The following is a 117,645-nucleotide window of genomic DNA, read 5'->3' as shown; positions in this document are numbered from 1 at the left end:
AAATTGACTTAGAGTTAAGTGAGCAGTGGATTTCAGGCTTAGCAGTGGATTTGAGTATCAATTGCACACAGTCAGAAACAAAATAGTACTCCATGGGAATATTGAATCATTCATGACCTGGTTTTGCTTAATTAATTATGCAAAACATTCATCATTACTCCCATGAGCCTGCCATCATAAAATTGTCAAAGCATGACAACAATTAAACAAAGCAATAAGCTTGTAGCCTGTAGGAAGACATAAATGTTGATGTTTAGATTCAAGTATAGAACTACCACAACTAAATAAAGCACCTATGCCCCTGAAGGCTTGTGCTTTAAATAAATCAAGAAATAAAGGAATTCACTAGAGTTTGAGTGTAGTCTATACAATTACCAATTCCTGACTCCACTTTCAGAAACAAAATACTCCATGGGACAGTGCATCTGCGTATGTTGGGATGACGTCATGCAATCTTTATTCCAGAGTCACTGGGCATAAGGGCAGGAGTTGTAAGACCAGACATGGTGGACAGTTGCTATCGCACCCCCCTCATTCAGCTGTGCAGACAGTGCACACTTGTCACTCACAGCAAGCAATGTGATGTCCCTGTTTCTGACAGTGGCTTTAGGGTGTTAGCTTCACCTCCAGTGCTTCAGATTTGCATATTTCAGAATCCTTGTATATTCTTAAACTTAGGTTCAGTTAGAATTCAGCTGTTAGCTCCTATCCCCTTGATATGGTAAATATATAGATTTTTTGTCTGTATTATTTGTACTCGTAAATTATGGTTTTTAATTGCATTATGATTTTTCAATAGCATTAATTTGTAACTTTCTATATAAATTCTAGATTCTACAAACTGACAATGGAGCTGGACTCCAAAACGTTTTCTATATAGCCTACGGTAGGTAGATAAGAATTTTTGTGGACAATTATTCGTTTTTAAGATTGTGGTAAACTTTAAGATCCACCGGCGCAAGAATAATGAACAGCAAGATTATAGTCAAATGGGGTAAGACAGGATCGCAGCCTTCATGGGGTAAGAAAGGACCGGCCCATGGCGTGCATTCTAACTGCACTGAATTTAATTTGACAAAAGAATATGTTAGAGCAATCATTGCCAGTCATTTCAGTGTTTGTTTCAGCCCTGTTCTGCAAATAATGAATTTTTGGTTAATTTTTAAAGAAAACCTATGTAAAGAAGGGTCACAAAATAGTTAACCCTATTTGGGAAATAAGCTCTGTCTCATTACAAAAAATTTTTTGGCCAGTTTTGTGGATGTCGGCAGGTAACCTCATGTAATAAGCAACTTTTGAGACATACTAGGCATTCTTACCTGCTACCATCACTGCCTGACATCTATTATAAAATGGGGTAAAAAAGGACCGGACATGGGGTAAGATGGGACCACTACGTACATGATCCTGTTTTACCCCACAAGTGGTCCTATCTTACCCCACAAATGGTCCTCTCTTGCCCCATAGTTTATCAAAAGTAGCTTTTAAATGAATATATTATTGTGCATAAGTAAACATTGAGTATTTTGGTCAAAATTTTTATCTTTTGCTCAAAATAACCATTCCAACTAGTTAGCTTTTTTAATTAGAGAAATTTAGCTTACTATTGAAAATTGTATCAAGGGGATAGAGAAAATAGGGATGTCTCTTCCCATTAGTGAGCTGCAGAACTATGTGTAAGAGTGGTTGGGGGAGAAATCATTGTGTGAAAAATAAAAAATATTTAATATCACAACTTAGGGAGAGAGCATGGGCTAGGTATGTTTGGAGAAGTGCACCACAAATGCAGTTAGCAAGAAAATACATGATGTCCGACACTTAAGTTATTATCCATTTCTTTTATTATCAATTTGATAAATTTTCAGACAATGACACTAATGGATATACATGTAGCATTTAGCAGTGCTCTACAATGAATCAAAGCCAACCTACTATTACTGTGCTTAACCCTTTAATGACCAGGTGTACCATACGGTTGCCTTTCAAACATGCTGTGTAATATTACTGTCATGATAAGGAATATGCGATAGTTGTTTTGAACGTGTTCGGTAAGCGTCCCTGCTTTGTTTCGGTGGTGCAGCTCTACTCTTTGCCACCAACTACGTTGTACAGCGCTGGTCTTGTTGGGAATACGTGGTGCCATTCATTTGTCGAACTTTCCCAATCTTTATTGGACTATGGTGGGAAAATCAGAAAAGTTGCAGCATTGGAATAATTCTACACAGTTTCTAGTACAATAGTGGGTGCGCATGCTAAATTTGAACATAAAATAAAAATTACATGCATATATCACATTGTGTTTCTAAAGGCAATCCTTCAGTACAGTTGGACTTACAACTGCATTGTTTGAAACGTGACCATTGAGTCATGTTCCTTAAACCATGCAAGTAGGGAATTACGATGTATAATAATTGTGTTTTCATTACTATTCTATAATTTAGTGCCCTTCAACAATATTCTTCTCTCTATCAGTGAGAAACACGAATTCAGTTTACCAATTTTCTATCTACATACACTGGCCATTATTGAAGTGCACTTGTAATTTTTTTACCTTTCAGACTCCTTCAAGAGCTTTAGCATAAAAACATTTTCGTCTCCAAGAAAACGTCCCAGTCTATGTGAACAACATCTTGCTACTCCATTCTCCAGTGAATCTAATGAAGACTCTGGATCAAAAGTCTTCTGATNCTGGTTGGCCTCTCAGTCAGGACCCTGGTCTCTCACCCTGTACTGCAGCCTCTCAACCTGGACCCTGGCCTCTCAACCTGGACTCAGGCCTCTCAACCTGGACTCAGGCCTCTCAACCTGGACTCAGGCCTCTCAACCTGGACTCAGGCCTCTCAACCTGGACTCAGGCCTCTCAGCCTTAATGCTGGCCTCTCAACCTTGACACTGGCCTCTCTGCCTAGAGTCCTAGACATTGGCCTCACAACCATGGCCCTGGCGTCTTTGGCCCAACATCAAGGATGTTGGAAAAACACACATTTTCTTTGAAATATCAATCTCAAATAAGGCATTTTTGCTAAAATACTAGAGTTTACTGGAAGTTTATTGGCCAGACTTCTTAAGCCTATTGTTGCTAGCAAAAGTCACACTCAGGATGATGTATGTTTTTGGTAAATTTTCCCGCGCATTTTCACTTTTTTTAAGCTATTGCTGTGCACAGTTGGCGCAATGTAATGAAAATTGATTATCTTTGTGCACGTGTTCGCGCAATCCCGGCCATCTTTATTTTAGAAGAAATTTTCTCCAAAGTCATATGGCAACACTGAACATCGTCCGTTTACATTTCGTATGTATAACAGCCGCAGTTTACGATTACTGTACGTTCCGTATCCAACAAGGCGGACAACCGGAAGAGTCAGAAGTAACCCGGACATATCTTACATTTTATCATTGTCAGTTCGACTCGCGTAGGTAGTCAATATACTCGCGTATATTGTCGACTAAAATAGTAGAACTATTTTAGCTTATGGTGTACGCATTTTAGTACGGCGCACGGCGCATTTTTTTACCGTACGGCGCACCACGCAGGTCGTTAAAATGACAAAATAAATTCCCGTGCACCTCGGCACCTGGCGCATCTTCCTGACCATGGAGCAAAAGTAATGTATAAAATGATAATTAGCTATGCCAGCTACATAATATCATCCATATTTTGCGCTCAGAAGACTGAATGGATCATACCCTCATGTTTAATGTTAGGATCTTGATCTTGTAAGACCAAGTGGACTGAAATGTTGCCTTACAATTTTTCAATATACAATTTTCAATGTTTATACTCATCTATACACTACTTAGTGACTGGAATCACTGGAAATTATAAATTATAAAAAAAAATTTTATGCGCTTAAAAAAATTTGGTCATTAAAGAGTTAACAAAGTTTTCTCATGACAAAAACTCCAATGTGAGTAGCTATGTAACTGATAAATATCAATAGAGTTGACATCCTGCAAAACAAAACAGTAACAAGTGGTTGTGTAGCTAATCAAATAATGTGTTTCTAGAATCTAGATTGATAATATTGAATATCAGGTTTGTACTTTTATTAAAAACCTTGTAACACAAGAATTACCTGTTGGTCCTCAGGTCCTGTCTTACCCCAGCCCCGGTCCCATCTTACCCCAGTGGGGTAAGATGGGATCAGCTCACTTTTTTAATCTGTGCAGAAAACTGTGTTGTATGCAGAAAGTCTGAGTTGTAGCTTAGAAGCCCATTGCATAACTACACCTTGACGGTGACCTTGTGATAGGTTTAGGGTTTTTTATTTATTGATGGTATAGGCTAGATGCTACATGCTTGTTAGTGATTTTGGTCCTGTCTTACCCCATCTGACTATACCTATACAGAATGAGAAGACAAGGTTGCAAGGACAGAGTGAATAGTGATGATGTCGAAGTCGACAATGGAAAAAGATTTAGGAAATTAGGAGTTAATTGAGTTGAAAATTTTCAAGCATATTGAAGGTTAAGTTAATAAAGCCAAATTTAGCCAGTAAACAACTTGGACTGATCAGACGCTCTTTCGAGTTCCTAGATGCAGTCTGCAGAAGTGATGAAGTGTCAGGTTGCCGGTTTCAGTGGCAAGTTGGCAACCTGATTGTTACTTGATAAGTTGACCAATCGAAGATCTTCAAATCAATAGAATAGTCTAACTTCAATAGTAGATAAACCTGAGGGGTTTTGGTTCGTTTGATAAATGTCCGAATAGAGGCAGGATGATTGAGAGACGGTTGTCTTATAATATATTAAGAACTAGATAGGATACAGGAATAACATTAACAGGATGAATCTGGGTGGTAACTGGTAAGTCACACAAGGTAGTTTAGTATAGGTTACTATTGACGATCACGAGAACGCCGGAGTCAGGCGACGTCCAGTGACGCTATACAGGTTATGACCACATGATGACTAGGCTTGCCTACGATTGACTGACACTGAAGGTCTAGTCGAAGAGCTTATATACGCGGAGACCCGCGAATAGTGATATCACAGAAGGTGACGTAAGACAAACTAATGACATCATAAGAATACAACCTGACCGAAGCAGTTGCATGGTTGAACTAGTATAAGATAAGGTTGACCCATCAGAAGCCCATTTTTGCTGATGTAGTTAGTTGTTTGCCTGTGACGTCATGGACATGGGCATTTTATAACCATTCACCGAGATGCGATCAAACCAGTCAACCAATCCGTCATGGGAACTGACGGGTTTGCTTACGTTTCTCGATCTACGTGACGTACCAAGAAAGCTGAACTGAAAGACGAAACTTCTCCTGGGTCAACCTTATATAATTCAACCATGAGCAGTTGTTTGTTGCTGTCGTGCGCCCGAACCTAGAGTTTGGAAACGTCGTGTGGTCACTGAAATATGAAAAAGGACAAAATTTAATAGAGAGTGTTCAAAGACGCGCAACAAGGATAGTTCCGGGCTTGAAAGGTGGATCCTATGAGGAAAGATTATGAAGCTTATGAGCCTCAGATATCGACGTCTGCGTGGGGACCTCGTTGAAGCATACAAGTATAGTCATGGCTTTCATTTTTAGGTGGCACTCGCTAGTGTTGCCACCTAAACCGAAGTGTTGACACAGCTTCGTGTCAAAATTTGAGTGTACTCGTTATGGGCAAAACTGAATTTGGATGCACTCGTCTTGGATAAAATTGAAGGACCAAATCATCATAAAAAACTCGAGAGTTACATTTTCATAAAAAAGGCCCAAAACGGACAAAAAGGCCAAATGAAATTTTTCAGGCCAAAGCATTTCAAAAAAGGCCACATTTGCGAAATTTGGCCTGAAAAAGGCCCATCTGGCAACACTGATAAGGTTGACCCATCAGAAGCCCATTTTTGCGGATGTAGTTAGTTGTTGGCCTGTGACGGGTCGCCTGCCGAAGACCACAACTTCCCTGGATGTAATGGACCATCATGATTCCTGCCTTCCGGAACGTAGCCTTCAACACTTTGAGCCGTCCGTATCTAGGCCGTGGGTCGAACCAGCCCTCGGTCGAACGGCCACTTGTCGAAGGACGATAAATTTTGGAACAGAACTATGCTATCTGAAACCTAACCTCAGATGCGGTGAACGTAAAATTACGTAATTTAACGATGCCAGGAAGTCAGATTCGATCCGCGGCCTGGTGGTGCACGGCAGGTGGTTGTCAAGGCCGGAAGAGGACAAAGCCGAGTGGTGCACGGCTGAATGGTGTAGGTCCGGAGAGATCAAAGGCGTTAGATTCAGGGCTTATTGGTGCACAATATTTGTGGTGCAAGGCTGCGCTCCCGCCTGTGACGTCAGTGACGTCATGGGCATTGTTTAACCATTCATCGAGATGCGATCAAACCAGTCAACCAATCCGTCATGGGAATGACGGGTTTGCTTACGTTTCTCGATCTACGTGACGTACCAAGAAAGCTGAACTGAAAGACGGAACTTCTCGTAGGTCAACCCATGGTTGAACCATGGGTCAACCTTATATAGTTCAACCATGAGCAGTTGTTTGTTGCTGTCGTGCGCCCGAACCTAGAGTTTGGAAACGTCGTGTGGTCACCGAAATATGAAAAGGACAAAAATTTAATAGAGAGTGTTCAAAGACGCGCAACAAGGATAGTTCCGGGCTTGAAAGGTGGATCCTATGAGGAAAGATTATGAAGCTTCCAAGCCTCTGATATCGACGTGTGCGTGGGGACCTCGTTGAAGCATACAAGTGTACTCATGGCTTATACAAGGTCCCAGAAGGATTACTAGAATTTGAAACATGAATCAACACCAGGGGCCACGGCTATAAACTAAAAGAACTGCGTTATAACACGTCCATGCGACAAAATTTCTCATCGCTTCTAGTCACCGACTTGTCTAGTGGCCCAGTGGTTAAAGTTTACCAAGATTGGCGCAGTAAAGTACCAAGATTGGCGCAGAGAGGCACGGGTTCGATCCCAGCTATGTGCGCCAGTTTGTGGTCAGAATCGGCAAGGAGGGCGGGCGGTTAAGCATAGCAGAATTGTAGCAGTGAGTTGCGAGTTCGAGACCGCAAAAATGTTGTGAATGTTCTGCGATGTTAAGAATCGGCGACAGGCCTACGGCCTAATAACGCTGAAACCGCTATTTTTACTATTATTATTATTATGTGGAACAGCCTCCCTGATAGCATCGTTGACGCTCCGAGTATGAACGCCTTCAAAAACAGACTAGAGGAAGCTATGCAGAGCATATGTCCAGTCTTAAAATGCCTAACAAATTACGGACCAGGCAATAAGTATAGCAGCTATCTCAATCAATCGTCAGTTATGGAAAGATCGGGTTCCAAAGGCCGGATCCCTTGTGAAACAAGTCACGAAAAATTCAAGAATCGGCAACAGGCCATGGGCCCATTTTCGTCAATGCCGACACTTCTATTCTATTCTATAACTCACGAATTGAATGAAGGCGAAATTTAAAAAATTATTACGATCTAAACATCGCAGTTAGGTCCTTAGAATACGTGTACCAAGTTTCATCGAGCTACGTTCACTTTGGGAGATTTTTTATTACGGGAGACCAAATTCCTTGTTCATTGAATTTGGAGATTGGCCGTGAGACCGGCCGCGTAAATATGCCCGAGACCTTTCTGGGCCCTGGGCAGGACTGCCTCAGTCTGGACTTGAAAGCTAGTTTTTAAGGCGCCAGTCGCACAGTCTTATAACAGAAAAAGGCCTTTAGCGTGGGCCCGCCCAGCTCTGAACCTGCGCTACACCAGCTTTAAATCTGCGCTTCATGCAACCTTTAATTCAAAAACTCGGAAACTCTTTATTCGCTCAATTCGTAGCCGATGATTACGAAATCAAGTACTTGATTTTTCATGCATATGGCGCATTGGCTACAATTTTTTTACCATGTTTCCTCCACCTCCTTTGCATATAAAACGGTGCAAAAACGTTACGGACAAATTTCTGTCCCACAGGCGTGTGCAAACGGACGAATTCAGCCACTCGGGAACGCTTTATTCTCTTACTTTTGGTAGAAAGATCTCTTATAATCAGATATGGTACCGTTGTCACATGGATATGGTAAATCACAAAATCATTCGTGAACTGTCTTCTGATAATTAAAAGATTGTCGGATTTTTTCCTCGACAAAAAGAGGATTTAAGTCTATAACGAAACTATTCACGTTGCTCAATTGTTTTCTTTCAGAGGTGCGCCAGCTGTCGAAGTTTACAGTATTGTGGTGGGTTGCAAAAATGACGGGTCGGGGTGAAATGAATCCTCGTGGTAAGTTCGAGCATGCTATCATCAGAATTTTAATTTTGTTAATAAATTGGTCATATTCCAATTGTTGGAGTGATTTATAATTCTTTGATGCATACGTTGCAGTTGCAGCCATTGCTAAGAAGAAGAGGAGACGGAACAAGAATGCTCTGAAAGGGTTACCCAAAAACAAACCCCCACAAGTTGTCAAGAAAAAATCTGAAAATCAAAATGGACCTCCTATGGAAAGGTTAGTTTAGTGTAATTTCCAAGTTTAATCATATTCTTTACCATTAATTCTATCTTTCCATTGCCTGCATTAGGCCCTGCAAATAGTGCAAAGCTGAAAGACTCTTCAACTGCTTTTTAAGTTTGAAAATATGTTTTGTTTTGGTGGCAAATTTTTGGCTGATGGATTGAATCATGACCAAGACCAACTGAACAAGACTGGAAAAGTTTTACTTTTCAATAAAATTTTGTGGTTTCACTGGCAGATCTTTTAAATTATTTTGTAAACTTACAACCTTAACCAATTTTCAACAACTAGATTGCAAATAGCCTAATTCTTCATGACTTCATCTAATGCTGGATTGAAATCTAGTCTGGAAAAGTCCTATTTTTGTCTGAAATATCGCGGCTCTAATATCATATAATTTCAGTAGGTATGAAGTCTCGCGGCTCGAATGTCATAAATTTTTGTTTGATTGAAAAAAATCGCTGTTTGCACTTCGCAAACATGTCATTTCATAAAATTTTCAACTTCCGCAATCCGCATTGCTTTACGGTTTCCGCCAAAAATATCTTGCAGAAAAAACATAAACATCGTAATGTAAACAAATAAACAAAACATTTGTTGAAGATCGCGCATAGTTGCGGTCATGTCAAAGCGGTCAGACTGTATATTAACACGTGCTGAACTTACAGTAGAGACAAATTTTATTGTTGCCGTTTGACTGTTTAAGGGTAAAATTAGAGATTTGGGGTAACACGTGCATAAACTTTGTAAATAAATTCGCATTCGCACCTCGTAAATGGCTTTTCATGGCCGAGATATGGAATTCACGGCTCGGTGAAATAGAATCACGGCTCGTAGAAATTGAATCACGGCTGGCAAATCCATAAAACCACGGCTCGAAAAATTCAGTCGCGGCTTGCCAAGTAGATATATTCCATACTAGATTGAAATTTCCCTACATATGAATGAAAATTTCCAGCTCCAAAGTGACAAAATTGTCAGTAACAGTACATGTGGAATTTCACAGCCTGACTTTGCACATCTGTCAACAATTAAATAGTTGGTATTTATGCAGACTTTGCAAGCAGCATCACCAAAATATGGATTTTTAGCCCAAAGCACCACCAGCCAAGCAGACATTTTCAAGAACTTCAATTCTCTTCAATATTTAATACACTTCTACCTGTCCAATCAATCAGAAATTTTGCACACATGCGTGTAGTTGGAGACAATGCATGAACACAATAAATTGCCATAATAAATAATTTTGAAAATTTACAAAATTTTGATATCTTGAAAAAATTTTCAAAAATAATTTTTTTCAGTATATGAAAATAAAATAAGAAATTCATTGTATATGTGTAACATCCAAGACACTTGATTGTTCAGAAGTATTGCCTTTAAAAAGTATTTTTTAAACGCATATTATTTAGCAACAGCAGTGCTCACACTGGACCTTGTATACACCCAATGCTTACACCAAGTATATATATAATTATACCTAGCTCCTTGTATGTCAGAATGTGAGTCAGTGATAGGGCTTATAGCCTCATGTAGGTGGGATTAATCCATGGAAAAAAGCACCATCCATAGTATGGCATGAATGCAGAATAAGACAAAAAGCCTGTGCATGCTGGTCAATTGTAACAGTTTCTAAGGCCCATGAATAATTCCTTTTGTAAACATTGAGGAAAATGAATGAAATAATTTTGCCTACAATTTTCAAAAATGATCTGCAGATGAAACAATTTTTCTGTCACAATTTTTTTTGCTACAATTTTTTTAAGATTTTGCCCAATAATCAAAATAGAAGTTGCTATGCAGAGTTCGGCAATTATCACAATTGCTTCACGGTTGACTTTTGAAATCATTGGTAAAAATTTACTGTTTTTCTCATTTATTTTCTTAAGAAATTAGACAATGGACATATGAACTGTAAAAGTGGCCAAATTAACAGGCATTTTTGTGAAATTTATGAGTGCTTCCATCAAATTTTCCAGTTAGGTGGCCTTTCAGCTCAAAATATAAGCATCAGCTATCTTCAAATGAATTGGTGTTCATGATCAATGACAAACTGTGGATTGATCAATCAACACCATTATTTCTGCTTGTTTTGCTTAGTCTCTACCATGGTCAGAGATTGTAATCTACACGTGTCCATGCCACTCCTTGCATATTGGCCATATTGATCGTAATGTGCTACGAGCCCATGTCCATACCAATCATTGAACATTTGCCTAATTGGTATAATGCATTTACCGGTATGTCTGTACTGGTTATTGTGCATTAGCCACATTGATTGCAATTTGCTGGCTGCTGTGTCAATAATTGTGCCTTGGCCATATTAATTGTTAATCTCGATCTATTGAGAAGTGTAACTGTCAACTGCTGCCTGCCTTCTTTGTACCTTGGCATCTGTGTGACAATGAATTTGGCTTCTTTGACCTATTTTGTACCATACTTTAAAGTCTGGAGATTGGGATTTTAGGCCCTAGGTGTCACCACACCAGTATTACCAAGGATTTATTGCCAGAAATGGCCAAACCTTGAAGATTTTTTGCCTGCAATACATTTCATATAAGGAATGTGTTAGCAAGATCTTCTGAAAACATAGATTTTGATGCTGAGTTTTCACCAAAGAACATTAAATATTTTCCCACTCTCAGCACCCTGGGATTTAGGAAGCCCTGGTAATTTATGAACAAATGCCCTTGTATGTCATATTCAAGTTGAAAATCTGAAACTAGATTCTAGTCACATGTTCAGGTGGTTCAGCCAATTTTTTTGGAACTGATGAAGTTCCCAGGCTGGGTTGCAAGATAGAAAATTTTTACTGTCAACTGGGGTGACTTCGGCACCACTACAACACAAACAAATGACAGCAAAACAAAATAATAAATGTTGGCCAAAGTGACTGGGGTGACTTTGGCCAACGTTTATTATTTTGTTATGCTGCCCTTTGTTTCTGTTGTGGTGGCTGAAGTCACCCCAGTTGATGGTACTAACTTTGAAATCTCCTGGCCTAAGAGAGTATATAGGTTAACTTGTGACTGAAATTTTGGGGCTGTTTGGGCAAACTCATTTGCCAAAGTGTGTATAGTCTCTGACTCTAAGAAAACAATATTCAGTTTTTCCCATATACTTTGAAGAATTGCATCTAAAACTGTGAAATTAATGCTAAGCCTAGCAAATACTACTAGTGTATGTGGTCAAAAATGACCAGACTTGCAATGCTAGTAGTTTTTAGTTAGGAAGCTAAATGCAAAAATAAACACGTGTTGAATTATTCCCAGGGTTGAAATTATCATTGATCATTTAGTTTACGAAGGGCTCACATAAAATAATTACAAAAAATGTGTATAAGTTTGTTTATTTATTCAGCAATGATGACAGAAATTGTTTGATTAGCACTCCAGAATTTAGACAAAATCAGTAAACTTGCAATGGAGACATAGTGATTTCTGGTGGTCAATTTTTTTATTTGATTGACATATAATAAGTCCTGAATGCCTGTAGAACAAGTTGGAGGACCTAGAAATGTCTAGATAATTTTTAATTGGTGTACTGTTTTTCTACCTTGAATTGGCATTGGTTGTTTTTAGAGTCCCTGATTATATATATCATACAAAATATCTTAATTTACCCTAGAAATGGCAACAAGAACATTTCTCTTCATTTATGAGCCAATTAAGCTTATGATAATGTATATATATATTTATGCTTTTGTCAACCCAATCAAACATTAACAAACAAAATATATATTTATGTTTTTTTGTCAAACAACCCAGCTATACTAATTCAGTCATTGCTTAGGATAATTTGGCTGTTCAGAATTTCATGAAATTACGCATTCAAAAACCCTCATATTTTTGATAAATCAAAATCATGACATTGAAATCATGAAATTTCATACCTACCTAAAACATGTGATATTATTTATTATAAGAAATAGTATTTCTCCAATCTAGGCTCATGGTGAAATACTTTCAATCATTTCAGAATCCCATGACAATCCCAGGCAATTTTGTTAACAATTAAATAGGATATATGGTAATTTAGCTATCGGTAATCATGTGTCATCTAAAATGGCAGGAAAGCTCTCATTGCTGCTTGGATGGTAAATATATTTGATGTCTGCCGTCAATCTGGAAATTACACACCACCATTCCTGGAATTATAGCCTGATTTTGCAGCCCCAAAAATGGCAGGGAAGCTCTACTAGCAGCCATTTCAAACTTTAGGCTTAACATCTTATGTACCGTAAAATGGGGTAACTTAGACCGGCGGGGTAACTTAGACCACTTTTTGTTTTTTTTACAAAAACCCCCACAACTCAAAAACTATTTGACATAGAAAAATTTTGTCAATGGGCATTAAAGGCCTAATACTGAGGCTTGGTCTAAGTTACCCCAAGAGCTGGGGTAACAAAGACCACCACTTTTTTTGAAATTACATAAAGACTATGAGAGGCATGAGCCAGCAATTCATGGTGAGTGAAGCTAGAGTATAGACCTGTATTTTACATGTTTCAAATCAAGTTTTATTTAGCTAGTAAAAAAATGGCATCATTTATAAAAATAAAAGTGGTCTAAGTTACCCCATTTTACGGTAGGTATGTTGATGCTGATATTCATGTTACTACTTGTTGGTTTATGTTAGGAGTCCATCAGAGAAAGGTCAGCAAAAATGTCTTATGCCACCATGCCGCATGGCTAGAACTGTACTACCATGTTTGGAGCCACAAGATCTCTACTCGATGAATTATCTTCTATCTCATTGTTAACACAAAGGTGCACAATCTTGTGTGAAAAATCAGGCATAAGGCACCAATGGAAATGGTGCCTTATGCCTTGTAAAATGTAGTGCTCCAGACAATTTCACCTACTTATATTGAAAATGTAGAAAATTTACAAATTTTTGTCAGTACCTGTGGAATAATTCTTCAACCTATTATTTTGGCTAATATTGAAGATTGCTGCAGGATCCTCTCGTTATCAAAAATGATGAGAGTTGCAAGATTTTAGTAAAAAGTAGAAATTTTCAAATCTTTGTTGCCACCTGGAAAGTAGAAATGTTTCATGCCTGGTTATGAAGATGCTTGAAGTAAAGTTAAGAAAAGTCGTAATTTTTAATGAAATATGGTAACTTTCAAGTCCAAATTAGTGCTCTTGTTGCTCAGTATAATCCAGTTTTATCAACAATGATGAACTAGGGCAGTTAGTTAATGTCGATGCCACATCCATTGGCAGGAAGATACACTAGGTTAAGGTTAAGATACACTAGGTTCTAGGTTGCACTAGAAATTAATACAGTAGTCTCTTTCTCAATCCACACAAATTGCAATAGAAACATTCACTTTACTGAGTCAATGTATGGTGATTAGGATATAATGTGTAAGTGTATATCAGTTATGTTTTTATTGACAATGCTGCAAATCTTCATTGCCAATTGCCCTCTATGCAGAGTTTGATAATTGTATTGCCTGGATTAGGATTATAGGACTAAAATGCTGGAATTGGGAGTGTGTTGACCTGCAATAAGACTCCAGATTGGTCATCCAACAAATGCAATACACATTCATTCAATCAAAAAATATAACCGAGTAAAAATTTGTATTTACCTTTAGGAGCTTGAACATTCAGCCAACAAGGTACTATTCATTACAATACAATATATTCAATTGGGAAACCTCTTTATGCATTCTAAAAAGTAATAGCAAAGATACAAAACATTCAGCTTGTTTATCTTGGCCTTCTGCTCCTCCAACCCACTCATCAAAATTTTACTCCATAAATCCTTCTACATCTTATTTTCCCCCCATTTGTTTTTCTCTTACTCTATACCAACTGTACTCTGTATTGTCACCACCCATTTGTCTCATGGCCTAATGGGCCTTTAGCTTACCCGTGCCAGTATTATTAAGGATTTTTTGCTGAAATTTCCTTAAACTTAAAATTTTTTTCCATAAAATACATACAAAGTGATAGAGAGAGAGAGATGTGTTGTCTAAATCTCCTGAATAAATAGATTTTATGCAGATGTGTCTCCAAATATCTTCATATATTTGCTCACTCTCTGCTCAATTTTCCTATTGCTTCATAAGCTATAAACTAGTTGCTCCAAAAATGCAGTCCTATCTTTGGAAAGTGGATATATTCTGCACCTGATGTGTATCAAGCTTTTTTGAAAAATGTGTACATTATAAGTAGTAAAATTATATTATAACAATTGTTGATTAAGTGGGGCATAGGTATTTGAACCGTGGGATTAAAAATTTATCAAAACAATTGAGTGACTTCCAAGCCATGTAAGTCCAATGCAAAGTTTCCAATTTGAGTTGCAAATATCATGTTAATAACTTGTTTCAATGAAGACTAAAAATTAGGAGGACGGTGGCAGCAGATGGCTGACATCTGTTAACCAAATGAAATTGATCAAGTGACTGTCGCTGACATGCAAGACTTTAGATGACAAGTTAAACAAAATGTAGATATACCATACACACTATTAAACTGCATTCAAACGGTGATCAACTTGTCTAAGTTTAAATAGCAGTTGATAACTATGACCTTCATACTGACTTGAGTAATAGCTTGTGCTTGAGAGATAATTGCTTTTAAAAGATCAATCAGTTCTTCCTTTTACTTAAAGCTATACTCTGCTTGAAGGCTCCTGATGTCAAGCTAGTGCTTGCTTAATTAAATAAACTCTAGCATAAAAGTAAAGTGATTTAAGTCTTATTCAACCAAGACAAGCTGGGACTCTTGAACTTATTAAGAAATTTATTCATTTTGCTTTATTTCAAATTATGTAGTAATTCCTTTTATTTTATGAATTTGGCAGCTATGTAAAGAAAATATTACTAGTGCGAGTGAATGAAATATTTTATCAGCTTATCTGATCCTTGAGATTCAAGTTCTTGTTAACAGCTTTATTTTCTCTGCATGTGCGAAACATTAATAAGTTCCTAGACTTCCCTTGAAAACCTCGTAAAACGTAAGCGTTAAGAGTATAAGATGAGAAACCAGCATAGCGAATATATATGCGTTGTTACAGATAAAATGCAGGAGCTGTTGAATCGGCATATGCGGCATTTTTGCTATCGGAAATCATGGACATGCGTAACGCCACGCTTACCTCATTAGGTGCGAGGGTTATTTACATATCCTGACTCCTGGGTGGGCAGAGCGACATTGTGGGCGTCCCAAGCTTTACGATTTATTCTGTCACTCATTCGCCATTTTTTATCACATTCGTAAAGAATAATTTGAAAGACGCTGTTTAGGATTTGGTCCTGCATTTGTATGAAGTTTATTTTTATAGGTCTGAGTATTTTATTTCTACCTTGGTCCGAACTTCCCTTGATATTTCTTCATTGTTGCTGAGGAGTCGCGTAGGTGCATCTGTACCCTTATTTCCTGCTAGGCGATAGTGGCCTTATCTGGCAAAAGGCAGAGCAGCGTGCCGCCGGTCGCTGGTGTGTCGTCGTGTATAAAATTATGTGTACACATATAATTATCAAACATATTTCACAAAAGAATGTGAATATTTTTCTAAAACTAGACGTGCTTGAGAAAAGACAGTCAGTTTTGAATTCATCAGCAAAAATGATTTCCAACCCATACAAAATGATCTCAGAACCATTTTCTCTACTGACCAGTGTAACCGCTCACGAAGCATGCACCAAAGCGTCCACCAAAATGTGTCTTTCACTGGGCTGCACTCCGTCACCGGAAGCTGAGCTCAGCCATCATCATTGGCTCTAAACACACTACACGCTCTTGAATTTGCTGCTTCACCGAACACTGTAATTGTGCCTCCTCTGCTAATGACAGCGTCCGCTCCTAGCCCACTTCTGCGGCGCGTCTGCATGCCGCTCTCCTGTTATTGATTCATCATGCGGGCGGTCCAATTGCACCTATTTCTTTGCTTCGTGGTACTGATAAGCTTACGCGAAATTCAGGCCTTTGGAAAAAAGTTATCGTGTATTTGGATTGTATTTCACAGTAATTTGTTTTTTTTCGACTGTATACTAGTTCACTGAAGGGTACAGTATTTTTTTCTCTGCGTTGAGTATCCAAAACGCAAGCTTATTGAGTACAGAATCTGAATGATGTTCAAGTATTTATGAGCGACATATTTACCTACTACACTGTTAGAAAAAACGGTCCCACCGGCATCCTAGTGGCCGGTCGCCCCGTGAAAATAAACTGTTTCGCCGTTTATATCAGATGTTTTACGGATTTCTGGTGTTAAATTGGAATAAAAACGGTGAAACGGTGTTTCTTTTCACGTGCCGACCGGCCACTGAAACGCCGGTAATACCGTTAACGGTCATTTTTCTAACAGTGTACTGTTGATATCTGTTAATGTACAAAAACCGCATCTAGTGATAACAACGAGCACCAGTTCTGCTAAGTATTTTCAGTTTGTTATGAAGGCAAGCATCATTATACGGCTTATCAGTGGTCTATTGATAGCTCAATTTATGCTATTAATTACCTCCGCTGATTGACAACTATCGACAAGAGTGCTCCATGCGGGAGCATTGCTAGAGCCGCGTCAGTCACGTTATAATTGCCGGGATTACAGCTCAGCAGTGCTGAATTAGCGCTCAGCAGGGCGGAGGCCTACTCCCAGTCATGGTTTCGCTGTCCCGCCCTTTGTTTTCAATACATTCAAGGCTCAGGTGGCAGCATTGTGGCCTCACAATCATTGTTGCCGAGTTATTTCAACGCCGCTCTGTCTTTGTATTTGAGCAAGATTTTTCAATATTTTCATAGTTTATTTGCATACTCAAAGCGTTTTTTAATTTTTTGTGCAATATGGTTGAATTTTTTATCATGTTCTCGGAAAATATGCGTAACGATGATCTCAAGAGGTCATGCTATGTTTAATAGTGTGATGCCATTCCCAAAATTCTCTGTTATCTCATGCAGTCATTGTGGACACTATCGGTTGTGATTTGGACATGCGGTGCCCATCAATGTCGTGTTCATTCATGACCGAGCCCTGCTGTGGTATCGCCGTGGCTGTCAGTACAGGTGTCGCACTGCGTCCATTACATGCTGGGCCATCAGGACTGAGTACTTGGATACAGTGTAATGTCTTTGTCGCAGTTACAGTCTCATTTCTGACTGGGAACATTCTGAGCATTTGTGATTGTATTGACAGGATGTTTGGGTGCCGTGTTGTGTCAGGGTCACAGTACATCGCGAGTCTCATTTCTGACAAGGAATATTCTGAGCTTTTTTTTTATTGACGGTAATGACCGTGCATTTTGGTACTATGTTGAAACAGGATTACTGTTAAGTTACAGTGTTGTATCATTCATGGTCACTGTTACAATGCGAGTCTTATTCTGGACTTGAAATATTTTGAGCCTTTGAGACCCTAAATATATAATGTACACTCGAAACTTGGTAATATTTGTTCGTCTTTTTCGTTGATTTACACTAACCATGCATTCTTTTTTGTTTTAATTTACGTACCTATCGTAGCTGCCTGATTTTGTGGACATATTATCACTATTGCATCTTCGACACAAATTATTTTAAATGTTTTGAATATGACCAAATTCTCGGCTACAAGGTGGATTTCGGTTAGTTGAACGAGTTAAATTCCCAACATTTTTCGTAGGTTTTGGGCATGTTTTCTGTGGTTCCCGAACAAACGTTTCATGGCGCCTTGTGTAACTCAATTTTTCTTGTTGCAGGTAAGGTCGCTGACATCACTCATGCCACTGCAGCGTCATTCATGGCAAATGTGTAAGTGTTAAAATGTTATTCAGAGACCGCGGTTGTGGTCTTTTTGAAATTTGTGGTAGTGAAAGAACGAATATCGTTGAAATTCGTCTGATGAAAAAGGTAGTAATTTTTCGGTGCAGCGCATTCTAGTAATTTAAAATTCTCTATATGGTATGAATTGATTGAATTGCCTCTATTAATCAATGATGACAATTTATGTTTATAATAATGCAGATGTTTGCGATTGAATCATATAAGTATAATATTGCTTATTGTTTTTAGCACGAGTGTGAACTTTCTACTTCTGACGCGTGTTCAAGTTGCTAGCTAAAGTAATTTGTATCCTACGTTTATGGCATACATAGTTGGGCCTAGTTAATACTAAGTTAACCTAAAACTTTCTGTTGACGATGAACTTGGTCGCTTGTAATTCAATAATTACTTGTCAAAAATGGTCTATGCCGTTGCACGATTTGTCTTACCTCTAACGTGAACAATTCAACTAAACTAACGCGCTATGGCGCAGTATCCATGGGCTATAATCTCTACTTGAAATTCACGGAACTGAAAGCGTTGGCACATCTTGAGCAGTTCCGTGATGCTGGTTATCTGTCGTATCGTGTGCGCCTCTCCAGGCGACCTTGGTCGCGTGCTTGACATTGCCAGCTACCACCAAGTATATGACGTTGAATAAATGTTCTATAAACGCTGATTCATCGAAATAAAAGTCGCAATCAATGTTGGTTCAACGTCATTTTCTGGGAGGGAGCATCATTGTGATGCCTATACAGCCTTTCTGTCGAGGGTTAATCGCTCTGTGAGGCGCGGCCAGTAACTCGTTACGATGTTATTTAAAGTGTACGCCGGCCAAGCGGTACCTGTGATATTAATTCATTCAAATTACTTATTCTCTAAACCCTCTTATTGCACTGATTTGCGTAAATTCCTTCATTTAAAGGAATTATTTGATTTGCATTTGCACTCCCATGTGTGTAATATTTATTTAATTTGAAATAAATCAATGCCGTGCACGCGCTAAAAAATACGTATTCTTCTAATTTCATGTTCACAAGTTTGATAATTTCTTCTATAAATTAATATTTACAACCTGAGACCGAACAATATTATGTAATGCCATGCCGTTGAGTTTCATCGTAGAAATGACCTCTTCATTTCCCGCCATGATTTCACTTGCATTCAAGTCTATTCCTACGTTGGGATTTGATTAGAGTTAAAGCGAAGCACAACTTAGAGTCTAGTACAGCTGTACAGGTCATGCCCCGCCTCTCTCGAGGAAGAAGATAGCTAGTCAAGGTTGTGTGTGTTGATAAGCAGAGGATATTGAGGAGTGTCATCACGATTAATAGACGATGACACCAGCATGCAGCTAGTCGTGCTGCTGCCGTCATCTTATTGAATGAACTTCCTAGCTCCACTTGCAGTCAAGGCTCTCTTTCTGTTTCCTCTGTACGGTGTTGGCAACGATGCAAATCAATGTTTCTCTCGTGGGGATTTTTGTTCAACGTGGAACGAGGTTGAAACCCACGGTTATCTGATGCAGATATAAATTCTTCGCTTTAATTGTTGTTAATGGGACATTAATGTGAACGTATTTAACGAGATGTGCAATGTTTACGTAGCCTAGTCGTTCCATTCGCGAAGTTTCCATTCATGTTTTGGTGGTGCGGGAGCTGGCAGCTGCAGACCTTGCATATAGACGCTGGCTGGAGGATGCTACGCTCAGTCAATGCCGGGACGCCGTCGTGGCAGCATCGTGAAATTTTCTTCTCGAGTCGTTATTCTTGATCCGTCTTCCAATTGTAGGGTCATTTGTTTTGGGGTGCTTTTCTCAACTGCATCTAGTTTAATAGTATTCGCCCGGTAAATATACTCGTTTTCATGAAGGTGTATTAAGTGAAATAAATTCTTACACAGGAGCGTCTGGAATGAAGCAGAGGGATTTTTTTTTTTTTTTGTGAATGGTGCTTCATTTATTTACAGTGTTGTCATCAAGTGAGAATGTTATCTCTGGCTCGGGGCTCATTTAGCGCATGAACCTTTAATGCGTTCAGCGAGTGGAGGATTCCATTTCTGCAGTTCATTGCTATAATTAGTGTTGATGAAAGTCTTATTTCCGTTTCCGTTGCGTAGAGCAAGTGCAGGTCGTAGATCGCTTATTATCATTGGAGATCACGCCGCGTCGAGTGTCTAATTAGTAGTTGCGCATGAATTTCAGTTGATACGTGAAATGTTTTACTCTTGATTGAGAATTTGCGTATAGATTTCAGTCGATATATGAACTGTGCTGGAGAGACGGGTGACTCGCAGACGCTTGAGGTGTACGGATTGTTCTAGCTTCCCTTGGAAATCCTTGTAATTAATATAGTCGATGTCATTTTCGATCAGTTACACTCTGGTAACATGAGTCGTTACCGTTGCTTGGGTTCTTTATTGTATGATCATAAAAACATCCTAAATAAATTTGTTATTTTTCTCGTTGAATTTATCGCTTGAAATATGCATATTGTAAATTAGTCAGATAGTTGCGTTGAGCCGAGCTCACCGCTGCCTTCGTTATCCGAGCTTTATAAGCTTGAGTGGAGTTTTATGGTCGTTAGCCCCACAGACCCAGCTCAGTTACCCTCACCTGTGAACCTTAAGCTTATGTAAGCATAGGTATTAATAACTTGCATTTACACGCTCGCTTGCAACCAAGTGAAGCAGCTGGAACTCTACTTTTCCCCTCTGGGTTAATTAATTTCCTGACACGACTTCTTACACTGAATATATTTTCTTGTACGTTTTTGTGACTCGCAATGTTGCGTTCTACGAAGTGTCTTCATTTCTGTAGCGTTCGTCAGTGTGCGATGGTACTTGAACGTTGAAAAATGTCAACAATTCATGGAGTGGAATTAAATTGCACTTACATCGTCATCACTTACATTCCCTGTACGTAAATATTTGTGTCTGGAAGGTGATAGTTCATAATAGTAGTATGCGGTTGCTTGCAACAATCATTGCTGCACAGTCCGTGTTGTGCAATAGTGCGTTTTAATAGCTGTACACTCACGCGGCAAGTCGTTTACAGGAACTCTGTGACGACGCGAGAAGAAAGCGCCTGGGCTCATAGCGGACATCAGTATGACGGAGCTTCTTTGGCATGCATGACGACGTCTTTTGTATGCCTCCCGGTGCTCTATTTTACGCGCGTGTCAATGCAGCGCCAGCGATGTGTGGTTTTCGTGACGTGCATGTGGCCCGGCCATGTTTCCAGAAGCCTGTGCGTCAAATTTACGAATATTTGATCTCGCTGGGACTTTAACAAACTATATATTGACGCAAAAAATTTTGTATCGTCTTTGTAAGGCCTAAGAACTTGACTGATTGTGATGTTTCTTTTTAGTCTTTTTGGTCTGTCATCGTGACCTTAAGTAATTAAATTATAACTATATATTAGCATAGTATTGTATTTGAAAGCGACAGCTTACGTTTCAGCATCAATGCTGGTGATAAAATGCCCATTGAACGTTCTTGTCAAGTTCTGCATGCTACGAATGTTCCATCTGCTTTGTTACTCACATAATGCTGATATTAAAACTTTCTTATAAATATTCGGTATGATCAACCAGTTCGCAAATTTGAAAAATCTTCTATTTACCTGCGTCATAAGTGTTTATTTGCATCGATTTCACCGGCGAATTTTGTCGGGAAACTCTCATTGATGGCAGTTCCATTCATGGCGGGCATCCTCTCGAGAATACTTCCGCTCGGCCTGCTGCGCTTTCATCATTGTGCTGCCATAAGAATAACCGTGAAAGAGACTATTATGCTGGTCGTAAAGGACTCGCTAGATGTTGTGACGATTTACCTGCATGTAAATGCAGGCAAAAACTCCCACGGGCTAGCGGATGTTCGGCAAATTGTCGGTATGCAAGCAGAATTTTCAAAATTTTTAGGTTTGTGTTTACGCTTGAACATTGACTTTAAATGTCAATAACGTTGACATCTTTGGTGGTACATGGTTTGACGGTGTCAGTTTGTTATGTTAGATAGTTATTTCTTTTTTATCTTTCTACCAGTCTCTATATTTGGGAAAAATTGAGCGTGCATTTCCCGACATACTTTTCCGCGGTGCTCGAGCGAAGGAGTAAGGACCAATGTGTGCGGTACTGAATTCGTATCTCGTCTTGCTATCGTTTTTGGTTGCCTCGATAGCTTGCGCTGTATCTATACGAGGTCGTTTCGCCTAATAAATACTATCTATGGATATCATTGTCATATGAGTTTGAAGTGTGCACTTTTTGACGCGAAAAATTTTCAATGTAGTATTGAGTAAGCATAATTCGAATAATATTTTGATTCGTGTTTGAGTAGTAAATAATGAAGTATTCTACTACATTCTACTCGTGTACTTTTCATGACGTTTTCATGTAGTAGAAATCTTTATCTTTTTTAAACTTTGTTTCTTCATAGTCACCTTCCATTATTAAAGTAATATTGCAAGCCTGTTTGTAACTGTCCCTGGTGGTATTCATTACAAATATCTATTGATTTCCACTTTAAAGACGGATTTTCCCTGCGGTATAAAAAACGTAATCAAATGAGGATAGCGCGCGTTGTTATCGCTGATTATCAGACGACTTGACGTAAGTCCGGTGTTAGCACCTGAAGCTTATCATTCTATACCCTTCATCGGCAAACTGCTCGATTTGATAGCAGACCTCAGCATAACCAAACTCTTGCTAGCTTTGCGATGGCACATGTGTCTTGTCAGAGTCCAATTAATGCCAGAACAAGTTAATAATATTGAGTAATTTTGTGTTGGAGCTGTAATGTGCCTTTGAGTGAAATGTTGGGTCTATTATGGAAATTCTTGAAGTAAAATGTGAGGGGAAAACATGAGCCCATGCGATTCATGTGAAGAAATCATTAAGGAATTTATGGCATGATGTTTGTTGTTTTCAGTTGTCAACTCTCATTGTGATCTATACGTTCTGTCATGCGTTTCCGTTTGTTCAGGGTCATAAATAAATTGCGTATCGTAATGAACTAAAGTGAAAGTTATCCCTCAGTCGAACTTTCGAGTGCTGATCCACGCAAGTCTCGAATCCCTGGCTTCTCTTCGTTAGCATTCATATGGGATTTGACTTGATGCTAAGCTTCGCTGTCGTTCTTGGTGATACGAAAAGATCAGGCCTAGCAGCTCGCTCATTTGCTACGAAGAATACCGTTCTAAAACTGCCACGCTGGTCGCATGAAACTGTAGCGCCTATATCAGGCTTGAGGACCCTTGCGATACACAGCTGAGGCCGGTGCTGTCACTCCATTGCGCATGAGCGATAACCGCTCTGCCTAAGAAATAACCTTAACTTTTTTTATTTGGCGACTCTTGCTTGCTGTGATGCAGTTACGTGCACATGTTCAAGAGATAGCGGCAAAATTTCTTCGCTGCAGCGATGCATTCTTCCTTGTATTTGATCTTGACGGGACATCGACATCAGCGTGACCTTGGACAAGAACTTCCTAAACCTGACCTAAGGACACAAGGTTTTGCGAGTCGTTGCGCAACTTTTACGTTAGTTCGGTGTTGCGTTATGCCTTCTTTCGACGTCACAAAAAAAAAATATCAAATGTTTTATTCCTATAACTATATTTACCAGCTCATAAATGTTCATCATGGTTGAGATATGATCACAATCGCAATGCAGCCAACAACAAAGCTATTTTCAGTTATATCTAGGTGTTGCTTGTCCATTTACGACTGAAAGATCTATTTTAATTATTTACTGCGTTTTTTACACGCTTAAATAACAAATAAGCTCTCAAGATATTTGACTCTTTTCGCATACAAGTGATAAGCGTGAATCATAAAATGAAGTGAGCGCGTGATAGTGAGCGTGTACACTATCAGCGTAGCCCGCAGCTCTTTCACAGAACAGTCTGCCTGGGATCACATGGTGGACATGTGAAGGCTGGCTGCTGGTGCCTCCTTTTGCCGAACTCACTCGTGCGCTTATATGCATTCATTTCAACTCTTCCCTGATAGCCGCGTGAGCCAAAAGTAGCGTCATGTACGAACCAATACATACGGTTGTGGGTGTATTTAGGTGGACATATGATAGTGAGAAATGCATGGGCATAGGAGTTCAATATTATCGTAGTTCAACATATTTAGTTGGAGATAACTTTAGGGGGTTATTGGACTTTGAACGTTTTGTTACTCTAATAATGCCACCTGACCCTCGCGAGGGTGGAAAAGCGTTTCTTATAAATGCATTCCGCTTCGATGTTAAAGCTCTGAAGCGTGAAAATTGATTAATTCGAGCGATAACTTCTCTCTATAGCATTCTAGTATACTTATAAAATCGATATTTTCGTAAATATTCATTGCCTAAGCTAAGGATTTATTCTTGTTGTGTTCTCGTTGTTGATATTCTAGTAAATTTGCGCAATTATTCCCAATTTTTAAAAATGTTTCACCTTAGAAACGTTTCTATTATGCCGACGAATTAGCTCTCGCAACATTCTGAGATTCTTCTAATCCTCATTCCTCAGGCATTACGTTCAACGATGGTCCAAACGAGTTCAAGCGCCATTCATTCAAGAAGATTTTATTGTATGTCGAAATGAGCCCATTTATTGTGCCCTAGTTATGAAGGAGTAATCGCAGGCGTCTATGACTCCATCATCTGTTGTCGCGGTTACGGAAAACTGCGGGAAAACCAGTCCGTTATATTTCAACGTGTACGCCTCGGGCACTGCTCCGCAACCATCTTCTTTGTTGTGCAATCTCCTCGACAAGTTAACTGTTCTAGTATTACTGCTCAATGTTGCGCGTGTTCGTCAAATTTTGTGTTGTAGTTGCCCTTGGTTTTTGACATCATGTTTCGTATCGGTTTGTTGCAGTATATTCGTTATTCTGGACTCTGAATAATGGAAATTTTTTATTAAGCAATAAAACTTGAGTGACTTTTTAACAGAACTGTCCACAGAGACACAGGTGCTCTATAGTCGAGCTATGATTAAAATTATTTTCTTTTTCGCTCGCTCATTGCGGCAGGCAGTAAAGGTTCCGAGAATTTTACACCTTGGAGCTTGACCACCCTCAGTCTGCGGACACATTCGATCATTGCTCACCAATGAAATCTGTGCCGTGGTGCGTAATCAGGTTACGAGGCTGGCAGCTGGTTCCGTTCTCCAGTCTCTGCCCCTCCTGCAGCTGTGACGCATTGTGCTTCTTCTGCCCCATTGTCATGCCGCTCAATTCATGTCGCTTCTAGATATATAAATATTGATTTGCTCGTTCAAACAACGTGGTTTGTCATGAAAATTGTCTATAAAATTATTGTATTGGAGGATGCGTGTGTCGGCAATGTTTGTACCTCGTGTTGAGCTCGCGAGTTAAATATATTTTTTATCTTGGTGTATTTGAGAATATTATCGGGACCACGCCATATTCCCGTTGCTGCTGGGGGCCATTTTTGCTTTTGAGCATTAATTAATTTCATTTTTATTGTTATATATAATGAATTTTAATCATATTTTATTTCTCTCTTCTATCACTTGAAATTCTTAATGTTGTTGATGAAACTCCCGTATGGTTCTTACGGTTCTTACTACTAGTTTTTTGTGTTATTTTGTTGCCATCAGAAAGGAGTGAATATTTCAAGTTGTCCGTGACTTGGCCAAAACAATTATGGAATACTTCTGTGACGTTTTTTCATTCAATCTTCCTAGGAATATTCATATTGTTCATTTTTTCAATAGGTTTTTATTGAATCGATGGTGTGACCGACCTCACGCTTAACCGCATAAATGTTGATGCTTGATCAATTAGTAGTTCGGTTGTCCATTCGTTATAAGTAATTACTTTCCTCATTAGATGGCATTGGCATTCTTTGTATCGCATGATTATTTAGATGTTCGTGTCCCAATCGTAATCACTAATCAGTTTCCTAATAAGATGACATTTATGTTCATTCGTTCGAATTAGGTACATCCCGTCTCACCAATTGTGTGGGTATCTTTTGTGTGGGTTTAAACATCGAACGAAGCCTCCTATTAAATGGGTGCGGAAGTGTAGAGGGTTCATTGGCTTGTTAATTGTCGGGATAAAAACTTGGTTTCCTGCGCTTGTTTAAATGTGATTTTCTGCTTTGGAATCTCTGCTTTTAGTTTTTCCGCACGTTAGAGTATTTATTTGGTCCAGAATGTTTGAGTAAATCGCGGAAAAGAAATTTCCCATCCTTTTTTGATGTTCAAATTATTATCGCTGAAATATTACCCACGATGCTACACATAGTTTATATTTTCCAACTACCCAGTAGTCAGTCGTGAAGAATGCCGGCAAGTTTTTGTTTGAAGTTATTTTAGTTGTGTTTGGACGTAGCGTTGAACTCTTGATACAGGTTTGCTGGGTGCGTAAGATTCCAGGCCAGCGCTGGAATGAGGGCTGGAGCTTTGCAAGAGACGTCTTGTTGCTTCTGCCGTTCAATTTAAAATCTTTGTGATGGCGTGTCCACCTGATAATGCTGACGTGATCGCCTGCCAATTAAGGCTCGTGTTGGTCGTACCTGTTGCTAAGCAGCTTCCTATTAAATTCAATGCGCGTTTTAATCAGTAATGTTAGAATAATTGTGTGTTCTTGCGTTATTTATATTCTGTTAAGTTGTGCGTGCACTGAAAGTTTAACGATAAAGATGCTCACACCTATAGTGCCACCTATACGGTTCGTTAACAAATTTTCATCTGTATGCAGGATACGCATACGAACGAAGTGAGAATGCATGATAACATCTCATTGTGGCTCCCAGTGTCCATCCTAGTTAAATATTTAAACTAAATTTAAGTTTGCCAGTACAACGTCGTAGCAGAACCTGACTGATATATGAAAAGCACGTGTGATGACGCTTGCTAATTTTAATTGTAAGCTGTTAATATCTCTCACTTGCGACGTCACTTGAATTCTTTTTTCTGCTCTCAGGCGCCTAGGTTGCGGTTCTCGTACGTGGCTCAGAACATGACATCGCGCAACGAGTGTGCATTATTGTGTTCCTGTTATGCAAATGAGCGCTAGAGACGCCTGCTAATATACCCCCAATGCTGGCAATGAGCTGCACTTGAATGCCTGCTTCTACAAGTAGCAGGGGGAAGTTAAGGTATTGCGCGATGTATCGTCAAAGACGTACTGTTCTCCTTCGAGCTCACTCACAAGTATCTGTCAGTGTTTAGTGCAGTAGTTATGCTCTGGATTCCCTGCGTTCTTGAGGCAATCTGAGTGCGCCTAAAATCACTTGACTAAGTTCTCAGAGTGCATGCTCGCACATAATGTCTTATGCTCATTCAATCGCTAGTTCAGAATTTTATTATTCAGTATATTTTGAGGAGGGAAAAGATGAAAATCTTGAGTACGTCCGAAACAAACACTAAAGATACCAAGTCTTGTATCTTTGATTTAGATCAGGGTATGCCAAACTTTATGTAGTAATAAAAGTACAATTTTTAGGTTTCGTACCGTCGTCGTGTACCACCAGGCACCATAGCGTACCAAATGCTGCGTATCAGCCACACATATTCATGAGTAGAACTTTTTAATTTTTGGTTATGCGCTGATTATTATCGAATTAAGTAGGTGAGATTTTTTATTCAACTTGTGGTCCACTTTAGGACAAGGAGACTGGCGTGTGGCAACTGTACGTTGCAAATAGTTGCCATATCATGTATTACATGTAAATATTTTCTACAGTAAAAAATAAATAACTAAAACTCGTTCATACAGCCATAAGTGTTCGCGTGCCACATAAAGGATTCTAGCAAGGCACTAGTGTTACTCGTACACAAAAACCGTTATTTTTTACGAACGATGCAATTTTGGGGCAGATTTTAGCTTGTTTTGTTATCAGTTTTAAAAATATATTTTAATCTTTCTTGATTTAATTTGAAAGAAAGAAATGTTTCGCCGATGCATGCCCAAGATCACACAACATAACAGCCGGCTTCTGTTGCGGGTATTAATTTTAGGTGATGGCCTCCGGTGCAGCTGTGGCTTCTTTACACAAGCGTATCACGTTCCCAATATCCTCATCTGACCAAGCTGTTCTCTATGCCAAACCCTGTTCACTTCTACACTACATTGCTTCTGGGCTACATGCTGCCCGTGGCATGCAGATTTTGCTTTCTGGAATATCTTGAAAACTTGCAAGGTGGAATTGTTCCGAAAAATTTCTCTTTAAGAGCAAACGGTCAAAGGATAGGTTCTCGTTTGTTGTTTGAGTGTTGAAGTATGTAGACCGAACGTATCCTAGTTGGTATAATTCCCAGATTGATTTTGTTTTCCAGGTAATAACCCGTCAGTAATAGTATTATCCCGTTTCGAGTAATAATATCCCGTAGCCTCGAAAGATTTACGTTTCTGTTAAAACTAGGGCAGTATATATTCGTAAAGGAAAGTCTGGCTTATTTATTTTCCTTCACATATGTGTCATAGTTTGTGTCTGGGGTTGAAGCTTGGCGCCGTAAATGTAAAAGGGCTGTTGAGACCCCTATCCAGAATACTAATCGTGTCGGGATATTAACCTGTTCCTAAAATTTTATTGTTAGTTGGAGAATAGCAAAGCACAGCAAAATTGAAGGAATTTTAGAGAAGGAATATTTTCATGCTTTGAATCGATAGTAAAATTTGAGTTTTATGTTCTTCGTAAAATGCTGGTTAGAACGGTTCTTTCTCTAATTAACACCCATAGGCTTCAATATTATTTTAAGATCCGAAATAACGGCATTTCAAAATTATATAGATTAACGAGCCTGGATAACGCCAGGCTAACCAGTTGCTTATTGATAGATTACCAATTAAGAATGATTTTTTGTGAGATAGTTAATGAAGATGCCAAAAGTGTCTTGCTCAACATGTAAAAGAAGTTAACGGCCTAAACGTACAACATGGACGACAGCACGTGCTAGTCGTGCATCCCTGAACTGAGTGACATAGGCGTGGTCGTTTGCTCGTCTCTATTTCAGTGCTTGTGTCGCTAGCTCTGTAGCTTTGTAACACTCTCATTCTCTACAATTGCTTCTTCTGAAGGAAGGCTTTTAGGTAAATACTTGATGTGATTGTTTTGAGAATGAAAGTATCTAACCTGAGACATTTATCACTAACGTTGAATTTTTTTATTACAAGTAAAATTTGTGTGATGTAAAGTAACTGCTCTTCGTAAATTTTTTTAAACGGATTATTAAAAAGCAAAAAGCTGAGACAAAAACAAAGTTGAACAGACATCTGCATGGAGGCTCCTGAGAGAAGGTGTTAGTTAATGCTGTTCATTTTGTTGCTTAAGGTTGTTATCTTCCTAATTTTCCCATCTCAGTTTTGTTCACAACCTTCCGGCTGAGGCGTCTATAACGATACACTCGTCTGCCACTTAGTAGAGAATGCGCTGCCGTAGCCCTGGAATTACGCCATCTCAAGGTTACCTAAGACCGATATTACCAAACTTCGTGGTCTCCAATTGCCGCGACTCAAGTGTTTGTTCGATCACTCTATTCTAGATATGTTTGTCACTTCTTGCTTGTAATATTGTAATATCTTGTTTTCAGTCTAAATATCGTTCGATTATGAACACTAAAATTTGCCAGCCACATCAAACAAACGTGCAGTAGCTGCTTTACTCTCGCCCGTCTGCCTGTGATGAAGGTTTTTGCTAACGGTTGAATATTAGTAATTATCTTGCGAAGAATAATATTTCCCCGACTATGGAAATCGTATCTTTTCTCACAATCGTTTATTCGATGTTGGTTTGACACGTCAAATTGTGCGCTTGGATCATGAGGTGCAGCTCTCTGACACGAATGAAATAAATTTTTGAAATAACCAAGATTTTGCGAGTCTAATAACGTAGCGTTGCGAATCTTTGTTTCCCAGTGTTTGCACGAAGTTCTTCAGAAATGTCCTTGATTTCTTTATGGAAACTTTGTGCATTTTAGCAATCGTCCAATCTCAAACGACAAAGTGGAGACGATTTTCCGGCGACGGCCCATCTAGTGAAAAAATTAATGCATTTCTCGGTTATTCTTAGTTTACTTTTTGAACTGCGACTATATTTACAACGTGACGTCCTGTTCAGGGTCCGGGGCAAAACGGGTTTCCGGATAAATCGTGATCCCAGACCAAGCCTTGGCCTCAATCTGTGAGGCTTTTTTATGGATCCTTGTGAGAATTTGCCGTTCTATGAAATTTGTGCCTCTTTGGATGTCCTCGATGGTCGAACAGCTGGGGGAAAATAAGACTCGTCTAGAGAAAACGAAGAGACGAAACCAACCGAACGGAAATTTTCGCATGTTGATCCTTTTTTTATGAACAAGAGAATCTGTCTATGCATTTTCGTGTAAAAATTATAACTAATTACTACTTTATTCAAATCGACCGTTTATTCGGTCCATTTTAAATTAAAGAATGAAATCAAGGAAACGATCGATTTCTTTGCGGAATAAATATCGTTGGGGGCAATTAAGAATAACGGAGATTATATGTGACGCACCTGCTTTAGGTGCGGCCACAGCGCCCGGCGCGTCGGACGCTGCCGTACCTGCATCCTGCTGATGCCACCCGTCGTCCACACGAGCTTCAAGTGACGCTTCCTTTGAGCTTAAGGCCCCGGTTGAAGGTCGCAAGGCTTCTAACAGGCTTGGCTCTTCCCTAAGCGTTTCTTCACAAATTAGGATAGACTTTACTCCACTCGCAAATGAGATGGCGATATGGATTTTTCCATGCTTACCCATCTATTTATTTATAAACTAAGGGTCTGGCTAGGATATCATATTACAAAGAGTACAAGCTCGAGGGTAGCGACAGGCTGAGCTTCGGACAGATCAAGGATTTTACACGATGGTCGCGAAAACCTCGCTCTCAGACTTCGCACGGCTTTCAGTCAGGGCCTTAACTCTGAGTCAGCCTCTGCTGCTAGGGCTCTTTTCCCCCCTATGGCCTGCTGTAATTGTCTTTACCCACCATGCATTTGCGTTACTTATTTACGATACAGACCTGCTGCCTAATTTATTTATACGTAGGTTTTTTTCACGCTTCAAATTTCATTTCTTTTTTACTCACGCTTTCATTTTGTTATTTCTTACGCTCGCGTTGCTTCCTTAATGACACTTTCACTTCTGCCTTAATCACACTTTCATTTCATTCTTCCTTACGATTGCATTGCGCTCTATGTTTTTTTTCTTACGTTACATACTTGCGTAACGTTACTGTTATCGACGTTCTGTAATTATTCGCTTACTCTCTACACATTTCCTTTGCTCACTATATACTCGTGCAATTTCTCAGCTCGTTTGCCTCCTAGTTAATAATTCTCTCTAGTCGGTTGGGCTGGCCTCTGCTTATCCTGTCCAAATTCATTGCAGTGAAAGTATTCCTGTACCCGTGTTGACATAATCGTCTTAACGCTGGCATGAGTGTATTATTTTCAGTGCGTGCTAAGGGAATGAGAATTGGAAATTTTAATATTGTATTCCGCAATTGCAGGAAATCATTTCGTAGCGCATCTCACTCTTGCAGAACAACTTGAATGTTTAAGAGAAAGTCCGTCTTTTGCAGCTCGTCTTCCCCATTCTATGAATCATCGCTAAGGTTTGCGCAAAGCTGTAATTCGCCTCTCCCTGATCTATCATTTAGTCTTGAACGTGCAGTTGTTGCAAAGATGCCACTTGAGCTCGCTTAGATTGTAGCATTTAAATCGTGCTCGATAATTTATATTTTCTCTCTTGGCTTAAGCTTGTTGTGAAAATTGCAAATGATGCAATTTTCGCTCATAATATTCGTGGTAAAGTGCATGTGCTTAGCTGAGTCATACACATTAATCTTGACGTAATTATTTGACTTTGTACCTTGACTCAGTCCACCTTTGCTGCACCAAACGTTATCTCAACCTTTGTCGAGTTTGAGGTGTACTGATCAAGAGATCCTAGTCGTGTTAGAATCTCGTCGGTCGGAATTAGATGTGTGCAGACGGTCTTTAACCTCACATTTGGTGCAGGTGCGTGAGGATGAGTCACTTCGTGTGCTCCTGCATTGTTCTATGTCGCCATGCCATCGGTCACGCTGGAACTGAAGTCTGACCATGTACAGGCGGCCATTGAGCTAACTCAAGCCACACCAGAATTATAGATACAGTATTTGACAGCTTTATGATTAATCTTTTCTCTTGTGACACTTGGGAAAGTGACATAAACTTTAATAACGGTCGATAAACTTTAATCCTGTGTTAGTTACATTGATAGGAAACCACGATTCTATCTTGGTTAAGGAGTATCTTAACAAACAAGCCTGCGAAGTTTCGAAGTATACTGTTTAATTTCATTATAAATTATTTTTAATATTAGGTCGCTTGGGTATAAAAGATCAAGATTGTGAAAATTTTCATTTACGATCCATCTCATTATTAGGATTAAAATTTCTCGTTAAAAATCAAGAGCCCGTGGCCATTCGGTTCTGGAGCCATCGAAGCGTAAACTGTAATTGCTTTAACAAACCGTAAAGAACTAAGATTCATTTTTAATGGGTGGTAGGAGGCTCACATCTCTGTGCCTATTCCTCTTTTTTGTTTAAATAATGGCCGGGATGGCGTTTTGTGTCATACTTTCATTGCAGAGACAGAATACATGCATGCACATGACAGGATACAGAGACAGAAAACGTCGTTAGTCTGACATAATAGTTCTTGCTTTTAACAATTCTGTTATTGTTGGCCTGAGGAGCTTCAATTTACTAATGACTAATTAAGTACTAATTTACTGAGTTTCATCTTATCATTACTGCTGTTGAATTGATTGATATTCTTGATTGCGTCAAGTCATATTCTGTTGAATGAAACATCCCATGTAAAGAAATCGCTGGAGTTGAGTAGCTATATTTCAATGCTATGCTGAATCAATGTTGTGTAAAGAGAACCTCCACGTATGTTAGTTTTGTTATTTATTGTGTGTTGGCTACTGGCGACACCACAAATCTTTAATAGCAACCAAGTTCATATCAGTACCATGTTTCTCAACGCCTTAATCAGGCACGTTCTCATTGCACGATGTATTGTGTAGCAGTTAACTGAACTGAGGCCGTGTTTTCAAAACTCTTTCAATCACACATAGCGGCTGATTGCTCGTTTCTGATTTTCAAATTTAACTTGAAAAGCCTTCAGTGATTGGCCTACGGGAGTTAATATCTCGTAACTATTTTTGATATTACGACTCTTGAAGTGGAGTGATAGATCAATACACGTCGAGTGTTAGCTTCTCGCAGCGAACGAGTTGATTGACGTCGAGTATATAATAAAATGAAATTTACTGGCGAAGGCTGCTGTTTATTCACTAAATATTTTGTCCGACCTTGAAGGGTGAAGAAGCTATGCAGATGCAAGTGGATCCTGCCCTTGAAGGCGACCAGTACATTTTCTGCGCGTATCAACAATCGTCATCGGCATTAATTCTCGTTGAATGATTCTTCAATTAATGCCAAAGATTACCTTTGCAAAACATTGCTTAAGATAACCGTTGCATTCATTTCTTCAATCGTTGGCTAGATTTTCCAATTGTTTCGTGCATTGATTTTATTAACATCTCATTACGATTAAAGAATTTCATTATCCGTTTTAATCGTTTGCCTAAAGTTGAATTTGAGACGTACACAATTTCGCAACTGAGATTTAATATCTAAAGTTTCGTAGCTTCAAGTGTGATAAGAATTTCTTTGGTATCAGTCTGGCTCTTATCTGTTCTCAAGTCACGAGTGGCTTTACTTAAGCTCCGCAATGAAGTGAGAAGTTAGCACCTACGCCAGACATCTCAAGGCCTACGTGTGATAGCGTCTCGTCATATCTGATAACGTTACGAACCTGGCCAACGTGGATTAATTCGCAACACTACTTTCTTCTCTGCGGATTTAACATAATGTACCATATTCGAATACGATTCCACACATTACTTTTCTCCTTCATAATTTTTTTAATTCATCCTCAATTTCTAGACATAGAAACTTACCTCTAGAGCTATTGCGTCAAGAGTTAGACCATTGCTGTCATTTTTTTAATGACTATATATTTCTATACATATTATTCTGGTGAAAGTTCGTTGGTCATTGTTAAAATAGCTTCGAGTAGCGTAGTTAGCATACCTTGACAAATGTGGTCCAGTTACTGCTGGTTCCATTTGCCGAAGGAACCGAAGCCTTTAATTGAATTTTGCACCCACTTCATCAACTTCCATCCCCGTGATCATGATGGCGGGACCCTCCTCGCCCTCGTATCATTCACAATATCCTCCGTAACTTGAGTTTTACGAGATTTTCACGAGAGCATGGATTTGAGACCTTTAGTGCGTCTATGTTTTTCGTAATTACCCTGTTGAGCTTGTGTTAGTTTCGAACATGAAAAAAATTACTGGGCAGAGCGACGGCTATCCAAGTTCATTTTACTCCTGATTGCTTTAGACTTTCGTGTGTTCTTACGGGTTTTGGGTGCGTATTCTCAACACGCTTTGGGACGCCATATTCTTCGACATAAATATATTATTCCGGTCAACTCAGCCGGCCCCTGTCTCTGAGATGTGGTGAGCGCGTTGCCCCGGTCAAATGTACTGAGATGTAGTGAGCGCGTTGCCCCGGTCAAATGTACTTAATTTGGGTGAGCGCGTTGCCTCAGAAGTGTTCTGGGAGGGAGTGTGCCGGTGATTGAGTATGTGCTGTGTTCTGGTTAAGTTTACTGAAATCAGCGCGATGCCATATTTGCTCTTGTGCAACAGCGCCATCATTGTTTTCATTTTGCACACAAGGTAATATGTTATTGACTGCAATGTTATAATGTAATTGCGGTGTGCATTGTGAACGCAATTTGTGTAAAGAAAGCGACGAAGGAAATTGCAAAACGCTTCGAATGCTCGACTGTCGTGGTCCGTGTTGGGGGTGGTGGGGCCCAGTCTCTTATTGATTTCTGATGGTGGCGGCGCCGCCGCAACTCACGAGGCCTTGTAGCCAAGGTGAGCGTTCACTGCCACATCCTCGGCCAGCCTCCAGTGTGGACATTTCCCCCTGACCAGCCAAGTTACTTGGGATGTCATATCACGGTAGTATGGAAGTGTTGAAAATGAGAATAATAAGTTATTGAGGAGTTGATTATTTTGGTTTGAAATTATCTAGAAAGCTTCGTATCGCAAACAGAACTCTTGCAGAAACAATTTTTTTTTCGTTCTATTTTTTATGAAATAGTATTTTAAATCGTTCTAAGGATTACGTGTCAAAGTGTTATTTTCTATACACAGTTGTAAATTGAAAATTTTACTGGGCGTGCACAAATAATCTCGCATTGTATCTAGAGATACTCGCTGGTAATTTGAGATCCCTCACCTGTACCTCTTGACACGGTAACCAATTATCCGAAGCATTTAAGTGTCTATAATACAAAAGCCATGGTTACCCACCATGCATAGTCGATTTTGATATCAAGTTCTTTAGAGATATTTGTTTTTTACTTGGGGAAAGTTTGTGTTTTTTCAATGCTAGGATTTTTATATATTGCAATTAGTGAAACGATGTTAAGGAGATCGGGGTTCTGAAATATCAAGATTTTTCTCTCCCGAGCAACGCCGTGTCGAGCTGCTAATAATGGGAAAAGGTATACAATTGCTTACTTAATCCTTGTAAAGACACGTTAACGGATCCCGTATGGCTCCCACCAATAATCTTGTTGAGCACTCTTCCCCGCATGGGTGTTAGCTCCCCCTCCCCTGGATGGGTTCCATCCCCACAGCAGCGGTCTGCGTGTCGCTCCAGCGGAAATGAATCCCCTTTCCGTATCACGGCTACCGTGAAATTATTGTCATTGCAATTGCGGTAAATTTTTTGCGTGTCGCTCCAAACTGCAACGATCGAAGCGTGTCATGTTTCGAGGCGGTGCATCGTGGACATATTGCGCTTTTGCGTATCATAAGGTATGATTTATTATCAGAGCTTCTAAAATACATCGACCGAACCGTTCTTTTTAGCCTTTGTTTGACGAGACGACACGAACGGGGTTGGTAATATCTCATGTTACGTGTTGGGCCTCAAACCTCTCCGTGGTTTGTTGTCCTCCACCCATGCCGAAATTATAGTCTGGTGTTCTTTGCGTCGACGATTCTGCTGGGAAAATGCATTCGAAATTATTCCTCTGGCGAATTTGACTAGCGAAAGCTTTTTATTACCTACTGTTTTGTTTTGTTTCCAAATGTTTTGGATGTTATTCCATCGGTCGCAAAGGTTCATTCAAAAAAAAATATGTTGGTCACTTTGGTGACAGTTTAGGGGTAATTTATTTATGCGGTCCACGGATAACGGTTGGATTCGCTCTCAGTGTCTCTCCTTTCATTCATATTGTAGATTTACGGTGCTCTATGTTATTCTTCCACAGGATTATCTTTAGCTATGCATGAAAATGAACTTGTCAAAATATGCAAATGCAGCGGTGAGTCCGTGTTGGGCATGGCTCATTTTACCGTGCACTCAATCACAACGAATAAATCACTTTCACGAATTGTGTCTTCCGAAACTTCAAAGATTTTGTTTTCGATGTTTTATTGTGATGAAGCCTTGTGCCCGATGCCCTTGCTAGCACCAGAGCAAGTTACCATCGAGTGAAGTACTGAGTTGCCTTTAGCGTTCAGTCGAATTTTATGTGCAGTGTTCATTGTTATTGAGTCATATTATAATAGGAAATTTTCATTGTTGCTATTTGATGTGTGTTGAAAATATTTATGATACCACTCACCCTACACTTGAAGTTTCGTCCGAACTCGTATATTATTCCACATAGAAAGTAGAAAAAAAACATTTTGAAGAAGTTTCTGAAAATTATAACTTCTGTGAAGCTTCATTTTTGCCTTGGTCTGAGTGTCGACTTGTGCGCTGGAAACAATTTTGGAAATATGCAAGGTATCAGCTTGTGTTGATGTCAACTTTCATTAATTTTATGTTGCGTACTACTGATGAAGTAAAGTGAATCAGATGAATTATTCTCGATGGTGGAACTAGAAGATGCCCCATGCCTGAGGATGGCGGAACCTGCCAGCAGCGGCTCAGACGACCAGGCTTCCGATGTCTCCGAAGTTGCTGCCGAGGCAGCAGATTATCCCGCCACTGCAACCATTAGAGAAAATACTGGCATAACGACTGATCTGTCGGAGTCTTCGTGTGCTGCAGCAGCGATAAACGACAGCAGCAGTAACAGTAGCGAAAACGGCTGCAGCTGCAGCGACGGCAGCAGCGCAGACGGCCGTGCCACGGCATCGACAGCTGCGGTCGTCAGTGCCGAGAGTGAAGAGCATCTGCCGGGGGCTACAGCAGCGAGCCCAACGTTGTGGGCAGAGCTGAGCAACGCTCCCCCACGCCCATGTTTCCCGTACAGACCGCACCAGGTGAGCACTACCTATATTCCTTGGACTGGAGAAGAGGATACAGAGGAAGGTGACGACCATCCTTGGAGTCCTGAAGCAAGCTTGTCTAGCTGCTCCCCGTCATGCCGGGTGACGGTTCCTGCACCTATCTACCCTCTGTCGTGGTCACCGCGAAGCCTCCAGGAACTACCATTTTCTGAGGCTCAGCTCAACAGGTCCTTGCCCTTCAGACGTCCCTACTTAGCCTCATTCGACGGGCACCATGACGCACGTCACGGACGAGTACAACAGTACCAGCAGTACTACCAGCACCACAGTCTGCAGGAGGAACCTACCACATCGCGCACCACACGATACCACGCCTTTTCTAGCCTGTGAGTTACCTAAAATACTTCTATAAGCAATAGTTTCTAATGTCAAATTTTGCTTGGTAAATTCAGGAGTCGAGTAAAAGTTAGTAGAGTTGTAGTAAATTTTATGCCGAGTTTTCATATCTGTTTAAGTAGTTGGTTCTCAAATCTGTATAAATAGTTTGACGTACATACTCAATAATTACTTATGTTTTTTAAACCTTTCCATTCATTCAAATGGCTTTTGATATCAAGGGAAACAAGTAAATAACAATTATGCCTTAATTGCAATCTGCTGAACATAGATTTAAGGAGCACAATTTGTCCTCCCAAATGATGTGTTTTTGTTTTCACTGGAAATGATCATTACACCAGTTGCTTTTAATTCTTGTTTAGCAGTTGCGGCAAGATTACAGTAGCCAGCATGACGTCTATAAATAAATACTGTGGTCTGCGAGGCGATATTAATAGCGAAGCTGTGCAGCGATCCACGCACGCTGCTCCTGCTACATCTCCTGCACTGCCTGCTGCCGACACGCTGCCCTCGTGCTGCTGCTGCTGCTGACACGCTGCCCTCGTGCTGCTGCTGCTGACACGCTGCCCTCGTGCTGCTGCTGCTGCTGACACGCTGCCCTCGTGCTGCTGCTGCTGACACGCTGCCCTCGTGCTGCTGCTGCTGACACGCTGCCCTCGTGCTGCTGCTGCTGTCTGATATCCTGCCCTCGTGCCTGTTGCTGCTGCTGCTGCTGACACGCTGCCCTCGTGCTGCTGCTGACACGCTGCCTTCGTGCCTGCTGCTGCTGCTGCTGCTGCTGAAATGGTCACCAATCGACGAATTTCTCATCGATGCTACCTATTCTATGTAATCGATGCTTAATCGTGATTGCTACAAATTGTTAGTAGATAATATCTTTCCACTTAATTCGTTTTATCCATATTAGTTACCCGTGCGTGTGTTGGATGCGTAGTTTTGTTCAATGGTTCATGCTAATCCAAATTATATTGATAATATCAAATCTATAAAATGTATAGGTAATTATTCGTCTGTATTCCTCGATATTACTAGATTCGATTGTGCGTTCCTCAAGTGCTAGGCTGCAGATTTGCTGTTGCCGACGAACTATTTTAAATCAATGTCCAGTTCTTAGAAAAATTAAAAGGAAAAATCTTGGTGGATTCTGCTGACTACTGCCAGAATATCACATTCTATCTTTTCTATTTAGTAAGAAACTTACCGTCCATCTTATGATGCCACACGTTAACTTCAGTCATGGGTATTAATCGTATTATAAATCTGTCCAGTTTCATTTATGGCTCACTTGAATATTTGCTCAATCTCGCGTGTGATATGAGAACAGCTGGTGCTTATTCTTTAATGCTCCTTCTGGGTACCTTGGCCTTGAAATGTGTTCGTTACAATTTTCATATAATGTAACTGACATAATTTATCTGTTTGACGGCATAACGAGCAAGTCATTCAATTAATTGAGGAATGTCAAGTATTGAATCATGACATTAACATAGTTATCCATTACCATAAATTAACATATGACTATGGAATTGTTTGCTTCTACTATCACGCTTTAGGCATGCTCTAGTAATCATTCATCATGGAGCCTTATTAGCAGTCATGATCAGCTTTAGCAATCATGATCACCAAGCGAACATAATCATGCGGCAGCACAAGGCATCGATATACGAGGCGGTGTTAGGCGCAGCCTCCTCCAGCTTGACTGTGTGCATGGCAGCATTTTAAAGCCGTCTGGTCGTACGCCCGCGACTACTGCTGCTGCTGCTGCTGCTTCTCTCTCTCCAAGCCGCTCACGCTTTCTATTTCTGATGCGCTCTTGATCAATACCTATTTCAGTTAGTGCGCGTCTATTTATAGCGCTACACTAACTTTTATTATTTGCACTACTGCTACCTGAAGCTTAACTATTGTTACCGATATCAGTCTCAACAAATGTAGAGTGAATTCTTTTGCATGTGAAGCAGCTTATCTCATTGTGGTGGAATAGCCTGTCAGCATACAGCTAAATACTTCGCCAATTCTGAATCTTTAACAGCTTATGTCAGTACTAAAGGGCGGTCTCAATGTCAGTGCGACTTTGCGTCAGTAACGAAGTAAGCCGCCCAATCGCCCCTACTTCAGTGAGATTTTTATGCTTTGGTTGGTTTATGCTTTGTTGCGTGTGTTCTAGTGCTCAGATGTTATACGTAATCTTTTGTTGGACGTCTTGTTTTTATATGCATATATATTTATTATGCTTATTTTGTTTAAATTTATATATTTTTTATATAAGTGTTGTTAAAATTATAAGGATTGAGTAGTGCTGTGCGACATGATGAAGCAGCCTTGTGAAGAGTTTCGAAGGCTCTAACGAATTTGAAATAACTACATGAGCTGACGCTGTCCCGGGCGTGTCGTGTCAAGCCACTACATCGTCGTCAGTGGCTTGACATTCTCATCCGCAGACCAGCATTTCTCATCTCTGTCCAGGCTAGATTTCGATGCTGGCATTCATTTTTGGAATTCTGTTGGATGCTGAAGTTTATCCTGTGAAGTCTATTTGGCTTTTCCGTTTTTCACTCCGAGTTGTGAGGCAAAAATTTAGCAGCTGAAGTTTTTTTTCTTTTATTTAGTACGAAGCAACGCTCTGTACTACCTACGTGTTTTTATTGTGAACCTATTTGTATAAATATGGCTCCACTTATTTCGCTAATATTTTCTTTGCAGCAGAAAGCGCTACATTTTAAGCATTACAATTTTACATTTGCAGCAGCTTGAAGTAGGCTGAATTTTCTAGTTCCCCACGACACGTGAGGTTTTCATTGGACTTTTCAACACAAAATAAATGTTAGCCAGCGCACACATGCCTGGGAGTGGGATCGATGAGGTTGACGGAGCTCAGCGGTGCATGTCAAGCGGTTTCCTGAAGCATCCTGTCCTGCTACCGGCTGGGCAAACGTGCGTGCTTGCATTTTCTGCTTAACTATAATACACATCCTCATCCCTTACTCGTATTTTCGAGTTTAGGAAGAAATACAGTCCAACGGAGATCGTTTCCTGCTGCATCAGTCAATTTTAGACACTCAGATATCATTACTTTTTATTGGATCAAATGGTGTGTTCAGCGTCTTAGTTTACTTGCCTTTTATTTGTTTCAATATATTTTCTAAATAATTCTTGGGACATTTCGAGTTGGCGCAGCGCGTAACACTGCCCTCTGAAACTCAGGCCTTGAGGGCAATTCTTCAGTCGCAGTGGAAATTAGTTCACCGATTACCTCAATGTTAAACCTGGAAAATTCATTGCCTTATGTTAAGCTTTGACAATTGTTTGGTAATCTTTGGCACTTGTCTGGTAAGCTTGACTTAACTTAAGCTTTGGCGATTAACTAGGTTATAAAATATCTGTGCCACACGCGTATTTCCGTGGCCATATTTTCGTTTATGCTGTTTTCACAGACATGTTTTATGGTCAAATTTGCACTCATTGTTCGCACAATTCAGAGATCGATTTAAATTAAAACACGTGAAAAAATAATAATTCTATTTCTAAATTTTTATTCAGAGTAATTGAATTAGAAATAACCCTTTTTTATAGTAATATTCAATTTAGAAAAATATGTACATTCAATATTCGTGTAGATTTTTGAGAATTTTGAAAGCATATGACAAGGAGAGATTAGGATAGGTTGAGTTGAATTAATTGCGCAGCAATATTGTGGAAATCGCTTAGCTTAACAATCTTTTTTTCCGATGATTATCCAAGATCGTTTGTTGCATCAGGTAATCAATCCCACTGTAGAACATGATTGTGACGTTCTAGGGAGGTGTTACCGATGACATTAACGAGCAAGTACGTACAAAAGTTAGTTCTTGAGACCTGGAAAATTCCTATTTACAATTCCTATCCTTGGAATTGTGATTCTTGTGGTGGCAATGAAACTTGAAATTATCTGATCGTATATTATAGATAGAGAAACTTTTTGGATTGCCATCAAAATATTCAAATGCTTTTATTATATTTCGTTCTTTATTGTAGAACAACAGATATGAGGATGCTTCGAAAACTGCGTTGAAAATGTATATAACTGAAAATACCAATAAAATAATATGATGCCAATGCACCAGAACGATCATGTATATCTGTTTTATAGCTTGTATACTGACATATATGGCCCCTAAAAATAAATGTTACAAACACGGTGCGCTGCTCTACATCAACAACCGTTCATGCAACATGGTATCTGCCGTAATCGAGACCAGGTCAAACATCAAAATCATGATAAAGCTTGGGTGCATGGAAGAACAGTCAAATCATAGACTCTCTGGAATAAGTTTATACTGGCAGTGCCTCAAAGAAATCAGCGAGCTACAAATGTATCAGTCGTTTCAGAAACATGAGAAATGAGATCAAAGATAACCCTCGCAGAGCTAAGCCACGCACATCAGTTTGTGGGGAAAATATTGATGATCATCATTGCTGCTCGTGATCTCATCGACAAAGATAGGTGAATAACCTATAGTCATGAGCAGACACACTCAACATCTCCGTAAGTTCCGCACACAAAATTCTGGTGAGCAGTTTGGGACTGAGTAAGCCCTCTGCTAATGAGGATCCCAGGCTGTTGAGCCCATATCAGCAGGAATCGAGGGCAGATCTTATTATGAAAATTTTGAAAAAAGATTGATGAGAACCCTTTTTCTAACGCGCATTGTGTCCGGGGATGAAAAACGTATTTACCAGTGCCGTCCTTAGGACAAAACTCGATCGAAACTGTGGATGCACATGCAGGTGAGGAAATGGGTCCGTCAAAGAAAAATCTGAGCGTTCAAGAAGGACGTTTTTCTGGGACGAAGAGGGGATTTTATTATTCGATATCCTCGAGAACAAGAAAAATATTACGGCTGTTTATTATTAAGAGATGTTGATTAAATTTTCATAGAAAATCGTCGAAAAAACGTCGTGGAAAGCAGCATCTTTATAGCTCACTCTCCCACCACAAGGCACTCGCACATGACGCTCGGTAGACAGGGGCTGTGATACGCGAATTTCGATGGTAAATCATTCGACATCCACTTAATAGGACCGACTTGGCCTCATCCGACTTTTTTTTTGTTTCCAAACCTGAAAGTCAGTGACAGGTCATTTCAATCAATAGAACCCGCAAAAAGAGCTGTCAAAAGATGGCTCAAATCGTATGATTTGAACACCGATAGACTTTTGAGTTTAACACCGACGGACTAAATGACTGGTATCACCATTTACAGAAATGTATCGACCTAGATAGAGCATATTCATGAAAATAAACCTCATAAAACTGTTGTTTTTCCACGAACATTTAGAAGCCCCCTCGTATTCAAATTCCTCCAGTCTATTCCTTCCTCTAGTGTCTAGTCCTGGTCTACAACCAAACATTCCAGTTCTTGCAACAAAGCTCATGCTGAATAGTCGTAAGTAGACAGTTCAAATCATGCTAACAATATAGAAGAAATCGCTGTCGTTTCATTTAGATGCGGATTTTTTTTTTGCGCGTTTCATTTCGATGCGCAAAATCATTTGTATGATTTGGTCTGAACGTTACAAAAATATTTTCAGTTCTACTTGCATCCAGAAAACCCCATTTGAATTTCCAAAATATCACTTATTCGGCGTTGATTGCTATTAATTTTTAGTCCGCACCATCCCGCAAAGACATACAATGAACCGTCGCACTCGGCCGCCTCGAGAAACTTCACCGCAACTCTATATCTTTAAGTCTGACATCAAGCGTCGACTGGTCAGTTGTAAAAATAAGGTGCAAGGAAACCTCGTTTGTTACGAACCGTCTCAGTTGCCATGCGTGTAGCCACGTGTGGCTTAGACGCAATGTAAAGCATCGCGGACGTGCAGCTGGTAATCAAGTTTTATTGAAGATTTTTATTGTTGTAGGTATTAATTATTGAAAATTTAATTAAACATAGTAAAATGTGAGACATTCGATGAACAGGCATCACTCATATCCTCGATTCCAAGTCAGCTTCTAGATTGATTCTTTATGCTTGCTTGCCAAATGACACCATGCGGCTGTTGTTTGACGTTAGTTTTATTGTCCCCAATAGGATGGTCTGCAAACAATATATCCCGAGCTTTAGTTTTCAACAGCAAAATTGTATGTATTAAATGATTAAAATGTGGGTTTATATCATGTGTAGACAATTCCAACTGTTGTTTCAGGCCTTCAGCACATTGACAATCCTGGTGTACCGGTATGTCATAAGAGCGGCTTTTTTTTAAATAAAATTTTACTATGTATGTGATAAGCTTTCGAAGTTGTGTTTGCATTTCTGTTGCGTCGCTCTTGTTTGCGTATTGTGCAGATTACTCTGAACCATCTTCAATATTTTTGCATTCATGAGTTCAGTTATTATTATTTGTTAAAATCCATCGATTTCGCTATTTTCCTCTCTACACTGGTGGGTTTCCATTCGCTTCAGGACTCGCTTGCATGTTCTCAGCATTGTAGGTGTGTGTATCTGGTAAGAGCGACCGAGTTTTATTCAATGGAATTAGTTGTAGAAGTGCTGCTGATGTTGTGGGCGCTTGTTTGGCTGTCACGTGGGTGTATTGGCTTGGAGGTCTCGGCTGGAGTCGGTTCAAGACGACATCTTGAAACTGCTATACCGGCACGGCTTGCGCTGCTCTGTGCCTGCTCATCACTCGTTACACATCTCGTTTGCAGCTACTGTTACATCTAAATACTGCAAAAAATTCATGGTTATTTGTCGCTGAAATTTTCATCAGCGGAAAAAATCGAAAAATGATCCATGATGTTATTGATACGTGAAGTGTGAAAGTTATTTGCCCGCCAAAATTTGAGACCGATACATTAATGCTTTCTTGAGGAATGCATAAAAATTTTTGCTACTGTCAATAAAGCTTGAAATTTGTAGGCAAAGCTATCACTTTCTTGAGTGTATCGTAAACACTTCCGGATGATTCACAAAGTTTTCCCTTATCATATTTTACACCTCAAAGTCGCCTTGCCTTGCCAGGAAATGTGGTCTATAATTTATTGCGTGAAATCGTGTCTTCATAGCGGTGAGTAATTTTTACCGTGTATTTTGATAGAATTTTATCAGGACGCTTGCGTTTATAAGATCCACAAGGTACGTGCTGAAAGGAACAAATTGCGTTAGTTACAAGGACCCAACGTGTAAGAGTAGCAGGTACGAGCAACTGAACATCAAATTAAGCATCCGGATAATGGCATTAATATCATAATTTTGTAATGGACGCAGCTGCACTTTCAGTGGAAACAGCTGTGCCATCTGCACTGCCTGGCCTCTGCTTTTTCATTTATGCAAAACCGTGACTCTACTATTGACGGTTTATGACGTGCTGCCTTTGAAAAATTGATTGCCAAATTGCTCGAAAATTTATTTATTCAGGAATCAATACACTGTCAGATACTAGTCGTTATATCAATAAAGCCAGCTTCCCTCAAGCTATACTTTAATGTTTGTTTTATTCTTGCATCCAAGATTACTCCTAATATGTATTGTTCTGAGAGACCGTCGATTATAATGACAGCTCTCACATTATAACGGTGATTGTAACTATTGGCAGCATATCATGACGGTTTCGTTAAATGGTGACTTAAAACCTCTGTACTTTTTTTATTTACAGGTAAGTGCTGCCTTGGTGGTTTTGGCTGTGCAATGTTGCTGTCAACTGTGAGTATTTATAAAGGTCACCTCTCACACCATTTCCATTCTAATGATGGACTATTTACTTTGAATAGGGCGAATAATATCTGAACGAAGTCCAGTTCTTACTAAGCGTTTCGTGCAGCGAGAACTTTCCCAGTGAGTAGTTAATTGATTGTTCGACGGGTATTTTAGCTACATCTTGACATGCACTATCACAGCTAGTTTTCATTTTGACATGCACTCACAGCTAGTTTATTTTGTTTACCACTTTATGTACAATTCTTTAGTATTGGCTACTCCTATAAAAGTTTTTTGTGAAGGCTTTGACTCTCTCCGAAAGAAAATATTACTGTCCAGCGGTAACCATACAAATTTTTCTTCCTTGTTCTCGGTATGTATTGTTTTTTTTCGTGTTCCGCTGTAACTTGTAACGACATGTATTTTATTACCCGACTCTAGAATAGTTATAAAATTTCAGGCGCGTGATGGATTTTAACTTTTATGTAAGGCTAAATTATGCTCAAATCTCGCAGACCTAAATCGGATTCGAAACTATAAAATAATTTAATATCTAAATACCTGTACTGTAGAGTGAGCGAGTGGTAAAACTTCCGAATGGCCCAAATCCAATGATGAATGCCATTCCAGGAAAGTGCCGTTTGATTTCAAAAATTTCTGCGTTTGAGTGCTTTGTTATGTTGAAAAGTAATTGTTTGAGAGGCGAAGGCTGACGTGTCGTGCGTCGGCTCGAGTATCACCGACTTTAATCAAATGTACGCCCGTTGGACTTACGCCTCGAAACGCCCTTTGTAATTCATTTGTTCAGCCGCTTGTTTGTACAGTGATTACGCTCACTTTGTTGTTTTTGGAATTTGTTATTTGAAGTTTTGTAATTTCGTGTTGTATTTTGTGATGCAAGTCACGCCCATAAGCCCAATTTTAGCTCGTATTGGATGATGTCGAGTTGTCTGCTTGTTAGGCCTCGTAATCGCCCTGCTGGCGGCTATGCATGAATCGTCAAATCTCATGGGGTTCATCCCTGTATTGTATATTCGCATCAGAAAACTTTCAGAATTTGTTACATCTTGATTTTAAACAGAAAATAATTTAAAAGAAGTTGTATTTGTAGTGTGCGTGGAAGTCAACATAGTTTCATAGAACTTTCGTTTGTTACCTCAAGAAATCTCGATGTTATTGAGATGAAGTTCATCGCTTCCATATGTTCATGAGCTATGTTATACCCGTATTTATATATGTTGTGTGGGAGTGTGTTTCAGAGTCTTGTCTTTTTTGTTAGTCCGTTTGTCCTGACTTTCTTTTGATGTGGCGTCATGTGGTGTGCCCAGGCCCCGCCGCGAGGGAACTCAATAACAAAAATAATGATGTGCTCAGGTCTAAAAGCCCAGTGCCGGGAGCTGTCGCTGCCTTCCCACTGCAACCTTTGGTTCTGCCTCTGATCCCTCACGGTTCACGTCGTGTCTCTCCAATCTCGCCTCTCATCCCCAATGGGTGAGTGTCTGTTGGTGTGGCGTCTCACTCCTCTGGTTTGTTGTCCATGTATTGCATCGGTGTGGCTTTTGGCTCTTCACCTGTACCCTACCTACTTTCGTGGGTGTTGCTACCTATCATGTAGCAAAATTTTTTCTCGCTCCGCAAAATATTTTCACGGGTTGTTATGCGTTCATCTTTCTGTGTTCTCACTTCACATAATATCTTAAGCTTTGAACTACCTCTGTTTATAATTCACATAATATCTTATGCTTTCATCTACCTCTGTTCTTACTTCACATGATATCTTATGCGTTCATCTACATCTGTTCTTACTTCACATATCTTATGCTTTCGTCTACCTCTGTTCTTGCTTTGCACATTTTTGTGTGTGTGTTTTTTTTTTTGCATTCACGTACCTGTGTTCTCACTCTCAAAATTTTCATGGGTTTTATTTTTTTGCTTTCACTTATGTTACCTGTGATCTTGTGATCTTACTCCGCATAGGTATTTTAGTGGGCTTTTTCGGGATTAGAACACTTACTCCTAGCAACCCTAAAAAATGGAAAAATATCTTCGTGGCTTTCACGTATCTATTGCGTTATCTTTTAACCGAATATTATCTTTTGTGACAATAATCATTCATTGTGTGCATGTACACTTTCAAATAATGAAGGATAGCAAGCACCTTTTTTTATTGTGACGATTTTGCAACAACCGAAGATGTTTTTCAGGGTTTTTGCGTATTCTCTTGGTGAGCTCATTCTAGAGATGTCCTGCTTTCATGCCTTTTATGTTGGATTGCTCAAAGCTCGACATTGTTTTTTCTATAAACTATTAACTCATTTACCTGCGCGTCTTAGCCATTTTCTCTATGACAAGGATGTCGCTCATTTAACACAAATAAAATTTTTCTATGCCTCCTGCTATACTCGTGAGCTATACTGAACCTCGATTAAGAGTGATGTCATCGTAAAAAAAGGAAAATTGTTTTTAGTTTTTCGGGTTTAGCGAAAAGGTCAGCAATTATTATTTTTTCACATTGTTTTCTTGAGATAAAAATATCACTGGCTATTCATACATAAACGCGACTGTTAAGTTATCATATGCCTAAAAGATTGTCAAGGAAAGAGTTGAGCAATTGGTGCTGTAACGAAATAAGGCTTTCTTTTCTTTGATGATTAAGGTTGCATTCACAAGTTCATGTTCCCCATGATATTCATTATAACTTGAAATATTAGTTCATTGTCTACTAAGTTAAAACCTATTTTTTCATTCATAATAAAACAATTCTTCAGTCTCGAGATGCTTCGTGGAGTGAACTGCTCAATGACAAGGAAAAGTCTGCAATTTTATTCCATCACAAAGTTAGCCGTCATTCGTCTCGCATTAATCATAGCTCATTCGCCTAACTTCGCGCAGCCTTCAATCAAAGTCGCGTACTGGTCTCAGGGGCCTGGAAACCCCTCATCAGGTTTCAGTATAACTTTGTTAGATTTTAATATGTCAATCGAATAAGAGTTGAAATAGGATTTTAATATTTTAAATATTTCCGTTAGATTTTAATATGTCAATCGAATAAGAGTTGAAATAGGATTTTAATATTTCAAATATTTTCGTTAGATTGTAATATGTCAATCGAACAAGAGTTAAAATAAGTTTTTAGTGTTTCAAATAATTCAGTTTGATTTTAATATGTAAATCAAACAAGAGTTAAAATAGGATTTTGGTATTTCAAATATTTCCGTTCCTTCGCTGAGGTTATGGGAGTTCTCTTGGTTGCGATGGATACCTATTTTTCGGTTAAGGTTTTTACCCGCTAATCTCCCCGTGTAACGTATGCTATTGAACGCTTGCGAGCTTAACTAGAGCATTTGATGAATACAACGCCGGTATGAATGGAACTAATATGAGGAATGCAATTTAAATTTCACTGATAATCTACATTCTTGCAGTTTATTTGTTAGCATCGTACTCTCCTAGTCAACTTATTCATTTCTTCGATTAACAGCTATTTGGAGCTGAAATAACTTGCGTGTTGTAATATTGCCAGCGGCTGTTCATTTACCTTACGTCTAATCTGACGCATAATCTCGCCTAAACATCATTAGCATATTGGTGTCTAAGAAGACGTCCTTCATCACAGCAGCGACTTGGTCACTCGTAATCCAGCTACGACGAGAGCTTCATTAGCATGTACCTCATAGCCCTTCTCAGGCACAGAGATGCGCACTGAGAGTTAATTATGTCCTTTTGATGCGAGTTTCGTTTCAGAATAACAATCAAGATATGCATGTGCAAGGAGTTGCCGTGGATTAGTCAAGTTATCGTTTTAATATCTTGCTTGAGGTAATGTCTAGGCACTGAATGCAAAGCGTTTGATATTGTTGATGAAATGGATCAAGAGCTCGTTTCAAATGCCTTTTGGTGTTTAAATTCAGCACTAATAAGTGCTGGCTTCCAAAATTTTTGTTACTGAAGAATATGTCAGCTTCTTAATTATCGCCAGTAATAATGAAGATAGGAAGTTTACTTTTTCCATCATTAATGTGATGATTAATTTGCAAAAAAAACCTCCGCGACAAGTGACATGACGGCACTTGCCTGTAATCTGTTTCTCCAACCGTGAAAATGCCTATGTTTTAAGAGCGTATCCTATACTATCTGAAATACTATCCCTGAGTCCTAGACCAATCGATTTGCGTTATTATAATCTTTTGATATTGTAGATCTAAAAAATGGTTCGTTAGGCAGGACGTTACTTACGTGGGAACCTAAAATGGCGCCTGCTAAGAATGTTTAAGTTGTTTTCTAGGACGAAACTTCCATTTAATAGTGAAACATAAATCAAGCATTTGTCCGTAATTTGTAAAATATATCTGAACATTAAACTCAGTAGAGCTTAGCTATTGAAGCCATCGCACAAAATTAAATCTCGGCACCCCTAGGATCCAGATTAAAACTTAACTTATCTCTTTATAAAACTTCTATATTAACCAGGTTTCATGAGGTTTAGGCATTCAATGCCAGAGAAAATGTCACTGCCACTTGTAGCGCACAAGTTTCTGGCTAAGCTTAGAGCAGGACAGCTTCAACTCCGACACGTGTGTCAGGGCCTTCGCATTTGTTACTCATAAAAGCCGGCTTGTTTAGCGTTACCAATGGCCGAGACTAGTTTTTTTTATGTCAAATGATTTCAACCCACGATGCCTTGCAATTAGAATGGTTTTTAACTAATGGGACCTGAAATAATTCAATTTTATGTGGCTATAGAGATTTCTTTTCGTTATTTAGCAGCAATTTTACCGCATGACCTCGACTTTTAATAAAATCTCCGGGATTTTATCCTCGCATTTTATAAACTCCTATAAACTATTCGTAAATCTTGCAATCTCTCTTCGACCCCTTATTACCTACGTTATTTTTTTGACATTTCTAATTCGATTATGAGATAGGAATTAGAAATGAGAAATAACCACGCCTGGACCTTTACTTAGTACATACCTTATACGTCGGCGCTGCCCATTTGTTCAATCATTAGTCTTGGCTAAAAAATCACTGAGAAAATGATTATTTCCATGTTGATTTGTCCCCAAATATCTTTCGTGTTCTTTCGAATGATAAAGATGATCGTGTTAGTAGGATAATCGATTCAGTTTCATACTAAATTTTTCGTGAACCGATCGCGACATTCATCTCAACAGATTGCATAATTATAAATAAATAACCTTCTACCATTATGTTCAATTGCTTCCCCTATCAAAATTTTTAGTTGGTGGCGAGCCTGAATTAGGAACCGCCTAGGACTCGGACCGAACGTAAATCAGCTTCTCTATTGGGGCACCGCTGCCTCATCGGATCCTGCTACTGAAGTAAGCGCGCAAGTGTGCCGGTGCCTGCAAGTGTGCTCAAAACGCGTTCACGCTTCAGCAATTATTTAACTAAAGCAATCTGGTTTTGGATGACCAGCTGACGATGAAGCAACCTGGTTTTGGATGACCTTCAGTTTGCTGGTGCAACTGCAAATATTGCATCAATTATTTCCATTGATATACTCTGTATAGGTGACCTTATAAACCGCTCCATAAATATTTTGAAAATGAGTTCGTAAATGTCTGCAGGTTCGATTAAAATTTTTTTTAATCTACCTAGCTGAATTATTATTAGTTGTATCAATTATGATTACGTGTTCTATTCACTATGTTTGAGTTCAGCTTTTTTGCAATTAAATGAGTCACCGTTTTTATTTTGCCTCTGAAAGTCACTCCTACGAAATAATGATGCTCGAATTTCAAGTGAATCCTAGAACTTCGGAGGATTCAAGTTGTCTTTCTTTAAAATTGAACTGCTTAAATGCATCTTTCTGCAGTGTCATCATGATCGTATTTCTAAGGAATGGGTTGCAAATGACGGTTAGGTATGTCGCTGGACAAACGAATAAATTTGTGCCTTCGTTTTGTATAAATTTTTGCCTTCGCTTCTGTGTGAAAGCAGCTCGGCCATGCAGTCGCTCGGCTTGCATCGATTGCCGCGTCTTTGCAAACTAACTAAAGATAGAGTTTCTGCTTGACCTTCTTAAATATCAGATGATTTACGTCAGCACGAGGTCATTGGTCTCGTATTCTTGTTACTACAAATTCAATACTTTTACATTTTGTTTATTCGGCGCAAGAATTTTTTGGACTAACATGCGCCCAGAAATCTCTCGGCCTGAATGACGCGACTTCTATTCAGATATCGTACGTAATACTGCCTTACTTTTCCTGTGCTGCTTTTATCAGTACATGTACGTATGTTGTAATCACGGTGTTATCTTCTGTAAAGGGCTTATAATTTAACCGATTGATAATGTTTACCAGGTAGATCAATAATGTAATTTTAATTAATTAGCTCTTGAATAGTCCGCCTAGGTGCTGTAAAGAGGGGTTGCGCATGACGAGTTAAATATTTTTAGTGTTGTAACAAACGATGAAGATAATTGTGCGAGTGAGAAGTTAGATCCAATTATGTTCTTGAACTTTTCGTGTGAGTGGAAAATTAGATCCAGTTGTATTTTAAACCTTTTGTGTGCATGGGAAATTAGATCCAGTTATATTTTAAACCTTTGTGTGTGAGTGGAAAATTAGATCAGTTATATTCTAAACCTTTTGTGTGCATGGGAAATTAGATCCAGTTATATTTTAAACCTTTGTGTGTGAGTGGAAAATTAGATCAGTTATATTCTAAACCTTTTCGTAAACCGATCTGCGGACATTCGTCTGCAACAGATTGCATAAATAACCTTATACCGTTATGAATTTTTCCAATGATTTTTAAAGTACGTTGCACTCCCTCCATAATTTGATTCAACCCTCAAACTTAAAACAATTCACGACATGACCGATAACTTTACTGTACTGCAGTTAAACATTAAATGACAGCCGTTGCCTATGGCAAAAATTTACATTTGTTTGCTATCGCTAATTAAATTTTCTAGGAGTTGACTAATACGCTCAGTTAAAATGTTTACTTGGGATCGCATCTTCACAGTGCCATCAATTTGTCCTAGAATCAAAGAGTCCAGTCAGTGTGCTGTGAGCCGCGGTGTGAAGCGGTCGTCACGTCGTGGCGTTGTGCTCCTCTGAGCCTCGAATCCACTTGCCTTAGGCACTACTGCTGCTTCCAACGATTCCTGTTCGGATGTACTTCCATTTTTACATACAATGACACCTGTGGCCCGATTATATTTTTTATAAACTGTTGTGTTGTTCCATTAATTTTCTCCTCCATTTCAACCATTGATTACGGCCCTGGCTACAGTGACGATTATTTCTCGGTATATTGATTACTACTCAGCAAGCAAGTTTCAGCCTCGGCTTTTAAGTGAACGGTTGAAATAAGTGCCATAATATTGTGAACTTTCTAAAAGCTTGCAGTTAGTGATACAAGACTTGGCTTCTATGTTCAGTAACAATTCCCCCAAAACAATTGCGTGTCCATGCGTACTTTTTAATTCCATCGGCTGGTTTAGTCATGAGCTTGACCAAGCGTTTCAAGATTATTTTGTGTTCGAAAGTTTGGATCATATAGTCATATTTATCATGGTGGCTTATTTCTGTTCGATGTTTTGCCAGCAAGTTTAGGTGTAAATTAGTTGTGAATAATAGCCGTGCAATGAATTTTGTGTTAAATTACCGGTGCTGCGATGCTCTCGTTTAATGCTGTTTTTCCCGTTTTGTTGTGACCGAATAAATAAATCTATAAAGTTACCGACCTAAAACGAGATATCTACTAGATTCTTCTTGTCCGGAGTAATTTATTGCGTGATGTCGAAATTCAGGAGTAATGTTTGGGATACTTTCCAAAGGATCGAGATTGAACTACCGTCTGATGAAACATTAATGCATTAAAAATGCAATATGTTATCGTTCCATTGAGTGCCTCACTTCCTGTTGTCTGCATATTATTTTTCTGGATAATTCATTCTTCATTATGTGTTCAGGTGTGCAGCGTTCTGCCTTCGAGGCATTTTAATGTATGTATAGTATAGAATAATCGCGACAGCCGTGCCTACGGTTGCGTGATCCAAAGATGCCGACACGAAACCTGCTCTAGAATTCCTGGACCCAAGTCTTAGTGCTCCTACTACCAACAGTTTGACTCGTCTTCTCCTTCACTCTAACTATTTATGTTTGCATGATTTTATATCTCTTATGGAAGCTTAGTATCAAGTGCCCAATGTTCTAGACCATTTCAATTGTAGTTCTACAACTCACAGATGAACGTTATCAGTTGAAAGACGAAGCCAGGAGTCACTTATTAGATCTTTATTCCAGAGTTATGTGGAGTAACTACGATGCTTCGTGCTCACCAAAGTTTTAGGCTGGCAGCACTCTAAAGTTACGGATGCTCGCCGCCAAGCTCAACGTGTTCGTTCAATTTTTTTTTGCACTCAAATTCAGAGTGTATGTTTTCTTTCCAAGCAGCTGGGCAGACACTGATGCACTTTAGTCTTAATAAATTGCTTCTAAAGATGTACAATCTCAGTGTGTTGGTTGTAGGCCAAAATATTTCACTTACCAGAGGCTGCTGTTGCAGATAGAATTAGAAATTACGTCTGAACTTAGGCTTTCACTAATGGAAGATAGGAATTATTTTGGACATTATCTTTGGGAAGATTGAATTTTTTTGCGTCGGTTGTATCGGCATCGTCCATCAGCTCGCTGGTGTCGCTGTCGGGGACCTATTGCCGATGTTCACTCGAACTGTGTTTAATTCATCACTATTTGTGCGATGTTTGGCTGGAATCTCTAAAGCAATTACCAAAATATTTGCCAATTTTTCTTAAAAGTAATAAACTATACGGGTATAATAAACGATACTGTGCTAAATTTCGACAGAAGCTAATTTTCACAATTAAATTTCGTAACGTTTTGGGAAGGTTTACGTCGAATTCGTGGGCTGTTGTTCATGAGTTATCAGCGTTTCACTGCTTCATTGCTCTCAAATTCGTTGGGTATTAGTAGAAAATTGTCTACAACCGTAATTTAAGAAGCTTATAATACCTATAATAACGGGGTGTAGACAAGCCTTCAAATTTACTAGTGTAAATTTCAATACATTCTTTAGCTTATCAATTACGACATGGCTTCTTCGCACTGTTTATCAATCATGATGTACGCTTGGTCATGTTTCTTAACCGAATAATACTGCTGCACATCTATTGTAGCTGGCAATATTTCGTCATTACTCCATGCCACGTATATCGAGAAGCATTTTACTACTATCAATTGTGTGAGCGGAATTACGCTGCACCTTGTTTGGGACAAAATTCCTGTACCCTACCTCGTTGGTATCAGTATCTCACCGCTGCGCCATGTGTCAGCAGCCTCGCAAAACTGCATGTGTCGCTCATCCTTAGCATGAGTGTCCTGATGTGCGCTTGCTCTCTGCGTGCCGCACTCGCCCGCTGTCGCATTCTCCTCGCCCCCTCTTAGCCTGTCGCAGTCCACACAACTGCCAAATCTCGTCATGGAATTTCCAGAATATTCAGGATTTGATCCTTAATTATATCCACCTCAACAAGCCCATGTCACAGTAACTTGTGGTCCCTGCCACAATTTTAGTGTTTCAGTGTCGATGACTCAATGATGATTGCGTGTTGAATACGGACGTAATAGACGCGCTCCACACACGTAAGGACAGACCACGCCTCTCTCTGCACCCGCCGCCATCATAAGCTCCCCTCTATACCTGCTCTCTCGCACTGCGCCTCCCCTCATCGACCACTCACACCTTGCGTTCCTCAACGTTCGCTCATGTTGCTCTTTTGCTGAGCTTGTCCGTCTATGGCCTTCCTTGTTGTAATCAACTCAATGTGACCTGCCTGGTAATGCGTGGTCGGCGCACTGCGACTTAGCATTAGACTCCAAGGTTTTTCCTGCCAGTATGCTCTTCTTATTTCTATTGAGTTTCTTATGACTGTGTTGACTAGTGAAGTTGAAGACTACTCGCGTTTATCATTTCATATATTATGAGTATCTTAAAGTTGCTTGCTTCTTCGATGGATGCATAACCTCATTGATGTCCTCTGGACTGGGTAATCGCGTCGACATGCAGCAGTTAGGTAAATTCTTGTCTTCTTTTGAGTCGCTCAGGTTCGGTATTTGGTTATGTTGAAGAGCTATTTAGGTGTCCTGATCATAGGCTAAAAATTAAAATCCATTTCCATTGACAGTTGGATGATAATTTAATTACTCTATAAACTCAGCTCATAGTTGTTTTCATATTGTATGTTAACGAAAAATAGACGTAAATTACGCCAGAAATTTAGAGATGCACAATTTTTCATAATTTGTGTGTGCTATTTGTGCTAAGGTATCGTATAGACAAGGTACATAACAAGTGGTACCCATGAATACGTGTATTTGACCCGTAATAATGAGAAATTATTCGTCGGTGCATTGCAATTAATTTTTAGACTACATTTGGATAGTGCAACAACCTCACGGATGCATCACGACAAAAATGTCGACAACCTACAGCTTAAACCTAATAAACTCTCGACGAACAACTAATGTCAGCGAAGGCTGTTTCATTGTATGATTGGTCCTATGTTCTTTGTAAAGCTCGCGGTCCTATTTGATAAAGTCGTTGATGCGTGGACGCTGTGTGACGTGGCTGAGCGCGACCTTTTGTTGGCATTTGGTGCGCTCACAACAGCAGCCTGATGCACGGACCCTGATGCAGTGATGCTCCAGTGCCGTGTCCAGCCACTCTAAAATAGTCCAGCTGCCAGCAAATTATTTTATTGCGTATTGTAAGGTCTTGCAGTACGGATTTAATGTAAATGGGTACGGATTTAATGTAATGGTACGGATTTAATGTAAAGCAAGGAAGTTGCAGACATGGGTGCGGATTTAATGTTATGCAAACAAATTGCAGATATGAAACTGAAGATACGATCGCCATGAAACTCGAAATTAACATTTATTATTCCTGAGACTCGAGCCGCGTTTAGTCGTTAACAATTGTTATTTTAGAAAGCCCAGACATCAGTGAACCTCCGATTAATGGCAAGCCACTAGTCACGTTATTTTTATGAAATAATCTTGTGCATGTGAAAATGCGTGTTAGGCCATACAGCAAGGCGTGTGAATCGTAGAATTCTCGACATCAACATTACGAGCTGATAGAAAAATCGTTACTACTGCTATGAAGTCTCTGCGGTGTATTTTGTAGCTGGTTAAATTCCTAATTGTGAATTTTTAATTCTTTATCCGAATCTTGATCTTGATTTTGGTTTTGATATTGTTTTTGAATTTCCACTCGAATGTCAGAACGACTTACATTATCACTCAAATTTTTTCCGCAGGCGGGAACAATATTATAAGTCTAGTGTTAGGTGCTAGCTATTAGTTTTTAGTAAGTGTTATAAACTTTCATAAATGTGAATAAATATGTGCAAAACATTTTCGATATATATTAACAGAGTGTCAGTGAAGATCAGTGCCTCTTATTCGAAATTCTGATGCGCAACGTTCTTCTCACTCACACCCTTCGTCTTTCTCTCGACACTGCCCTCTAGGATAATATTTTAATTAGTCACATTAATGGGCTCGTCTCGCTGAACTCGTTTAGTCAGACTCGTTTTGGATGCACCTAATTAACAATTTTTCTCACCAGCAAGATCTACAAATATTGGAAGTTTTTCCACCATAATCTTTGAATGCAGCTAGTGAATTTGGAGCTTTTGTACGTAAGAACTGCGTTTGAATTGATATAGAATAGTATAAAGTATGAATAATCGACTGAACCTTTCAATACGTCCGATATTTTGGAGCAATTGACCATTTTGTGCATTCTATATGGGCCCAAATATCGTTAAAATTGCTTGAGGCTGAGTATTCCAACTATTTTAAGCGTGGTCTCCTTTTCCCTGAAATGCCCGACCCTTCTTTGTTGTCACATTGCGGACACGTCACATCAATTAGCCTGGATTGAAACGTGAACCCTTGCTCGACATGATGCGGAGGCTTTCACTGCGTTGTCCCACTGGACAACAACGGTCATCTCTGTCACCATCGCCTACGCCTCCGGCCCGTCCCTTGTCTTCCTGCGGGGCGTCGGTGGCCACATCTTCTGTCCCAGATGACATTTTCAATCCACTTTCGGTGCCCTCACTCTCACTCCCTAGTTCAGGGAGCGGTACGGCGACCAAAAACTCGCTCGCTCATGGCACACCGCATCCAGGTCCCGCCAGACGCTTGGTGTCGTCGCGATCCTTGGGATCATCTGCATCACCTCCTGTAACGCCGGGAGCTGTGGCAACACAAGCAGGAAGCGGAGGCTGTCATTACCCACTGCATCACACCAACTCTCATGGCAGTGAGTCCCATAACCTTGTACCTCATGTGGGCTCGCATCACGGGCACGAGAAGACCGTGTTCAGCATACCTTCATGCTTACCGTCCCACCAGCATCACGCTCGATTGCCGGCCACACCTGGCCCGAGTTCAGCGTGTAGATCGCTGCCTACCTTGCACGGCGCGCTCTCTACCCCACCTCCTCATCATGCCGCTGAGAGGCACTTGCACACATCGCCGTCTCACGGCTACGCGCAAACTTCTTCACCTTTTCATCGTAGCCCTTCCCGAAATTCCTCTACTCATACGAGCCTGTCGAATCATCCAAGCCAGAAAGATTCGCTATTTGTTGACCATCATTCGTCACATCCGTCTTTGGATCTAATCGCCCCTGTGTCGCCCTCTAAGCATCCTACTATGTCTCTGTACTCAAGCTCAATTCATGCATCACCGCCAACTTCTCGACCTCATTCAGGTGGACATTTTTCTCACGCATCCGCTCTTGGGCGCTCGGACTCTCTCCACCACCACCGACAGCTTCCCGGACTGCCCCGCCACCACACCATTGGCGGGATTGGTGGGCGCATATTGCCTGCCGCTCCTAACATCTCCTCGACTCCACCACCTCCCCAAAGTACTGCGTGTCACGGCAGCCATGACTTGCTTCAACCTCCTCCGAGCCCTTGTCTGCTCGGAGCCAGGCCTGCTCACGCGCTGCAATCACCAAATTATAAATACAGTCTGGACGTACCGCGCGTAAACCTGCGGGATCTACGCAGCAATACTTATCCACCTCCCGGTATCGAGGGTTCACCTTCTTCTTCTTCTTCTTCCTCTTCATCTAGCACGAGCGGACCTTCCTCGTACGACTCACCAGCTGAACTCGGCAATCCGAGCTCCTCTCACCTTTCTCCCCTCGTTGTTCCAGTTCCTACACCCTCGCACTCGCGGTTATGTCCTCCGCCGTCACCTAGCCATAGGTCTTCGTGCGCCTCATCGCCCATCTTTCGTCTCTCACCAGTTCCATGCCGTTCACCAATTCCTCCTCGGTCTCCAATACCTCCGCGTTCACCCATTCTTTCCTTGTCGCCCGTCCCGCCCTGGTGCTCGGGCGCTCAAAGCTGGTCCCCTGCTCCTCCTCGCTCCCCGAACCCATGTCGCTCCCCCGTTCCCGGTTGTTGGACGTCCGTGCCTTCTGTAATGTCCCGGTCTCTGAACACTTCGCCTTGCCCGTCACGCATTTCGCCTGTGCCGGGGTTCTTTCCTTCCCCTACTGTTATGTGTCACACCTCGCCCTCGACGCCACTCTCCAGGAGAAGCTCCGTCAACAGCTCCTGCGTTGAGTCTCATCCTCTGCCGCCTCCGTCTCCTCTGCTTAGGAAGACATCGCGTCCACCGCTCCAGAGATCGCACGCCACAGGAGGCTGGTCAGAGCGCAGTAGGTGAGGTCTACAATAATTTGGAGACAAAACATAAAATTTATTTGATTTGATCTATGCTTCGTATTTGTATTCGGTGTATTTTGGAGGTCTATTTTGTCACCAGTTCTTTAGAGCAATTTCGCGGATATTTGTAGCCGCCCTACAGTTCCTGATATGTATGAACTATGAACTCATTTCACTCTTTCAGTTTACCAGTAAGAGCATCGATACATTTCTGTAAAAATTCGATAATGTTCCATCGTTTAAGCTTAATATCTCGGAAGTTGAAAATCCGCATAAATATCCTATGTGCTATGATCTGACAACTGGAATCAACTACATGTGAAATAATTTAATTATTCTATAGATTTTTTTTCTTGACCGTGTGTACAGTAAAAAGCAGTAAATATCGATGGGATTTTCCTAAATCTAAACTTACACGAAGTTAACGGAGTCTCAAGGAACTCGCTGGTGTTTTGCCCGTGTTGCGAGCCAGACACTAGTCCTCATTGCGCTCGGCGAGTCGCTCATCTTCATACTTGTCTGCTGGCATCGCCATGCCACGGCTCTATTGCCTTCCATGCTGCCTCGCTTCTGCCGAGGCTTAACCTATAATTGGCCCTATACTCCCTTGTGCTCCGCTCTCTCATACACGAACTCGTTTATCGGTTCGTTTCAAATTTTCGCTTCCAAGTTCAACGAAAATTACGCCTTATTCTATTTCTTGAATGTTCAGGCATAACAATGCATTAGACGTGCTTCTGTATGAGATTATTTTGAAAATATTGTTGCAATTGTATCATTACTTTTCCTTATTTCTCTATTTCTCAGGGTATTCTTCTAGTCTTTATCACAATATTTAAAATTTTTCTACTTATTTCGTGAGAAATCTTGATTTATACTATTTTTGTATTGGCAGAAAAAGTAATTTAAATGTCAGTTCTAAATTCCGTAGATTTTCATTTCCAAGTTTTCTGCATGCTTGATCGTGAAATAGACTTTCTGGTTTGCGTGGTTTTTTATATTCGAGCACCATTTATTGAATGCAATCGACTAAAGCGTTAACATTACTTCAACTTTTTTAACTTCTCTAAACAGTTTCTCTTCGTTTACTCTAGAACTCAAATTCGATGATAATTATCCACCACTACAAGCCATTGGACCATAATAATCGAGGATTATAATCCATGTTCATTGTAGTGTTATGTTCTCGATGAACTTGAATTGTTCCTGCCGCTGTAAATAAAGGTGACCATGTCAAGTTAAGTAATATGCTAGCTGGCTGTGCTCTCGAGCATGTAAGGCTTCCATTGCCTTGACAACCGCTCATGACAATCTTCTTGATCAGCCTCGCAATACCTCTTGTACCTTTGTCACTGCTTTTTTGCCTAACCATTCAATGACATCTTTCAATTTAGATCATTGCATGAATAAGGCCACAAAATATTGAATATGTCATGCTCGTCATCATTTGATGTGTGGAGAATTTTCCATGATTGAAAATTCTGCCACGCGCGCGTATGTCTAATTAATTGATTTTATATCATGCGAAACAGGCTTGAATTACCTGCTATTGAAAAATTTGCGCATAATTCTTTGGTCTACATGCCTTATTCATAGTTTCGATGTTATTTTTTCGTTCTTATTTCCTGAGTTCGACATGGGAGTCCAAAGCGCCTTTTACTGCAGTGGTATTTTAGAGTACCTTCGATCCTATTATAGAGACCTTACTTCGCTGGTCTCACAAATAGGTGCTGCTGAGGCTGTATCATAGAAGCTCGCTATAAAATGCCATCAGCCGAGAGGCTCTTTTTTGAGCCTTCTTTTAAAACCGGCTGCTGGTCATACTCTATTGCCACCTTACCATCCGGTCAGAGAATGGAAACTTGGATTGCTGCATGATTCCGAAATCTTGACCTGAAGAAATTTTCAATAAATATATATAGTGTGTTGCATGAATGTGAATTTTTCATTATTAATTCATTTCATTTTCGTGATATTCAATTTGATATGGAGTGATAACTGTGATTTTTAAAAAGATGTTAGTGGGCATCTCGGCTTGAGCTTGCGTCTTTCCCATGTTTTAAACACATAAAATCACTTTATTTTACTTGTGGGAATGATACGTGTAAATATTGGCATCAGAATGTTCGGCAGCTCCATCACATGGTCAATACCCTTTGCTAATTATAACCGACCTTTTGATAGTTTATACCGTGGATAATTAAGCCTGCCATTCGATTGCGATAGACAATTACATTTGGATGGGCCGCCATGCACCGAGCGTAATGAGCGGTGCTGCTTACTTGGCTGCAGTCATCACCAAACGTCGTTTCCTTCTCCATGCGCATGCTTTTGGCCTTGTTATCGTCTGTGCACATTCTTTATAGTATTTTTTAGAAGATTGGAGATAATTGGAGCTAGAGACCAAAGTTGACATTTATAGCAGGATTAATTTGAGTGGTTGAATCTTGCAAGACGGTTCTGTGATGCTCGCCACTCGGGTAGACTAAGTTGGCACTTCTTTAAGACATGTTTAGGTATGGTTCGTCCGGTTTGTTTTTGGATGTTCGTCACGAAACTAGCTTCTAATTGACTGGTCAATCTACATTTCACGACCTATTGTCATTTTAGTTTAAGAATATCACGAATGTCTGATGATAAAAAAATAAGGTAATAAGGCTTCTTGGGCTTATCACCAATGTTACCAATAACCGTCAAACTATTAGCCGGGTCATCCTATGCCCACGAAATCCACGCCATAATCCAGCGAAGTCTTGAGACTTGGGCTGACAGAGAGAAGAAGAGAGAGAGTAAGCATTCCAAAATTGCTCCCCGGCATACGACGTGCGTCGTGAGCCGGATTGAAGCTAGATTTCGTAGCAGCGCAGTGCGTTGGCGAAAGACCTGCGAGGCCAAAAGTTCTGGAAACCTCTGGACGCTATAGTGTTGAGCGAAAAAAATTATGACTATTTGCTAATCTGATACAGCGTTATTACTATTATTAGGTTTGAATATCTACTCAGTATAATTTACTAAACTGCTCTCCAGCTCTTGCAACATTCTGCGTCACGAACTCCGTGACATATTGCACAGCGCATGGTCCTTCTGTCTCGACGCAGAATTGCATGGCTCGGTGTTGCTGTGCGGCTGTGTCGTCCAGACTTGGCTGTCTCACCTGGGTTAAGAAATCAATAGGTTTACCAGGTGCCAGCGTGCCGACTGGCGCTGCTGCTGCTGCTGCTCATACGACTCTTCTTCAACATTGCTCGATAAATACTGAACAACCTTGTTTCGCTTGCATCCACGTTTTTGATGCTCACAAACTGCTCGGGATTTTTCCGCGAGTTCAAATTTCATGTAATGACTTGCATCGCTATCGGATAGTAATTTAAATTGCTGCTTTTGCCCTTATCAAGAACAATTTGAATCCTTTAATTCCCATCGAAAGTACACTAATGCTCTCATTCATTTAGCTGATCACAATGGAGCCCAACCCCAGCTCAGTTGCCTTCTTTTGCATTTTAAAAGGAATCCATTTCTGAAATGAGAGCTTAACTGGCTTCAAAATATATTATTTTGGTTTCCAGTTCCGGACTCGGATACTCGTAACAAATTGCGATATCGTGACTCCATCTGCCAACCTTCGTTCAGTTGAAAATTTGACGTTGATTCAAGTTGAAAAATACGTATGAAAATACGTATTGTTCATACGTATTTCACGTAATACTTAAAAATACGGATGGAAAATACGTAATACGTTAGCCCCGATGAAGAAAGCTATTATGTTTTTACCTATGCACTATACCCGAACACCCTACCGATTTTGTCTTCAGTTTATTGTGGTCCGTTGCCGAGATTCTGTATATTAGCTATCGTTAGTGCGCGGCAGCCGCCGTGGCTTTGTTAAATTGACTGCCTTAATCATGAAGTTCGTTGCCCGAGTGCAGAGCGTCCTTAAATGCTTCGGGTCAATTGAGCTCAATTGCTAACCCAGCATTAATGTATGTACTTGCGAGGTCTTGGCCCTTCCGTGGCCTGGTGCACATACGATCTACTTCGTTATGAATTATCTTCAGTCGAATGTTTCCATTTATTTATGACGCTCATTAATTGTACGAATTCGATTAAATTCGATTCATTAAATTTAAGGCTTTTTTCTAGAGCTATTTGTTTTATCTCTTGCAGAGTCTCATTTCTTCCATGTAATCACGTTTCACAATTCCAGGTTGATAATCATTCGAGTAATAAATAATCCGAACTTCTGTGTGTACTACAGTTCCGCTTTGCTGGACCCATCATTAGTCAAGTGCACATTTGTGGCACCCTGCTAAAGCTCATATGAGTTTTGATTGATGTAGTTATGGGCGAGCTAACTGAACATAGCTCGCTCAGCACGTTACACGAGGACGCACAACCCTGCGCAATTCTCATTAGATGACACTTGTGCGTAACTTTTGAATGTGTGTTGCAAACTCTTGTTTGTTAACCACTTAGGTCGGCACGATGGATCTCGGGTCGAAAAACGATACATGAAAAGCATAGAGGAAAGCTATCATTGCTTTTAAAAGGATATTTTCTTTTTAAATTTATAGCATTTCGATATGACATCGGAGTATGGGACCTCTGATATACGCTGTAATGTTTTAAGCTCTCCATACAAATTTTCCGTCAATCCATACCTACTTTACGCTGTAAGTTGCAGTGTCCTAATTTCAGTTCGAGTTTCAAGCCTGATAATCCCATTCGGCTAAAAGCGGCTCTTCTGTAGCTTTTATGAGCGTCACTTTATATTTGATTAGGTGACCAGTGACCATCGTATCGTATGAAGGAGTTCCATGGCTTCCTAGCGCCGACATTTCCTTACGTTTAGCTCGTGGTTTGGTGTCATGCGCAAACACTGAATTGCGACCCCAGTAAATGGTTTACACTCCGTCGAGCGCCTTAATTAAAGCGCTTGCATTACGCGCTGCCATCCTTGATTAATTCCCTCCTTAGCCGTTAAAGGCTCAACCGAGCGCCGGTGCTCGTCAACATTCACTGCACATTGAAGTTCTGCTCGCAGAAGTTCTGTATTAAAATTCTTGTTATGCTTTCATTAACTTATTGATGCTGCGCCGCAAACTCTGTGTTGAAAGCTTCCAGGAAGTGGGTAATTGAATCATTCCATGTGAATATCTTGCTTCTCCTTATTGTATGTTCAGGTAAAACTCATTTAACTTTGTTTTTTAAAGGATAAGACTCGTAAGACAGATGTGTTTCTTATTTGTAATATCTTAAACTATGCACTTCAAGTGTAACGTGGTAATCTATTGAAACCTTTGTAACCACAAATGTTTATAATGAGATGAATTGTCGAATTCACTTGATGTCTTATTTTAAAGTCTTTAGCTAAATACAAGGCTTTTTTTCTGCCCCATGTCTATAACTTAAATGTCTTTCCAAGTTAACTATCTATCGCTTGCATATACTCTGCATGCTGCAACCAATCCTCGTGCACAAAGCTCCTGGGTGGCTGATTGCTGCGTTACACAGGACAATTTTACTTCTTGCCTTGCAAACAAATCTAACGTGCTTTTCATTTTAAAACAATCTAAATAAAGTTGAATGGCATTTTATATACCGCTGTCTTATTGGCACTCGCAACAACGAGCTTATAAAACTGTTCATGTGTCCTGCTGGAGTTTAGAAAGGCAATTCACTACGTAACCGAGTTTGGCTGGCAATTAAGCGATCACTGCTATAGTCGCCTCGTAGAAGCCACTCCCGTAACTCATGTCTCGGCTTCGATCACCCACTTACTCCAGGTATTGCAGCGCTATCCCAGTTACGCACCTGACGACCCAATACTGTGCTGATTGTAGAGTGCGTGTCGTGTGACTTGTTTTCTCTGGTATTTGAGGAAACTAATCAAGATTGACTGTTGTTTAATCCCTGGATAGAGTGCCAATTTGAATTTTAGGTTTAAATTCTCAGCTACTTCGACTCAGATAATTTATCGATAATGAAAAATGAATTAGATGTTTACTAATGAAGAAAATGGTTCAATGGCTAGCGTTAATTGTTTGAAGATTTGGCTGTGAGTTGAGTTTTGAAATAACTTGCGATGGCTGAATAGAGGAAGACTGAACCACCCCAGTCATGGCTGCAGTTGTGGTGTTGAGAGAGCCTTGCCTCAGCAAATGACTATCATTAGTGAGCATCGACCCCAACTGCCATTATAGACCTGCTGCTCTTTGGGCGCTCCTGCTGTACTTTTGCTTGACTTACGCGGCGCCCAATACCAAGTTTTGCGTAGCTTAGAATTGCGAAATGCTGAAAAGGACATCGTGATTTTTTTTTGTGATAGCATTTTGGTGAAACAATAATTAGCACCAATCCAACATCTCAAGAATTTTTATGACTTGATTAATTTAAAATCATATATTTCATTCTAGTAATTTACGATTTTTGGGTTAACGAGTACCGTAGGTGTTTTCCAATTGACTCACACGAGGTTTCGAAAATGCTAAATTTGCCTGTTTGAATTAAGTTTGTTTGGCTTTTCATTCCGGAGTTTTTAAAATAATGTATTTTTTGTGAATACCGCCTTTGTATTTACGTGACTCTTATTATCTTATTCATCGAACATGTCACTCACACTAGTAGATATATCCGTGCATTTCGGATACAAAATTGATAAAAAAATTTAAATAGTGGTAAAAATTTTGCTTCTGCCCTGAAAGGTATTGTTGCGATTGAGCACGCCAATTCTGAGCGATCTCCGCGAGGGCTGCATTTCCATCTGCCGTGTGTAATGTACGAGGTACTACTTCTTGACTTTACTCGTGCCGTTGCTGTGCTGTCATTTCCCTAGCTCATATTAGTTGATCCGCAGCTTCCTTGCAGACTCTCACGTACCATTGGCTGTCAAAAAAAATGACCGAGTCCTTTTCGTTCGGTGACAGGTGGCTAGCTTTTAGAATTCCATGCTCCCTGGCTCCGCCTTATCACATCTTCGAACCTTAGCTCACCGTGTTGACGCTTGTATTTTTATATTGCATTTTTTATCATTTTTTTGTCAGAATTCCAGGGTTCATTTGTCTAATGAGCAGCTGAGTCGTCATTTGACCGAATTCTAGACTATTGAAACCTAAAAGTGAGAAGCAAAGCGTTACTTTGTTTTTAAAATCGACAACAGGATCTTGATGTTTGGAAGATCAGCGTGTCGACGCCGCCGCAAGGCTTGAAACACAAGCCTTCGGCTGTTTGAAAACAACACAAGCCTTCGACTGTGTTTCGACCTTTAACGATATAGTGATTATAGTAAACACAAAATTCCCGTCAGTTCAATCTCCCATCCTTGGTCTTCCATTTTCGCAGTAGAAGCGTATCTTTTCCGTTTCCGTCTATACTATTTCAGAGCGTAGATACTCGTTTCGATTTTTAGGTCATGCTTGTCAGCGAAATTGTATCATGAAAGATTCTGACAACTTTCCGATGCTGTGTGATATTAAGGAGGAGCGTGTCCAACAGTAATTAATTTTGTGATCGAATTTGTGATGGCAATTTTCCAGCGAGTCTCAGCTACTCCTGCTGTCGCAGGCCTTGTAGAGTGCGAAGAGTTCTTGTTAATTAATCATTTGTGAAACTTGAATGTTGTCTTCAGCCAACTCGTCTATTATTTGCTTCCATTAATTGTATTGTTTACCTGCTGCTAGTAGTTCCTTCTTCTGTTCTCTCAATTTTTGACTAATTCATTTCTTAAGCCCGCACCCATCTACGAGTTTCATTAAAAAGTAAAGTCCCTTTTTTAAAGGAAACTTTTTTTTATTCGATTCATTTTATCATGCGACATTTTATAAGTGTCAACAAAACCAGCGTCAACAGTTCCTATTAACGTACAAGTATATGTATAACAGTAAGTATACTTATTATACTGTTCAGAACGATCATATGCTTATACATTAATAGAATACTCATGTTTACTGTTGGCTCCCTGTTGCAATTTTTTCCCTATTTATTCTGATGTCAATCATTCATGTTAATTCCAGGTTATTTTGTTCAATTTAGGTCACCGCTGGCCGAGGCTTCCTGGTAGCAAGGCCGTAACATAAACGACGGAATAAATCGCGATTTAAGAGATGGTATACGAAGCGTTTGTCGTTGATGCGCATGTTAGTTTTTAGATTTTAATTTTGATTCTGAAATGTGTATCGTATAGTTTGGAAATTTGTGTGATGGTGTAAATCCCACTTTGGATAGATTTGAGCGGACTTAATGAATTTTTCTATTAATGGTTTTTACGGGACAGTATTATTTTTTTAACGTTCGCTGCTATGCTTATTCGACTCTTGTTTGTGCATGTTTTATAATGTGAACAGTTGAGCGTGAGCTTAAGAAGTGAACTAGACGATTTTCAAGTTGGTATTGACATAACTGATCCAATTATACAGCAATGGGCTCGATCCTGCTAAGATACTGGAACTATAAATTATATTCGTATAACTCAGCTTTCTTCTGTTGCTCCAAGTTATTATGTCTGTGGTATATTTCTGGTTATTATCGTGAACTTTGTATGTTTTGAATAAGATCACGTGCGTCAGTGAAAACGATAAAAGCGAATTATATTACCGATGAACTCATCACTGGGTATATGGTCTGTTCATATACTCACTCGGGATGTACCTACATCATGACCAGAACACGGTGCATACCTCTATAATATTCGGCGTTGCCATTCCTTTAGTTCTTATAGAAGTTATCTTGTTGGAGAGATGACACGTTCGTAGCACGAGCCAGGACACCGATGTGTTTGTTGCCCCAATCGATCTGCGTTGATGCTGCTCTCAGCACACATCCTCGCGCTCCCAATGTCAACATGGCTTCCACTCCGCAGTGTGCCGACGGCTTAATTTCTTTTCGCTCTGCCCCCTTCAGCCAGCGCTTACTTTCTGTAATCGACTCTCGTTCTCATATGTCTTGACGTCACCAAGTGAAAGCGAACACGTTGAGCATGTAAATGACTTAAATTCATCGTCAAATTTAGTAAAACTATGTCCATGACTGGATTTTATCTGGCTTCACTCATGAGCTGGTGCCAGGAATTATGTAACGATTTTCAGAATTTTACATTCTGTTAGTTATTCATCCTTGAATCCTCTTATTTTATATCATAAAAGACTATTCTGAAATTTAGGATCTACAAACGATCAGCTTGAGTGCTGGATCGTTCGTATTCGGAGAGTCAATTTACTCCAAGAAATTCATTCGCTGAGCCACGAAGGCTGTCTCGCTATGCGCATTCCTGCGACGCCATCACAGCATTCCAGTATTCCTGTATCAAATCTGCTGCACTACGGTTTACGTACCGCTGCTGAATAGAACCTTTGTTCGCCAGGTCTCGGGTATTGTGCTCCATGCCTTTAGTTCATAAGGCCGGGACCTATATAGGTAGCCTTGACTTCATGTATGTTCAGGACAATCATACATCTTACACTCAATTATGAAGCTGGGATGACCAAGGACTTTGACGAACTCGGGCAGAGATTTCTTGCTAGGGTCTTGTTTCTTTTTCTTGTTTGCGTGAAATTTTTATTTTCTTGGTTATTCTATTTTATTCTCAACAAGTCCACTACCTTGGTTTGCGTGCTCCCTTCAACACTACGTGCATCATATGTGATATAATCTTCCACAAATCTGTCATAATTTATATCACGAATTTTCAATGAAAATATTTCACTGTAGATAATCTAATGTGTAGAATATTAATGATAACAATATTTCTGTAGCAAAATTATAGATTTATTGAAATTTCATCTTCACTTCGATTTCTAAGATCGATGTAGACGAGATGTACTGATTTTCTTAACTGGAAGAGAACGTTGTCAATTTCTTTGAACGTATTTAGTTTCAGTTGAGATTCCATCCCAGGATCCTGACGCGATTGGTATTCGTGTCACCTGCTAGAAATTCTCCCGTGAATCCGCTTTAGTGACACTTTATGCTCTAAAAGCGTGCCGGCGAGCTCAGCATGTCTCCTGAACTTCGACCGCTGCCTTCTTGCTGCTAGATTTCATTGCTTTATTTAGCTTCGATTTAAATTGTTATTGAATCATTTGCATGTTTAACCTCGATCACTACTAATTTCGTAATTTTTTTGTTTTTTTGTTGTATGCCTACGTAGAAAATATTTTCTGTGATAACAATAATGTTCCCGTCACAATTTTACTCCGAGAAACGATCGTTGGCACTCGGACCTTGGCATCAAATAGAAAATTAAAGGCCTTAACTGTCAAATTGCTGTCATTTTTGTGGCAGGGCGGGGCTTGTGGAATTTATTTTACTCATTTGCACATTTTCATTGGGTGTGCTGAATCATTAAATTTGAGATCCATTTTCGTGCCTTGGGGGATTTTAGGCGGATATTTTCCCAAGTAATATAGAAGTACAGTTTTTCGCATTTGCAAGGTTAGATTCTCGATAAAATGTTTTACTAAACTGTAGTGATGCTTTTGAACTTGTGCCGTTCTCATAGGCAGTACTTAATTGTGCACAATGGATACTTCTTTAGAATTTCTTTAAATTATTACTCTTTAATATGAAAAGCATATTTAGTTGAATCGAATTAACGCGAGTGGTTCGTTACTGGTTAGGACCACGACTGCATGAGTCGTGGTCTTCCTTCAGTCATTCCGGTGACAGTTTGAATTGACCCAAGTCTCTTGATCTCCATTCTTCCAGGGATTTAGGAGACACTTTTGACTCTAAACTTCTTTAAACTGTCGACGAAGCAGGCGGTCCTTATGCTGAGAGGTAGCCGCAATAGAGACAACCGTCATGTCTGGCAGGGGCAGGCATGTTTGAATGGTTAGCTTGCTCTCTCTATCTGGCTTGTGTCCAGCATGCTAAGTTCAATAACAACTCCAATTCCGTGTGCATTTCAAATTAATGTTTTGCATGCGGCAAAATTTATTTGATTCCTTAACTCTTCTCACATTTCGATATTTGTTAGGATCGTCAGGTAATGATTTATTCCTTGTAAATAGTAGATTCATAGTCTGTATTTTATATAAATATTCATTAATTGGAAATTTCCCACGTTATAGCTTTCCAAGTCTTCGTTTTTGAAATAGTTTTTATCCTGATAAAATTGCGTCGTTTTTATAACAATTTATTTCCCGAATACCATTTCCTTAAACTTGATAGTTTACCTAATATAAATTTCTTGATCAAAAGCCATTTTCTTATTCCTATGCAATCGCCTTGAGCGGCTGCTCTCACGGCTGACTCGCTGCCCTTGTATTCGCCATCCATGGCTGAACTTTCTATTTTCTTGGAGTAGCTTCAGCTCTGGGCGTCCGGACTTTAGTTGCGGTACTGAAGGAATAACAGTTGCCATAGAAATATGCTCCTGCGGAGTTTCTCTTTAACAACTTTGACCGACCGTTTCCTTCACCAAGTTTGCTGGCAAGTTTCCTTGCGTGAAATTCGTTCGATGTCCCATAGTTCACGAAGTCTATCATCTATATATGGTGCCATTGTGTCAACGCTATATTGGTGCCAAATGCTGCTTCGTGCCTCGTGTCTTCCTTGGATTGGTAGTTGCAGGAAGTTCGAGGAATACTCGAATTCGGATACAATGCCCTTGTTTACGTGATGGACGTTAATATAGGATCATCCACCATCACTTGGGTGTTTTACGCAAATTTCTTGGTAAAACATTTGACTAAGATCGCATTTATTTTTAAATTGTCACTATGTTGCGTCAAAATGAGTATATATGTTGGAATTGAGGCTTGTTTGTTAGAATACACTCATATTTTATTTCTAATGTCAGTATTTATTATTCGCTTGTAAATTCTAGCGTAAAATGTTCAAAATTAAGAAAGTAAAAATTTGCTGACGCTTCTGCGGCGATGACGAGGAATATAGCCTTTCTTTTGAGTCATAGTTTGTCGATCTCCACTATTGATATCAAACTGTTGATAGTTATTAATTTGTTGCGTAACTGCATTCACCATTATTGTTTATATTCTGTAAGGGAATTATAAAAAATCCGAATTATATGGGCTCATTTAATCAATGCAATCATTTATATCGTAAATATACTGCATTAACTAACTCTTTCTCAATTATCAAGTGCTGCATGCTACTGCTTTTTATGCGTAAATTTCATATTGTCATGCGTCATGTTATTATGAATGTGTTAGAAGTTCAATAAGATCGATGTATTTTATTTATTGTTGTATTTTTCTACGTAACATGTCCCGCATGATGTGAATACATATTTTATACGTAACATATCCCGCATGATGTGAATACATATTTTATACGTAGCATGTTTCGCACGGTGTCTATATACGTATTTTATACGTAACATGCCCCGCATGATGTCTATACATATTTTATACGTTGCGTAACATGTCCCGCATGTTGTCTATACATATTTTATGCGTAACATGTCCCGCATGTTGTCTATACATATTTTATGCGTAACATGTCCCGCATGATGTCTATACATATTTTTATCCTCACTATTCAATGTCGGAATACGAAGCAACGTTGCAACTTTGTGGAGCGGCTGCTGCGCGTTCTTTAGATTAATTGATTTTGCTGGAGCTTGATGAATGAGCCCGTCAGGTGTATTCAAAAGAAGGCTTCACAATCTCGCATGTCGTCAATTAGTGCTCGTATACGACACTTCTCTCGTCCTTGACTGGCACGACTAAACCTGTGAAGTTACCTCAGAATTGATTGCTTCTAACGTGGGAGCAATGCTTTTATGTTGTTTTTAATTTATTTCTCGATTCAGCTCTTTTCGTTCTTATTTGTTGATATTGCCAAAACTCTTATTGTTTTTGTCGACTCTGTATATTTTCGTAATCTAACTGAATTATTATTTCCTCTTCCCATGTTATTAGAATTTCAAATCATGTTCCTGTTCCAGAGAGCCATTTTCTACGTTTTGTTTATGTAAACGTAGTTTACTTGATTTAGTTTTTGTTGGCATCATGTAGACCTAATTTGATCTTTTTGCGAGTATTAAACTGTTATCAGTTGGTTAAGCTTGTTATATCACCTGGCTCTCGTAGCCTTGCTCTCGCTCATGCTTCACGCTGTGCCCTGCGAAGCAATTTTGAGGGATACGGCGTTGGCTGCTTGACCGTAGTTTGGCTACGAGCATGGCTTGTAACGCACTGAAGTGTGTGTTTTATGTTTCCAATCTAGAGCAGTTTTGGGATGTCCTTGCTAACTGAGCCTCTAGAGGGCCGTCACTCTCAGCTTCTGTGAAATGAAATGAGAGTCTGAAGTCAAGTCGGCTTTGTGCGGTAGGGAGCTAGATTTAATTTTTTAAGGATTCTGAAATGAAAGTGTGTCGCAGCAACAAATTGACGTGAATCTTTTCACTACATTAAAGAGTGTGAAGTACGGTTACTCCTGCAATTAATCAAAGTAATAAATGTTTACTCAAAGGACTCGAGAACAATTATTCAATTATTCTTTAAACGTGTTGTACTCCTAAAGGACATTTTCTTGGATTTTATCATTGTGTTGCGTTAAATCTTTGGATCTTAATGATCAAATTGAATGACTTCAGTGTTATGATTCATTAAACTGTTACTATGAGTATTCACCAGATTTTTCCAAGGACTTCCCCCGTGATCGATGCAGTTTCGATCGTGATGAAGTTTTTAGCGTGCTCACCTCGTGTTCTGGAGCCATACTTTAAAAATTCGCTAAGTGAACCTAAGTACTTACGCTCTATTCTCTTGTCTATGATTGGTGGATTTTGCTTGAAAGGCCGTCAATGATTAGCTGATGAACTTACGATCTCTTAACTTTTTTTTGAAAGTATAGGCCCTGGTGTGCCAGGACTCGTGCGAACAGCCTCTGGGTCGATACTAACCAGATGCGCCTGAAAACTCCTCGCCCACTGCATTAATAACACCGTCATGCAGCACATCGCCCTATAGCTCACTAATTTCACTTGAGCGCATATGCTCATCAGTGTAAGAGGATCGCTTAGTTGCCGCGACGCGAGCCTTGTTCTGGCAATATTCAAAGTAAATCTTGTTTAGAATGTATAGCAATTTTTTCCTACTGACATTTTTCTTTTATAATTTGGTATGCACTGTGTTTAAGTGGTTTGCTAACATTTTATTTTAGATGTTCTACCTACTTTTATTTTTGCAATTATTTTGCTTCTGTTTCTCCCATGCCACATCCCAGTATCGGAATTCTGTGTTCTGCTGTATTTTTATAACCATTAAGTTTTTAATTTAGGCTTTGGTTGATACATAGGTTAGAACCTTCGAGTTTGATTGATTGCCGGCGTCGAATTTGCCACGACGGAGCCGCTTGAAAATGCGCAGTCTCTTTTATGCTTGAAAATGCGCAGTCTCTTTCATGCTTGAAAATGCGCAGTCTCTTTTATGCTTGAAAATGCGCAGTCTCCTTAATGCATTAAAATGCGCAGTCTCTTTTATGCTCGAAAATGCGCAGTCTCTTTTATGCTTGAAAATGCGCAGCCTCTTTTATGCTTGAAAATGCGCAGTCTCCTTTATGCATGAAAATGCGCAGTCTCTTTTATGCTTGAAAATGCGCAGTCTCTTTTATGCTTGACAATGCGCAGTCTCTTTTATGCTTGACAATGCGCAGTCTCTTTTATGCTTAAAAATGCGCAGTCTCTTTTATGCTTGAAAATGTGCTGTCTCTTTTATGCTTGAAAATGCGCAGTCTCTTTAAATTGCGCAGTGTCGTCGCCGTACAATTCTTCTACACCCGCGCGGCTGCACCGCGAACCTTCAGCCCAGCCTCACGGTCCCACAGGTCGTCGCCGCTGTTCCGAGGAGGGCTTTGCGATACGTTATCTATGTACGGAATTTCCCGGGGCTGTATTCCAGGAAGGAATAGAAGTTAATGTTTGATAAAAATGCAATCCATCCGAAATTTATGTATTCAATTATAAAAATGACATGAACATGGTGGCCCCATTTGGTTATTACTCCCATGTGTATCGAGTGTTTGAAACTTATTTAGTTCAAACTTTTTTTTACTATTGCTACCGCTCTTTCAAGCTGCACGCGAAGATATTAATCGCCTTGGTCGAGTACAAAATATTTTGGTCTGTATTTTAGATTTTTCCATATTTAGTGCAAAGAATCACTAAATTTGTCTATTGTAGGTGATTAAAGGTTGTAAATCGCCAAATCGCGTCGACTTTATTATTAAAGAATTTTTATGAAATACCTCTAGCTCGAACAATATCTTACCGCTTGTCTGTTGATCACTGAACTGCGCTTTGCTTGAAACCCTAACAAAGTTCATATTGCAAATAAGATTCCAGCAAATGCTCAATTGCGTGGAGACTTAATGAATAAATATTGATCAGATATCACTGAATGCGATTCAAAGTCGGAGCGAAGAAGTCAAGTGCGATATAGAGGCGAGATACCACATGCACGGAGTGGTGATGACTGCAACACTACAGGCTGTAGGAAGGCGGAGCTGTACGGGTTGCTCGTATAGTTTTTGTATGCATCGAAGCGTCAGTGCTGTCGGTTGCTCCTAAAATGTTGCTGCTTTCACTCCCCATGGGTACACACAAATTCGGATTATTCATGAACCTTTTCTTCAAATGTATTTGCTGGGAATTGTGAGAGGAAATGTTGCGTTAAATGTAATATTTTCATTCATTCGCCTTGGCGCATTACCATACTTCTTGCAACTTCTTATCTTATAGCTCGAGGCATCTCGAAATGATTGTTTCTCATTATGCAATTTCGTTTTAAGCTTGTTCCGTTTTTATTTATTTATGGTTATATTATATTCGTTCTTTGTTTATTTTACTTCAATTCGATAATTGTGTCCATTAACAGCTCGAGCGCATATCTATTCCCGTGTTCCACTTTAATAAAGCTGAGAGCATCGCATACGCGTCTTGATATGCTGCAGGCCAGGCTGAGCGCTAATGGCATGGACTTCCTTTGACATGTAACTCGATACGGCGTCTAAAGAGATGGAGCGGATGGGAAACCATGATGCCCGTTTCTTACCTCCTTTGTTTATGCATTTGGAGCGCATGAGTGGAGCGTATTGAATTTCGAGCAAATATTTCAGAGGAAGGTTTTGCTCGATTCCCAAGACATGGACAATTGTTCCCTATAGCCTGACCGAAAAGAACGACGCGCTGCCTGCGCCTGATGTATTGCCTATCGGTCGCTGACATCCATGCAATGAATACGGAAGTTGGGCAGATGACTTCCTCGCTTGGTCGTCAGCAGTGGATACGTGCTATTTATTATACCGACTCTTCCATATCTACGTGTATCTAGTTTTGATTTCTCGTAATACCTTCTTTATGTTATTTGAATTTTAATATTTCTGTAAAATATAATCATTTTCAGCCGTTCACATATGCGCCATGTTTAATCGTTTCCTTCATGGTCAGGTCAAACAGTACTCATAAGATGCAAGGAGCGGTGAAAAGGGAAGCAGGCTCACCCAGTTTATGGTTCCTGCCCGGCAGGTCTTTGAATTTACTTTCTCTTTCTTCCTGAATGGATGTTTTTGCTTCCTTGAATACTGAAGAACCTGCAGCTCATTTCATATGATTTATTTAGTCGGGCTTCCTGAAGGCCTAGCTTTATTACGCTCATGATGTGTTGTGGTCGATGGAAGGCGCCCACGGTACGCAATTTTGTTTACACCGCTTCTAAAGCACATGGTATCAGATCCTGTCTCGTTATCGACATCCTAGACGCATTCATTTTGTGTTATTTTCATTTCCTTTTTGTACGCTACTATGATGTATTGTACGAACTGTGTTGATGTTCCTCGCTGCTCGGTTGCCGAACGCTTGACTATGTATAAAAATGTGCTTGTGATGTATCAGCCTTCGGGCGACACCAAAGAAAATTTCCCCGAAATTCCCCCCGCCTATATACGCACAAAATGCGACCAAATAACACACGCTCGCTTGGGTGCCACTGTGGATATTCGAATTTTAGCTTAATGGGTGTGAAGAACAAATCCCATTCATTGTTATGTGAAGAGTTTTACTTCTCTCTTAAAATTTCGATACAGTCAACAATAAGTTTCATTTACCGTAGAGTTTTAACACACATGTGCTGCATTTTTTGATTCCCTTAATATTAGAACCATTTCAGATATTCGGCGGCAATTATTTAATTGCTAAAAAATTGCGTATGTGATACATTACTGTTCGACCTTATTCATTTTGATACTTCTAAAATTTTCTGAGGTAGGAATGAGACCACGAAGATTCATATTTAGTATCAACGCCTCGATAAACTCGGCATCTATGTTGGCAGAAGGCAGGCAATCCATAGAGTGACTAGTTTTATCGCGCCCGTATATTGTGAAGGCTGGCGTCGCCTTCGCCAGCTAAAGTTTGGGCAACACAAAATTGCTCGACCAAAATAGCCTGCGAGCAAATCCATCGCAATAACGACACCAAAATCTAGCAAGTGATGGCAAAAGTATAGGCTTCTTTGCATCTAGCTGACGGCAAAGTGAGCCAGAGCTATGCCAGCGCAACTCGTACGTATCATCGTAAATTGACAAACATTTAGATTTGTTGTCCCTCTTCCTCGCAATGGTCTTTAACTTTCTGCTTTTTTCCATGATCACCAGAAGCGAAGAGCCTCTCGCTTTAACCCTATCTTAGTCATGTGTTGCCAGGGAACTGCCAAAGACATCGGCAACGTTTCCACTGCATTTTCAGGAAGAAAAGAACATTTGTCTTACACAGCTGAATGGTGGCGGATTTGTTCCTTGTATGTGATGGATTGTGATGCTATAAGCATCAAATCTTCCAAATAATTTACTTATTTGTCACTGTTAGGATTATCCTTGTCGGAAATGAATCGGTGCCGCGTTGTCGAGATTTTCCTGCTGAGGTAAAATTACTCTGCCACGTTTCTACGACCCCAACTGATTTCGGTTCAGTTTTACCGATGTTGTAACGGGAAAGCAATCTTACCTCAATATATTGGATAACATATATAGGCAATTCAGGGAAGGTAATATGTCGTTATAGCTGGAAGGAGTTAGCTACAGTGATGTAATTCTAAATTTTTTGCTTGTAGCTCTGCAGTGCCTAACGAGATAACAATAAACACTGCGATATTGTAAGGAGCTCAAAATATTTTTCGGGTCTCGAGAGACTAGCGGATCCTCACGCGGATATGACACAAAATTTGTGAAAATAAACCGAAATTATCACAGCCTAACAAAGGTAAGGTTTGATACTACTGGTAGGGCACAAACCTCAACGCAGTTAAACAGAATTGAAACACGTACGATGATTAATAATCAGAGAAAGCATTGTAATCCATTTTTCTGCGAGTCAAAAAATTCTTTAAAAAATAAAGGTAATAGACCAAAAGGCAGGTCTCAGCAAGTACTTATAATAAATTTAACGAAATTTTGAATGTATCAACATTCATTTTCAAGTTACAAGAAGCATTGAACAATGAAATTTTGGTGGACATAAGTACGTAATACAGGTAAATAAGATACAACAAGGAAATTTTGAAACGGAACAGACTCTGAAAACTATCTCAAACTTCAGACAATTTCGGTAGTTTGAAAATAGATGCTGCAGTCCAATCCCCATAGATGACGGTTTCAGCAATCGTCGGTCGGTTAATATTGGGCGCCACTGCATGACGATGATACTGGTGGGTTCCTCCAGACTTAATTAAGGTTGCAGGTGAGACGGTCTCGATGTCATGGGTGTAAATTAGGGTAAAATTCTGTCATCTAATGCTAATTTTAAGAGTTTTAAACGTTTACAGAAATGGCAGAAATTTTAAGCTAATAAGAGCCGCTAATGATGATAGTTCAGATTGGAGTTTTGCTACTAATCAATTACTCCAACGTAGTCCAAATGATGAAGAAGTCCACAACCTTCATTGAAGAAAAATTTACAATCTCCACCGGCCTCTTGGAGAACTCCCGCTTTTTTGCAGGGGGCCATTGTTGCGTATAGTCCGGAGCTTGGCGCTGTTATCAAGAGTGTCACCAAGTCAGTTGAATTCATCGATGAGAATGAGATAAAGTAGTTGTTGGTCTAATTCCTTCAATGCAGCCTAGATTATGACGTTTACAATATTCTTTGAAGCAAAATTTATAGACCACACTGGCATCTTGGAGGATTTGTGCTTCTAAACAGTGGTCATTGCTGCGTTTAGTCTAGAGTTTGACTCTATCGTGGGTTTCACAGAGCATGTTCAATTCACCGATAAACTTGAGATGAAGTTACTAGACTTACGCCTTTCAACAAGAAAATTATGTTTTCTAATACTAATTTTTAAGTTATTTACATTTACAGGAATGGCGGAAATTTTAAGCTATAAGAGGCGCTAATGATGATAGTTCAGAGTGGAGCTTTGCTACTAATTATTCAAAAGTGTACTAGCAACGAAAGATTTACACCCTTTTGTCTCTAGTCTTTCTTGGAGAAGTGCAGCGGCTTACAAATGAAAGTTCGGCCAAAAGTTAGTCCCCCGAATCGTGAACATCATTCCAGCAATGTGTAGTGAGCCCCGTTACGGTAATGCATCGCCGGCAGCGCGGTGTGTCGTGAACACCGCGACGGTAATATGTCGTGGGCATCGTAAGGAAAAAGGTTGCGAGCCGTACAGGACTGCAGGCACCGCCGCGATGTGTTGCTGATGAGGGTCGCCGTGTGATGGCGACAGCGACTGATAAGCTGAAGTGCTCCTCCTGCTCTCGCGCGTGCTCATCGCTCTCCATCATGAGACTGATAGCCTCGCAGTGTCGTCGTCGTTGCGCCTCTCTTGACAGGAGATATTATAAACTTGTCTCAATTTCTCAACATTGTATTTTAGCGCACTGAAATCCCATTAAGAGTACAGTATCCCTGCCCCCAGCATCTCCTAATTCACTACTGTATGTCCAAAGAAAAAACGATGTTATGCAATGGAACTAAATGAACGCCGCTTGTTACCATCAAACGAAACAAGTTACCCATCTTTGCATCATCGTGCACTCGGAATCATAGCGTGGTGCTGCATTTTTCCGATCCCGTGCTTGTGATGAACTTTATGTCAATATACGTTTCCTGTTGTGCGTTCCTTCTATCTTATTTCATGGCTTAAAATCTTTTAAAACTATTGCTGCTAGAACTTGTACCATGCATCTTATTGATCGGCAACAGCTGCTGTCTGGACTGCTCCGAAAATCGGCGAGTCTCAACTTCACGGTTTGCTGGCTCTCTTCCAGCATCTTCACGTGTTTTCTCTTTGCCGAATTTATGTCTTTGTTCGTCATGTAATGGCTGTGTATGAACGAAAATATTCATTACTATTCCGAAATAAACTGCACAATGGTATTTGAAATCGAATCTTTACTTGCAGATATTAAAAAAAGCAACAAAAAAGTTTAATTCTATTTAATTACTATCCCGCACCAGGGCGGTACGGCATAACAGCATCCAATTGCCGTTTTTGTAAAACTTTCAATGCTAATATATATATATTTGTTTTTGTTTGCTCTCCGCTAATAAATTTTGTGTGTACAATGCTACGATCATTTGCAATGCAGTATAGCATTTATATCAATCTTTATGCACGGAATAGCCCTTCTTAAGAAAAACTCGCAGTAAAAAAGTGGACGTTTTGTTTTCAGCGGCACGTACAGGTTGCCATCGATGTTACTGCTCGAAAAGTACACTTGTGGGGCGTGTTTGTGGTGGTACAACGAAGCAGCGTCTGGCCCGTAAGAAGCTTTATGCAAGCCTCAGCACATTGGCTCTATCGCACTTTAAAGTGCCCGCTGCAGGTTACCAGGCGCGTTCAATTATGAGTCTACGTGGCTCCTCTTCTTTAAATTTCGAGCTTCTTCAATTGAGCTGCGCATTATCTAGTATAACTTCGACCGTATTTTTAATATTGCTCTGTAACTGGGAAAAATAAAATTTACGCATTTTTACGGGATCGTTACTATTAACGAACTTCTATGAGAGACAATAGTTGCACTAATGCATTTCTAATTTCCTGAGGGATTTTAGTACCATGAACTTTCTGAAAAGGGATTGAAATACTCGTAAATTAGGGCTAAACGTTTGATTCTAGCTTTCAATGGTTTTGAACTGTTCTGATGAAATATGACAGCATATTGACAAATTAGATATTCATGAGGCCTGAGAACAGAATGATTTGGACCGAGCCTGTTATTTTATGGTTACATGTCATTATCGCAGATTTTTGTGTCTTCTTTTGGCCACGTTTTATTATTGATGGGATGGGATGTGACAACAAGCCATTCCTCTTACCGCAGTCCGTGCCGTAGAGCCTTGTAGATCAGATACTGTCTATGATCTGCGAGTTATCATCGGCGGAGACGCAAGGGATGACCGAACTTAAAGCGTTCATCTTAGTGACTTGAATGGCGCCGGTAAATCAGTGTCATGGGCGCAGGCATCTTCTTCACAGCGGCGCTGAAACACCAAGTTCTAATGTAAAGAGCACAGAAATTATTGTAAGTGCACCTTATATTGTAAGTGCGTGTAAGTAAATAAATCGAAAACTTCTTGAAATGCGAATGATGTAATTGGGAATTCTCATTCTTTTGAGTGAAATAATGAAATGGGGGGCTGCTGAAAATTACTGGTTTGCCAGATGTGATTTGCTCATTATATTTGCCATTCATGATCGTTAGTATTATGCTGTCAAGTTTACGACGCGATGTCGATAATTATAACGGTTTCACCGTTTGGCGAATCCAAAAGTGCATACAAATAACGAACTTTCTTAGAATCAGCATATGTCAAGATTATTATGTAAAAAGGTGTTTTATCTCGAACTTTATTTAACCTCCGCATTCTATTTTGAAGCTTACATTTTTTCGTTATCTTTAGCCCGCAATTTCGTACTTATGACGCTAGAAATGCCACTAATGCTCGGCATAAGCAATGGGACTAACTTTCGATACTGTATGAATGAATCTCTCGGAGTTTCATTGGAGTTTCTTTGCGACCTCGATATTATTCTATCAACAGCTTGACCTAAGACTCAATCTTGCAATACATGAGGATTTTATCCTCATTTATCCTTGAGCCATATTTTTGACACGCGCGCGTGTCAAAATTTTGTGTGTAGGATTACTGGGATTGCGTTGGTTATTTTAATTGGAATGTGCAATATGACCTCGTATTTAGATAACGGTGTCGCGGTGCTAATTATTTCTAGGATATCATGCGAGTTTTCTGAAACCTTTATTATGGTTCTGCATTAATTTCTCCCTTTTAATATTAACAACTTAATCTGCATCTCATGAATACCAAATAGATTGTCATTTCAGGGAAGGCGACCAGCGAGTCTATATCTAGCAAACGGTTTCTGTTAGTGATTATTATTCTTATTTTTCTTGATTTAATTCAGCAACAATGCGACTCACTCTCCGTTGCCTGATTGCTTAACGCCGGCATGACATTCGTGATTATGTACGTCGTAGACTTCATCTCAATGTCAAACGAGAAATTTCTCTCAAACTTTCATTTCATATTTATTGTATTGCGTGTGACAAGGACATTGTTGCTTGGATTATTTGCCAGCCCAAGGTCGAGTTTGCTTTTGTATGCAGATTAATTCTAGTTTTGTTTATTTTGTATTGAAGGCTTGCGAGAGGCTCAAATATGCGAAGTAAGCAGGAATTTGTTTGATTTAGAGTTTAATGCGCGATATTTTTCTTGGGCGATTCGAATAGAAGAAAAAAATAGCAGGATAGGTGAAATTTGCGTCTGGCTATTCAGCTTCTCTTCCTGCGCCGGCTGCAATCGATACTCAAGCAGTGTTTTTCTAGAGAAATCCAAGAAGAAAATCGAGGGATCTACGAGAGATCCAAGAAGTTGACCCACTTTCTCTTGAGCCATTTTAAAGCAATGAAAATCGAACGCTGTATAAAAAGAGTTCTCCTGAGAAGACAATTCTTTCTTGGGAAGTGTCTGGGGCTGCTTGGTCATTTTTGATTGGTCGTTGCCATCGTCTAAAAACTCCTCTGCGCCTCGGTCATTAATACCATACGGGCACTGTTGTTTTATCCTCAAATTTATTCACTATCCCAATTGTTAGCTTTAGTGTAGTTAGACCGCCTTAGTTGACCTTTAACGCTTGTATGCGTGCGTGTACCTGTGATATATTATGTTGAATTGCATTTCTTCATAGTTAGTGGAAATGGCACTGAAAATTTAGATCTTGAATTCTCTTTGCATGCAATATTGAATATTTCCATTGATATTTTCTTTCTTGTTGCTTATTGTGGAGGTTGTTTATGCGCTTGGAGCTAGACAAGGAAAGATCGTAAGCGAAATCTTGATTCATAGGAATTCTTTTGGCCATTTTTTTGGCGTGACATATCAAACGAGGCGCCTGCGTGAATATCGCTCTGTGTCGACGTGTCCGCCGTCAATTGCATTCTCTCCCTCCTCTAGTGTCGAGGTCTCTTTTATATCCACAGATTCCCATGCCTGTCGCACGTCTCTTGTTTTGCTTCCTGCCATCGTATTTCATGACGTTTCTTGAAAGGAAAAATTTCCGAATATCTTCTTCTGAGCTCCGCACTACCCTGGTAGAATTAAAATTCCTTTTGAGAAGTGCTGCAATATAAAGCACACTTCCTCCAAGTATCCTTAGAATTGATATTTATTGGCCTTTAAACTAGAAACTTTAAACTAGATGCTAGAAAAATCTAATCAAAGATCGGTACCTATCGTAATTGTGAACATAAAATTGTGAATCCATTTTATATAGCACATCCTTCAAACAAATTACTGATAAAAAAGTTCTCAGTGTTTGTTACGAGATGTACCTATGGCCGGTTGCAGGAACACCTCAACTTAATAATATAACGTTTTGTTTTATGTAGTCTGAGAATTTAATTAGTAGCTAAGAAATTCAATTATAACCAATTGTTCACGCGGTTATTGTGAATTAACTTTCATTTGACTGCATATAATCTCGTTGCGACACGTTAATGCACAGGAAGCGCAGCAAAAAATGTATGTTGTCTACCTAGCTCTTGGTTTAACAGTTCGTAGTGCTGAAAGCTATGAAGCGGATGTGCGCTTGTTGATGTGTGTTACGCGCAATAACTTTCCCGCTAACAGGGCTGGCAGGCGGACTGTGCATGGCAGGGAGGGATACCATTAGCTGGGCCAGAAAAACGACCTTGCAATGCGTGATGAGCTGCATCCGTGCCAGTGCCTTGTGCACTGCACTGGCAGTTGCCTACTGGCACTTGTGGGTGCTGCGCGTCGTCGCGATCTATCGATGTTTGTCCGTAGTGGGTAACCCACTAGAATGCTCATGTGCAACTTTTCTTTACGACCTTCATTATAGGAGTTATTTGTGAGAATCTTACGTCGCCTTTTGTAGAAAATATTGAAGTCTCTCGCACTGAACTTCTGTGATTTACCGTTCATGTTACTTTTTATTAACGAGCGAACGAATACACGACTGAAATTTCAGGCATTGCACCTGGATTTATTATTCATAATTAAACGACGTGGCTTTGATTCAATCGGGTTTCGAATAATAGCATTTAAGCCCATAATGCTTTTTAAATCAGCGTTATGGTTGACACACATTCTGGATTATTCTCAGCTGTAAGCGATAGCACAATGTCACCCATCGCCCGGCCACATCGGTCGTACGAACGCCCTCCGCCTGTAGGGGACGTGTATGTGCGCAAAGAGAGACAGGAACTCCGCAGGAAGCGAACCATCAAAGAACAACGGCGACGACCGCTGCCTCGTTGGAGCTATGATTCTCTGGAGGGAACGTGTGTTTCTGAATGGCTCATGTGGACATCAGATTTGATGTGGGGTGTTTGGTCCTGGGCCGTCCAGATGGCAGGAGGGGTCGTAAACGAATTGGTTCGTATTGTTGTGCCACCTGGGACTGACGCGCGACAGTCATCTGCTCGACACGTAACCTCGCGTCAATATGACGCATTTCATAGAAATCTCTTGGATGAACGCCTGATGAACCGCGTTAGTTCGCCGCCGGATGTTATCATAAATGTTGAAAGAAACCACAGTGCAACTTTTGACCGTAGATCTTCACTGCCTGCTACATGCAAACGTGGTTTCATCAAGGCTGCTCCTCGAACCGAGGTGTCAATGTCCTCAGGTCAACCAAGTGCCTCTGTGAGCAAAACGACTGCCCTAGCCGCAAGTACAACAACAACAGGCGCCAATAAGGACTCAGTTGTGCGCAGCATAGCTGACTCGAAGGATGCGTTCTGCAATGGCTCTCATTATCATCTTAACCCTAAAGCCTCCTATTCCGGTTTAAGTTATAAGACTAATGGAAATATTATCGATAGTTTACCCAGTGCTGTTCACGAGCAATCTGTTGATCTATCTGTGACTGGTTTAGAATTGGAAGAGCATTTTCCTTACATAGATGAGGGACCTGCACTCAGCAAGGATGAGTCATTGCGCCAAAACGCTGATCACGTGCTCGCTGCAATGCGGGGTTTTACTTCAGTTCAGTGTGAAATGTTAAGGGCAATACGAGAAGCGAAGAGAGCGACCAGTAGCTTGACCACGCCTAAAGCTCCACGTGACCGCTGTCTCAGCGTATCTTCAGTCACCAGTGGGGACAGCCTTCCTTCTATGTCGTCTCTAGACAAATTTTTGGCTTCTTCTAGTTGTACCTCGACTGTAGGTTCCTTGCCCAGCTCTCGAGTGAGTTCTCGCAATCCAAGTCCTTCTGTATCAAGCATTACAGCGAATAATATCAGTGATACGGACGACTCGTCTGTGTGTCGAGAGTCAACACCCGTCCTCGATGAACAAGTCGAACCAAACATTGAAATTTTAAGCCACTTTGACGTCGCTGATATCGAGCAACCGTCAGTCATTCAGTGGAGTGGTTTCGTGTCGGATTCTGGGGTGGTTCATATGAGAGAGAAGAAAACTCCTACAAATGCTCAGAGACCATGGTCTTTTGACGTTAGCTTTTTAAGCGAGTCGAGCACGCATGCGAAAAAAATGTATATTTACGAACCTCGGAAACTATCTAATAGAGAGACTCTGATTAGTCTGCCGAAGCCGTCTTCAAATCACACCCGTGTACGACCAACTACTTTGCAACTTGAAGTTGATTATGAAACCGATATTAAATCAAGTTCTACAAACGACAGAAGTGATGAGAACGACTTGACACTCAATTCCCAGGAGGATGAGATTCTTTCAATGTTCAGTACCATAACCGATAATTTGACACGGCCAAAACAAATAATATACGACGAAACTCTGCCAGATTTCAAAGAAAGGGTAAACGGGACAAACCTTGCTGAAGATCGAATCCGTAAGTGCGATGAAACCTCTTTAAGTATTGAATCTGCTCCAGTTACACCCCTGGATATCCCGATATTTTTAAGTAGCTGTGAAACGCGCTTGAACGATTGTTCGTGCGACAACGCGAGCTGTGAGATAGAGTCCCTGGCGACAAGTTGTGAGTACGAATCAATGGAAGAAAGTTTTTCTTCATCAAGTATACGTTTGTTGACGGTGAAGCCTGTAAGGGAGAGCAGCAGTTCGGTTGACGGTCGTACCTGGCACGACCTGTCTGACGACGAGGAGAGCACAGCTGTTCCGTGTGTCACTCCTCCGTCGTCACTGCCCTCGCCTGCAGCCGATGTCCTTCCTAAGATTGACATTACTGCTCTCAAAGGAGAGATTATGGCCCTCAAGCGGGAGATAATTGCCAGAAAAGGTGGAGGTGCTCCTATTTTGCAGTCTCCCCAAGAAAATCAGACTCAATTCCCCATCAATTCGTTCGTTTCGTCCGTAGAAGATATCGGCAGCTTGAGGAGTGAAATAAGTGCCCTCAAGCAGGATTTCTTGTCATTGCTTGATGACAATGCTAAATGCAGTTTAAAAGCAGCTTGTAAAAAATCAAAGTACAAATATTCGGGAAAGGCTATAAGTATCGATAGTGTCGATGACATAATTAAACCTAAGTCAACAGTCCTCGATAGAATTTGTTCTCTCGACCAAAAAAGTGTTTCGGACGATGAAGATGGCTTCTTTTTCTCTTGCAAGCAATCCAAGTGGAACTTTGAGGAAAAAATTGACAGTAATAACAAGCAGTCTCCCGTTTGGTATCGATCTCCGAACTTGAAAAGGTGTCAAGGTTTCGTTTCTCAATGCGAGTTCGACGCACGACAGTTATCGCCGGGGACGGTTTCAGACGTGGCATTACCAACGGTCCAGCCTTCGGCCGCGTCTTCGTTTTCACTACGCCAGCAAGTGCCATATTCTGCACTCATGGCACCTACCATCCCTTCTCACGAACGCTTCTGTCCTGCTGCACTGCGACGCCTCACTGAAATGATGCGAACACCTGATAACGATGAACAAAATTCACCCATCGACAGCGATAGTTCACAAGACGACGACCATCCTTATTCTAGTGACGATGGTTTTGCTAGTGATGGCGACAGCGATTGTGAAGACGTTGAACTACCGTGTAGCGTTGAAAGAGTTCTATATGGTTTGGAAGCTTCGCCTTTCAAGATACTGGATAATAGGTTGGTTCTAGACGTTACCGAACAACCCCCTCTTAAAATTAGTCAAAATCCTCGCGGTAGAAAGAAAAGAAGATGTTCCAAACTAAATGCTAGCTGTTTCGCCCTGCACTAATCTGTCGGTTGGAATTATCGTAGCGCAAAACTATTCAATTGTATCTGGTATTAATGTTTGTTCTTTAATATGCTTTATCAACGCTTACCAAAATTTTGTCGCACGATTAAGATCTGACGAGATATCCCCACCATAAAGGCTCGAGTAGAGGTAATTAGTTGCTAATGAGCTTGTTAAAACTTGTATCTTGTTGCATGTGATGAGCACTCTCTGGGGTCAGACGCTTGCATTTTTTCCCCCAAAAGCATTACAACTGAGATTGTCTATGATTTTAATCACTAAGTTAGCCGAGAAACTTGGCAGTAAAACCTTCGTGCTTCAAACTGTGTATTGCATCTCGCGCAGCTAGCTAACCAATCTTTGATGAACAGATGTTGTAGCTGACGTTTTGCATCGTGATGCATTAGATATTGTATGTGCTGAAAATCTGTCACATTTAACGAACGCTTCTCAATTTTTGTCAATTTGACTTTAAAAATTTCTTACCTCTTGAAATTTGCTCAAAAACTGCTTTTAAGTCATTAGTTACTTGATTAAAGTCAAAATATGACATTGCCATGATTTATTGCTGATCTCGGTCGACTCTTAGAAATTTTAATCTGATACTCGTTATTAAAGTTTTAAATTATTTACCCAAATGTGTAGGTTCTTGAGCAACGTTTTCAGTTTTCACTCTTTATAGGTACTTGTTAAGTACTACTTTCTAATTTTTTCAACAACGTGCCGCTAACTCGTGCGTCATCCGATGGGTAAAAAGTGCTTACGTTTCAGCCGTTCGTGATTCCCATTGTAATTAGCGAGGTTTTGCTGAGGCCGTCGTATTGTAATTATTATGGTTAGGAATTGCGATAGGATTCGTTAGATTTGTCATTTTAATTTTCAATCATCCCCGATATAACTTCGCCCATGAATGTTTTTTTTTACAATACTTCTCTTTAACTTCACTTCTTGTTGTTTGTTTGTCTGCCACAAATCTTATGATCAAAATTTAACACTCTTCTACTTATCCTATCGATCTGAAATTTTGCGCATTTGCGTAAAGTTGGAGACAATGCATGAATCAATAAACAAAATGTAAAATTTTAATAAGTAAAAATTTTTTTTCAATATTAAAATAATTTTGTCAGCTACAAATCTTATAATTGATATTTGACACACTTATACCTGTCCAATTGATCTGAAATTTTACATACTTGTGTGAAGTTGGAGGCAATGCATGAATCAATTGACAGAATAAATAATTTCGAAAGAAAAAATTATATATTAAACAAATTTTAAAAATTAATATTTAATATTCGAAAATAAAATTAGAAATTTATTGTACATATGTAACATTTGAGACACTGGATTCTTTAGAAGTGTTGTCTTTAAAATGTAATTTTTAAACGTATATTATTTTATTTGTCATTGTTGCGTGATCCACCACAGAGGTACGTGGTTGCATATGTTCTGGTAATATTTGTGATTATAATGTTCATGTAAATTCAGTCATGCTTAAATAACTGTTCTGAATTTATATGTATAGTATATCTATAAATGTAAAAATAACCCCTACATTTGGGGTCGTCTTTACAGTTCAGAAAGACTCCGTAGAACATGAGCTAAGAGAACGCACGTTTCATTTATACTTATATCTCTCGTATTTATCGGTTATTTATTATTATAGTTTTAATTACTATCTTATTCATCCTTTATTTCCCACTATACCCACGACATTATACTAGTTTGGCCCCTCCGATTTTGTTATCTAGCTGAACAGATGATATCAATTACAATGTGTGCTTCTACGCCTTCCTTTCATTTTCGGTATTATTTTTTTTCGATGCTATCTCTGTCACTTATGCTTAAAATTTGAATAATTAATCCATATCTTTTTCCACGACATTGACTAATTATTCAAATATCGGTGTTGTGTTCATAAAAATAACATCAGAATGAACGACATCTAATGTTTGACTTGTTTGAGAGTCTTAAACCATTACATTTTAAATGCTCCATACAGTTTCTCTTTGAAGTAGCGTTGATTTAAGGTACCTGTACTGGGCCAACGAGTTAGGCGAGTGTTGACACTACGCATGAAATATAGAGCGTCGGGCGCCTGTATAGCAGTTCAGGTACACAGCTAGAGGCCCATGCTGTCCCTGCTGCAGCAGTCTTGGCAGAGCGTGCCTGCTGCTGTCCTATATTTACTCTTTCTCTTCACCGACTCCCGTATTAATAAGGCCTTCATACTGCGCGCGCACCTTCTGCATGTCACTCATCTCACAGTGCGACGCATCGCTATCGAAAATACATATGTTTCTGCATTACGGGGGTTTTCGCATGTTGCGAGTCCCTAAAATAATTATCATGCCCTGACAATTTTAAGAAAATTAGATGAAATGATCAACCAAGATGGGGCTTGTCTCATGGCCGGTATAGTTTTCCGTATATTTTTGTCGTTAAATTCTTGATCAAATTCTACCTGTACGCATCATTGCGCAAATTTCTCTAATTTAAACTATTCGCTATAAGATTTGTTCCTTGGCCTCTCGTATCCATGCCACGGCTGTATATAGCGCACGCTGTGGCATTGTTCTAACTAATCATACTCCTCGAATAACTCCAGATTTTTAGTTGCTCTTTCTGAGTGCCGATTAAATCTCGTTGAAACATTTTACTTCGATCCAACTAAAGCTTTGCTCGTTTCCACTATTGTGTTTCAATGCTCCCGAATTTTCAAGAATTAATTGAAGGCATTCTAGGATTTCGTTTGTGCAATGATACTTATCGACAATCCGTGAGAGTGAAAGTCATTTTCTGCTGATGAATCCAGTATTTGCTCAACGCAGTTGCACCTACAACGCAGTTACTACATTGCACGAACAAGAAATGTGAATACTCGACTACCAGAAAAAAAAATAGCTTATAAATCATAGTGTACGACGCATTTCTCTTATTCCGATTCGACCAAGGCCATGTGTCACTTTAAGGCGAGCATCTATACCGTCATGCAAGTGATAAGCAAAAGCATCCACAGCCTCTTCATCAGAGAGCCATTGCAAGCGCCTTCTTATGCAGGTGCACTCGCTTTGATGTCGTCTGCCCTGCTGCCTCTTGGGTCTTTTTGGAGCTCTGTTGACATTTTTAGGCCCAATGCGGAAACATGTTATTGCGAGCGTTATCGTTTCTTTCGCAGTTGACTTTTCTGTCCTATACGTATTTTTTATCTGATTTAAGATAAATGCTAGTATACGTTCCCAAGATCTACTCGTATAAACATAGAAAGTATAAACCCCAGTAACAGGACAAATATCTCGTTGAAGTCGAATGGTGATGCAAGTAATTTGACGATAAGCCTCCCAGCTACAATCATCTCGTCCTGTATGGTTGCGCTGAGTGTGGATCTATTCCTGGACGAGAGCGGCCGTGCAGTTCAAAATACCGCCCAACCAAAGCGCGCTCATTGTTAACACCTTTGCGGAAATGAGCTCATTTAGAGGCGTGGCCGTATCAACACGATGCTGGGGCTATAACGCGCCTTACGCCGGTGCTAAACGCCTGCCTCAACTCGCCCCTTATCGTCCCTCTGCTTTTTTACCAAGCCTTCTGCATTGGCTAGTCAGGCACGATTTTCATCAGGATTTCTTACTTAGATAACTTGCGTGTAAATTTATTGCTTTCTTGAAGATAGTATGACTGTTTTAATGTGACTTCTCTTAGATAGACGTCTCGTACATGGTCTGAATGACATCTCTTACATGGATTGAATGAATTTTGTTGGCAGTAGGCACGTATTGCTATAACCATTACAAGCTCTTCGTAAAATACTGTAACTTAGTTTTTGATATGATGTTCAAAGATGCAGCAAGCTTGAAGCTCTAGAGATGACTGGAATTTGACCTGTATTTGGCTGGTTTATTACACTTGTGTTATTCGATTATTTTTTTTTAACATACCGACACTATCGGTGTCTTAGATGCTCGTTTCAAGACCCGCATGTCTTTGCAGTATCGGCCTTGAAACAAACGTACAAGCTTTCATGATGGCAAAATAGATCCACATTTACAGTGATGGTCTTTTAAGTGGCGATTCAGTCGATGACCACGTGAGAGACAGACCTTTAGTCCCTATCTAGAATATTTCCCTCTCTGCAGTTCCTTTAAGTACTTATTATCATATAAATTATCTTTACAAATCACCCTTTTGTTTGTTTCTGCAGGACGGATATTCGCGACCGTGATGTTGAGGAAGAAGAGGAGGAGGAGGAGATCCTCGGCTCCGACGATGAGGAGCAGGAGGATTCTAAGGACTACTGCAAAGGTGAGATCAATGTCCTCATACAAAGGCTGCTGGCCAGACCTACGATGTTTTTGAAAGGTTATTAAAATTTTTGGTTTTAAATGTGGTGGTGTGCAATTCTACGGAATTAATCCTCTATGAAACCTGTTAGGTTTTTGTTATAAGAATTCCTCTTCACTCTCAGTGCCTTAAATTTGTACTTGAATTCGGTAACGTATTTGGCTCGATGCGGTCAACAAGCGTTTTTTGCTAAAGGCTCATGAGGAATTGGTCTCGTCAAATTGAATATATGAGGGTCAAAAATAAAACACGGGTAATAATAAACTGTGGAAAATCAAGGGGACAAAATCACTGTTTCAGAAATGAGGGATATAAATGAACGCGGAACTCAATATTTATCTCTAAGGAAACATCACTTTTAATTCTTGATTGGAGAATTGAATAAACCTCTTCGAAATTAAATATTTCTAACCGCTGTTCGACTTTACTACTTTACTAGGGTTACTTTACGTAACCCTATCCCGTATTGTTGTAAGGTTGTTATGCCGCGACCGTATCGATCACAAATGTCCTCTGCTGTAATTACGATCGTTTGTTCCAAGTAGCCGTACCGCAGCCGTATGCCGTAGGTTCACCTCTTCGAAAAATGTGTCAAGTTCTACATGGCTGTAGAATTGTTATCGGCCGTACTGCGGAATAACTGTGAAGGCTTCCACTTTAGTGACGTCGCTGCCAGATCATGGCCGTATATATTGTTCCAGTTGTACCAGACCGTACTCTCGACGTTACTTTGATATCGGTCTTTCAAATCGCTGCATGCTTGACCGCTTCTCTTGTTGTCCCGACGCGGCCGTTACGTTCTGTGACATGCTCACGCATGTCACGAGCCTCAGAGCTTGGCTAAGTGTCATCTTGCTAAGGTCATTTGATGGTGAGGTTCCTAGCATCTTACTGCTCTTGCGCCTCAGCCTGCCTGCCAACTTCTCTCCTTTACTCTGACTTGCACCTAAATTTGGGGTCCCGGTTACACTCTCACTGCTACGTCACTGATGCCTACTGGTAAATTTTCTGCCTTCCTTTACTCGATGCTAGTTGTGTATTATCAATTCTAAAACTTGTTTCCATTCCACTGCACCTCTGTGCACTTTTTAAACTATGCAGTTAAATTCTTGGGCCTATTAATGTCTACAGTTCCCTTTAAAATCATTATTCCATTCCTCTAATATGAGCAGTTGTACTTGCATTTATATCCACTAACCACTTGGGAGCTGTGCGTATTATGAATCACTTGCTCTCTATTACCCCGTCAGCTCATTGCTTTCAGTGATGCGATATGTTTATAGTCGATATGTTTATGTTGATTGCAACACGCGGGGCTTCATTGCTACTGAGTCACGGTCTATTTTGTAAAGCATGCTTTGTTTGCCTTGTTTCGACATGCTTCTCATGGGCTCAACTAGTCTGCTGAATACTAGCAGGCTTCTCTTGAATAAAGAGTGGTGTTGTATGGTTTCCTTTAGTCTTCAGTTGACCTGCTCAATTCTTGTGCCGGATCGATCCGTTCCTTTGTACGATACGTTTGTGTGAACTCCCAGTTGCTCTCTGGCAAAGGTGGCAAAAGTTCATGCTGACTTGGCGATGTCGTGCTGTTTTGGAATTGTGAAGTTCTTTGGTTCTTTGTTATTTTTCCATGTGATTTTTTTATTACTGTTTCATTCAAAACCTGTTTTGCGATCGGATTATCATCTACGTATTTTTAATCTATGTAGATAATTTAAGCAAACTTTTTTTGTTGTTCTTAGTGTATCTTTTCCAAAACGTTGTTTTTACAAATGCTTGTAGTCCGTTCTCATTCTTCTTCGAATACCTTTGCAATTTAATTTCAACGTAAAACCTACGCAAAATTTTTTACCCCAGTTTCAGTATGTTAAAAAATAACTCCTGAGTGAAGTGACTTTTGATCTGTGTTATCCAGTTTCAGTGATGTGTTTTTCAAGCTCGTGATAGCTGGCAACGAGTTTTCTTCCCCGGGATTTCCATAACATTTTACACACGAAACATTGTCCCTGTAAATCGTCACAGAGTAGTTGGTCTTCATGGGTTCCTGGTTTTTGTCTATTCGATCGTTTCAATTGTCGTGCCCTAGGAGTTTTATTATTCCTAATACGGTATCAGTTTATTTTATAACAAATATCTGCTGGAAATTTAAGATCAGTGGATGGTCAAATCGGGCTGAAATTTCAGAGTTGGATAATTTCATAAATCAATTTGTCACTCATGAAATAATCGATATCGATGGACAAATAACAGCCCATCCCATCATTCTTATGATAACATCTTACGAATGCTCGCAACTGCGAAAAAAATTAATGATATCGTGTCTGCGTTCGTTGAGGCCGCGCCGGTCGCTCCCCCATACCCACATATTTTTTAATGGAAGTTTGCCGAATTTATGAGTATAACTTTGCTTTCTGATGGCCACATGTTTGCAAATTCGTCTCTTGAGTAACGTGTCTTATGCTTTATAAAATTTGAAAATAATTACACCTCTTTATAATAATTTGAATCTCGCCAAGTCATCTTTGTGTGTGCAAAATGCCACAGAAATCTGACGTGGCGAATAATTCTATGATAATCCTGTCCTGCAACACGTTCCAAACTGGTTATGGGATAGCACTTGTTTATGGAACTGAATACTGATACTAGAAAGGAATCTGGGGGACTCGTCTATAATGCTGTGCTTGTTCGTTCATATATGAAACTTAATTAAATTTGCTGCTAGAATTTACTTTCGACATCTCCTCATTCGACACTTCGCGAATAGAAGAATTGCAAACAATGAGCTGTTCGCCGACAAGGAAACCTCTCGATTACACGTGCCATCTTACCAACTGTTCACATAAGAGTTACACTAATTTGTCAGTTTTATATGGTGCAAAAGTACGCTCAATTGGTTCTTCAACTCGTTTTCGTACTAATTACGACTTTAGTCCAAAACTGCCAACCACTGCCAAGTCGTCAACTTCAACCAATGTTGATTTAAACCAAGAATCATCGAGCATATCTGAAGTCAACATATGTTTTGTTTCTGATGAACGTCTGAAGAACAACGTTAGCGCCGGTCTTGACTTGCTGCATTTTTCGTCGGCTTCCTTGAGCAATCAAAACGTCAGCGCACGGCTTCCTGATAACGTGAATCCCGCCCAGTCTCTCAATGACGACTTCTGTTGTAATCAAACTTCCAAGCCGTCATCATGAAATTAAACCATCAATTAAGAAAATCCACATTAGTGATTCAAGGACCAAAACTGCTTTTTGCGCTGCTTTACGCCACTCAGCATTCATGCGCGTGTCGGCCCAACCAGCAATTGCCCAATGCAGGGAATTAGACAACTCTGTGTGCCGATCTCGAGCGTCTCGTCGCTTGGGCTTGAAAGCTCGCTTCCAACGTCTTATCTCGACCTTCAGCTCCTGTAAAATTGGCGGTCCGACTACCGAAGGTGCTTCTCGCTTGAAAGTTTACTGGCTTGCTTAGAAGTACCCTTGAGAATCCTTTCGAGATTTTGTCCAAATCGATCGATGTGTATTTACTAGTGAATTTGATCGCTATTTCTGGCGTCTTCTGTCATACTCGAGTCTCGACATGTTTACTGTTACATTGCTAAAAAAAACTCTAGCTGGTTTTAATATTTGAGAGATATTAAGATATTAGCATGCCTTGTAGTATGGGTCTAACGTAAATAATACTTTGCTCAGGCCAGATTTCCATATTTCCTACAACGAAATACCTGCTAGAAAATTATTTTCGTTTTCAGGTGGCTACCACCCGGTGATGATAGGCGACCTGTTCTACAACAGATACCACGTCATCAGGAAGCTGGGCTGGGGACACTTCTCCACAGTTTGGCTCTGCTGGGATATGCAGTTAGTTCTTGTATTGCTCTCGAGCTCAAGTTTCCAAATACCTCGTTATTTATGGATAAATTTTATTCATTATTTTTACTTATGAAGTTGCCTTCTGGTAATTTATTTCGTATCTCCTCTAATATTAAATTTGATAGCTTGAATTGTGGCATCATTCAGTCTAAAACTTACTCAACAGGTTTTATATGCGTGCGAGTTTTTATCATACGAATATTTGCATTTTTTTTTTGTATTACGTGACGAGCATTGATGGTGAAGTTAATGCTAGTCAATTTGTATACTGTCTGGTTACAACATTATGTGGTTTGTCAAACTTATCCTCTAAAAAATTTCCTATGCTTTAGTTTCCTAATTATTTTTTCAAGGGCCAAAAGATTCGTAGCTTTGAAGGTTGTGAAGAGCGCCTCGCACTACACCGAGACTGCACTCGACGAAATAAAACTTCTAAAATGCGTGAGTCAACTAAGCTACCATGCGCGTGTTAACTTTCGTATATCCGAGCTTCTTTGAGAAAAAGCATCACACAAACTTTCTCTATTTACTTGTTTTCTTCCATTTGAATAATATTTGATCTGTGGTATTTATCTATATTCTATAACTATTATTTATATTTACTGTACAACTATTTGAATAATCTCATTTACATTGGTCCCAGTTTCAAAGTAATTGAACATTTACTCTTCTGTATATATTCAGTTGTGTCATTTAGTTACGTATTTTGACAGGTGCGCGAAGCAGACGACCACGATCCTAAGCGCGACAAGACCGTGCAGCTTTTGGATGATTTTAAAATCACGGGCGTGAACGGCACGCACGTGTGTATGGTCTTCGAGGTGCTCGGCCATAACCTCCTTAAATTCATCATCCGCTCAAACTATCAGGGCATCCCCCTCGCCAACGTTAAGAACATCACAAGACAGGTAAACATGTACGCTAGACTGCGCGGGCTAACCGTGATATTCATTCAGAAACTAAATTCATACATGCATCTTAAAGCGCTCGGGTTTAGCGTGAAAGTGGAACATAAATGAAATTCAAATATGCACCTTAGAGCACGCAGGTTAACTGAAAGCATTTGTGAAATATTTCTTATTTTGTGAAACACATTAAAGTCCCGGGACTTGTATTAATTTGGGATATAGGATTTCAAGGTAATGGTTGAAAACTTTCTGTCGAATTATTTTTTTTTTTTTACTGACCCAAACATACCCGATCATGCATATTATCGAGATCTAAATTGCCCCCCCAAAGATTCGATTTACTTACTTACTTGTAGAATTTGGCTTACCTACGAGATTTTTTTGTGATCTTAGTGTATAATTATCCTATAGTTCCTTCATTATGTTACTAATACGTTACAGGTGCTAGAAGCGCTGGACTACCTCCACACAAAGTGTCAGATCATCCACACTGACATCAAGCCAGAGAACATTTTAATGTGCGTCGACGACACCTACATCAGGAGGCTGGCCTTTGAAGCCACCCAGTGGCAGAAGATGGGCCTCAAACTGCCTGGCTCGCTAGGTGCGTTCTAATGTCCTTATTGTGTTAAGTTAGAGCTCCCATTTTTTTATTCATTTTCAAACAGGTACAGACGTGATAGCATCGTCCGATGTAAATATTTTTATAATTGCCTACAAGTAATTCGTGTAAGAGCATTAATTATTACTGAATAATGAAAATTTAGCATTAATACTGAGAATTGCATTTGTGAAAAGTCAATTTCTACAGTAGAATAATTTGTAGCAGTTCTTTAAACTTCATCATTTACTACTTGCATTAACTGAAGAAAAATATTTAAACGTATTTAGTGTTCAAAAATAATCATATAATAGCTATTACAAATTTTTTAATGCGAATATTTATCAGTCCTCTGAAAATTTCGAACTTTCAATCAATCTTTTTTTCCTAATCCTATTTTGTGCAATCGAGTTACACGTGTCATTAGAAGTTCATTGCCTATTTGCTTGAATGGATTTCTAATAATCGATCATTTTCTAGAGGCGGAAAGTCAGTGTCTATAACGCTTATTCATACTACAAATTTTGATTACATTTGCAGTGAGTACCGCTCCAAAGCATTTTAATCAACCGGATCCCAATGCCAAAATATCTAAAACTAAACGGAAGAAAATCAAAAAGAAAGCAAAAGTGAAGCAAGCGCTGTTAGAGAAGCAAATCAAAGACCTGGAGGAACTTGAGGAACGTGAAACTAGGATGGCTTTGGCTGCCTGTACGCTGACTGATGGGCCTTCTCTGCCTGACCAAGGTAAGTTCAAAGCGTTAATAATGTTAGTTATTTATCTATTTTCATGATAATTTTTTTTATATAAATTAATAATGAATTCGTGGCTGGATTAACCTTTTTTCCCAACCAACGCTGATAGAAGTTACAGCGAGTTTTGCTGGCGCGATTTTTGGGCGGGTGCTTCTATTACAATTGGATGAATTACCGCGTTAGGATGTATTTTTTAGTGGAAATTTATTGGTATCGATGTAATTGCTGCATAGTTACATATCTGTATTTGTCCTCTCGCATTTTACTGGAACAAATATTAATAATATCCTTCTTCCAGAGTCTCCCCTGGCCAGCACCACTAACGGCGACTGCTTTCCTCCGATTTGTGACGCCAGTGACGCTGGTCAGAAAACAATTATGAACAGCAACGAGGAGAGTAATGGCGCCAAACACGCTGAGGGAGAGCGACCTCACAAGGCCAGCGTCAAGATCATCATGAACGATGAAGATCCCGTCAGAAATGATGGCTCTGATGAGCATGACGACGAGAGTTCTGACCATCCCATGCTACGCTCCAATCTCTACAAGGGCGCTAACAACGCGAGCTTTGACGAAGCTGCTCAGCAGAAACTCGGTTAGGTCATTTACCATCGCGTTGAATTATCCTTATAACATTTATGACCAAACTGCTTCCTTTTATATCCAACTTGCACTCACGAAAACTTATCCAAGTTACATTATTCCTTTAAATGAAGATAAAAAACTTCAAACGATTGGTTTGGTATTATTATTACGACTTTAGTTAATCCACCTTAATCCCCCTTATTGATTCACTGAGTTGTCTTCGTAGTATTTTTAACGGTTTTGAATTGATATAAACTTATGCCGTGTGATTTTCCCTGAACCTTCTCCGTAGTATTTATCATATTTTCTGCCCCATTTTTGGATTGACTCTTGACATAGCGAGAAAAGCTTTACTAACTTATTGCCGTGTTGCGTATGGTGCGTAGAGCACCGCAAGAGTCTGGCTGAGATGTGCGAAGCTGACGTCACTCCCGGCGGTGCCGTTGGCCTCAACCTCGACCCTATGATGAACGGCCACAATCCTGGCACTGCACGTCCGCACCTCGGACGCTCCGAGTCTGAAATCACTCCTGATCTCAGGATAGCTCATGATCAGCATGGTGAACACTCGCTCGTATATATCTGGTCCTCATTGATGGAAGGAAAATTGTAACCGTTGAAATAACTTTTAAATTAATCACAGATCTACACATTCTAGTTTAGAATACAATTTCTAATGAACTTGATTGCCATCTAGATGGTAGGCAACTAAAGTATAATAGTTGTTTTCTTGCACAACTCGTTGCTTGCTCGACCTGCCCATTGAATGGTTTGATATTTCCCAACAATATAATTTACAGCACTTATCAGTTTTTAAGTATAATGATCCCATAGCTTCCCGCTGGTCATTATTTAACACGATCTGATGCTTACTGCAGTTGAGGGTGCGACTAGTGATGCAACCGAAGGGCTGTCTGGCGCAGAGGGCGGCAAGGGAGGCTGTAGCGACGGTCTTGGCAACAGCTCGGCCGGCATGCGTCGAGTAGCTTCGTGTCCCGACCATAAGGCTCTAGAAACTATGCCTGATCCCGTCACTGAAGTGTGCGATTTGCAGGTAACTATTCTAATTTATTTCTTCATATCTATACAGATTCCTTTCATATTGTTTATATGCTCCTGACAGCCTATGTATGAATGAGCTGTCGCTTTTGGTATCGTTATTATTCTTGTTCGTATGTTCCAAATTACTGGAAAATTTATTCACGGACGGTATAAACTCAATTGATTCTAACCCTCACTTCGTGCAGGTTAAAATTGCAGATCTCGGCAACGCTTGCTGGGTAGACCATCATTTTACCGAAGATATCCAGACAAGGCAGTATAGGTGCCTAGAAGTTCTTTTAGGTGCAGGCTACGGCACTCCTGCTGACATTTGGAGTACTGCATCTATGGTTAGAATCCAGCTGTAGATCTTTCTTGCATGCCAATGTCCCATTTTAATTGCACTTTAAATGCTCCAATATAATAATAACCTTTACTGTTAGATACTTTTGGGTATGTATAGGGAGTTGATAATAATTGTTATGAAGTTACACACTTGGGTTTGATTAAATGGTGAGGTACTTCACAGCTTATTTAACAGAGACAGATGGTATTTTGTAACTATAGAACGCTCACTTCTCCCAACCGGGGAATCACTCTAAAATTTCATGTCAAACTTAACGACCTCACTAAGATAATCGTACTCTTGCGAGCGTTCTCTTTAAACGACGACAAACAGCGTTACGCCTCTATGCCATGCTACCCATCGTCTTAGGAACAATAGTACTAGAGAACTGCGTCAAATATCTTTAAATGCGCAAATCAGAAGTGAAGAGTATCATAAATTCTCGTGAATTAAGGTATTTTACTCAGACTAGTTTATAAACAGAATATTGAAGCTTACCAATGAAGGAGGATAGTCGTGAATGGTGTGCTTACTTCACGGTCATTCATACAGACCATACTTGATGACTTAAGGGGTTGTATATTTTTTACATTATAAAACCACATCCCTGCAAATTTCAATGAAAATGTAAATGCGTTGCTTTGTTCGAATTATATGCTGTGATTTATAGATCCTTTGCTGATAAAATATGAATTTTTCATGCTATGTCAGTAATTGTCGCAATGGCCTTTCAGTCGTTCGAGTTGGCGACTGGTGACTATTTGTTCGAGCCGCACTCTGGTGCAGAGTACAGCCGAGACGAAGATCACCTGGCGCATATCATCGAACTACTTGGAGAAATTCCTCGATCCATTGCACTGTCTGGCAAATACTCCAGAGAATTCTTCGATAAGAAAGGTACTTTAACCTATCTTTTTTAAGACGTTATTTAACCATTGGTATAATTCATTGAATTCTTTTCATAGTAATATATGAGCATAAATAAAGAATGCAGTTTTATAATATTTTGTCCGCATTTTATTATTATTGGCAATTGCCATCTCATTATTTAAATAATTTTAGATGTGCCACTCGAATTGCTTATGCAAAATCTCTTGTTTCGATTTATAATTATTATTGTCGAATCACCCATGATGATGCGGGCGAAAGAAGAATTTTGATATTATTTGGAACAGATTATTAGATCACCCAATAGTGTGCTTTAATGTAAAGAAATTATTTTATTTCTACTCACCAATTTATTCTCTAAGTGTAGAAAGTTTCAAATTAAACTCGTGTGCTGTCGTTTTTAATGATATTTTACTTAGATATTTATGCGATGCGATTCACTGTTTTAAATTTTTTCCAGGTGAACTACGACACATTAGCAAACTGAGACCTTGGGGACTCTATGAAGTGCTCACTGAAAAATACGAGTGGCCTGATGAAGAAGCACGCGCCTTTGCCGATTTTCTACTTCCTATGCTCGAATTTGACCCTAGCAAAAGAGCGACTGCCGCTGAGTGTCTCAAGCATCCTTGGCTCAACTCTTGAAAATCTCAAATTAGTGTTCTTGGCTGGTTGGCCGCAATTCATGATGAGGCAGGGGCGAGAGATTGCTGTGTTCGTGAGTCGTACGTCACTATAGATCGCAGAACAGCAAAATATACTTTGCGGCATTTCGGTTAGGTTTTCTCAGTATGCATGTTCATCTTAATCCATGATTATGGAATTGAAACAATGCTACGGTAATGATAAGAAAAAGTGAGCTCGGAGGAAAAACTGAATTCGATAGGTCTCGAGGCTATTGCATTGTCCTCGTTCGTATTCCATGATTGTTTTTCGTTGCAGTTGCTAGGAGCAAATGTACGTTTTTCTGGTATCACCGATCAACCGCCTTATTGTATAACATTTAGCCTTTTGGCTTGTGTTTCCCAATATTATTCATGATGGGGTATATGCCTGCCGCTTGTTTGGAGCGTGACTCACTCGCTACCAAAGTGACAACGAAAGTTCTCTTGAGTTGTGCTGTTGTCGAACTCGTGTATTGACTCGCCCCCTGGGTCAGTCATTGCGATCAATGTCAACAGACGACTGTTGGAAAAATTTTATTGATGGAAAAATGAATTGTGATTTCCCTGGGAGATCTAGAATGAAATCAGTTCAATCGAGTGTTCACATGCAAGTTGTGACTATTTATTTCATTGATTGGTGCGCGTTCTGTAGATCCACTTTAGTTTGTACTCGAATGTATTTGTATATCCAATAACTGACCTGCTTTAATGTATATCATATCCCAGTGTGTGACTAGTGGACATCATAAATCGTCTTCTTGACTCAGTCGAAACCACATCACTCGATCCACTCACTTTCTGCTCTACTCACGTGTAACTATGATCATCTTTATTCGTAAGTATTATTATCAGTAATAATTATCATTTAGATTTGTCGCTCCAGTTGACGAAGTTTTTTTTTTCAGCTCTGTATAAGAATCGCCTGCGACTGTACGGCTATTGTATTTTCATATTGAAAGTACGTCAGTTTTTGGTTTAGAGTGGTAAATTTTTGAATGGACATTTTGAACCCTAGGAACCAAGGGACAAACTCGTTATTTTACGTTGGCTTCAATCATGTTTCTATGTAAATCGTTTCGAGAGCTAATAAAGGGAAAGAAATATTCTTAGTCAATTCAGTTCGACTTCAATTAAATCCGAGCTTCAAGTACCTCAATGAAATCCTCGAAATCATGATTTGGAGCAATTTCGATTATATGGAGAAGTGACATTAGGAAATTCCTAGGTTGCGATCGTCGTTCCGTTTCAATGCTCAAGATTCGAATTTCGGTGAATCTTTCTGGTTACCTCCTGAAGATGCACGGTTCAAGTTATCGTAACGTTGCGAATAGATGCTTGATTTAAATTGGTGGCTAAATTTATCATAAGTAGATTTTCTAATCTGCGTATATGATATAAGTTGATTTACTCGATTTATTATTTTGAGGTAGGAACTTTCGATTATGAATTTATCCAGATTTTATTGAGCAAACATGTTGATGGTCAGACATGGTATTAATAGGTAGATCTAAGATGTCGAGGACCTTCCTAAGATTTAATACCTCCATGTGTGGGGATCAGTTCACGCATTATTGAAGTGCCAGTCGATCCAATGGATACGCGCTGTGTCCCTCTGTGTTAGCCTGCTGTACTTAGAAACTTTTGTTGTCACCTCCCTTGAACGCTTCAGGGTAGATACCTATAGTTGCTACTCTCCCTGCCTTAGCGGTTTTCCTTCTTAATAACTGAACGTTCTCGACATGTTGGATTACAGCCGAGCTGGAGTTCAGTGCTCGGTACACTTTCTTATGAATACAGTTGCACGTTTTTGCAATGCCAGTGTAACTTAATCATTTAAAAATGTATATCGGTTTTTGAGCCATGATGTCGGAACAGGTGGGTTGCTGTCCCTATTTTTATTTAGCGGAGTGCCTAAGCATTTTTAAAACAGATTGAAAGCTAACCTCCATTCATTTTATGCAAATAAATTCTGATAATTTATTTGATAAAAAATAATTAATTCTGATTAATTAATTAATTAATTCTATTATTATTAATTAATTATTAATTAATTAATTCTAATAAATTCTGATAATTTATTTGCCGCTTATGAGCATGTATACTTGAAGGATTGTAATATTTCTCGAATAAAATGTTTAATATCATATTGACAAGAGGAATCCATGGAAATTTATCTTCTGGTACAAGGCGCACGATGTTTTCCGTAGTTATTTCGATTGAAATGATCAACATGTATTAAGTTTACCTTATGGGTGGAAAATAAAGTTGTTTTTATCCTAAAGATTTATTCCTGTTCATATTGAATAAACTTAGTCACAGTTCGCAGAATATTTGGTTGTGGCGTTGCTGATTGAAATTAAGAATCGCATGCAGTGCAAAGCGCATGTTCTCTGCAGTTCGTCTGATAGACGAACGCTAGCTGACCAACACGGGTGAGCCGGATCTTCGTCACGGTTCCACGCAAAAGAGATGCTTGCTATATATACCCTGGTGATGTCGACTATCGCGGTTATGCTAACATTTTCAATGATATGTAGCTCAGATGGTGAAGTACCTTCGACGTGGAGCTGTTCTATAATAAACTTTCAACACGTAATTTGTTTCGCCTTCCCATATATAATTCAGGATATTAAGTTGGAACTTTCTTCATAATTTTATCTAGAATAAACTCAATTTCGACAGGTGCAATTGACAATATGGCACTTAACTCACGCAGGCCTGCTCATTAGCAACAATTCTCAAACCACTAGTGATCTATCCAACATGACGTAAATTAAAATGAAAAATCTCAACAGGATCATATTTAATGTACAGTAAGTATCAACTTTCTAGGAGATTAAAAAACATTTCACATTAGAACCGCTAACATCTGGTTGCAGGGCTTAGGACGAAAAATAAAACTGAAAAATCTCGATACTCTGCACTCAACGTTTGAATATACACAGCTCTAAATATCATCTTCAAATATGAATTCCAAAAATCCCTCTCAGAAGTGTATAACGAGCATGCCTGGAAATAGCGATAAAAAGAGAGGTCAACACATGGGCACAAAGCGAAGCAGCCTGGAACTACCTTAGCATTGCCGCAAAAATTAGCAGCTGAACACTGCATCTTGTTCTTAATGTCCAGACAATATTTTACGTCAAGACGAGAGATTGAGAAAATTTATAACAATAGCTATCTTCTGGCAGTAAATTGATGAAGACAAGCGTTGAACGCCAGAGAGAGGCTTTACTTCGCCTCGTCATCCTTGGGCTCGTGAGGAGCAGGCAATTTCTCCCATGAGGGTTCGATGCCCCAGATTTCTCTGCCGTACTGAGCAATGGTTCTGTCGCTCGAGAACTTGCCAGAGGACGCGATGTTCATGATGCACTTGACTGCCCATTCATTAGGTTTGAGGTACAGTTCGTTCACCTCATCCTGACACTTGATGTACGAGTCATAGTCAGCGAACAGGAAGAAGCGGTCATGGTTCATTAATATGTTGACGAGATCCTTGAACTGGTCGGGGTTGTTAGGAGAGAAGAAGCCGTTCTGGATCTGGTCAACGCACTGCCTCAGTTCGGGGTTCGAGTTGTAGTAGTCCCAGGCATTGTAGCCCCTGCACTTGAGCGCCTCGACTTCATCGACGGTCATGCCGAAGATGAAGATGTTCTCGCGGCCCATTTCCTCCATCATTTCGATGTTGGCACCGTCAAGGGTTCCGATGGTGAGAGCGCCGTTCAACATGAACTTCATGTTGCCAGTGCCGGACGCTTCAGTACCAGCAGTTGAGATTTGCTCACTCAAGTCAGCAGCTGGGATGATGCGTTCAGCAAGCGTGACGCGGTAATTCTCCAGGTAGATGACCTTCAGACGATCGCCTACGATTGGGTCGTTGTTGACGACGTTGGCGACGGCGCAGATAAGACGAATAATCTGCTTGGCGGTGTGGTAGCCTGGAGCAGCCTTTCCGCCGATCATGATCGTGCGAGGCACGAACGACCCGCCAGGGTTGGCCTTGATGCGATTGTACTGAGTAATGATGTGCATGCAGTTCAGCAACTGACGCTTGTATTCATGGATTCTTTTGACTTGAATGTCAAACATGGAGGAAGGATTCACTTTGACCTTGTATTCTTCTTCGAGTTGCTTAGCCAGACGCATCTTGTTCTCTTGCTTGGCGGTCTGCACAGCCCTCACAAAGGCAGCATCCTTAGTGAGGTTTTTGAGCTTGGCAAGTTCATCGAGATGAACGACCCAGTCCTCGCCAATCCTCTCGGCGATTGCGTCCGAGAGAGCAGGGTTGCACAGCAGCAACCAGCGACGGGGCGTAATTCCATTAGTCTTGTTCTGGAACTTCTCGGGGGAGAGCTCGTAGAAATCTCTGAAGATGTCACGCTTGATGATCTCAGAATGGATGGCGGCTACGCCGTTGACAGCGTGTGACCCCACGATGCACAGGTGAGCCATGTTCACGCGCTTGTCGCCGTGCTCCTCGATGAGGGACAGTCGGGACATACGACCCATGTCACCAGGCCATCTGAAAAATACATGCAATTAGATTCACTATTATTTCAAACATCGCTTGACACTTTTGATGAAAATTGAAAGCAAATACCCTATGTGTATCATAATAATCTCTATGACTTACATTCCCAAAGGATGATCCATCGCTTAAATTGGTCGAGCAGAACGTTTCAACGAATGTCATTCATTTACTTAGTAACGAAAGACTATGTACATTTTTCTAAAAATTACACACTGTCTTACTTCTTAGCCACATTCTGGAGATGGTGATGGTTGATCTCATAGATGATCTGGAGATGACGAGGCAAAATATGCTCGAGCATGGAGACAGACCAGCGCTCGAGAGCCTCGGGCAGCACCGTGTGGTTAGTGTAAGCAAACACACGCGTAGAGATGCTCCAAGCTTGAGCCCACGTTAGTCCTTCCAAGTCCAGGAAGATGCGCATCAGTTCTGGGATCGCCATTGAAGGATGGGTGTCGTTCAGCTGGATAGCAACCTGCAATGGCCAAACGTAGGTATAAAAAATCGGCGTACATAAACACAAGAATATCAAACAATTAATATTATTAGCCTTTTTATCTTCGATATTTCCCGGTTTCTTTCCTCGTCATCTAACTTCTTGACCAAGTGCACTAAAAAGAAGTCTCGCGAAATTCACCTTAAATTACCCGCTACTTAGAAGTATTAATCATAACACATATTTCGAACGCACCTAAGAAGGGAATAGTCTGCATTGAAAAAGAGAAAATAATATCACTTTGTGAACAATAAAATAAGTCACCGAGATGGTCGTAGGTGAATACTAACTGTGTTTACAGTATATCAACCACTCGATAGTTTATAGTACTCGTCACTACAAACAATGAACTTGCACGATAACTCGACTATTCAAGGAATGCATCGTAAGAGATTTGGATGGGCTGCAATGGAACCGATCTTCGCCGACTTGTAGCAGCGATAATATATAACACTCCTCTATAAAAACATAGTGCCACTCTTTTCAGGGAATGCATGCGACTACTTTAATACACGATAATTCGCAATGATCACAGTATAATGAACTACCTTGCATGCTGACTCACCTTTTCGGGGAATGCATCGAAAGAGGTTCGGATGGGGTTGCTGGAGCCGAACTTGGAGGACTTGTAGCGGCGAATGATGTCCTGAAGCGTTGCGGCGCACATGAAGTACTCTTGCTTGAGGCGCAGCTCCTTGCCCTCGAAGAAGTTGTCGTTGGGGTAGAGCACGCGAGAAATGTTCTCGGACAAGTTACGGTCGAGCACGGCCTGGATGTAGTCACCGTCGTTGACTGCAAGAGCAATAAAATTGTCATTGATATTTCCTCACAACCAAGTAGGTTATGATTTGACATATGTAATGGTAATTACATAATGGCATTTGATGTAAGAGAAATCACATACATGATAAACATTGGAATTTTCTCACAAGCAAATAGGTGACAAAGATTGCACACTATCAAATGTGAGGTGAATGAAGTATTAAAATTATTTATTATGCGCAATGAGCAACCACGTACAAAACTGCAAGTTGAAATTGCAAGGAGACTTGGCAGACCATAGCCTCATGGTGTTGACGACGTTGTTCTTGTAGCCAGGAATGGGGCTGTCATACGGCATTGCGAACACAGTCTGTTGATAACAAGACACATTTACCCGATATTCTTTTCTGCATCACAGAACTTTCGTGGCAATCTTGTTCTCAGCAATAAATGTTCATAAAACAGTAAACTTGATAGTCGTGAAGTAATTTTTAAATAGAGGCATTAGGCGAAACAGACATGTTTAAGGCTTCTTATTAAGAAAACATTTACAGAAAAAATTGTAGGAGACTAGTGTAAAAGCCTCAGGAAATAACTCAAAAAAACGTACATCCTTTTATTGCTGTGCTTGTACCTGCGCATCGACCCATTTCTTGCCCTTAGGTGTGTCTTCCACTCGGCCGTAGAAGTTCACAGGAATCATGTACTCGGGACGCGCCTTCTCCCACGGGTTGCCGTACCGCAGCCAGTCATCAGGCTCCTCAACCTGTGTGCCAATATCATGTAAAATAATATAACAGCGAACACTAAAATGTTCACTCTACCTTTGTGCCAATATCATGTATAATGATATATTAGCGAACACTAAAATGTTCACTCAACCTGGGTGCCAATATCATGTATAATGATATATAATAAAACACTAAAAATTTCACTTGGATAGCGGATAGTTTCCCACTAATTCTTTATTATGGTATTTCCATAACTAAGGAATCGTTTCTCTTCGATCCATTCAGAAACTGTACGACATGAAATGCACATGGCATCATATTACATTATTCATACATACAAGCTACTAAGAAGACTTACGAAACGCTGACAGGCTAATAATATAGACCAACCAGGTATTAACCGACATTAACAAAATGAGTCAAAGGTGCGCTAGGTTCACAACCGTCAATCACCAGACGGGCCAAGGCCGAGTGAAATGAAAGCGCTTGCTGCAAGTAAGATCAACTTACCGGCAATGCACTAAAAAAGCTACACGTTATTGTACTTAAGGTATTACGGCAGTTTAACATCGTCATATTGACTTCTCAGGAGCCTGGCAACATTAAGATCACCTCACCATCAATTACGCGTGTTACAGCAAACGATTGTTGTTCAGGTATCGAGTCTGCGACGGCAAGGTGCCGGCTATACATGAAAATATCTTGACATGAAGAAAAAAAGGGTTACCACTTCAAGGGTATAATATCCAAAAAAGTTGCTCACCTGTTCTCCATTCCTAATTTTTTGAGCGAAGATGCCGTACTCGTAGCGAATGCCGTAACCATAAGCAGCCATGCCCAGAGTAGCCATGGAGTCCAAGAAACAAGCGGCCAGTCGGCCCAAGCCACCGTTACCAAGACCAGCATCCTCCTCCAGCTCTTCCAGCTCCTCTATGTCCAGACCAAGTTGGTAGAGAGCCTCGTCACACGCCGACTGGATGCCCAAGTTGATCATTGTATTCGAGAGTGAACGACCCATGTAGTACTCCAGGGACAGGTAGTACACGCGCTGCACAAAAAGTTGTGTGTAAAGAGTTTCTTCCACCAGCGGGACATTGAGGTCACAACCACAAATGTGCAATGTTATGATTCTTATAAAAGAGCGCGTATTTTAGCACATTAAATCTCCAATAGTAAAAAAAGAAGAGCAAACATTGACATGGTCAATACCGACGCACGCCGGCTGATGACCCCATTCCTTCTGCAAGTCCTAAAAAGGTCAAGATCTCAACCACGCCGACAGCTGCTGATACCGCAAGATGTATAAGTGAATAAAACGATACAAGAAAACTTTATTAACGAATTCAACTGTGGCCATGGGGGCACATCAGTCCGTTGAAGAATAATTAAACTTAATCAGCACCGGCAGTTCCTCAATAGCGACATGGCATCGGTTGGCAACGGCGAGCGGCTGCAGTAGGATAAGAACCGGTTCAACCTGCAGGCGCCAATGTTCGTGTTAAGCGTGAAACTCTAGGCATACTGGTAGCATGTCTACTGCGTGAATCGACAAAAAAATGTGGCCCAAACATAAAAACAAGCGAATATTTTCTTATAACTGTCTTAACCTCAGAATAATGGCATAAAATAAAAATTCAAAATTCTTGCACCCACAGAAAACACTCAAGAACACGAGTGAATATTCTCTGTACACATACGTGCGATACATACACATGAAGACGTACATTAGTCAGTCGTCCATGAGCAACACACATACGAGCACGCATAGACAGTAGATTCATCGCAGCATGCGTGCGGTTGGCGCCAGGACGGCCGGGCTAGAGAGGCTCTCCATTTAAAGCTCCATAGCAGCACAGACGTCAAGAAGTGCAATCAACAAGACACCGGGATTACTTGTGACTTGTACTTAATTAAGATCAAGCTGTCACTATGTACATGCAGCACTGGAAGCACCTCCACCATAACGAAAAATTTACAATAAAATCTAATCTAAGTGAATTATTTATTCAATATGCCATTTGTTAGAATAATTTCCTCTGGGTTAATTTAACTATATTTCATTACTTCGCGGAGAATTAAAAAAAAAACAACAACGAGAAGTGTCAATTTAAATCGCGATTGATGATGCTCTTAACGCATTGAATGTGCGTGCCAACACGTGAAAACCATCACAGATTAACAGAAATATTCATTACTGTATAAAACCTTAGTGCTTCAAAGACAGCTCGGGTGTGTAATCTCAAGCAGCCATGCAACGATAAGCGGCTGAGCACCTCTTTTGAGACAAGAAGATATCTAACTTACTAGGAGAATTCCTGATATCAGTAGACACTTCTATGACCTTTCACAGGTTTCGCGTAAAACTCGTTAAATTGCAAAGAGAGCTGAAGCAAGAAGAATAAATGGGTTTTGAAAACGTGGTTTAGAGAAAAGCTTCATCGAGTAATGTCAATAACTACAGTAATATCCTCAAGCCAAGTGTAGATGCCATTCTATGATGGTCATAAAGTCGTATCTCGCGTCTGCATTAGACACGATTGCGACAAGAATCAATGATATTTGTCCTACAGATTCGTCAGATTATATTTTTTAGAAACTAAGCATGAGACCGGCGTAGAGCGACAATATCATTGGTGAGTTGGGCCTCCACGAGACACCGGCGTGCATGGTATAGACGCCCCTCTCCTCCCTCGCCCCTCTTCTCCCTTGCTCCTTTTCTCCCTCGCTCCTCTTCTCCCTCGCTCCTTCCTCTCTCCAACTCTCGCCATGGTGGTGCCGTCTGCCGTCGAACTAAGTCAACAGCATAGGCCTCTCGTTCTTTAAGAGCAGGTTAAAAACCTTTAGAAAGGGCTAGCTTAAAAGCCTCAGTGACGTATGCAACGGTTTCTTACATGCAAGGATTAAGTTATGATGAATGGCTCCATAGATAACTCGGACGACACAGTCCCAGGTGTGGTTCTCTGTTATTATTACTATGTACGTATCTGCCCTGCAACCAACAAAAGTCATTACGCTAGCACGAATTACAATTTACAAATTAAACTAAATTAAACTCCTTTGCATACGGTACTCAATTTAATTAATGATTATTTGAATCAAAATTTAAATAATAACCGTTCCTTTATAAGTTTATAACACGTTCAAGGTCAGTCGCCAAGGAGGATCGCCACCGGCCCTCCTGACGCGACGTGTTGGCAGCGACAAGAGCTAGCGGTTCGATCAATACACTACCTAACGTGTACGTCTTACCAGAATATTAACTCTCGTGCACTATACTTAAAACAAATAATTTCAAAGAAAAAATCAGTTAAAACTAAATGTCAACATTATCGTTTAGACTTTAGACAAGGCTTCCAAATAATCAGGAGCAACTATGCAGTGAACATCTTTGTCCGGAACATCTCCGATCAAACTAAAATACACATTTAAAAAACTATTCTACGTTCAGGAAGCAGAAAGCACAAAAATTTTAACAACAGCAAATTTTAGTACTGATATTCTCGGTAGAGAAAACAAATTGAATATAAAAAGGAGCAAAGAACATCGTCCAGACAATGAGGCTATTTTCATTATGAACCCTTGTTCCTCTCGCGTGCAGTTATAGAATAGAAAAGAAGTGTCGGCGTTGAAGAAATAGGCCCATGGCCTGTTGCCGATTCTTGAACTTTTCGTGACTTGATTCACAAGGGATCCGGCCTTTGGAACCCGATCTTTCCATAGCTGACGATTGATTGAGATAGCTGCTGGACTTCTTGCCTGGTCCGTAATTTGCTAGGCATTGGAATATGAAGAACTATTTTAACTGATCTCGTGTATCGTTTCGACGCTATTGTTTTGAAGCCAGTCATCACTTACAGCTTTAAATATCCTGATCAGCGTAATCAAGAAAGTGAAGTTTAGTTAACTGCATTTTGCGAATAGGTTGCTGTAACATTGCATTATAATTATCATTTGTATATTTTATTCGACTCGTCAGAGGCTTTGGAACTTAAGCGCTTTTCTCGCTTAAGACCGTATATATGTTCGCGATAATAGCGAACCGTCTGTCAGGATTTGGAATAACAAATCAAAGTCATACTTTATGGGCGTCGTCCAAATACAAGTTGCTTGGCTAACAGTTAGTAAACAGAGAATGACATTCATTTGGCGCAATAGTGATGAGCTTCGCTATTTTAAGAACTACATAGCAATAGTCTTGAACACCAATATCATCGTCCACCTTTATGACAAATAAAATTACCGAAATACTTATAAATGGCAAGAAATGTTTATGTCATTAGTTTAATTACCAATTTGCAGGGTATAGTACGTAGACAGATAAAACAAGGAGAGTATAGAGTTTCCATCTGAAATAATTTGAAGAATACGGAGCTCGGATCATTTTCACGGCACGCGCGCGCGATTTGGTTCAAGGTCATCATAAGCCGGAACGCTGCATGTGCCACCGGCACTGCATGTGGCATCTGCAGAGCCGGGCAGCGCTACTTTGAAATGAAGCGGCCGCTACCGCTTCCGCTACATGCTCTAAATGTAGCGGGCGCTACCGCTACCGCTACAATTGCTTAAATGTAGCGCCGCTGCCGCTACTGAAAATGTAGCGACCGCTACATGTAGCGCGCTACTGCCCACCTCTAGGCATCTGCCTATGCACCGGTGGTGCATAAACAGTCGAGGGTGTTTCGTCCGAACGCGCTCGACCCTCGGTACCTGAAGGTGACTTCTGCATCGGCAAGCTCAAGACTTGCCAGATCGCTGGCCCATTTTGGCAGCGTGCCACGACACGAAGCAATGAACGAACTACGAGGACTCAAACAATATTCGATCCAACGCCGGAACAAATTATTGCGTACGAGCGGAAGAAAACATTGCTTATGTACTTCCGTGCTCTCAGGACCCACAATATGAGGCTATGATGCACATCGATAAATAAAGCCTAATTTCTCAGGAAATATGGAGCTGAAAACATGAATTCTAAGGTAATTGAACATGCGACTTCCAAAAGAACCATCGCTGATCTAATGGAAGATGAATAAAATTAATTAAATAAAACAAATTCCTTAGCTCTAAGATTATTTTTAACATAGCAAATATTAAATTGAGGCTTATTGACGTTTTCCTAGGACAATAGCTCTACTCACAACTCATGACGCTCGTGGAACAACTAATATTCAGTGTAAGAAGAAAATTAAGAGTGGAAAACCAAACAACAAAACCTGCTGCACTTGTGCAAGCAGCACATGATCGCCGCAGGCAAGCAGCAGCTGCACTTACGCCGCAAGGTAACGTAGGAGGCTGACCATTACTAGACGATGGGGTGAGCGTTTCTAAATGATGGGGTTAGCGTTTCTAGATGATGGGGTGAGCGTTTCTAGATGATGGGGTGAGCGTTTCCAGATGATGGGGTGAGCGTTTCCAGATGATGGGGTTAGCGTTTCCAGATGATGGGGTTAGCGTTTCTAGATGATGGGGTTAGCGTTTCTAGATGATGGGGTGAGCGTTTCTAGATGATGGGGTGAGCGTTTCTAGATGATTGGTGGAAGTCTAGTAGCTTCTTCAAACTATCGCCAGTCATGAAAAGATCCGGTCAAATGACACGAGTTTAGATCTATGAACAAGGCACGAAATGGAAAAGAATCGGTGACAGGCCACTTCATGCCTACACTTCAGAGCCGACATCACTATGTTATGTTATGTTATGTTATGAGAAGACATGGTTACAACGAGAGAGTAATGATTAGTATAGTGTGGAAAAAGATCTCGGAGTTTATGTCGACAAGGAGATGAAATTTTCTAAGCATGTTGAAACGCAAGCTAACACATCCAACAAACTTCTTGGACTAATCAGACGCTCATACGAGTTCCTATAGATGCAGAAGCGATGAAGCAGTTGTTTGTTGCTGTCGTGCGCCCGAATCTAGAGTTTGGAAACGTTGTGTGGTCACCGAGAATTGAAAAGGACAAAAATTTAATAGAGAATGTTCAAAGACGTGCAACAAGGATAATTCCAAGCTTGCAGGGCAAGTTCTATAAAGAAAAATTAAAGATTATGAAGCTTCCAAGCCTCAGTTATCGACGTCTGCGTGGGGACCTCATTGAAGTATACAAGTATACTCAGTCATGGTTTATACAAAGTCCCCGATGGATTACTAGAATTTGAAACAAGAACCAACACCAGGGGGCACGGCTATAAACTAGAAAAACTGCGCTGCAATTTCTCCACACGCCAACATTTCTTCTCGCTTCGAATCACCGACATAAGGAACATCAGCCTCCCCGATAACATAGTTGGCGCTCCAAGTATGAACGCGTTCAAGAACAGACTAGATAAAGCTATGGAAAAATATATGTTCAGATTTGAAATGCCTAGCTCCTTATCGAACCCGGTGGAAGTCTAGTAGCTACTTGAAACTATAGTCAGTCATGAAAAGATCCGGTCAAATGAAACGATATTAGATCTTCTGTGAACAAGGCACGAAAAGGAAAAGAATCGGCGACAGGACACATCAGGCCTACACTTCAGCACCGAGATCACTATGTTATGTTATGTTAAGGTATACGGGAGCAGGCCTCGCATCCGCGTGACGTGTTGTGATGTATTGATGAGCTCACAATAATGTGTTCAATTCACAACACGCGCAGGAGTAATTATGCCGGCATGGAATACTTTGAAGCAAGAGATGTGAATCTGTGAGGCAAGGTAGGTGAATCTGTGAGGTAGGATAAGTGAATTAGCGAAGTAAGATAGGCGAATCTGTGAGGCAATTATGCGAATCTGTGAAGTATAAGATATGCGAATCTGTGAAGTGAGATATGTCAATCTGTGAAGTGAGATATGTCAATCTGTGAAGTGAGATATGTCAATCTGTGAAGTAAGATAAATGAATCTGTGAAGTAAGATAAATGAATCTGTGAAGTAAGATGTGTGAATCTGTGAAGAAAGATGGATGAATCTGTGAAGTAAGATGTGTGAATCTGTGAAGTAAGATGTGTGAATCTGTGAAGTAAGATGTGTGAATCTGTGAAGAAAGATGGATGAATCTGTGAAGTAAGATGTGTGAATCTGTGAAGTAAGATGTGTGAATCTGTGAAGAAAGATGTGTGAATCTGTGAAGAAAGATGGATGAATCTGTGAAGTAAGATATGTGAATTAGTGAAGTGAGATAGATGAATCTGTGAAGTAAGATATGCGAATCTGTGAGTTAAGATATGCGAATATGTGAAGTAAGATAGATGAATCTGTGAAGTACGATATGTGAATCATTGAATTAAGATATTTGATGCTGAGAGACAAGATATGCCATTCGTGCGACAAGTTATGCGATTTGGAGGGACAAGATATGCTAAGTATGGGATTGTGTGAAGCAATAAATGTTATTCTTCAAAGCAATGATTGCAATTCTCTAACGCAGCGACAAGGAGTTCAAGCAAGCTCAAGTGTAGCAACACCTTACTTTCAGCTGTGTAAAAATAGCTAAGCAAATATGAACACATGTGTAGCTAATATGAAGGCCCAGTGAAATTTCACTGCTTGGGTGGGTGAAGCAAATTTAAAGGTATTCAAGCACAATAATACTTGGAATAAAATAAACATAAAGGCTCCTGTGACGTAAAGGGTACTAAGGAGTTAAGCGTAAATGACGCCATGCCAGTTCAGAAGATTCGTTTGATGCATATCAGTTAGAATTACAGAGAAATTTGTGTAAGACTTCGCATATATAATAACGGTTCAAGTTGTAAAATAATGGTATATTATTTAAAAAGTTCAGGTCTTCAAGTTAGGAAAAGAACTTGTTGGCTCAACCGTAAAATTATCCACATTTTTATTTATTGAAGAAAAGAGGTGACCCCGGCGGCTCGAGGAAAAGCTCCACATTGAATTAAGAAATTATATATACGTACATACATGCATATACATTCGTACGCTGATACGCACGTATATACATACATACACACACACGCACACACACATACATTGGCACATATACGAGATAAGGCATTCGATACACAAGAACAGTGATGGTAACCATTTGAACTGTCAATACAGACAAGACCATTGCCAAACGTTTATAAACTAACGCTTTATAGTTATAAACAGAGCAATAATTACATATTCATGAGTTTTCTCCCTGACCGAGAACCGTCCATAGACGTACAAACAAAGCGTGCATAAGAAGAAACTAGGCGGAGCTGAGATAGCATTCGATTCACAAACTAGCCTAAACTTGACGCACACCGCAGCAGGCCTAACAGGAGGCACTCAATAAATAAATCTTACCTTAGGATCTTTCTCATAGTAGTGTTGCTGAGTGCGGATCCAACGTGAGACGAGATGATCTCGCACCGTGTGCGCAAGTGCAAAGTAGTAGTCTCGCGGTGTAGAGACATTGCGATCCTTGACCAAGGTGTAATGAAGATGTCTATTAAATGTCTTCTTCACATTTGACACGTTCTCTACTTGCGCTATTCCTCGTACTGAAATCTGTTTCCTCTTGTCGAGATCAGATTGAGGAGTCGCCATTGTGAAATAGAGAGCAGCTTACCAGATACCTTGACGAGGTCTGAAGCTACACTGGTAGCCGTGTGGCAGCACCAGCAGACGACCTATGACAGCTGATTAAAGGACACTGAAGGTCGCGCATGCGATGTTGACAGAATTAAAACCCATCTATGTTATCGCAAGCTGTAAAATTACTAATGCATTAGAAGATCTACATTTAAATTGTTTGCATGTGGCCTAATTTATTTGACGATTGAAATCAGGTAACATTTAAGACCAATTTATTGTTGATACAGTTGCGTGTTTACGTAAGGATGGGCATTCATAATAAATGAACCACAGAACCAAGTATCGTAAAATATACTCAGACGATCAGTCCGTAAGAGACTACAAAATAAAAACATTATACTTCAAATTATGCTAAATATACCTACAATATTTCAAGGTCACGAGAAATAGGCAAGGCTAACGTGCTTGACCTTTGCAATATTGCCAATGTATTCACATACAATTGCTATTGCACATCCTTAACATACATTTTTAGCCAAATTGTATGATATTGCTTAGATTGTCTTTATATTATTATCTTAATGACTCGTATTATTACCATCTGTGAGGATGAAACAATAATTATAATTTTTATGAGGTAGACAAAAATATTGATTTGACTCTCTATTCTCGTAAATTTTCAATAGAAAGACGGATAGATGGGAAAATTTGGTTAGATGGGAACACAAAGTGACCAACACATGTCACTTGTATTAATTAGCTTCCATCATTAGTAGAGTGTAGATCATGTGGTAATTTGTAAGCAATGTTCTCGCATGCACTTTGTCGGACGCTTTTCCGGCCATCAGATTGTTAATCTTCTTAAAAATCTAACAGTGAGGTTTAAAGGAATGTAAATATGTAAATAAAGTGTTTCTCAATACTGTACAACTGATTATCTTATTGCCTACGGACCTACGGTAGCCGCATGATTGCCTTCGGACGAAATGATATCACATTGCACGTATTTAAATTTGCTCCGGCGGAAGGATATAGAATGCGTCGAGCAGAAATGCAGTCATAGTTAAACGGGAGACTTTTTCTTAAAATGCATAAATTGTGTCTAATTCTGTGTATGCTGAGCTAAAATTGTAGAAAATCAGACCCAATTTCAGCTCTTCCTAACCAATCAATTAGGTATTGTTGAGCTGGCAAATGTTGGAAAAATCGCTAACGAGTCTCGTTTGGTCACTCGTCGAAGTAAGACGTGTGGTGTATAACTCTCCTTAAAAGCCGGTTGTGACGCAGAGCCCAGAAAACGGGTAGCTGTGTATTGAAGTGTGGTGTCGTGAAGTGTAGTGTCGTGAAGTGAGGTGCAGTGTCGTGAGGTGAGGTGCAGTGTAGTGTCGTACTAAAGTGAAGTGTAGTGTTGTGAAGCGAGGTGTAGTAGCCGAAGCAAACCATCTGCTTCCGAATCATGTCTCTTCCCGAAAAAGATGGCTTTCAAGCTCCTGGCCCGCCTGGGAACT

The 117,645-nt window shown here is 40.1% G+C and overlaps 2 protein-coding genes across 7 annotated transcripts; one reads left to right on the top strand and one right to left on the bottom strand.

Moving 5' to 3' along the window:
• The first annotated feature begins 8,164 nt into the window (after nucleotides 1-8,164).
• Nucleotides 8,165-101,459, top strand: LOC108668158 (SRSF protein kinase 3). Of its 6 annotated transcripts, XM_018155319.2 has the most exons (15): nucleotides 8,165-8,248; nucleotides 8,351-8,474; nucleotides 47,062-47,178; nucleotides 91,306-91,406; nucleotides 95,201-95,309; nucleotides 95,675-95,762; nucleotides 96,035-96,229; nucleotides 96,671-96,833; nucleotides 97,371-97,577; nucleotides 97,885-98,181; nucleotides 98,558-98,731; nucleotides 99,050-99,225; nucleotides 99,419-99,562; nucleotides 100,293-100,455; nucleotides 100,907-101,459. In XM_018155319.2, the coding sequence occupies exons 1-15, from the start codon at nucleotides 8,218-8,220 to the stop codon at nucleotides 101,089-101,091; spliced, it is 2,274 nt and encodes a 757-aa protein (XP_018010808.1). In that variant the 5' UTR covers nucleotides 8,165-8,217; the 3' UTR covers nucleotides 101,092-101,459. The 6 variants fall into 6 exon arrangements, with proteins under 6 accessions (XP_018010808.1, XP_018010809.1, XP_018010807.1 ...); XM_018155320.2 differs by lacking the exon at nucleotides 47,062-47,178; XM_018155318.2 differs by lacking the exons at nucleotides 8,165-8,248; nucleotides 8,351-8,474 and adding an exon at nucleotides 36,642-37,995.
• A 2,293-nt stretch (nucleotides 101,460-103,752) lies between these two features.
• LOC108668160 (glycogen phosphorylase) lies at nucleotides 103,753-116,225 on the bottom strand. The gene is made up of 7 exons (XM_018155322.2): nucleotides 115,907-116,225; nucleotides 108,395-108,679; nucleotides 107,535-107,666; nucleotides 107,159-107,270; nucleotides 106,704-106,930; nucleotides 105,864-106,117; nucleotides 103,753-105,633 (listed from the first exon to the last, which is right to left on the bottom strand). The coding sequence occupies exons 1-7, from the start codon at nucleotides 116,147-116,149 to the stop codon at nucleotides 104,343-104,345; spliced, it is 2,544 nt and encodes an 847-aa protein (XP_018010811.1). The 5' UTR covers nucleotides 116,150-116,225; the 3' UTR covers nucleotides 103,753-104,342.
• Nucleotides 116,226-117,645: the final 1,420 nt, after the last annotated feature.

This window comes from Hyalella azteca, unplaced genomic scaffold (genome assembly GCF_000764305.2).
Source record: "Hyalella azteca isolate HAZT.00-mixed unplaced genomic scaffold, Hazt_2.0.2 contig11647, whole genome shotgun sequence".
NCBI lineage: Eukaryota > Metazoa > Arthropoda > Malacostraca > Amphipoda > Hyalellidae > Hyalella > Hyalella azteca.
Note: the sequence above shows the minus strand (reverse complement) of the source record. Positions and strands in the feature narration are given on the sequence as shown.

Excerpts from the sequence above, each read along its gene's own strand:
- LOC108668160 (XM_018155322.2), bottom strand. The coding sequence starts at position 116,149 with ATGGCGACTCCTCAATCTGATCTCGACAAGAGGAAACAGATTTCAGTA. Across the intron at positions 107,667-108,394 it reads AAATTAGGAATGGAGAACAG|GTTGAGGAGCCTGATGACTG; the intron begins GTGAGCAACTTT and ends ATTGGCACACAG. Across the intron at positions 107,271-107,534 it reads AGAAATGGGTCGATGCGCAG|ACTGTGTTCGCAATGCCGTA; the intron begins GTACAAGCACAG and ends TGTTATCAACAG.
- LOC108668158 (XM_018155315.2), top strand. The coding sequence starts at position 84,024 with ATGGTTGACACACATTCTGGATTATTCTCAGCTGTAAGCGATAGCACA. Across the intron at positions 96,834-97,370 it reads CAAACTGCCTGGCTCGCTAG|TGAGTACCGCTCCAAAGCAT; the intron begins GTGCGTTCTAAT and ends TTACATTTGCAG. Across the intron at positions 100,456-100,906 it reads AGAATTCTTCGATAAGAAAG|GTGAACTACGACACATTAGC; the intron begins GTACTTTAACCT and ends AATTTTTTCCAG.